At 47.1% G+C, this 142,714-nt stretch overlaps 1 protein-coding gene and 1 pseudogene across 2 annotated transcripts; one reads left to right on the top strand and one right to left on the bottom strand.

Annotated features, from left to right (window-relative positions):
- Nucleotides 1–13,019: 13,019 nt before the first annotated feature.
- LOC122908062 lies at nucleotides 13,020–13,119 on the bottom strand (annotated as a pseudogene).
- A 34,458-nt stretch (nucleotides 13,120–47,577) lies between these two features.
- TNRC6C (trinucleotide repeat containing adaptor 6C) lies at nucleotides 47,578–142,492 on the top strand. Of its 2 annotated transcripts, XM_044247339.1 has the most exons (22): nucleotides 47,578–47,601; nucleotides 48,394–48,415; nucleotides 68,970–69,296; nucleotides 88,022–90,625; nucleotides 102,902–103,117; nucleotides 104,887–105,053; nucleotides 108,363–108,443; nucleotides 109,755–109,812; nucleotides 116,702–116,844; nucleotides 118,350–118,523; nucleotides 119,824–119,970; nucleotides 121,746–121,865; nucleotides 124,754–124,837; nucleotides 125,051–125,279; nucleotides 129,235–129,402; nucleotides 130,535–130,726; nucleotides 131,196–131,339; nucleotides 134,139–134,255; nucleotides 136,009–136,203; nucleotides 136,981–137,051; nucleotides 137,628–137,767; nucleotides 141,743–142,492. In XM_044247339.1, the coding sequence occupies exons 4-22, from the start codon at nucleotides 88,240–88,242 to the stop codon at nucleotides 142,101–142,103; spliced, it is 5,193 nt and encodes a 1,730-aa protein (XP_044103274.1). In that variant the 5' UTR covers nucleotides 47,578–47,601; nucleotides 48,394–48,415; nucleotides 68,970–69,296; nucleotides 88,022–88,239; the 3' UTR covers nucleotides 142,104–142,492. The 2 variants fall into 2 exon arrangements, with proteins under 2 accessions (XP_044103274.1, XP_044103273.1); XM_044247338.1 differs by lacking the exons at nucleotides 47,578–47,601; nucleotides 48,394–48,415 and having other exon boundaries at nucleotides 118,374–118,523.
- The last annotated feature ends 222 nt before the right edge of the window (nucleotides 142,493–142,714 follow it).

Genomic DNA, 142,714 nt, shown 5'->3' with positions numbered 1-142,714 from the left:
TATGAGGGAAAGTGGGGTGCACTGTTTCATTGGACCTGCAGGGGTTAAAACAGAAGTAAGTAAGGGCGGGGGATATACTCTAAAATTACGGTATTTCTCACCACCACCACCTTTTTGTTAAACAGCTAGCTTTACTGAGATAAATTTGTGCTTCTCCAAATGCTGTCATCTGGCTCACTTCCAAAACCAAGCTGGGGAGGAGGAGGTCAGGACTGGAGTGGGGCAGCCTTTTTCCTCAGTGAAGAGAGCTTTCAGTTGGAAAGAAATGGAAGATAGAATTCCTACAGTACTGGCTGCAGACGGAGTGTCTGCATGACTGCCCCAACTCCAAATGAGGGCGAGAAGTGCCTGAGTATAAACTTACTCTTGCGCCACTCAAAGTGATGCTAATCTTAAATTTTAAAAAAAGCAGGGGGGGGGTACTAGTGAAATTAGTTTATTTATCCTTTATTTGAGTATATAGAATATCTTAGGCATCATATAACTTTTCTAACAACTTGACATTTTCAGGCTTAGGAGCCATTTTAAAGACTATGGGTCTTTTGGGCCTTCCCCAGTAAGAGTTAGACCCATGAGATTACATGCAAATGTCGTAGAAGACTCTTAACGCTCAGTCAGGGCTTAGTGTGCAAAGGTTGCTATCTGAGATTTTATAAGGAAGAAAATAGATTGTCTACTCTGAGGCTGTTTCCCATATCAGAACAACATATGAGATTGTTAAGATTTGGGGATGCATCAAACAGAGATTAGCTAGAGCCACTGAAGTCCTGGGGGCGCGGGTGGGGAAGCATGAGAAACAGGTGAGGAGGGACAGATTTATAGAAGGTCTTAGAACCAGGAGCCTTTAGCAGAGAGCACCTGGAAGGTCTAAGCAAGAGGGGAAGAGCCAGGCGGGGGGTGGGGTGTGTGTGTGCGTGCGTGTGTGTGCGTGTGTGTGTGTGTGTGTGTGTGTGTGTTTTGTTTTTGGTCTCTTTGACGTTGTTAATGGCTTCTTACTGGTGATTTTTGAGACAAACGGCTTTTTACTTTTCACACCCAGCTTTATTTTAGAGGGTCTTATGATGTTTTCGATGAGCTGTAAGGCAGTCTTTTGAAGGAGTATTAGTATTGCAGTCTTTTTGTATGATGAGTAGATTTTATTTGCTTAATTAAGACAGCATCTTAATTTTGCTTGGAGATGCCACCGATTTAAATAGGGAGAACAGAATATCAAATGAGAACTGGCTTTTTTTTTTTTTTTTTTTTCCAGGTAGATTTTTACAGATTTTCTTGCTTTAGGCCAGTTAATCACGAATATCTAAATTTTTACAAGTTAGCTTTTAAATAATTGTGCAGTCATGAGGAGAGCATTCTTTTTTTTTTTTTTAAAGATTTTATTTATTTATTTGACAGGCAGAGATCACAAGTAAACAGAGAGGCAGGCAGAGAGAGAGAGGAGGAAGCAGGCTCCCCGCTGAGCAGAGAGCCTGATGTGGGGCTCGATCCCAGAACCCTGGGATCATGACCTGAGCCGAAGGCAGAGGCTTTAACCCACTGAGCCACCCAGGCGCCCCATGAGGAGAGCATTCTTGACTTTGCCAAATAATCCAGTAAGCTTTCTTTAAAAATAGATTTTAACGCAGTAAAGATGTTCTCAATTACAAACATTCAGCTTGTATACAACTTTTCAAGAATATAATTACTTACAAATATAAAGATTACTTGTCAGAAATAGCTGTAATCTTGTGTAGAGATTGTATGCGTGATGTTGAAACCAAGCAATGTGTCATCCTTGCCCAGTGAACTTGTTTGAATAGCTTGCTTAAAATAATCCTGTAAGTTTCCTATTGTGTAGAGCGTGCGTTTGAACTGTAAGTTATTTAATGAAAAGTAAAATACGTATTCTTTAATTCTCCAACTGGGATGTGAGGAGGTTTTGTATATTAAAAACATGGTGAAAATTCATACCCTTTGTGCCATTTTTAGAGTTTTACTAAAAATGAATTCTTTTCTTGGCCACAGATGCTTTCAGAGAATGAAGAAGCTGTTGCAGGGCCGGAGAGCTGTTCGTTAGGAGCGCATTCTTCCCCCAGAGCCTCCCCCGTAGCCCTCCAGAGGCTGCAGAGCTGGGTGCGGAGCTAGACAATCTGGGCACCCAGCCATAAAACATCAGTGCTGAAGCACAGATAGTTGTTCGCACCCTCCTGAGCCCTCCTGGCTGCAACCACCGCAGAAAGAATGGCCTTGGGAAAGCAGTGTTCACTGCTGTCTTGAACTCTTAATATTCCATGTATCTCTTTGGTTTTGTTTTGTTTTGGGTTTTTTGTTTTGTTTTTGAAGATTTTATTTATTTGACAGGTCACGAGTAGGCAGAGAGGCAGGCAGAGAGAGAGAGGGAAGCAGGCTCCCCTCCTAGCAGAGAGCCTGATGCAGAGCTCGATCCCAGGACCCGGAGATCATGACCGGAGCTGAAGGCAGAGGCCCAACCCACTGGGCCACACAGGCACCCCGTCATGTGGCTCTTTGAGTTCGAGATATGCAGTGGGACTCTGGTTTTCTGAGATACAGTAATGAGTAATGACAGGCAAGAATACAGGTTCTAAGACACATCTCTTCCAGGTCAACGTATTTAAATATTTGCTCTAGGAAGTGGGAGTAGTGACTTCTGTTCTGTGGTCTCTCTTTCCTTCTTTGCCTGTTTGTCACAGCACTCCTCTCTCATTAGAGAGCGGCCTGCCTGGACAGCCGCGGGATCACTGGACCACTGGGTCACAGCACCCAGGGCCCAAACAGTCATCTGGAATCTGTCTTCCAGAGAGCCGGCAGGAGGGATTGGTCCATTTGTGGCTTGGTTCCCGCTTTACTTCCTCATCAAAAAATTCTTTGTGCAAAAGTATGAGAATGAAAGAGTGTGCAAATAGATCAGTTTGTCCTCATTATAAGGTGACAGCATTTTTTGTGACCAGCATCTGTTTGTATATAAATCCACAAGATCCCCCCATGATCCTCTAGAATGCAAACAACTGAACGGCTCTTTTTTCTTTTTCTTCTTTTTTTCCTCCAAAGACTATTTATTTATTTATTTATTTGACAGGCAGAGATCACAAGCAGGGGGAGAGGCAGTGGGGGGGGAGCAGACTCCCTGCTGAGCAGAGAGCCGGGTGTGGGGCTCAATCCCAGGACCCTGAGATCAGCCACCCAGGCGCCCCAGCTCTTTTCTTAATTTAAAGACCCTTTCTGTTTTCTTTCTTTGGAACATTTTAGAAATTAATACTGTATCGTGTCTTCATAATGCCCTTCCTGTGAATGCCCTTCCAGTACCACAGTATCAAGTCAAGTCATTCTCATCAGGGGACCACCCCTGTCTGTGGCTGAGTCCCATACTAAGGTGCAGACTGGGTAGAGCCAAGGTGGTTTAGGGGAAGAGTGCTTTGTCGGATTCATTTACGTGTGCGTCTAGCTCATTAAGACTAGCGTCTCTCACAGCTCAAATCAGCTGCTTGAGTTGAGCCTGGCAAGGGTATTGTTTACTTTTTATTCCCAAAGATAATTTCTTTTTAATTACTCTTTTAATAAGTGGGGGAAATCTAAGTTAAAGTAGCAACAGGGAATTGCAGTTAAGATCTGCAGTTGGGAACTGGCAGCGTTGGGACACTGTGCCACCTTTCCGTCCACGCGTGCGCGGCAGGGTGTTAACAGAGTTGTTCAGAAGTTACCAGGTGCGGCGCAGAGTTACTCCTTTGATTACATTCGGTTTTCTCGCACTGTATATCACGTGGGCAGTGCACAAGGGGAGGGGAAAGGCTGTAGGAAAGGAATTTAATCTTTGTTCTTCAGGAGGCTGATGGTTTAGAGAAGGGTTTTGGGCCGGGGGATGAGGTGGGGAGGAAGGTGGCTCTGTGGAAGGAAGGACATTTGAGTCTCTGGGACAGTTGGGAATTGGGGAGGGGGATATGGGGGCGCTGGTTGGAAAGCATGTTCTCGGGTCACCAGAGCTCCACTTAAAAATAATCTTCAAATAGGTACAGCTAATAATTGAGCACTTACTGTGTGATAGTGTACCGAGGACGTGAGTATTATCTTATTCCATCTTCATAGCACAACACACCTGAAAAATGCTTGCTTTTATTGTTCCCGATGTACAGACTGGGAAAGGGAGAGCAGAGGACAAAGTAATTTCTACTCGATCCTACAGCCGGTAGAAGGGAAAGCCGGAATTTAGACTCCGTGCACTTCAGAGCCCTCACTTGTGGATAAATAGCGTGGATTATTTGAATAGCTTTTTGATTAGTAATTAGTCTTTCTTCTGGTCTATATCCTACCAATCCATCTGCTAATATTAACCGAATGCTTTCTGGGCACTGTGTGAGTGTATCTAATCCATTCCTCGGCAGCAACCTGTGAGGTAGCTCCGTTACTATGTACATTCTCTAGAGGGGAGGCTAAGCCCCACGGAGGCTGAATAATTTACCCCAAATCAGAGACTTAATAATGCGTTTAGGTGCTGTGATGCCGACATCGGCATCTTGCACTGCCGTCCCCTTGCACTATCGTCCCCTTGCACTGCCTTCTGAACCCCAACTCTGGCGCGTCATTAATGCTCTGTGCCACCGAAACTTAATGCCTTCCTGTGTGGTGACCACAGTGAGGACCAACGGCTCGCTGCCCTCCTAGAGTTGTTTGACTAGTGAGAGAGGCAGACTCCAAACAAAAAAAAAAACAAAACAAAAACTGAAATAGCAATTAAATGTTGTGAAACTTCCTTAAGTTAACAAAAACGTATGGTATATAATTATATAGTCATATACGGTATCTGCCCTCTTGAAGACGCGTGTTAACATAATGGATGCTCCCAGAAGTCTAGCAGGAAAAAAATGTTTACCTTTATTAGCCCAATTTCCCCCCAATTTATGTGACTACCACACATTGTTTACACATTATACTGCCTTTTGATTCAGTGGAATCAACTTTGAGAATGCAGAAATTCTCAAATTTGAGTGCCTGATCATTCAGAAGAGGGAGAGGGAGGGCCCACGGGTTGCAGTGGTCAGGCAAGACTTCACTGGAAACAGGACCTGGAAAGTTGATAGAATGTGGCTGGATGGGGGAGCGTTTTGGAAAGTGGCTAAAAATAGCAGCTAGAACTCTTTTTTTTTTTTTTTTTTTTTTAAGTAGACACCACACCCAGCACGGAGGCCAATATGGGGCTTGAACTCAAACCCTGAAACCAAGACCTGAGCTAAAATCAAGAGTCAGACACGTAACGGACTGAACCACCCAGGCACCCTGGGACTCAGTATTTTTATCAAATAAGTGAACACTAGGTCTAGCTGTAAGTAGAAACTTGTGTTGGCCGTGAGGCTAAGGAGCTGTGTGGGTACAGCCTCCATTCTTTGGCTGCCAGTGGTTGTCGATGGGCATGACATGAACCAGGTGGCAGATTAGAAACCTCTTTTGAGCAGGTGGTTGAAGGGGAAATTGGAAGTGTGAAGACCATGGTTTTTGTAGTTGTCTCTGTAAGGTGATGCAGGCTTGGACAAGCTTAGTGGTAGAACCCAACTGGAAAGGTGTTAAAAAGAATCAGCGACAAAACGAAACAGAAGGACTGGTGGGGGCTGTTGGACGCAGTGAGTTCTAAAAGGTAAGACTCGCAGTGCTGGCCGCTCTTTCTGGAAGTTTTAGAGAGGCTTTAGGTAAATAAAAAACCTAATGTTGAAGTAGTTGGTAAAAATCTATGGAGTGCATCCTTTTAGAATGCTGACTGGGGAAAGATGATACATAAGATAGCAGTTGTAGGAGAGTTTGTTGTTTGAGTTCTGGGATAGAGATTTGACTCAGAGCGTAAATCCCAGTATGTAATGAGCCACGTAATAATAGGGTTCTGCTGTTAATTACGGTGAATACTCTCGACGAAATCAAATGTTCTTAGTACCATACCCATAAAAATATCTTAACTCAGACTTTATATAACAGTACTAGGTGTGTTGTAAACTATATGGATATGGGATATTGACAGAAAAGAGAGAAAACAAATCTTCAATATTTCTAGGACATGTAAGATCAGATTGTGGCATAACAGATTATAATATAACAGATAAGATTATAACATAAACAGCAGTGTTAGGCTGTGTTGAAGTTACTAGAGCTTTTTGTGTTTTTTAAATTTTTTTTATTTTTAAAGATTTTATTTATTTATTTGACAGAGATCACAAGTAGGCAGAGAGGCAGGCAGAGAGAGGAAGGGAATCAGGCTCCCTGCTGAGCAGAGAGCCCTATGCGGGGCTCGATCTCAGGACCCTGGAACCATGACCTGAGCCGAAGGCAGAGGCTTTAACCCACTGCACCACCCAGGCGCGCCGTTACTAGAACTTTTTAAAGGTTAGATAAATATAATAGCATCCTTAAACCTAAGTGATCGTAGATTCTTTTCTTTCTTTTTTTTAACAAAGAAAACAAAACCATAAGATGGACCTTTTGTTACTTTTATAGAGGGCGGTGGGGAAGTTTTTTGGGAGGCTGGCTTTAAAGCAGACAAGAATATTATCTACTTACTGTAGTCAAGTGATGAGTAAGAATCTTAGCCACAGTTGCACTTTTTTTTTTTTTTAAAGATTTTATTTATTTGACAGACAGATCACAAGTAGGCAGAGAGGCAGGCAGAGAGAGAAGAAGGGAAGCAGGCCCCCCGCTGAGCAGAGAGCCCGATGCGGGGCTTGATCCCAGGACCCCGAGATCATGACCTGAGCCGAAGGCAGAGGCTTAACCACTGAGCCACACAGGCGCCCCCACAGTTGCACTTTTGTATATATTACGGTTTTGTGTTTAATTGATGAGCATGAGTCATTCACCCTGTTCATTTTAGACTCAGAACTCCAGCAAAGCTCTTGACAGATACCTGTTTTGCAAAGAAACCTTCATTATCATCATCATCATCATCATCATCATCATTTCTCTCTTAGATTTTGAGTTACTTGGTAGCAGGGATAATAACATGTCCAAATCTTTTTTTTATCTACAGTATTTTATGGATATTAAGATCAACATTTTCAGTTTTGTTTTGAGTCATCTGTTTCTTCAGAGATGTAGTTTCCACAAATGAGAGTAGGGGGAGAGAAGAGGCTGAGAAATAAGTACTTTCCTTCTGTTTATAATCTTCTTGGGAATAGTGACCCACTGACCATGTTTTCAGCTGGTCAGCCCAGCATGTGGGGTGTGTCTGCAGGTGTGTGGCCATCTCCACAGTCCTCCACGGCGCCCTTGCTCCATGTTTTCTGGAGGCACCCAGAGCAGTGGGCTGTTGCCTCTCCCTAAGGCCCTTGGGGTCTGCCAGGAAGTGCCACCAACCAAATTATGAAGAAATAACGTGACGTTTCTTAGGACATTTAAATTTTGGTATGGAAAACAAATTACAAAATAATTCCTGATTTGCCTTTTACAGATCTGGTAAAGCTGGTATCTTCAGATACTAGCCCACTGGAAGAATGAATATTTTAACTAATGGAACCATTCTGGCCAACCCAGAATGTTTGGTTAGTATATATTAAACAAATCTTTTTATTTTCTATCAGGGGGACTCTAGAAATCAGATTTAAAAGACTGTTGTCAAAATTCTTTTTCTTGAAATCAGTTTGTGTTGATTCCTAATTACTTTGGCAAAATTATTAGATGTGGTTATTTACTTAGCTTAAATACTTGCCTATTTGTCTTTTTCCTTTTTTTTAAGATTTTATTTATTTATTTATTTGAAAGAGAGTGAGAGAGTGAGAATGATGGGGAGGCAGGAAGGAGAATCAGACTCCCCACTGAGCAGGGAGCCTGATGTGGGGCTGATCCCAGGACCCTGGGATCACGGTGTGAACAAAAGGCTGATGGCTTAATGACTAAGCTACCCAGGTGCCCCTCAAATAAATAAATAAAATCTTTTTAAAAAATGGGTTTTTCTCTTTAAGTTGTGATTTTCTAACTAAGTCTCAAATTAGTGGATATCAGTTTCAGGATTCAGCCTTTAAGATCATTCAGAAGTTTTGTTTTGTTTTGTTTTAAGATTTTATTTATTTATTTGACAGAGATCACGAGTAGGCAGAGAGGCAGGTGGGGGTGCGGGAAGCAGACTCCCCCTGAGCAGAGAGCCCAGTGCGGGGCTCGATCCCAGGGCTCTGGGATCATGACCTGAGCTGAAGGCAGAGGCTTTAACCCACCCGAGCCACCCAGGTGCCCTCAGAAGTTTTTCTTATCTTTTTATTTGTTTTTTTTCCCATAACCTTTCCCCCATTTTTTCATTTGCTTTTTTTTTTTTTTTCCATTTTATTTTACATTTTTTCTCCTGAAATTGCACTTCAGAAACGATAGTAAGGCGTGGTTTGGGGCAGTAGGATGAACAGTCTGCTTTCTTGCATTTCAGTGCACTGTTGTGTTGCTAAGCCTGTTTGCTCTGAAGATATAAATTCACGGCTGGAGGAAGGATTCTAAATTTCACAATAGCTATAGTTTTTTTTTAATACGTATAATTTCATTTTTTATGAATTTATTTATTTTATAGAAGGAGAGTGTGCACTTGCATGCACACAGGTTGGGGAGAGGCAGAGGGAGAGAACCTTCAAGCAGTCTCCCCACTGAGTGGGGAGCCCGACATGGGCCTCGATCCCATGACCATGAGATCTCAACCTGTGCCAAAAGCAAGAGTCAGACATTCAACTGACTGAGCCACCCAGGTGCCCAATAGCTACAGTTTTTTGAGTGCTTATCATGTGCCAAATATAGAAAGTGTAATATAATTTCATTTATTCTCATTAGTAGATAAGAAACCAAGGTATGAGAGAGGTTAGGTCTACCTGATTAACAGTGGCCATGCTCCTGACTGTTGCATTATGCCATTTCATTCAGACAGACAGAGTGATTTTCATTATTTTTAAAGATCTAAAAGTTCTTTGGGGCCCCAAATGTGAAGTGTGACATTCGACTTACTTTAATAAAACAATTTTATTAAGCATCACATAAATAACCTGTGTCTCTTGGGCTCATAGCCTCAAATAGTATCATTTTGGAGCTAAAAGCATATTAAGAGAAAACTAATGTTGATGTGTTTATAAGAATCATTTATATTTGAAAAACCTGATGGTGAATTTCTTTTCTCTCTAATTTCTAACTTTGGCATCTAGAATGCAGTGAGGCAAGGAGTGTGTATGTAAGACAAAGATCTCATGTTTTTTTTTGTTTGTTTGTTTTTGTTTTTTTTGCCACAGCAGCAGGTTTTTCTCGAAGCATTATTTGAAAATTAATGTTACTGGAAATTTTAAGCCTATTTAAAGGGATTCTAGTTTTGATCCAAATTATTCAAAGTGGGAAGACATTTCTGTAAAATTCTGTGTCACCTTGAAACTGGAATGCTTTAGTTAATGGGGTAAGCTGGAGGTAAGCTGCCTTTGATACAGAAGAGCCGCGTACAGATGGACGATAACTGTCTTTCTTCAGTCTAATTCACCCATTTCTTATTCAATCTCAAATCTCAGTTGGAAAGCAGTTTCCCTCACTTGACCCATTTTTCATCAGCATTTTATCTTTCTTCTGCTTCTTCAACAAAAAAAAGTTTAAAGGAATGGAGTGTAACCCTTGCAGACTTACCTGGTAAGAACAGGTAAAGATACTTGCTTTGGAATATGCATATTATCTTTTTGTTTTGTCATGTGGCTGTGTGGTTGGAGGGATAACAATTTTACTGATTTTTTTTTTTAAACTTCTGAATGGTTTACTTACCAGATAGTTGGAAAGGATTATTGGTTTGAGAAAAAGCCTTAAATCAATACAGCTTTATTGCATCTTTAAAACCTCACAGATAAGTCTGAAAAGTCATCTGGCATCTTGCTGTTTCTGTAGCTGGACAATTTAGGTCTTATTCATCAGCCTGCGGAACTGTCTTTTTCAGAAAAGTAGATAACATCCAAAATTTTTCTAATATCCTTTTTTTAAACTGTTGTGGCTTGCTGAATCAAAGCAGCAGAGTTTGATACAAGTTCAGTGTCATTTCCTTCAAGAATTATTTCATCTTTCGGGGCACCTGGCTGGCTCAGTTGGTTAAGTGTCCCAACTCTTGATTTCAGCTCAGATCATGATCTCAGGGTCATGGAGTCGAGCCCTGTGCCAGACTCTGTGCTCAGCGGGGGAGTCTGCTCGAGATTCTCCCTCTTCCTTTGTCCCTCCACACAATGCTCTCTCTCTCTAAAAATAAGCAAATAAATCTTAAAAAAAAATTAACTCATCTTTCTGGGATTGAGATACTGAACACACAACACTTTCTTGAACCCTACAGTTACATTTTTCACCCAAGAAATTTTGGATTTTGAGACGTCTGGGTGGCTCAGTTGGTTAAGCGACTGCCTTCGACAACTCAGGTCCCGAGTCTACATTGGTCCTCCTGTTGGGCGAGAAGCCTGCTTCTCCCTCTGCCTCTGCTTGCCACTCCCTGCTTGTGCTCTCTTTCTCTCTGACAAATAAATAAATAAAACTTAAAAAAAAAAAAGAAAGAAAAATTTTGGATTTCAAGAAGAGAACCATTCTCCTGAAGAACAATGTTGATGGGAAAGTGAGCGTACATGGACCTCATCTGGTAACAGCAACCCAGTCTCTAACACCTTGATCATGTTCTTTCCAGGACTACAGATAGTCGGGCAGTAGCCAGTTCTTTTCTGTTTCCTGCCATTGGTCCACTCGGAGTCTCTTCTTTCCGAGGAGACTGAGTTCTACATCCTTGGAATTGAAGTCCCTCCACAGGGTTCCTCTGGGGCCCTTCACTGTACCAGTGCACGTATCCCTCTAGAGTGATGTTGACATTTTCTGGGCTGTCAGTACTCTGATTGCTGAGAGTGGTCTTTGTTCTCACAGTAGATGTGGCAAAGAGCAACAGTTTTGCTTTTTTTGATTTCACAGTTTTTAGAAGAGATATATGTTAAATGACTGACATTGGTAGAAAGGCATATGGGTAGAAGAAAAAATAGGTGTGTAGGGGTAAGGATCTTGTTTTAGTAACATGGACAGTTTAAAATATTATCATTTTAGTAGACATATATATAGTAACCCTGATATTGATATATATGTGTTGTAAATTGTCTACTTATGTGGAGATCTGGTTTCTTAATGTCATTATCTTTACATCTCCACTAGTCACAGATATGACATGTTATCATGTGATAACATTCATTTCACATCCATGGCTTATAGAGTGCTTAAATTGGCTCTGTCCTTGCTAGATGAAATTAAAAATGCCCAACATACCTAACCTAACAAGAATCTCCTTCATGAGATTATCTCTGACTTCACTCGTGGAAACTTTTTCTCTTTATTGACATTCACACCTTTGGTAATTGAGTCCTTTGACTGTAAATACCACACAAGTGGGCCCCCTGGGTGGCTTAGTTGTTAAGGGTCTTCCCTCGGCTCAGGTCATAATGCCAGGGTCTTTGCATCCAGCCCGCATCAGGCTCCTCCCCCACTCCCTCTGCTTGTGTTCCCTCTCTCACTGTGTCTCTTGGTCAAATAGATAAATAAAATCTTTTTAAATATAACCATACAAGCCCTGAGATTTCTGAATTTTGCATCACCAGTATGGACTGCCCCCAGACTCAGTATTTTCATACCCAGTTGCCTTGCCACATCTCCATTTGTCGTGTGAGAATTACCACCTCGGATGTCTATGACTGAACTCCCGTTCTCAGCCCTACCTCCACTGCATGTGCACGCCTCCATGTCTCCAACAGCACTTTCTTCCTTTAGTTGCTCCAGTCAGAAAATTTGGAATCCCCCTGATTTGTCTCTATGTACACTTCATAAAAAATTAAATGAGATTTCTAAGTAATTGTGGGTCAGAGAAGGGATCACAAGAAAAGTCAGAACATATTTTGAACTGAATTAAAAATAGAAAACACAACACTCTAAAATTCCTCTGGTGCAGCCAAACTGTACTAAGAGGGAAATTTATAGCTTTAAAATGTCTATCTTAGAAAAGGAGAAGGATCTCAAATCAAAAATTAAGCTTTCACCATTTGAATCCACAGAGTGAAAAACAAACTAAAAAAAAAAAAAGGAAATAAAGATCAGAGTGGAAGTCAGTGGAGTAAAACCAGAAAAATAGTAGAGAAGATCAATAAAACCCAAAGCTTGTTAAGTGGAAAGATCAACAAAATTGACAAACCTGTGGCTAGACTGAGAAAAACAGAGAAGACAGCTTAGGTGAAATGACACAGTCCTAGAAATGGACAGAGTCCACCAAACTGATTTTAAAAGAATGAAAAATCTGAATGGGCATATAGTAAGTAAAGACGTTAGTAATTACAAATCGTAATTTTTTAAAATAAGCTCTACACCCAGCATGGGGCTGGAACTCATGATTCTGAAATCAAGAGTCACATGTTCCACCAGCTGAGCCAGCTAGGTGCCCTAGTAATTACAGTTCTTGCCACAAGGAAAAGCCCAGGTCATCCAGGTCATCTTGGCTTCATTGATAAATGCTGGCAGACGTCAAAACCTAATACCAAACCTTCACACACCTTTCCAGAAAAGAAAGAAGGAGGAAATGCCTTTTTTTTTTTTTTTTGAGGATTTTATTTATTTATTTGACAGAGAGAGAGAGACCACGAGAGAGGAAACACAAGCAGGGGAAGTGGGAGAGGGAGGAGCAGACTCCTAGACAAACAGGAAGCCCAGTGCAGGGTTTGATCCCAGGACGCTGGGATCATGCATGACCTGAGCCGGAGGCAGATGCTTAATGACTGAGCCACCTAGGCACCCTGAGGAAATGTTTTCTAACTGATTCTTTGAGGCCAGGATTGCCATTGGCCCCAAAGCCAAAGATACCACAAAAAATTAAAACCACAGCCAGACAGCCAGATCCTTTCTTGAGTCTAAGTGCAGAAATCTTCAGCCAAATATTAGAAAGCCAAGTCTGGCAACGTGTAGAAACGATTATGACCGGGGGCATCTGGGTGGCTCAGTCAGTTTTCCATCTGACTTTTTTTTTTTTCTTTTTTCTTTCTTTCTTTTTTTTTTTTTTAAATACGGAACACTTCACGAATTTGTCATCCTTGTGCAGGAACCGTGCTAATCTCTGTATCGTTCCAGTTTTAGTGTATGTGCTGCCAACACATACACTCCATCTGACTCTTGATCTCAGCCCAGGTCCTGATGTCGGGGTCATGAGTTCAAGCCCCACACTGGGCTTCATGCTGGCATTGAACCTACTTAAAAAAAAAAAAAAAAAAGATTATACTATAAAGCTAAAGCAGTTAGGACAGTTTGGTATTGGCACGTGGATAGACGTATTTGCAAATGGAACATAACCGAGTGTTCAGAAGTAAACCCTTACAGTGAGCGGATTTTCGACGCAGTGCAAGGCATTTCAGTGGGGGAGAAGGTAGTCTTTTCTTTAAGGTTTTAGAGTATCCCTGGACCCGGGCACCTGGGTGGCTCAGTGGGTTAAGCCATTGCCTTCAGCTCAGGTCATGATCCCAGGGTCCTGGGATCGAGTCCCGCATCAGGCTCTCTGCTCAACAGGGAGCCTGCTTCCTCCTCTCTCTCTCTGCCTGCCTCTCTGCCTACTTGTGATCTTTCTCTGTCAAATAAATAAATAAATTCTTAAAAAACAAACAAAAAAAACCAAAAAAACCCACTTTAAAAATAAATAAATAAATAAAGTATCCCTGGACCCAGTGTGGGGCCTGAACTCATCATCCTGAGACAAGAGTCATGTGCTCCACCACTTGAGCTGGCCGGCTGCTCTGAGACGCGCTTCTCCTGCGTGTCTGCACAGTACAGATAAACCATCCCTTCACACAAGAGCCTGACCATGAATGTATACTCCTAGGGCCAGTTAAGTGGAAACAGTCCAAGACCATCAACTGGTAAATGGATATTGGAAATGCGGATAAAGGTGTTTTGTTTGTTTGTTTGTTTGTTTGTTTTTTAAGATTTTATTTATTTGACGGAGAGAGAGATCACAAGTAGACAGAGTGGCAGACAGAGGAAGAGGGAGAAGCAGGCTCTCCACTGAGCAGGGAGCCGGAAAAGGGGCTCGATCCCAGGACTCTGGGATCATGACCTGAGCCAAAGGCAGAGGCTTAACCCACTGAGCCACCCAGGCGCCCCGAGAATGAGGTTCTGAGACGTGCTGTAGTGTGGATGGATCTCAGTAATATCATAGCAAGTGAAAATAGCCATTTTTCGTTTACTTGATATTTCCACAAAGGGCCAAACTACGGGGTCCAAAAGTATGTTAGTAGTTGTCCAGGGCTAAGGGCGAGAATGAGGAATGGCGTCAGTTTGGATCTTGGTGGGTCATAGAAACGCTCAAAACCCAGGTCATTGTTCTTAGAGCCATACACCACCGTAAAAGTACGGACTTCGTAGAGGAGAAAAAGCTGCCCTTTTTTCTGAAGGCACTCTTCAGACACTCTTGCATTTTTTATTAAAAATATGAGGATTGGTTCTTGTGGTTTTGTTTTCCTTAGTTTTTTTTTTTTTAAAGATTTTTATTTATTTATTTGATAGACAGAGAGAGATCACAAGTAGGCAGAGAGGCAGGCAGAGAGAGAGGGGGAAGCAGGCTCCCTGCTGAGCAGAGAGCCCGATGTGGGGCTCGATTTCAGGACCCTGAGATCATGATCTGAGCCGAAGGCAGAGGTCTAAACCACTGAGCCACCCAGGCGCCCCTGTTCTCCTTAGTTTTATTTGGGGTTTATATTACCATTGCTATTGAAGGTTCTCTATAGTCAAGGTGGTAATGGGTTAGCAACAACAATCTTACTAACCAGCATTATACTTTGTGTGCCTGCTGTGTTTTTAAGAATAAGTCTTAATTAATTTAAATTATTGAAAATTCACAGATCTTTAGCGTTTATAGAGGAGAAAACTGAGATCCAAAGAGGGGGTGGGACTTGCCTAAGATCAGACAGTCCTGGCCTCAAACTGGAGTCTTGGAGAAAACTAATTTTATGCCTTTTGGCATAGATAAAAGAGCAAAGGGAAAGATGATTATAAAACAGGTCAGTGAGCAAACATATTTTAAAAATTAATCTTGCCAGTAATAAAAGAAAAGCAAATTAAAGAAACCAGATTCAGGGGGGAACATATTAAGTTGGCAGTATTTAAATATAATACTAAGGAGAAAGAGAAAAGAAATCCTTCCATTAGTGCTGCTAGTATAGTAAGAAAATGGCTGTGAAAATGGTCATGTACTCAAAAGACTAAGTTACGTTGTTGCCCATGAATGTATCTGTTGAGATTCAGTTTTGAAGTACTTTGGTGGATGTGGGTGAGGAACAAAATGAGAAACTGTGTGACCACCAGAAAGGCAGTGGTGGAGGGAATGGGGATGCTTCCCTTGTAATTTTGCCTATAAAGAGGCTCCTGTGCGGTGAGAGCACAGCAGGGGGCGGGGCAGGTGGAAGCAGAAGCAGGTTCCCTGCTGAGCAAGGAGCCTGATGCAGGACTGGATTCCAGGACCCCAGGAACATGACCCCAGCCGAAGGCAGACACCTGTCCGAATGAGCTACCCAGGCATCCCAGCACTTTTTTTTTTCTTAAGGTTTTGCTTGTTTCAGAGAGAGAGAGAGAGAGAGCGAGCGTAAGTAGGCTGAGGGGCAGAGGGAGAAGTAGACTCTCTGCTCAGCTGGGAGTCTGACTCGGGTCTCCACCCCAGGACCTTGGGGAACCCAAGGCAGACCCCCAACCAACTGAGCCACCCAGGCACCCCTCACACAGCAGTTTAAAAAAATTTTTTTTGTCATCCCCCCCCCCTTTTTTTAAGATTTTATTTATTTGTTTGACAGAGAGATCACAAGTAGGCAGAGAGTCAGGCAGAGGGGGAGGAGGTAGCAGGCTCTCTGCTGAGCAACGAGCCCGATTCGGGGCTTGATCTCAGGACTCTGAGATCATGACCCAAGCCAAAGGCAGAGGCTTAACCCACTGAGCCTCCCAGGCGCTCCAATATTTTTCATTCTTATAGAAAGGTAATTATTTCCCAAGTATTATTTAGTCACATCTATCCTTTTGAGGGTAAAATCAATTTTTTTCTTTTCTTTTAAGGATTTTATTTATTTATCAGAGAGACAGCGAGAGAGGGAGCAAGAGCAGGGGGAGCAGGAGAGAGAGAAGCAGGCTTTCTGCTGGACAGAGGGTCCAATGTGGGGGTTGATCCCAGGACCCTGAGATCATGACCTGACCTGAAGGCAGATGCCCAATGACTGAGCCACCTGGGTAGAATCTTTTCTTTTGAAAATATGGAAAAGTGTTGTGGTTAAGACTTAATACACAAGTAAAGGTTTTTTTGTTTTTTGTTTTTGTTTTTGTTTTTTACAAGTAAAGTTTCAACACAGAAACGGGAGCGAGCATATGGTTGCCATCTTTTAGTCTGCCACATAAGACAAGCAAATAAAAAAACTACCACCACCCACTCTTATCATTATAAAAGACATCCCTGTGTGAAGAAGTACAGAAGACCCCATCTTAGAGGAGAGTCCTATAGCTTGAGTGAATATAACTTCATGAAAAGTTTACCTGACATCATTTCCTTTTTTTCTCATTCTGTGGAGTCATCTTGAGTGTGTGTGTGTGTGTGTGCATACACATGTGACAGGGGTATACATATATCAAAATTTACTGAATGGTGTGCTTTATTATTTATTTATTTTTAAAAGATTCCATTTATCTATTTGAGAGAAACACTGAGAGAGAGCATGAGAGGGGAGAAGGTCAGAGGGAGAAGCAGACTCCCTGTGGAGCTGGGAGCCCGATGCGGGACTCGGTCCCGGGACTCCGGGATCATGACCTGAGTCGAAGGTTGTAGCCCAACCACCCGAGCCACCCAGGTGCCCCTGCATGGTATACTTCAAAGGTTTGCGGTTTATTTTTCTCACTAACTGTTACCGAGCGTTTGGCACTGCTGTTTTAAGTGTGGTCTTGGGAATTGTCTAGCCAGTTCTGGGCTAGGTTTCTAGGAATGCCGCTTATAAGCTGGGTAACTTTGGGTTTATTTTTGAAATTTCTCTGAGCTTTGTTTTCTCACATGGAAGATGTGAATAATATGCCTACTATAGGGTTATATGATTAAATGAGATAGTGAGTAAATTTGACACCTCGTAGGTATACATGATCTTCTCTGTTCATTCACCTTGCAAAGTCTTTTACTTGCTGTCACACATTTGAACTGTCATTATCTGTTTGTGTGTGTGTTACCGTAATTGCAGAGGAGTGATTCAAGCGTAGAGAGTGGTGGTATTTTAATCCTACCGTAGACGTGATCATAGCAGTCACTTTGGTATGGTTTATAAGGTATGTGGGGTGGGGAGAATGTTTTACTCTGAAAACGCAGATGTGCTGGTTTATAAAATTACTGTGTGAGTAAAGACCTGGGACAGAGATAGAGTTTGAATTCTGTACACAAGGACAAATCCTTGTGATGATCATATTGTCAGTTTAATTTATTATATTTCACACAAAGAAGCCCCAGTCAGGGTTCCAGAAATGCTATAAATAGGTCTTCTGTGGCATTTAATTATCATAATGTGTAAAGCTTTAATCAGTGAGATCAGATACTTAAGAAAAATACAGTCACTTCATCACTTACATGTAAAGCTTAGTTTTCCTCTTCATGTTAAAGGTATGTTAAAGAGGAAAAAAATGGAATGTATAACACGTTGCTACTTGGCATACAGATTGTATGACTTGTAAGACAGATGGTTCTGGTTGGGATCCATCTCATGTGCTTAGACTTTCCAGTTTTTATATAATTATATATGTATACAAGTTTTCTTCTATTAGGGTATAAACTCCTTGAAGGCAAGATTCATGTTTGACTTTTTTCATCTTTTATAAAGCTTAGCTCATTGACCTTTTTTTTTTTTTTAAAGATTTTATTTATTTATTTGACAGACAGAGATCACAGGTAGGCAGAGAGGCAGGGGGAGAGAGAGGAGGAAGCAGGCTCCTGGCTGAGCAGAGAGCCCGATGCGGGGCTCGATCCCAGGACCCTGGGATCATGACCTGAGCTGAAGGCAGAGGCTTTAACCCACTGAGCCACCCATGTGCCCCTAGCTCATTGACTTTTATAGAGTATGCACTGAGTAAATATTGCTTGGTTGATTGAATAAGTCTTCATATGTGTTAGGTTACTGACTTCTGATGGTGTCAGGTCTCTCTCCAAAGTTTGATGAGATTCCTAATGATAAGGAAAGTAAAGTGAGCAATAAGATCTCCTTTTCAGTTTCACTGATATCTTTCCTGGGTCCATAATCTCCAGTAATTTTAAAGCTTTATGTAATGAAAAGCAACTCCATGACTCAAAATGGTAGATATTCGTGACCTGGCATGTAACAGAAAGACAACTTTTAGGTCAGAAAGAAATAGTAGTTATTGAGCCTTAGCTTAGTGGTAGCATTGGATGTTAACATTTTTTAAAAAGATTTTACTTATTTATTTGACAACAGGGGGAGAGAGAGAGCACGTGCACACAAGCAGGGGAGCAGCAGAGGGAGAGGCAGGCTCCCCGCTGAGGAGGCAGCCCGATGTGGGATGTGATCCTGGCACTCCAGAATCATGACCTGAGCCAAGGCAGTTGCTTAACAAATGAGCCACCCAGGCACGTGGTTCTTAACTTTTTAGATGGTCACAGATCCTTTGAGAATCCAGAAAACCTAAAACAAGAAAAATTTTAATAGTAAAAGAATTTATCTCCAAAAGTTTTTCCTTTTCAGATAATGTTAATAAAAATTAATTCTTTCAGGGGCACCTGGGTGGCTCAGGCTGTTAAGCCTCTGTCTTCTGCTCAGGTCATGATCTTGGGGTTCTGGGATCGAGCCCCGCATTGGGCTCTCTGCTCGGCAGGGAGCCTGCATCCCCCACCCCCTAACTTTTCTCTGCCTAATTGTGATCTCTCTGTTTCTCTCTCTATCAAATAAATAAGTAAAATCTTAAAAAATTAATTCTTTTGTATTTTAGTATTTACTATGAATTATCTAATAATTTTAAGAAGGGAAAAGCTATCCTCTTATGAAGCTAGCATAATTGTAATACTAAAAACATAGAAATGATAGCAACAAAGCTAACTCTAAATTTCCATCATGTAGGGCACCTGGGTGGCTCAGTTGGTTAAGCATCTGCCTTCTGCTTGGGTCATGATCCTGAGGTCCTGGGATCAGGCTCCATGTCGGGCTTCATGCTCAGCAGGGATCCTGCTTCTCCCTCTCCCTCTTCCGCTCTCCCTGCTTGTGCTCGGTCTCTGTCAAATAAATAAATAAATAAAATCTTAAAAAAAATTCTGTCACATAATTAAATCTTAAATCCTTTTCTTTTTTTAAAGTTTTTTGTTTTGTTTTGTTTTTTTATTTTTTATTTTTTTTTTAAGATTTTATTCATTTATTTGACAGAGAGAGATTACAAGTAGGTAGAGAGACAGGCAGAGAGAGGGAGGAGGAAGCAGGCTCCCTGCTGAGCAGAGAGCCCGATGCGGGACTCGATCCCAGGACCCTGAGATCATGACCTGAGCCGAAGGCAGCGGCTTAACCCACTGAGCCACCCAGGCGCCCTGGTTTTTTGTTTTTTTAAATTTGAGAGGGAGAAAGAGAGTGCATGTGTGTGAGTACACATGCTAGCAGGCAAGAGCAGGGGGAGGGGCGCAGAGAGGAGAGGAGCAGACTCCCTGCTGAGCATGAAGTCAGATTTCATGACCCACTGAGCTGAAGGCAGATGCTTAAGCATCTGAGCCACCCAGGTCCCCCTAAATCTGAGAATTTTAAATAATTTACCAGCAAGTATAATTTACCAGTATTAGTATTATTTCCTTAAAATCTCTTTCTAAAGAAATTTTGAGACAAATGGAGCAGCCTATTATATCAGCAGAGTGGTAAGACCGAGTAAGGGTTACCTTGGCAATGCAAGAACTCTTAAAATTCCTCTAGCAGTAGATCAAGTAAGACCAAGTAAGGGTTACCTTGGGGATGCGAGAAATCGAACATTCCACTGCATTGGTAGATCAATTATAAGATTATCCTAATTGCTACATAGAAAGTTACTGAGTAAAATGCAGTATCTTTTGAGACTTCTGCTTCCGGCTAAGGGAGACCAGTTGTGTCAGACGGTCACTGCTGCCAAGAACTAAAAACACTAGGTAGACCATAAAAAGCAACTCTTGAAGGCATTAGACGTTACCAGGGCACTGAGGACTTGGAGGGGCCAAGATCCGCCAAAGAAGGGCAGTCTAGGGCAGCAGGATAACTGTTTGGTGTCACATGTCTCCTCAGAGGCATTGGCCAGCTCAAAAGCTGTGACTGAAAAGCTGAACAGAAAACAGGTTGAAGGGCTTCTGGGTGGCTCAGTGGGTTAGGCCGCTGCCTTCGGCTCAGGTCATGATCTCAGGGTCCTGGGATCGAGGCCCGCATCGGGCTCTCTGCTCAGCAGGAAGCCTGCTTCCCTCTCTCTTTCTGCCTGCCTCTCCATCTACTTGTGATTTCTCTCTGTCAAATAAATAAATAAAATCTTTTTAAAAAAAAAAACACAGGTTGAAAATCTAGATGGAGTGTTCAGCGGACTTAGGAGGCTAGGAAGCATAAAAACTGGGTTCAGGAATGACAGAGGAGGGAAGTCCCTGGTGAACATCCCCAGCTTTTGGTTGGGACCCTCTCCCCAAAAAGTTTTACCCTGGGAGGAAGGATGAACCTAAAAATCCTGAAATCCAGCTCTCACAAAAACTAAAACTTAGTTTTTAATTGCCTGAAATAGATTAAAATGATTCCCCTCTACTTTTAATTGCCTATAAAAGCAAATGTAAGCCCTCTCTGAAGCAGGGTAACACTGTCCAGAACCTTAGGTTATTGCTACAGATTTTCAGTCAGTAAGTTTCCAGTCAAAAACCAGGCATATAAAAATTAAGGGGAAAGAAAGACAACAAGGACATCTACAAAAGATCCAGATTTTAGGGTTATCAGCCTTGGACTTTAAAATAACGTTGACCAATATTCTCAAAAAATTAAATGACAAAATAACAGAAGGGTTTCATAGCAGATTAATCACAGTTGAAAAGAGCATTAGTAAACTGGAAGACAGATCAGAAGAAAATATCCTTGCTGGAGCTCAGAGACAAAACGGCTGAAAAAAGAAATGAAAAAGAAAAATGCGTTACAGACCAATCGGACACAATTAAAAGTCTAAAAATACTTATAATTGGAGTGTCAGAAGGAGAGGACAAAGATTGGAGGTAATATTTAAAGAGGTAATGGCGGGCACCTGGGTGGCTCAGTGGGTTAAAGCCTCTGCCTTTGGCTCAGGTCATGATCTTAGGGTCCTGGGATCTAGTCCTGCATCAGGCCTTCTGCTTAGCAGAGAGCCTGCTCCGCCACCCTCTCTCTGCCTGCCTCTCTGCCTACTTGTCATCTCTATCAAATAAATAAATAAAATCTTAAAAAAAAAATAAAGGTAATGGCTGGGAATCTTCCAAAACTGATGAAAGCTGTCAAGCTACACATTTAAGAGTCACTGTGTACCCGGGCACCTGGGTGGCTCAGTGTGTTAAGCATCTGCCTTTGGCTCAGGTCACGATCTCAGGTCCACGGGGAGTCTGCTTCTCCCTCTGCCCCTCTACCTGCTTGTGCTCATGCTCTCTCTCTCTCTCAACTTAGTAAAATCTTTGGGATGCCTGGATGGCTCAGTCTGTTAAGCATCTTTCTTCAGCCCAGGTCATGATCCCAAGGTCCTGGGATCGAGTCCCCACGTCAGACTACTTGCTCATCAGAGAGCCTGCTTCTCCCCTCTGTCTGTCTGCCACTCCCCCTGCTTGTTCTCTCTCTCTCTCTGACAAATAAATAAATAAAATCTTTATTTTTTTAAAAAAAAAAAAAACTTTAAGAAAAAAAGAAGAATCACTGTGGACCTTAGCAGAATAAAGATAAAAATGATGCCTGGGTGACTCAGTCAGTTAAGCATTTGATTCTTGATTTCGACTCAGGTCATGATCTCAGGGTCATGGGACTGAACCCCACATTGGGTCTCTGCATTCAGTGTTGAGTCTGCTTGTCCCTCTCACTCTGCCCCTCCCCCAACTAACTAACTAACTCTCCCCCCACACACAAATAAATAAAATCTTAAAAACAAAACAAAACAGACAAACAGAAGAGGGAGAGAGAGAGGAAAGAAAAAAGGAAAGAAAATGGGAAAATTGCTAAACCCAAGGAAAGTCTTGAATTAACCAAAGGAAGAAGCAGACATTACCTTCAAAGGAGCAACTTGACTTTGCTGAGGAAATAGACATCTGAAGACAGTGGAACCAAATCTTCAAAGTGTTGTGAGAAAATAACTGCCAACCTAGAAATTTATATCTAGCAAAAATGAAGGTAGAATATAGACATTTTCAGACAGGCAGAAACTTGTGAGAATTCATCACCAACAGATTCACACTAAAGAAACTATAAAGAGAGTTCTCAAGGTAGTTGGAAAATTATCCCAGATGGAAGTATGGACATGCAGGAAAGAATGAAGAGCAGTGGAAAGAGAAAATGGTAATAAATCTGAAGTTATGTTAACTGTATAAAACAGTAAAAATAATAACTGACATTAGCACAAAAAGCAGGAAGAGGCTAATTATAGTTTAAATATCCTGAGGTCCTTGTAAATTTATATTAAGAAAAGATTAGTGAGGGGCAGCTGGGTGGCAGAGTTGATTAAGCATCTGATTTGTGGTTCTGGCTCCGGTCATGATCTCAGGGTCATGAGATCAAGCCCCACGTTGGGCTCTGTGCTCAGCACAGAGTCTGCTTGAGATTCTCTCTCCCGCTCTCCCTCCTGCTCATGCATGCTCTTTCCCTCTCTCAAATAAATAAATCTTAAAAAAAAAAAAAAAAAGAAAAAGAAAAAGACTAGTGAGTCCAGGATATAAGGATATAATGCCTAAGGCAGCCCTTCTCTACATGTTTAGTGAGAGAAATTTAGTAAGGAAAAATAAGTCAATCCATAAGGAAACTTGTATGCATATGATAACATAGCTTCACAGTGCAAAAAGCAAAAATCAGCAGAATCAAAAGGAGAAAAGATAAATTTGTTATTGCTATTTCTTCCATTTGACACAAATCAGGAAGAGTAGAATATTTGTTTAACATGGTATAAGTTCCCAGACCAACTTTCCATATCATACTTAATGGTAAAACTCTAAAAGCAGTCTCTCACTATTGTTGTACCTAATAACCCACTTTCAGAATTTCTGCTTTCCATCCTAGAAACCTGGAGCCTGCTGGGGTTTGGTGTTCTTATTTTCCAAGTGGGGAACGCTTCCGCCAGAGACTAGAGGGTGGATCCGTCGAATCGTGTATGAATCTGCCACCCACTAGGGACTCTGCCACTGAACGGGAGGACTCACTTTACTGCCTGGAGTGCTTGATCCTGATTACTAAGGGGTAGAAGGGGTCATGCTACACAGTGGGGGCAAGGAAGACTGTTAATTTGGGATTCTCTGGAGTGTCTCCTAGTAAGCATGCACTGTTTTAAGGAATAATGAAAAACTGCACCCCCAAAAGGCAGGTCTGATGAGTCAGATCCTTCAAGAATGAGGGTTACGGTTATCCTGTCATCTTGAGAACCCTGATGACCTGAGGTTCTGATTGAAGGCAAAGGAGATATGGGATGGGAAATGGAGAAAGAAATTTATGGATACCATCTATGCCCTCATGATTAGGTACAGAAATGAGAATTGTAGTGATTTAGCATAGTTTTTCTTTGTTATGTCTGTATGTTTAACTTTTATTTTTCTTCTTCCACTTTGTATAGAAATTGTTGTGAGTTAATTTGACAGTTTAGTCTTTAGAGAGAAGAATATTTAGTATAGCTATACAGAATCTAAGAATTAGGGGCACCTGGGTGGCTCAGTGGGTTAAGCCTCTGCCTTTGGCTCTCAGGTCATGATCTCAGGGTCCTGGGATCGAGCCCCAAATCGGGCTCTCTGCTCAGCAGGGAGCCTGCTTCCCCTTCTCCCTCTGCCTCCCTCTCTACCTACTTGTGATCTCTCTCTCTGTCAAATAAATAAATAGAATCTTTTAAAAAATACATTAAAAAAAAAAAAAAGAATTAGTTAATATAGGGTACCAGGATGGCTCAGTCAGTTAAGCTTCTGATTCTTGATCTCAGCTCTGGTCTTGATCTCAGAGTTGTGAGTTCAAGCCCTGCATGGACACTACTTTAAAAAAAAAAAAAAAAAAAAGTAGGGCTCCTGGGTGGCTCAGTTGGTTGGGCGACTGCCTTCAGCTCAGGTCATGATCCTGGAGTCCCCGGATCGAGTCCCACATGGGGCTCCCAGCTCCACGGGGAGTCTGCTTCTCCCTCTGACCTTCTCCTCGCTCGTGCTCTCTCTCACTGTCTCTCTCAAATAAATAAATAAAATATTTTTAAAAATTGTGATTAAATAGGTGGTGATGGCTCCAATGGCTGTTAGGACCGTGGCTCCTTATTTTGGGGCGAATGCGAGAGCATCGTCGTTTGTAAGAAGACAGCTGCGTGCTGTTCGGTGGAGACCGATTCTGTGGTGCTTTATACGTGAGCTGGAATGTGTGTGGAGGATAGAAAGACACACTGTGCCGGTTATTCATTTGCCCCTCATCTTGCGGTCTGTGTAAATCCAAATCCATCTTTGCCCGGCCGTGTGCTGGTGGAGCTGGCCACTTGGAAACCTTTCCATTTGGCGAGTTGGCTTCATGTTCGTCTTTGTCTGCAGAGGGCACTGGAGACGGAATGTGAGGAGGAGGAAGTGTGAGGAGGAAGAGACTCTGGTACAAAAGAGACGGGGAGTCCAGGTCGCTTGCTCGCTTGCTTTCTGCGGGGCGGTGCAGCAGTCCGCGGACTAGCATCTGGGCACGCTGGGCGTTCTTACCTCACTGGTGCTTACGGAGCAGTTTTGGTCGCCTCCTTTGGGAAGATTATCTGCCACTCAGCAGGCCACACTCTTTCTCATCCGTGTGGAGAGAGCGCCGCTTCTAAATTCTTAGCCCTTTATTCATACGCTCTCACACTGAGATAGTAGATTTCTGCATTTGTTTTTTCTGGATCCCAGAAAGACTTTTTTTTACCCTCTTAAAAGTTAGCCAACTTGTACTAGTTAAGAGATCTTTCCTTTGGGCCCACCCTGTCCACAGTACTGGTGTGGATCTGACTCCGCCGCCCCCGACTGCTCACACTCCCCAGCATTATTATCTAGTCTGACCGAACGTCGCCACCTAAGTTCCTGACGGCTAAATAAGACAGGCGTGTCCGTTTCCTATTGCTCCATAACAAATTACCGCAAGACTAGTGGCTTCAAAGAACCACCAGTGTTATGGTCTGTCGGCCAGAAGTTCTGGCATGGCATGGCCGGGGTCTCTACTCAGCGTCTCACAGGCTAAACTCAAGGTGTCAGCCAAGGCAAGTCCTCCTGTGGAGGCTCTGGGGAAGAAATACTGCTCCCGGGCCCATTCTCGTTGTGGCAGAATTCAGTCCCTTCTAGCTGTAGGACTGAGGTCCCTGCCTCCTTGCTGGCTGGCGGGGGGCTGGGTCTCCGCTCGCAGAGGCTGCTGTACTCCTTGCCATGTGCCCTGCACTTCAGCAACTGTGTGTTCAGCCCTTCTCTTACTCTGAACTTCTGACTTCCTCTGTCCCTGACCTCTAAGCCTAAAGGGCTCCTATGATTAGCTCAGGCTCACCTGGATGTTAAGGTCAACTGATTTGGGACTTTAATTCCGCCTGCAGACCCCCTTTACAGCAGTGCTTACATTCGTGCTTGATCGAGTTAACTGGGAGAATGTATATGTGCAGCAGGAGGCAAAATCTTAGCAGGGGTAGGTGGGACTTAGAATTCTGCCAAGCGCAATATGGAATAGAGATAAGAAATAAAAAGGTGAAAAGTTGGTTGTTTACAGATTGTATACCCAGGAAGACCAAAATGATCAGCCGAAAAGTTACTTGATGCAATAGACATAGACCGTAACCTGACTGAACACCTACGGCCAGTAGCCGCACAGGCTGGCCGTACAGAGCTTGAGCCTGTACGTCCTGTACAACAGTAAGCTATCATAAAACACCTAGAAGTGATCTTAACATATATAAGAAGAAAGTAATAATTTCACCGAAAGAGGAAAGATTTTTTCAAATAGGAAAATTAAATCCTACAGAGGTTTCAGATCAATTAATTTGTAGGTTTAAAACAATTTTTTTAAGATTTTATTTGTAAGTAGTCTCTACACCTAATGTGGGGCTCGGACTTAACAACCGTGAGATCAAGAGTCACACACTTCACCAGCTGAGTGAGCCACGCACCCGTAAAGAAATTCTAACTTTAAAAAATTGCATATTTTCCTTTTGGAACATGACAATGATTTTAAGTTTCATCTGGAAGGACGAAAGCATAGTTGACTAGTTTCTTTTAATATATATTTTTTAATTTTATTTATTTATTTGACAGAGAGAGATCACAAGTAGGCATAGGGGCAGGTGGGGGTCGGGTGGGGGAAACAGGCTCTCCACTGAGCAGAGAGCCCAATGTGGGGCTCAATCCCAGGACCCTGAGATCATGACCTGAGCCGAAGGCAGAGGCTGACACTGAGCCACCCAGGCGCCCCTCTTTTAATATTTTTTAAGTGATCTCTGCACCCAGTTTGGGGCTCAAACTCACAATCCAAATATCAAGAGGCACATGCTCCACTGACTAAGCCAGCCAGGTACCCTGAGTAATTTTTTTTTTTTTTTCTAGAAGAGTAATGAGGAGAAGGGGCACTTGGGTGGCTCAGTTGATTAGGCATCTGCCTTCAGCTTGGGTCATGATCCCGGAGTCCTAGGATTGAGCCCCGAGTCGGGCTGTCTGCTTGGCAGGGAGCCTGCTTCTCCCTCTCCTTCTACCTGCCACTATGCCTACTTGTGATCTCTTTCTCTTTTCTGTCCAAAAAAAGAGTAATGAGGGAAACTAGTAGTAGCATATAAGCAAAATTTTATGAAACTGGAATAACTAAAATAGTGTGGTCCTGGCAGAAACACCCAGTTATTAATGGAGCAAAATGGTCTTCAGGCCCACCTGTTATATGTGACTTTGATATATGAAGAGCCGTTACAAATGACTTGAGTAAGGAGGGGTCATTTAGTCCTAGGGCAGTAAATGATGCCCACGCATTCTGGTAGCTACTTGATTCAGAAAGAAAGCAAGGTAAATCCTAATGTCTACCATACACCTAAATATAATTTATTTTTTTCTACCTAAAGAAAAAAATTTTTTTTAAAGATTTTATTTATTTGACAGAGATCACAAGTAGGTAGAGAAGCAGGCAGAGAGAGAGAGAGAGAGAGGAGGAAGCAGGCTCCCTATCAAGCAGAGAGCTCGATGCGGGACTTGATCCCAGGACCCTGAGATCATGACCTGAGCCAGAGGCAGAGGCTTAACCCACTGAGCCACCCAGGCGCCCATCTACCTAAATAAATTAAATAAAGCATCATCTGTATTTAAAAAAAAAAAAACTGAGAAATCTAGAAAAGAAAATAGCAAATTTAGGGAATGTTTCTGGATTAAAAGTAAAATCTCATGACAGCTTTTTGTGGGATTTTATGGAAATTTGAAACTTCTGAATGTCAAAAATAATTAAAAGGCAAACAAAAAACTGGTAGAAATATTAGTAGCAACATGATAAATGGTTAATCACTTAGCATATAGAAACTCTTATAAATTGATAAGGAAAAAGCCTACTAAGAACTTGAAGAATATACCAGAAGATATAAACAGTCAATGCACAGAGCACCTAGGTGGCTCAGTTGGTTAAGCATCTGACTTTTTTTTTTTTAATAAATTTACTTCTTTTTTTTTAATTTTTTTTTTCAATTCTTTTTAATTTTATTTATTTGACAGACAGAGATCACAAGCTGGCAGAGAGAGCAGGCAAGGGTGCGGGGAGGGGGGAAGCAGGCTCCCTGCTGAGCAGAGAGCCCGATTCGGGGCTTGATCCCAGGACCCTGAGATCATGACCTGAGCCGAAGGCAGAGGCTTAACGCACTGAGCCACCCACGCATCCATTATTATTATTTCTTAAGGATTTTATTATTTGACAGGCAGCGAGAGAGGGAGTACAAGCAGGGGCAGAGGGAACGGGAGAAGCAGGCTTCCCGCTGAGCAGGGAGCCAGAGCCTGCGGGACTCAGTCTGAGGACCCTGGGATCATGACCTAAGCTGAAGGCAGATGCTTTACCACTGAGCCACCCAAGTGCCCCTAAGCATCTGACTTGATCTCCGCTCAGATCTTGATTCAGGGTCGTGAACCACCCAGATGGAGCTCCACTCTGGGTGTGGAGGCTACTTAATAAAACAACCCCCCCAAAAAAGTTAATTCACAGAAAATAAAGTTCAAGCAGATTAACAAATATAGGGGGAAATATTCAGTAATAAAATATAAATTAAGGCCAATGAGATACTTTTTCTGTTTGATTAGCAAAGATTAAAAATTATAATACTCTGTGTTTATGAGAATGTTTTGAAGGAAACACTCTTATAAGATCCAGCTAATAAAAGTGTACGTTATTGGGTGCTTGGGTGGCTCAGTGGGTAAAGCCACTGCCTTCGGCTCAGGTCATGATCTCAGGGTCCTGGGATCGAGTCCCGCATCGGGCTCTCTGCTCAGCAGGGAGCCTGCTTCCTCCTCTCTCTCTCTCTCTGCCTGCCTCTTTGCCTACTTGTGATCTCTCTCTGTCAAATAAATAAATAAAATCTTTAAAAAAAAAGTGTACGTTATTAAAATACTTTAGATAACAGTTTGCTTATAAGTACTGAAACTCTTAATTATACCCTTTTGTATTAGTGAGTCTGTTTCTGGAAATCTAAGACAATAATCACAAATAGAGAATAAACTAGAATAATCACAAATACTGAACAAACTACACAAAAGGGGATTCGTGATGAAAATAGTATAAAACGGGAACGCCTAAGAAAACAATAGGAGAATTGTTAAGAAAACTGTAGTCTGCCGACACAGTGAAGGTATTATGTTGTAATTAAAAATTAATAGTTGTGAAGTTTGTTTAGTGTGAGAATACCTTGTTAAAAATGAAAATAGCTGAATACAAAATTTTATATAAAGGATCATTTCAACCGTACCTTTCTTTTAAGTTTGGAAAATTCCCTAAAGTGAACTCAGGATCATGGACAGTGTAGATTAAGACAGTGGTCAGCTGTGTACCGGCACGACACTAATTAGCAGTGTTACCACCTGTGTCGTCCTCATCACGTCTTTGCAACATCCGAATTTCTTCTCTGCACTTGCCCGTCTGTGAATTTATTCTCACAGATTGCCCCTGAGTGTTAATGGTTCCTTGGTTAAAAACTCGCAGTTCCCTCCCTTTGCTTTTCTCTTGAACGTATTTATTTAGAGTCCAAAGGGTCATTATAATTAGCATCTTTTCCACTAATAGGTGCTACTCTACTGTCTGTATTCTTAGGCTGTAGAAACTTCTTCAGTAGGATATGAAACTCTGCAGTTGCTTTTCCAGTGTTGGGTGCCACCTGTTGGGAGCTGAATGTTTAAATCTATTTTGTGGTACATGTGCCCATAAATAAGTAACAGTTAATGGGGAAGATAACATTAATTTTCGGGGAAACATTTTATACTTTTACCTGAGAGACACAAGGTATATAGGTTTAAAATGTAAGAGCCACATTCTGGATCATCTTCATTTCAAGTTACTGTGTAACTTTTTCTACAGTTTTCTACAGTGTAAGCTCTGTGAAGGCAGGACACACAACGTTGGCTGGCACATAGTACACTCCCATTAGCAGATTCCGAATGAAAGAAACTGCCACGTGGTGGAACTGTCTCCAGCTGTAAAGTCTAAGTATAGAGACCTTCTTAGACTGTGTCATTTAGCACAGTGTATACTTTGTTGCCTTAAAGCAGTTGTTCTCAGCAGGGGTGGTACTAACCCTTTTGAGGGGCAGTTGGAAGTATGGAGATAATGTTAGGGCATCCCGTGATTGGGGTCAGCCACAGTGGTGTGTAGTGGGCGAGAGCCAGGGATGCTGGCTGTTCTGTAGTGCTTGGGCCAGTCCCACGCAGTGAAGACCGATGCTGCGTGCACCCTTCATGGCTTGCGTACCCGTTTGCATGTATGAGTAGATGAAAAACCAGCTTCTCTTAGTGCAGAACCTATTTTACAGGTATATATAGTTTTTTGTGCTGTTGTAATAATATGCATTGAATTTTCCAGGAAAGTAACTCCCATTTAAGTTGAGGAAAGACTACTATGTCTGGAATTTTCTCAGTAGTTACTCATCATTTTGGAAATCTCCTCACCGATGTTAGGGCTGCTCATGGTATTTGAGTCGCAATGCCGGTTTTATTTTCTTCCTGAGACTTAACACAAACCGAAATTACCTTGTTTATTTACTTGTGATTTTTATTTGTTTACCTGCTAAATTGTAAGCTCCCTAATAAATAGGGGTCTTACATATTTTGTTTTCTGGATATCCTTATACCTAAAACAGAGTGGCACACTGTGGCCAGTTATTAATTAGTAATTGATGCATACATAATGAACGGATGTTTGAATGACTGTCTCATCCATCTGAGCCTGACCTTTAAACGCTGGTTTGCCTTAAGCCTCTGTCGCAGGCCCTCTTTTCTATTTATTCTAACCCCTTCCCTATTGACCTCAGCCATGGGCATGGCTTTGATTTGTAACTCTACATTGACATCTCTCTAGATTTTTCTCCTGCTCAATCTTTCCTCTGAATCCAGAATTTACAAATCTAGCTGCCAGCTTCCTTCCCAATTTAATGCTCAAGCATCTCAAAGTCAACGTGCCCTTCTCCAGTTTTTATCTCGGTAAATGGCACCATCATCTACTTAGTCACACTAGTGGGAAACCTAAGGGTTGATCTTGATGCCTCCCTCTCCCTAATGCCCATTTGCACTTAATCACCAAGTCCTGTTCATTCTGTCTCCTGAATACTTTTCAGACCCTGCTTTCCATCCCATATCCTCTCTTGCTGCTCAGATCTGAGGTACCAGGTCTAAACTCTCTTAGATTGACAGCAGGAACCTACTTGTTGGTTTCCACATGTGTACTCTTCATCTTTTAAAATCCATTCTCCATAGTAGCCAGAGTTGTAGCTAGCCATTTCTTCATTGCTCTCGTACTTTAAGCCCATAATCGTCTTGCTGTTTCTCAACTATACCCTGTTCCTTCCCACTGCAGAGCTTCCTCCATGTTGTCTCCCTTGCCCCGGCTCCCTTATCCTTCAGAACTTAGCTCACTTCCATCCACTGCCATTGGATGGAAGCATGCTCTCCTGACTTGGCCGGGACACTCCCCCATCATGTGGTATCACAGCACCCTTTACTTAGCAAATTGTAATGAATGTGTTATAAGGTAGCTGTCTGTCTTTCCCATAGAATTGTGGTTTTTTTTATTTACTTCATGATCTATAGGTATGGCCTCAGTATATCTATTTATAGTCTCATCATAAAGAATGGCCTGATAGCAACTATAATAATTTGTCTTCTAAAATTTAATTGGTTTTTAGCCAGTAATTTTATAGGGTAGATCAGTTTGTTTTGTTTTTGTCAGGGGCATACAATATTTCATTTGTTCTAAGAAATATACTTTCCTCACTTTCAACACCTCTGGGTTGGCATGCATCTTACAGATAATGGCGTCTCATGGTGTAATTGGCATCATTTTTCTTAGTGGCGCATAAAATAATGGTGCTTCTTATATTTGAAGGCATCTTAGATTAGATAATATTTGGTATTTTGTAACAAATTCATTGTGGAAGATTTACTGAGAACCTTGTGATGTCCTGTCATTCCATAGAAGCATTGCTAAGATCTTTCTATAGCCATTGGCTGGTAACTAACAGGTCACATCTTGATCCTTTGAAGAAGTTTCTGCCTAAAGTCACTAAGGTCATATTCTGTATGAGTTGAATGTTGGGGGCTTGATTTATGTATCATTCGTTCAAGTAACACACAAGCTCAAATTTATGTATGTGTATGTGTACCTGTTTTGTTTTGGAAAAGTTTTTTATCTCCATGTGGAGGTGGGCAGGCCATCCATCCATTGTTCCAAAGGCTATGGATCATCCTCCTGGAATGTTTGCTCTCCTTCCTCCTTTTGGAAGAAGTTTTAGATGTGCACATAGAGACGTTTTCCCCAGCCTTCTTTGGATATAGATAAGGGCATATGAATAATTATTGTTCTGATTAATTGGATGTGAGCAGAAATGTGAACTTAGGTCACAAACCCAAAGGAATGGTTGCGCTCCAGTTCCTCTTTCCCTCGTCTAGTGAGTGAGAAGAACTTTGGGTCCCTAGATGATCTCATGCAACAGTGATGCCTGGCCAGCCTCTGGACTGGGGTTGGGGGGGGGTGTGTGTGGGAAAAACATCTTGAGGATATTGTATTTTGGGTCTTTTATAGTAGTTTTGCCTGTACTGTAAGTAATGAGCATCTGAGAGACTGGGTGGGCTTTTCTATTTTGAAGAAATGAGGTCAGCCTTATCATCAGTTTGTCTTAAGTCTGAAGCAGATGGCTCTCACTCTTGGGCCCCAGTAACAAATACGTGCTCTCTGGGAGTGCAGTGTGGTGTGATGGGTGCAGTGCATGCTTGAAATTCCATCAGACCTCTGCTTGGGTGACAGCTCTGTCGCTTACCGTCTGGGCCACTCACTGAGAGCCCCTGAGCTTTCGATTCTTCTCCGTTAAGATGCAGTGATAATCCATCTCAACAAGGTTTTGTTTTGTTTTGTTTTGTTTTAAAGTACGCTCTTTGCTTAACATGGGGCTTAAATTCATGACCCCAAGATCAAGAGTCTCATGCTCTACCAAGTCTCTTAAATCCATTTTCATCTAGGCACCCAGTTTCATTGAGGCACCCCTCAACAAGGTACTTTTGAGGAATGAATGAGATTGTCTATTCAAAAGCCCTAGTCCTAGCCCAGTATTTAGTAAATGACAGGTATTGTCATCATTAATTTTTCTAAAGACTAGAACCTCAAACTATTTGCTGCCCTAGTATTTTTTCAGATGGACTTGATATTTATGGAGGAGTGCCTGATTTTCTAGGTTATTTGTTTGGATTAAGCAAAACCATCAGAAACCTTCATATATTTGTACCGTGTTGCCTTGGTTCCCCAGAGAACTGCTGGGTTTTTGAGAGTTTTCCTGAGTTTTCCCATCATGCTTTTGGCTATGGGAGGTTGCAAGAGATGGTTTAATAAAAGCTGCCCAGTGCATGCTCCAGGGCATGAAAGAGGCTGTCTGCTGCTTGACTCTGTCACCTGTGTGAGGTAAACCCTGAAAACCTTATTTTTAGATCTGAGTGCTAGGGAAACTTTCTCATTCCTTATAGAACTGATGTATGTTCTCATGGTTAATGAGAAGCCATAGAGGACAGAGAGAGGAGTTGAATGATAAATAGTAACATAATTTGATAAATTGGTAATTGCTTTCACTATAGGGCAAATTGTAGGTTAGCTTTGAGTACTTACATTAAACCTTACTAGATGTGTTTCCATTAAAATCCTTTAAGGAGGCCAGTTCTAAGACCTTTTTTTTCTTTCTTTTTCTTTTTAAAGAAAGCCAGAATGTTTGCAACTAGCAATAAGGTGACTTTATGAGAATAATGGGAAACATTTGCTTTTCACAATTTTTTTTTAAGATTTTATTTATTTATTTATTTATTTAAAAAAATTTTTTTTTTAAGATTTTATTTATTTATTTGACAGACAGAGATCACAAGTAGGCAGAGAAGCAGGCAGATAGAGAGGAAGGGAAGCAGGCCCCCTGCTGAGCAGAGAGCCCGACGTGGGACTCGATCCCAGGACCCTGAGATCATGACCTGAGCCGAAGGCAGCGGCTTAACCCACTGAGCCACCCAGGCGCCCCAAGATTTTATTTATTTATTTGACAGAGATCACAAGTACCCAGCGAGGCAGGCAGAGAGAGAGGGGGAAGCAGGCTCCCCACTGAGCAGAGAGCCCGATGCTGGGCTCAATCCCAGGACCCTGGGATCATGACCTAATAAGCCAAAGGCAGAGTTTTAACCCACTGAGCCACCCAGGTGCCTGCTTTTCAGAATTTAAAAAAATTTTTTGAGTATTCTCTACATGCAGCATGTATGTACAACTCAAGACCACATGCTCTGCAGATTGAGCCTGCCAGTCATCTCGGAAACATTCGCTTTCAGAGATTGGTGTGTGAACATAATATTGGGTACACAGCTTCTACCAGATTCCAGACTTTCAGTATTAGAATTGTGGGTTTAAGGCAGTAATTCCAAAGCAGTGGTGTAAAGTGCAGGGGCAACAGTCTGTGACGGGTAAATACTTGTTAATGTGCATGGGACTGAGCAGGTCAGGGTCTCAGCCTGGCTCAGGAAGCAGTTCGCTGCTCTCTGTTTGCTGAATGGCTAAAGACTAAACTGAATATATATAAGAATGGTACAGCAAATTATAGAGCACTTCTTTTCTTAACCAGGTGCTTCCTCTAGCATCTGTCTGGACTTGGCATGTCTTTTTTTTTTTTTTTTCCAAAGATTTTATTTATTCATTTGACAGACAGAGATCACAAGTAGGCAGAGAGGCAGAGAGAGAGAGGAGGAAGCAGGCTCCCTGCTGAGCAGAGAGCCCGATGCGGGACTCGATCCCAGGATCCTGGGATCATGACCTGAGCCGAAGACAGAGGCTTTAACCCACTAAGCCACCCAGGTGCCCCTGGACTTGGCATGTGTTTAAAAGTAATACAGAAAATTAAAAATTTTTTTCTATAACTGGTATTTCTCAGATAGGTTTTCTTGCTCATCAAGTTTTTACATTTCACATTTTTAATGTGAAATATTAACAATCCTTTTAATACCTGTGGGGTTTCTTGCACAAATATAATTGGTCAATCATTTTTTTCTACCTTAACGTTTCATTATAGAAACTGTTGCGGCAGGCATTCGACTCCTTTATCAGCTTATGACTCCTGTGCAAAGCCCCGAAATCTTCCTTCCTACTGTCCTCACATACAAACCCTGAACTCCACAGACGTTCCCAGATCAGAGCTCTGGGTGGATGGTGGTATCATCTCTTTTTATATTTGACTTTCCCCTCGTGCAGATTGTCATGAAGCTATTTCTGCTCAGGGCCTGCGCACTTGCCTGCTCCTCCTGAATTAGAATCCAACTTTGAGCACAAGTTAGTTTAATGGCTCCCAAAACTGAATCTACAGTTAACAGTCTTTTTAGTTCACAGAATTGCAGAATTTCCTAATAGAAAGCTACCCTGGAGATCATGTGCAGCCCAGAGCTCTCATTGATAAGTGCCCCAGGCGCCAGCTTCTTGCTTTAGTGGCTGCCCTGCGCTCCTGTGGCTGGGACTTTGTCCTTTCCTTTTCATAATCATAAAGGAGAGCCTTTTCTAAATTTGTCCAGATGTACCACAAGTTTTAGAGCGTAGAAGTATAATGGAGTTTAAAAAAAAATACTGGGCAAGTCGTATTAGCCAAATTCAGGCATATAGAACCGCCCCCCCCCATCAGGTTTCATATTTGAGGTCTGTGTGTTATTAATTAAGTTTAACTTACAATTTTATGCTGCGATGTCATCTATTCGTCATTGAGATACATTTGGGAATTGTATTTACTTGTTGGTGTGACAGTATTTTTTTTTTTTAAAGATTATTTATTTATTTATTTGACAGAAATCACAAGCAGACGGAGAGGCAGGCAGAGAGAGAGAGAGAGGGAAGCAGGCCCCCTACCGAGCAGAGAGCCCGATGCGGGACTCGATCCCAGGACCCTGAGATCATGACCGGAGCCGAAGGCAGCGGCCTAACCCACTGAGCCACCCAGGCGCCCCTGTTGGTGTGACAGTATTAAAGTCTCCAGTTTATTGACCGAATTGAAATAGGCTCTAATTTAAGGATTCTTTCATCAGTCTGGAGAGAGAAACCGTACAGCAGTGTGAACAGGGACAGTAGTTTAACGTAAAGAATTGCTGGCTTAGTAAGGGTCGAAGGAGAAGGGACTGGCAAGCAGAAGTAAAGAACGCTTAAAGAATGTGGGACTAGGGGCACCTGGGTGGCTCAGTGGGTTAAGCCTCTGCCTTCAGCTTTTGTCATGATCCCAGGGTCCTGGGATCGAGCCCCACATCAGGCTCTTTGCTCCACAGGGGCCCTGCTTCCTCCTCTCTCTCTGCCTGCCTCTCTGCCTACTTGTGATCTCTGTCTGTCAAATAAATAAATAAACCTTTAAAAAAAAAAAAAAAGTGGGACTAACAGATAAAAGGAGGAGCCACTGTCCCCGGGGCTGAGATGGGACACTCTGTGAAAACCTCCAGGCTGAGGCCCACACCTCATTGAAGAGGGCACACCCATGGCTTGTGGGATGGTGGAGAACTCAGCCGGGGAGGGGGTTGACGGTGGAAGTGACTGGAACGCTGCTGGGGGGCTGAGGGCATTGCAAGGAGCCTGCTGGGAGAAAATACTCTTCTGCCGTATCTCTCCAGCGCCCTCTACTGAACAAGCTTAGCATAGTGCCAGCTGACGGAGGAAAAATGTTCAAAGATCCACATTGGTTTTCACAGTGGCCTAAAAGCTGAGTGTGGAGCTCCGAGGCAGTAAATCCGTAGCCAGCATAGTTTGCCACCTTCAGATTCCTTAGTAGTTGCAAGTAGACACTTGGGGGAAAGGATGCTTAGCACTGGTTATACAGTACATACTTTTAAATTTTTTAGCAAACAGTGAAATCCTGGTCGTTATTAATAACCGCTCTGTGGCTTACACACCAGCACACGGCAGCAAGACTGCTGTGTCTGAGAGACTGGTTGGAGATTTGCTCTATTATTTTAAGCATATTTAAAGTACACATATTCAAGTGTCATTATATAAATTGACTGTGGAAGTGGAGCAACATTAGAAATTATTGTCATTTTCAGTTTGAGGCTGCTTTAAACTCAGAAATGAAATAAAAATGTTTTTACAAAATGACATGACTCCCGTGTCTGTAATTGACAAGTTAATACAATAATACTAGAACAGTTTTTATAGTGGTTAAAATGTTTACTGAACCTGATTAGTTTTGAGACAAAGCATAATTAATTAAATAGTGCTGAATCCAGTCAGCACTTCCTCTTCCTGAATAAGCCTAAATTAAATAGATTATTGAGAAACCGTTTGTTAGTGTTCTTTGGTTACAAGCAACAAAAAGTGACTCTGTACAGTTTAAAGGGGGAGGAAAAGAGGGACTTCGGGGATGCTAGGAGGCAGCTGACGACCTTGAAGGCAACTGAAAAGCTAGGCTCCGCAGCCTGCGGAATATGGGTAGCCAGCATCAACGGACAGGCCTTGGAGGGAGCAGGCGGGGAGAGGCATCTGCTCCAGCTGTCTCCCATGCGGTTCGGGATTCGCATTCCGAGGAGTGTCTAGGAGGGCCAGGCAAGGGCAAGGCGCTGAGGTGCCAGGCTGCAGAAACAGCGTGTTTCTGGGCTCAAGGGACATAGGTCCCTGTCCCGCGGACTCCGTTCTCACTCTCTTTCTTAGCTTCTCTTCTATGGCGTTGGCTTCATTTTCAGGCCTGCCGCGGCTGCGGCGGCTGAGGTCCCTCCGGCAGCTTCCATTCCTCTGATGCAATTCTGTTCACCCCTGACCATTAGAGTCATCTCTGAATCTAGTGGATGGCCCAGGAATGCAGCACCCTTTGATGGAGTCACTGCCCCAAAGTCCGTGGAGTTCAAGTGAGGGAAATTGGGGTACAGTTACCAGTGGAGTGGAGGGAGCTGACAGGCAAAAACAGCAGATGGAGTAATCACCTTGATTATTCAGAGAAAAGCCAGCTCCCAGGAGAACATCATTTGTTCGGTGATGAAAAGCCAATGGAAGAAGATATGGAGAAGCTGAGCAGGGAACCCAGTGCGGGACGCGATCCTGGGACCCTGGGGTCATAACCTGAGCTGAAGACAGCCTCTTTGCTGACTGAGCCCCACAGATGCCCAAAGAGATACTATTTCGTAAGGAGTCTGGTCAGTCAGGCTGCCGTTGCTGCTCCTGAGGCACAGCGGGGTTTTGTTTGGGTTTGGTGGTGCAGACACCACAGTGACTCTCTAGAACTAAACCGTGGGGCTGAAGTCTGTATTCATTCTAAAATGAAAGTCATGTCGGAGTTCTTTAAAATACCTTTAGGCCAACTGATTTTTCCATGGTTCTCCTCCATCCTTCCAAAGTAAAGGTCCCTGTGGTCATCTGTTCCTAAGTTTCTTGGTTGTCTTCTCCGAATCTTCCCCCATGGTATACTGGTCCTGTGGGGAGTGAAGACCTTGATCTTTAGCCCTGTATCCCACCCCTCAAGTACCCCAACCCCATCCATTTAATCAGAGCAGGAATGGAGGGGGCGGGGACATGAGGGGGAGGATTCAGCATTCTCCAGAACCACCCCCCATGATCATTTATAAATCATTATTTTTTTTTTTACTTTTGATTTTGTCCTTTTAATTCACATTTTGAAAGTTTGCATACAGTACCGTTCACTCTGCCCTACAGCTGTGTGAGTTTCAGCGAACGCGTGCGGCGTGCTCGCCGTCTGCGTGCACGAGACCACCGTCGCGGTCGAGACTTTCGTCGCCCTCCAGAAACATTCCCTTGCTCTGCCCCTCCGTAGTCAGTATCTTACTCCAGGCCTGGCCCCAGGTGGTCATTGGGCTGTCTCCTGCCCTTGTGATTTTTCTTCCTCCGGAGCGCCCTGGAACCGGAGCCGTATGGCACACACATCCTTTCGGAGCCGGCTGCTTGGACTTGGCGGGTGCTGTCTGTGTCCGAGTGTGCTTTCCCTTGAGCTTATCCCAGTCAGCGTCCACAGAGCTTTTCCAGCCTGTGAACTTGTATGTACCGCCACGTTGGGGGAGCTTCCCGCCATCATTTCTCCACAATGTCTCTTTCTCTTCTGCTTCTGAAAGTCCTGTAACATGGATGTTGGACCTTTCGATATTATCCTTAGGGTCCATGAGGCTTTTCATTATTTTTCTTTTCAATCTTTTTTCCTCTCTGTTCTTCAGATTGGACCATTTCGGTCGCTCTGTTAAGTTGACAGACTCTGCCTCTGTCACGTCCGTTCTTCCGTGGCGCATCCAATGAAGTGCTTCATTCAGGTTTTTATTTGTCAGCTCTAAAATTTCCAGGTGGTTCTCTTTTTATAATTTCTATTTATCTGCTGTGAACTCCTAAATTGACATTTGTTTCAGGTGTATTTACCTTTATTGTCTCCTGGAGCAAAGTTGTAATAGCTGCTTTGAAGAGTCTTTGATAATTCCAGTACCTAGGTCATCTGAGAGGTAGCATCCTTATCTTTTGTCTTGGTAGCTAGTATGTTTTCCCGGTTCTTCGTATAAGGAGTAATTTTGGATTTTATTCTAGACAGTTGGAATGTGTTGTACAGATTCTGAGTCTGGTTAAACTCCTCTGGAGCCTGGTGATTTTTATTTCTCTTGTTTCTCAAAGCCTGTGCTCTGCTGTTCGGGGTCTGTCCCGGACGTGCCTGACTTGAATGAGGGTGAGTCCAGATATGGGAACATTTATACATAGCATTCAGAGGGCTGGGATGCCCCCCACACTGTCTAGCTCACAAGAGCTTCTTTTCCAAATCCCATGTTCAGGAAGATGGGGCCCTCACAGTTCAGGCTGTCTGTGCCACCAGTGCCGCAGCACAGCTCGGCGACTGCAAGAGAAAAGGGTATGAGACGCTCACCCCCATGCAGGTTACCTCCCCAAGTTTCGAGTCTGCTCCCTACTCTACCAGCTTTTGTTTGCTTTGCATTACTGTAGTTTGGTATTACGCTGTACTTGATCTAGTTTTTTGTTGTATTCAGTGGCTGACAGAGACTATCATGGTCTTCCTCTGTCTTGGTCAGCCCCAGAAGTCTTAAATTGCTACCTGCATTATTTTTGTACGCTGCATTACAGATTACCACAAGCTTAGTGGCTTAATGCAATATACATTCATTATTTCACAATTTCTGTAGGTCACGAAGCTGGGCATGGCTTAGCTGGGCCTGGTGCAGGCTGCGGTCCAGGCCGGGGCTGGGTCCGCACCGGGGGGGCTTGACCGGGGAAGGGCGGGCTTCCAAGCTCACTCAGGCTGTTGACAGAATTCATTTCCTTGCAGCGGTAGGATTCACGGCAGCTGTTTCTTCAAAGTCAGCACCCAAGAGGGAGACCAAAGTCAGTGTGCTGAGAAGATGGAGTCTCACGTAAGGTAGTCAGGGGAGCAGCGTTCCTTCACCTCCGCCATATTCTAATGGTGAGAAGCAAGTCGCAGGTCCGTCCCACACTCCCGGGAGGGCATTTTACAAAGCTGTGAACATCAGGAGACCTGCGAGTCTCTATCAACTATATTATCCTTTGATCCTCAAATAAAAACTCTTCCTGCTACCCTCTGTTCTTAGTCATCAGAGCCAGGGTTCTCTTTTCCACCCCCAGTCCCGGTGAAACACTGAATGACTTTGTGGTTCCTGTAGACAGTCTGTCCGGTACTCGGACCTATGGGTTCTTGACCTCCTATATGTTAGTGACCTTTACTTTAGAACTCTGTCCTGTGATTCTAAATCCCAAGCCTATGCTCTTCGCCACACACCTGTTTATTTCCGGAGTGTATCAAGTATTGAAGGTAACGCAAGTCTTACCTTCACTCTCCTATTGGACTCTCTGTCCCTTGAGGTCCAAGACTCTTTTTATGTCTCTGCTCTCTTGTAATGCCCGCAGGGCCTCCTGAGTACTTCCTGCACAGAGCAGGGATTCAAAGGCATGGTGAAAAATTAAGAAGTTTCTTAAGTTTTTCAGTGATAGCTGGACAGAGTACTACTTCCTTCTCCTTTTTAAATTTTGTCTGTTAACACTTTACCAGCCCTTCCTTAACATAAATACTGTCAGGAAATTCTAATCGAATTGGCCAGACTTTCTAAATCATGCACATAACACAGACACCGGTGGATTAGTGAGCATTTTGAATGACACGGTGTTGGAGTCTAACTGGGTTACCTTCCGAGTATAGGCTGTGGTTTGTCCTATGGCTGAAAACTAGATTAGGATGAAAACCAGTTACAGTTTCTGGTAACTAAACCTCCAGGGTAGAAACAGGCCCATCCTCTTTTAACGAATCCTGCTTTTTTGCAAAAAGGGAGTAATCAACAAACCAGACTGAAAATTTGGAAGATTTTCCACCCAGGATAGTTTTGTGTGGGGTAGCGGCATTCCCAGTCCACCTACACAGTTGTGTCTTCTGACTGACAGTGTGTGGTTTCCCCAGGAACCCTCTAGTGATTGACACGCATCGAGGCTTCAGGTATGGCGACTCCCCTACTTCCCAACTCGTCCCTCTCCTGGCTGCTTCCAGAATAAGAGTTGCTTCTTCCTCCACCTAGAATCTCCTAAGTCAGTGATGCCAAACTATTTGAGAACAAAAGAAACATTAAATTATTAAAACCCAGATTATTAAAAATATTTTCTTTCTGATAAAACTCAGTATAACGAGAACCCATTATAATGTAGGGGATTTATGTCCAGTCTGGCCCTTGTCCAATGTGGGGCCCGAAGTTGAGCCCCATATCAGATTTTCTCCTTCCCTGGTTTTCACCACTACCGAAACAGAAGCTACAACACCAGTCAAAGCGGTGTTCTTATCTTTAGCGGAAGCTCAACAGGAAAGCTTGAGTTATTTGTAGTGGTAATAAACCGGAGAGGAGGTGCGTGTGTGCGACGGAGGAGTGATGAATGGGGTAGGGTAACAGCCACACCACGGTATCTTCCGTAGCCGGGAGAAATAAGAGATGGGAGCCATCAGTTGGGGGCGGGCAGAGGAGAGAGTCCCACACATGAATTGAAGGAGAAAAGCAAGATGGAAAAAATTTGTTTAACACGATCCCACTTTTACAAAACAGACCAAGTAAAATGCTTTGTAAAAATGTATAGGTCTATATGTTTCCATACAGACCTGAGCACAAAGAAAGACCTGGAAAGGTTCTGAATGGGGTGGTTAACATGGGTTATCTGGAAGGGCCGGGCGGTGAGGGAGCAGGGGCTTTGCTGTAGGTGTGGAGAGAGGAAAAACCTGTGAGGGGACTCCAAGGAAATGAGAAACAAAAATGCAGAGTATGGGGCACCTGGGTGGCTCAGTGGGTTAAGCCGCTGCCTTCGGCTCAGGTCATGATCTCGGGGTCCTGGGATGGAGTCCCCGCATCGGGCTCTCTGCTCAGCAGGGAGCCTGCTTCCTCCTCTCTCTCTGCCTGTCTCTCTGCCTACTTGTGATCTCTGTCTGTCAAATAAATAAATGAAATCTTAAAAAAAAAAAAATGTAGTTTCAAGGGGGTGCCTGGATGGCTTGGTGGGTTAAGCCTCTGCCTTAGGCTCAGGTCATGATCTCAGGGTCCTGGGATTGAGTCCGGCATAAGGTTCTCTGCTCAGTAGGGAGCCTGCTTCCTCCTCTCTCTGCTTGCCTCTCTGCCTGCTTATGATCTTTCTGTCAAGTGAATAAATAAAATCTTCTAAAAAAACGTAGTTTTAAAAAGAAAATGTTTAAAAATAAAATTCCCCCAACCTGGCCCTCCCTTTTCTTTATTCTCTTTATTTTCTTTATTCTTCTTTATTCTCTTTATTCACTGTCAAGTGAATAAATAAAATCTTTTTTAAAAAATGTAGTTTTAAAAAGAAAAAGTTTAAAAATAAAATTCCCCCAACCTGGCCTTCCCTTTTCTTTATACTCCTTGTGAGTCTGCTTCATAGAGACTCCACGGAAAAAAAGTACCGACCAACCCCTCTACAGTTGGCCCTTGAACAACAGGCGTCTCAACTTTAGGGCCCCACTTACACATGGGCTCTTATCCATAAACACAAGACAGTACCATAAATAGATCTTTGTCTTCCTTATGATTTTCTTAACATTTTGTTTTCTCTAGCTTTCTTTACTACGGTAATACAGTATGTAATATATATAACATACAAACGTGTTGTCTCTTGATGTGATCAGTAAAGCAGACTGTTAATAGTCAGTTTGGGGGGCACCTGGGTTAGGGCCTCTGCTTTCGGCTCAGGTCATGATCCCAGGGTCCTGGGATCGAGCCCCACATCGGGCTCTCTGCTCAGCAGGGAGCCTGCTTCCTCCCTCTCTCTCTGCCTGCCTCTCTGCCTACCTTGATCTCTGTCTGTCAAATAAATAAATAAAATCTTTAAAAAAATAGTTTGGGGAGGGTTAAAAGTTGTACATAGATTTCTGACTGCTTGGGGAATCAGTATCCCTAACCTCCAGCATGTTCAAGTGTCAGCTGTTGGGTTGATACATATTAGTTTTTTTCCTCCTCCAATGGGTCAAGAAGCTTCCCAAATCTAAGTGGTGTGTGTGTGTGTGTGTGAGTGAGAGAGAGAGAGAGAGAGAGAGAGAGAGTAATCTCCATTTCTGGTGTGGGGCTCAAAGCCACCGCCCCAAGATCAAGAGTTGTATGCTCTTCCAGCTGAGCCAGCCAGGTGTCCCTCCATATCTGTTTCTAATCTTCTCACTGGCCCTGCAAGATAGAATCTTATTAAGTATTACTAGATCATTTCAGGGAATAAGGTGTCCCTTGGAAAGAAAGGATACTTTCTTTTTAAAGTAAAAATGCAATTCGTTGTGAATTTTTAAGAAATTATTAGTAAGAAATGGCAGAAACTGTACTGGAGGTAGAAGGAGTTATGTCAATTGGGGGAAAGTAGATAAAATTGTATTAAAGAGTATACATCGGAATTGTGCTTTGTCCTGTAAACATGAGCTCAGGCAGGCAAGGCTTAAGAGAGCTAAGGGCCATTTAGTCTTTTTATTTATGGCATTTTATTTTACTGTATAGTAAACTCTTGACTGTACTGCTGGGGGAGTAGCAGCTCTAATTGTCAGAGCAATAGAATTAAGTAGTCAGTTTTATTTCATCTTCAGTTGAATACCTTTTATTTATTTATTTGGGGGGGGCTAATTTTTTTTTCATTTTTTAAAAAATTTACATTCAATTAGCCAATGCATAGTACATCCTTCGTTAGTTTTTGCAGTTAGTTTTTGCAGCTTTTAAAGATGCACCTGTACTTTTCTGTTTTGTTAAGTTTACTCTCTGAGGATAATTTAAGGCTTTCATTGTGCCGTAGATTAAGAAAGTGTAAGAGTAGAGGAGGGCAGTCACGGCTTGGTTTCTATTAATGTGCTCTCTCCCAGGATGTGTGGCGGCAGCACCATCGTTTTAGCCCCGCATCAGGGACGCGGCCCGGCACCCACAGGCTCGCCTGTGCCTTCAGACCCTGTTTAAATGCAGATTTCCTGGTGTCCCTGTACTGTTGAACATGAGAATATTCCTGGAAAGTGTCATCTGAAATAACAAATGATCACCATTTTCCAAACTTGATAAACATACTGAGTGAACTTCTTTAAAAGCAGTGTTCTCAGCCTTGGCGAAACATCAGAGCCATCTAGAAGCTTTAAAAACTGCTGGCCTCTGCGTTCCACTCCCAGAGGTTGCACGGAATGGAGTGGCAGCCCTGGCTTCGGAAGGTTTTAAAACTTCGTGGGTATTTCTGATGAACAGCCAAGACTGAGAACCACTGTTTTAAAGGAGTAATATTCTCTAAGTAGCCCCCTCCCCCACACCATGTTGCTTTAAATTATGTTTATTATGGTAGTGTCTAAATATGTACAAACTGACAGCAGGTTGGAATTCCTTATATATGTAGTTGTTTGGTGTGTTTTTTTAAAGATTTTATTTATTTATTTGACAGAGATCACAAGCAGGCAGACAGAGAGGGGGACGCAGGCTCCCTGCTGAGCAGAGAGCCCACTCGGAGCTTGATCCCAGGACCCTGAGATCATGACCTGAGCCGAAGGCAGAGGCTTTAACCCACTGAGCCACCCAGGCGCCCCCTTATGTATATAGTTACATATAAAACCCATTAATGAATGAAAAAAACCTCAAAATCAGTAAATTCAAAACAACATTCATGTATATATGGATGCAATTTTCCTGAGGCTTTTGTGCATGCTTTTCTTTCTGTTTAGTCTGGTAAATTCTCTTTGCCACCTGGACCAGTCTGGGCCCACGCAGGAGAGAAAAGCACAAAGTAATGTAAATAGGGAAGGTTTCTTACAAAGAAGAGTTAAGCTGTGATAATAAAGTCACTGCAGAAACCGTATGGGACCTAGAGCTGAGGGAGAGTCCCCAAGGAAGGCTGGGGTTCAGACTCCTTGAAGAAGGGGGAGTTGCAGCCCACCAAGTGGCAGAGCAGCTCCGGGATTTGCCCAAGTTGGCGAGTCTGCAGTTGCCGGGCAGCGACAGAACTGGCTCCGGAAAGCCACAGCCATTAGCGGGTCTCAGGGCCGGCCGCACAGGCAGCGGGGGATTGGGGGGCAGCCTTCCTGGGGGCAAACTGCAGCTGCTGGCCACCCATGTGCTGAGCAGGTCGGAGTGTCATCAGCACAGCAGGAGACATGGAGCCCACCGGGTCCCAGATGGGAGGGCCCTGTCCTCAGCAGGACCACAGGAGATGAGTGTAGCGGCGGGGCCAGCAGCCCGAGGCCTGGGACACACAGTGTCTGTTGAAAGGGTCATGGGCAGATGGTTCTAGTCCGGGAGCCGCAAGGTTGCTGAAGGAACACCCTTTCTGGCCCGTGGCTGGGGTCATCACTGGTGTCCTCACAGCTACATGCTTAGTTGTGCTCCCTGGAAAGGAAGAGCTACTTAAAGGAACTGCCCGTTTACTGCAGAGCGCATGTTGAAGGTGGGATTTGGAGTTGCCCAACAGTAAATTGGTATCTGACCCGCCGCCCCGTGGCAGCCAAATGCTTTTGCAGTGTTTAAGGCCCCGCTTACAGGCTGCCTGACCCTTCCAAGTGGTGTTACCCTGTGCTGTGCTCCCATGTACCCTTCTAGTAGCTCACCATGCTGTGTAGGAATCTTTGTTTAAAAACTAATTGCTCCTGGGGTGCCTGAATGGGTCATTTGGTTAAGCGTCAGACTCTTGATCTCAGCCCAGGTCATGATCTCAGGGTCATGAGATCTAGCCCCACATTAGGCTACACCCTGAGTGTGAATTCTGCTTAAGATTCTCTCTTTCCCTCTCCCCCACCCCAAAGCTCTCTCTTTCTCTAAAAAAAAATAAACCAATAAAAGTAATTGCTCTTTGGGACACCTGGGTGGCTCAGTCCTTTAAGTGTCGCACTCTTGATCTCAGCTCCGTTCTTGATCTCAGGCAGGATTCGAGCCCTGTGTTGGACTCCACACTGGCCGTGGAGCCTACTTGAAGAAAAACTGCTCTTTCAAAAAATGCCATGTAGGAATCTTATTTAAAAAATAATTGCTTTCTCTTGGCAAGGATGCCCATTCCCACTGTTGGTGGGAATGCAAACTGGTGCATCCACTCTGGAAGACAGTGTGGGGGTTCCCCTAAAAGGAACTGCCGTCCAGCAATTGCACTACTAGGTAATGACTCAGATACCATTTTGCAGGGTTACATGAACCCTGATGTTCACAGCAGCATTATTAGCAGTAGCTGAACTATGGGAAGAGCCCAGATGCCCATCGATTGATGAGTGAATAAAGAAGTTGTGTTGTGCACGTGCACACACACACACACACACACACGAAACACACAATGGAATATTACCCATCAAAAAAGGATGAAATCTTGGCATTTGCAACGACGTGGATGGAGCTAGAGAGTATTATGCTGAGCGAAATAAGTCAGAGAAAGAAAAATCCCTTATGATTTCATTCATGTGGAATTTAAGAAACAGATGAACATGGGTGGTGAGGAAGAGAGACAAACCAAGAAACAGACTCTAGACTATAGAGAACAAACTGAGGGTTGCTTTAGGGGAGGTGGGCAGGGGCTGGGTGAAATGTGTGCTGGGGATCAAAAGAGGGCACTAGCGGTGATGAGCACCAGGTTTTGTATGTAAGTGCTGAACCACTAAATCCTACACCTAAAATTAATATTATACTGTTTGTTAACTACCTGGAATTTAGATTAAAACTTGGGGGAAAATCTAAAAAAAAAATTTGTTTTTTCAAGCAAATGTATAATTACAGTATGCTTGAGAATCACTTCCAAGGACTCTGATTTGGTTGGGCTAGGGTGGAACCCAGTAATCTGCATTTTTGATAGGTAGTCTGGAGGATGCTGAGGTTGTGGCTTCTGAGACAACAATGAGAGATGTGGGTCTGGGGCTGGACTGTAGGAACAGTGTCTTCCTCCGTTTTGTACCTTTATTGCCTGACCCGCTCCCGGCTAGAAGCATGGTGTTCGGCACGTGGGCGGAATGAATGACTCTGAAAGCTCTAACGCGGTCGGGGGCCCCTGAGAAGTGGGTGGCCCAGAGAGGGGCCTCATGTTTCCCACGCCTTCTCAGAATGCCTTTCCACCTTCTGTCTACGAAGCTCAGCCTGACCTAAAACTCCCTGCAGCTAATGTTTTGTCGTTGTTTGATCTAAAATGGACATTATACCACTGCCACCTTTCTTTGTTTCATAGGGAGAAAGAACAAGAAACACAAAAAGAGGAACGTTTGATGGAAGAAAAGAAAAAGAAAAAGCAGGAAGAAAAGAAAAAGAAGGAAGGTGCTCAGAAAAAGGTTTGGCTGGCATTCCTCCGTCACTGTCTGTGATCACTGTGTGTCTCATCCGCATTGTTACAGGCATTATGTTGGAGTTCCATTTTATGACCTCAGAAAATCAATATGTTAAATCTGTAATTAGCAAAAAACAGATGTACTAGTGAAATAAATACAGGGTGACAGCCACAGAATGTCTTTCTTAAGGAACCTAGAAATAGTAGAGCTGAGCTTTAAGGAGGTCCTTAGATGATTTTCATTGTTGGTGATAAAGAATGTTCATACTATTCCCCTTACTGTGAACTGTCCAGAACAGCCTTGTCTTGAGAAATGAAATGAAAAGGGTCATGTAACTGATTTTATTAGGAAAGCTAGAAATAATTTTTGCAGGTTTGGCAAATGTTCTCTTATAAATCCTATCAGTAAATATTAAAAATTAAAAGGCTTTCTGTAAATCTTATCATCTCATTTGAATCTTACTGCATTTACTATACCGAGTTAGGCTGTTTGTTGTTGGTCTTGCCTAGTTTAGATGTCCCTTTTAATTTAAACTGTACCTTTTGGACTCTGTTAAAATACAGAGTTCTGATGAGCTACCAGGTAGGGTTTTTTTTTTTTTTTTTGCCTTTAGGTCAGTATTTGCATGTAATAGTATGTAGACTATGTATTTTCCCAGTAATAAATTTTAATAAATTGGTTAAAAACTTGTTTTTAAAATTTCCAGTATTAAACTCTGCTTATAAAATTTCATAGATGTGCACATTCTACACATTATTATTCCTAAAGAGTTTCTGATTTTTTTTTTTTTTTCAGGCTGCTGATCAAAAAACCAAAGGTAAGTTGATTTTTTTGGGGGGTGGTGGTACATTTTATGGCAGCACCACACTCTTTATGATGAAGATGACTTTTAATTGATAGTTAAAAACAAAGAATCTAACTCTGGCTTTGAATCTTTTGAATCTTCTTTTTATCCCTGTGTATTTCTGCATTTATCACTGGTTTCACCTCCGTATTTCATTGGCATTTGTTCAATCTAAAATGCCTAAAGAATGCTGTGTTCGCTTTCTGAACAATGCTTTTTACTTTTCCTTTGGTTTGCATTTTCCACCAAACAAGGACGAAACTGATAAAGGTGATCCGATTTGAGTAAGAACAGCCCAAAGATACGTTATTTTTTTGAAACGTCCAATTACTCTTTGCCCGACTGTATAACAAGAAGAGGTATATATTCTTTCTGTATTCCTCTTTGCTAATTAATATGTAGAAGATTTCTTTTTTCTTTTCTTCTTATTTATTTGAAACTTTACTTGTTAGTGTCTTAGCGGGTATTGGAAACACGCGTAGTTCCCCCAGTAATGGAGGCGTCCCTGGGGTTTGCTGGAGAAGGGGCACGGCGGAGGCCGCACTGGAAGCCCCTTCACCCTGTGCTCGCCCTGGTCCCGGGCTGTGCAGTGAAAGAGGGGCGTGTGCGCACGAGCCGCTTCCGCCCGCTCGGTTGAATTTGGGGCCAGTTATTTCATTTGTCTGAGCCTCAAGGATCTCCTTGAAAGAAAGCTGGTGAGTGAGTGGCTCCCACCTCATAAAGCTCCTCTGAAGATTAAATGAGATCATGTGTGAAAAGGTCTCGGTGCCCAGCACGTAGTTGGCGCTCAGGAAGAGTGAGCTAGAACTAATGGTAAAGATTCTGTCGAACGCATGTACACAATTGTACGCGCAGGCAAGAGTGCTACAAAGACTTACCAGCTTGCTGTCTCAGGCGGTACCACTGTTATTGGTAGTAATTGGTAGTAATGGTGGTACCACTGTCATTAGTAGTGTACCACTACTGATACTCTACTTCTTTTTTTTTTTTTTTAATAAAGATTTTATTTATTTATTTGACAGAGAGAGATTACAAGTAGGCAGAGAGGCAGGCAGAGAGAGAGGAGGAAGCAGGCTCCCTGCTGAGCAGAGAGCCTGATGCGGGACTCGATCCCAGGACCCTGAGATCATGACCTTAGCTGAAGGCAGCGGCTTAACCCACTGAGCCACCCAGGCGCCCCCTGATACTCTACTTCTGTTTGGCATCTTAGAGTTTCCGAAGTGAAGTTATATACATGACTTCATTCAGACTTCATAACTAAGCAGGGCAGGTGGTAGGTGACTGTGGAGAAACTGAGGCTGACACGCGAGTTAAGGGGCTTGAGCCGGGCCTCTGACCTCCGTGCAGTGGGCCTCCGGGCACCGGCACCAGGGTCATGGTAAGATGGGATTTCGTGTAAAGTAAATATTATAACGCAGCCCAGTTCCCAGAAAAGAATTTGTCTCTCACTCTCAGAAGCAGTATGAGTGTATAGCACACTTTTCCAGACCTGGAGGGTTGTTGTACATAGTTGTTATTAGCAGGTATGATCCTGAGTAAGAAAGAATGGTTTCTTCCACTTGTCATTTAAAACTACAGGATTGTTCTGAGTCATTTCTTTTTTTTTTTTTTTTTCAAACATTCTGAGAAGTTTTTATAACCCGATTCAATACTAGCCGTATTCTGTTGTCATTTTCAATGTTTTCTCTTCATGGAGTAACAAATTGCTTATGCTCGTATAATGATCCTGCCACACTACGCAGAATTATTGTTTCATGTTAGAGTTCTGATGAGCATTTCCTTGCTTACTCCAAAGTCTGCCGGTGTTTCCTCTTCTCCTTTTATCGTCTCTAAATTACTGCTCCTTTGGGTCTAATTTGTCATCAACTGTACTAACTGTAACTAGCCTTAGTGCACATAATAATAATGATTATTAATGTGTCCTAAACAGAAAAAAAAAGCTTTTTAAATTATAAATAATCTAGCAGTGCTGCTTGGTAATTCATTAATGAATATTAGCAGTATCAAGGCTTAAATTTTTCTCAGATGCTCCATTATTACTCGTTCGAATCAAAATTAATTCCCTGCAGGGAGCTGGTTCTGAATTTCTGACCGGTGATGGGCATTGGACAGCACAGGCTGGGCCTGCTGCTCCCCCTCATTAACACTTCCCCATGCCCTGCCCTTCACAGAGCTGCACTGAGCAATTTGAAAGCCTTGTATGAGCCTTTCCATAAACAAAATAGTTTCTTATAATTTCTGCCAAACGTTGTCTTTGCTTTATCAGTGACTCAAGAAGGAGGTAGCTGAGCACAGTTACCTGTTATGCCTTTAGTGATATTCCAGATGCCCTCACAGTTGGGGGAAGGCAGTCAGACGTAATCTTACCTATATATTGAACTTCTGCTGTGGAGGACCGGGATCTGAGTGTCGGGCACTGTATAATGGGTTTTGCTTAGGTAATCAGTTATCTCTCTTTTGTTTTGGGTACTGCCCTTAATTTGGGCGCAGATAAGAGTAGCTTTATATGTGATGTGATGACTTTGTGAGCCTCAATTTGCCATATTGTGTTCTGGGTTTTTTATGGATTTGATTTTTTTCTAAGGATTAATTATAATACCCATAAGTGTGAAGTAATTTAATTCATTGGTTTTGGCCAGATTATCTAATGTTCATAAAATAGAAAGATAAGTTTTTATACAAAAAGCTCGAAGTTAATTATATCATGTATGAAAGCGAGTATCTTTATGACCCAACATATCTCGAACTCCATATGAGTAATGCTTTATGATTTTGAGTCATACACTTTTATAAATTTATACATTATGATTAGTCTCCTAATCTTGCTTGAAAGGCCTATAATTTAAGTTTTGCAGTTGGGTATTAACTTTGCCATGCATTCAATTTGTAATGCTAATTTTAAGAAAATCTTTCTGTGCTTTTGTTAATGTAAATCAGTTCTTTCAGGCCTTAGGTTGAGCGATAAAGGTTCTGGGGTCCTGGGGTCCGGGGATTGTTTGCTCTGCCCCGTGTTCCTATTAAGGCTCATTCTAAACATGGTTTTCTCAGTATGAATGAAGGTAAGCACTGAAGTTTAGAGGGTGCCTTCCTAGCTCCATACTCAGATCTCGATACGAACAAATACATACGAGCGAGAGCCCTCGTCTCCACACTTGGCCGGTCGGGCGGCGCTGCTGCGGAGTAGTCAGCTCTGTTTGCTCCACACCATACTCCGTGGTTAGGGCTGTAAGGCCTCACACCTGTGTTTTCCTGACACTGTGTCACAGAGTCAGCAGATTCCTTGAGTTTACGTGTATTCATATTCTCATCCACATAACCAAAACAAAGAGGATTTTGAGTGTATGAGTTACCCTTAGAAGCAGTAGCTAAAAGTCTCGTTAGTGTGCTTTGCACAGAATATATGAAATGTGGCATTTTGTTGGCCTGTCTGAAAAATTAATAAAATCATGAAGTTTGAAGGGTCCTTAGAGATTCTCCAGTTCCTTCACTGGTTTGGAAATAAGATTCAGAGAGGTTAAACAATTTGCACAGATTCTGACAGCTGTACTTCGTGGCAGAACGAGAACCCTCCTCCTCTTGCTGTCAGTTACAGCTTCGTCCTGCTGTCATATGAAGGAGACATCAGTATTGTTGATCCCTTATCACTACAGTCATTCATTTTAGGAAGTAACTTAGGATCTTTTCAAATAAGGCTGAAAGAAATTCCTAAGAGATTCGTTATGTGATGGATCTTTATGGGATATGGGATCTTAGAGGACTTTAAATATTAGATGGCTTTCTTTAGCCATGTTGTTCTGTGTTTAACGCAACTACTTAATTTTACTGTTAAACCCCTGACAGAAAGAAGATATAATACATGCATTAATATTTTTTCCATGGAACAAAAGAAAGTATATTAAGATGTGGTATTTTCCCCCTAACATATAGGCAGCTTATAAAGACAAAATTTGGGGGAAAAAAAACCAACAACTCAGCAGGTACATAGTTATAAATTCTTTATCGAATTTTAGAAGGAAGGAAGTATAAATCCACTGGGGCAGGGAGGCGGCTTGGTGCTCCTGCTACAAGCCCTTTAACAGCATCTTCTTGATGGCCCTTTGCTAAGTCTCAGATAAAGTGAAAGTCCACGTCTCTCTTTAGCTTAACTAAACTCTGATGTTAAATGTAGAAGCAGTCCCAAGTTTAGAGAAAGTTACAGCTCTGAAGGAAGCCGACAGTCTGCTCTCTGAGAAATCACTTAACAGGCTACTTTCTTTGCTTTGCCTTTTTTTTTTTTTTTAAGGTTTTATTTATTTATTTGACAGACAAAGATCACAAGTAGGCAGAGAGGCAGGCAGAGAGAGAGGGAGAGAAGCAGGCTCCCAGCTGAGCAGGGAGCCCGATGCGGGGCTCGATCCTAGGACCCTGGGATCATGACCTGAGCTGAAGGCAGAGGCTTTAACCCACTGAGCCACCCAGGTCCCTTTTGCTTTGCCTTTTAAACCGCTTTATTGAGTTAAACTGGCACGCGGTAAACGCCTGGAAGTCTCCCTGTGCCCCCACCAACCCAGCCCTCGGGCCCTCAGCTTCATCGGTCCGAAGACGAACACTCGCCGGCTCCCGCTCCCTGCGCGAGGTTTTCTTTTCTAGATTCCGGTTAGACCAGCGGAACCACGAGGGGCGTGCTCCGGGCTTCTCGCTCGGAGTGACGTGTGTCCGCAGCTCACTCCTCCTCACTGCCAAGCGGGGCTTCCGCTGCTTGGGCATCGCAGTCTGCCCTTTCACCTGACCCTGCACGTCGGAGTTGTTTCTAGTGTTTAGCTTTTGTGATAAAGCTTAAGTGAGCTCTGGGTTTCCGCGCTTTGCCTTCTCTGTGGGAGACGTGTGGGGGTGGAATGGCTGCATCCAAGGGTAGATGTTTGACCTTCAGGAAGCTGCAGAACATTTTCAAAGTGGTTCCCCAGTGCTACATCCTTACCAGTACTTGGAAAATCAGTCTTGATCCTTGTAGCCATTCTGATGGGTGTGTGGCCATCTCTCGCTGTGCTTTTGATTTGCATTTCTGTAATGTGATGGTGTGGAATGTTACTGGCGTGCTTTTCTGCTGTGTATCTTTGTCGAATATTCAAATATTTTGCTACTTTATAAAAAGTTGAGTTACTCGCTTGCTTATTCCAGATTGGTTTCTAATACACATTGACTCTAGGGTCAGGCAGAAAGATGCATCCCTGCCCGTAGCTTCCTTCGTATCCCATCAGTTCCCGTCCTCTCCGTGTGCGCAGCTGTTTGGAAGACGGTCCTTTCAGAAAATACGCACTTTTAGCGGCAATCACATTTTCTCTCACTTTCAACATACCTACTAAAGATTGCATTAATAAATGAGCTGTTAGGGGCACCTGGGTGGCTCAGTGGGTTAAAGCCTCTGCCTTCTGCTCGGGTCATGATCCCAGGGTTCTGGGATCGAGCCCCACATCGGGCTCTCTGCTCAGCAGGGAGTCTGCTTCTCCCTCTCTCTCTGTCTGTTGCTCTGCCTACTTGTGATCTCTGTCAAATAAATAAAATCTTAAAAAAAAAATAAATGAGCTGTTAGTCACATTTTGCTATCTAGAGTTGTCCGTTAGTTCATTAATTAAACAGTTAACAAATATTTATCAGAGATAAGTAAGTTCCCTGTTCTCAAAGAGATGCATTAGTAGGGAGGGTTGGTTATATAAGCAAATGAATGCACTAAAGTGTTCTGAGGGTTGTGATTTGTTTATCCCACATCTTCTCCCTGAAAAGATTTAACTACATTCACTTGGTCATGTTTCTGTCCACTGTTTATGTCCGTGTAAGAAAAAATGACCTGTTTTTAAAAATAAGTGAGAAAACTGGGGGAAAGGCAAAAAGTGCTTCAGAACGAAATGAATGCATGCTAGGGTTAGCCACGTCCCCAGTTGTCCCCAGGTTAGCCATGAAAATGAGACAAGGGGGAGTGCCTTATCCCAGCCGTTCTAACCCACCCATGAGGCCAGTAGAATGGAGCACTCCTGAACAGTCTGTGCTACCAAAGAAAGGGAGTTGAAGCTGGAGGTGTGGAGGGCGGGGAGACCAGCTCATCCAGTCCGTCTTAGGACTTTAGATTTGACCTTTCGGACCAGAGGAAGCCACGGGAGATTTTAAGTGAGAGAGTGACTTCATGAGATTATCATGAGATATATTTTAGGAAGATCATGGAACATGCCAGATTGAAGACGAGTCAGACAGTCGGGAGAGGGAACTGGATGCAGCCGGTGCAGTTAGACCGCTGCACACTTCACATTCTAGATGACAGCTCCGTGGTGAGGGCGGACAGGAAGGGTCGTGTGGTAGCCAGCAGAACTTGGAGACCGACCGGGTTACACATCTGATCCAGCAGATGCTTGCGGAACACCTGTTTGCCTGGCACTGGTCACTGTGGGGAGAAAAAGATTAAACAACAACAACAGTGGATGCACTCCGCACCCTCTTGCACACTCTTGCAGCTTCGAGTCTTACCGGGAATGGGCAGAAACCTCAATCAGGACAACGCGTGTGTCATCACTGGCTGGGATGGCCACTGTGCAGGACAAAGCACATGGTCTAATGACAGCATAGAACAAAAGACCTGGAACCAGGCTGCAGTGAGCAAAGGCATCCCCAGTGATGCTGAATCGCACGCGGTCTGACGGGTGGGGAGAAGGCACCTAGGCCAGGCAGAGTAGAGGACTCGCGGGCTTCCGCATTCAGAGGGGACAGCGTTCGCAAAGGCTGACTGGCCCAGGTGGCATTCTCCAGGAACTAAGCAAAAAAAAAAAAAAAAAAAGCTGGCATAGAAGGCGAGTTGTCGGCAAGGGGGAGAGTGGTGTCGGTGAGGCTAAGGTCGATGGGGACCCAGTGCGCACCGCGCATGTACAGTTGGAATATTCCTCTTTTTTTTTTCCCCTTTTTTGAAAGATTTTATTTATTTGACAGAGCAAGAGAGCACAAGCAGGGGAGCAGCGGAGGGAGAAGGAGAAGCAGATGCCCGCCGAGCAGGGAGCCCGACGTAGGGCTTGATCCCAGGATCCTGGGATCATGACCAAGCCGAAGGCAGATGCTTAACCATCTGAGCCATCCAGGCACGCCTGGAATATTCCTTTTAAAAATCAGATTGCAACATGGCTGATTTCCCTTCCCCTCCCCATCCCTCTCTGACTGAATGTTGGCATAGTCTGACTCAGGCTCCCTCTTGTGGCAGGCTCTAGGATCCCGCGCTTTGGAGGACAAACATCCCAGGATTATTGCTGGTCCACGATTTGTACATTTATTGAAGAAAACACACAGTCTTACCACACAGAGCAGTACGCATGCTCTGAGAGAACACATTTCAGATGTGATTCCACTTAAAACTTCTGTGTTTCATGAGATTTAGAATTTGCTGTGTTTCAAGAGCTTGTTCCATTACGGATGGTCGAGCGTGGAAAGAGACGAGGTCAGCCTGGAGGTGAGCAGGGTGAGAAGCTGTGCACTGGGGGTCTCTGTTCACCCTCCGTGTCTGTCCAGTGTGTTGCCTCATTCAGGGAGTATTTCTGGTTAACGTTCCTATGGAGAAGATGATAGAAAAGCCAATATGTAGCCGTGCTGGGTTTGTTACTTGCCTTTAACATACGCTGTTATCAGAAGTTTCTATTTTGATCTTCTGAATCTGCCAGCTCTTGCTTAAAAGAACTTAGAAATATTTGCCTGTGTGATAAATAGTACATTTTTTTAGAGTAGAAGAATCCAAAGACCAAAACAACATAATTTTCTAATAAAATGGTTCTTACAGTTAGTAATCATTATTAAAGTAAATTTATTTTAACATTCATATTATCCAGTCTGATGTACTAACAGTAGCACTTAATTTAATTTCATGCTTTTTAGAGAGGTAACTGTAGTACACTAGAATAGAAAGTATCTCTGAACAGCATTCTCTCATTAGCAACAGGCAGTAAGATGATGTAGTTAGCAGTTAATGAGTTTGTGCTCATTTTGAGTTGAGCTCTTGAAGTTGCCATGGTGACAGATCAGCCAGAAGCCATCAACAGAACACACAGAAGGCCACCGCTTGGTACCCCACCGGGAATGCCAGTAAGCACAGCAGATGGCCCCTCCTGCACATGGCTGTCTTCCCCTCGCCTCTTGTTGCTCTAAGGAGCTTCTTGCCGTAGCCTTGCCTGCTGTGTAGGTGGCAGAAGAGATTGTAATAATGAAAATCTTCTTGGAATCACAGATTATTTTAGCCCTGGAAAAAGTTCTCTTTTATATATGTTTAAGTAAATATAAATTTTAAATTTTAAGAAACTCTGAATCTTTGAGTATATATTCTGAAATAGCTAGGTTTAATGATTTTTCAGTATTTTTCTTATGTCATTGTGTGGTATCTATACAAAAGAGAAATTCTGTGTTTTATTATATAAAAACTTATCTGTCTTTGGGCTCATGAGGAAACTGTATTAAATTCTTACACTAATTGTAAGATGCATGCAAATTTCAGAAATAAGATTGTTAAAGTGTCCCTCTAGGCTGGCATTTATCTATAGTTACTTTCAAAATACACCTTTGCAGGCCTACAGTTGTCAGTGTGCTTTGGGCTTATTATGGTAGCCCAGGAGATGCTGATGGAGCGCATGTGTAAGGTAGTCCCATTACGGTAAATGTCATTACGAGGAGACTGTTGCTGAATATCTAGGTCATGACCACACACCGTGGTGTTGTCGAGGTGAGTGAAAGAGCTGAGTATACTACTTGCTAAAAAAGGATCTGTGCTCTTAATCAGAGTTCACGTGAAGTGTCTAGAAACCTCTCTAGTTTTTTTTAAAAAGGACAAGGAATTGAGTGCATATAAAACCATTGCGAGGCCGGGGGGGGGGCACACCCTAGGCTGGGCCTCTAGAAATGATTCCTCCCAGAGTCATCCCAAAGAGCTGCTCCCTGGGAAAGAATCAGGAGGCCTCACTGGCACTGTTGACTTCAAGGGCACAATGTCACCACTGCATCCCAGTGATCAGGAAGCTGCCATCAGCACTGTCCCTCACTGCCACTAAGACAGTGATTGGGAACTAGGAAGTACCCTGCACAGAAACGCCCACCATTTCCAGAACTGTGCTTACAGCCGGAGCCAGGTAGCAGAGAGCAGCCAGGTCACTGCCTGCTAGATCACACGGCTACGCGCGTCTGCTTGGGGTCTGCTCCACAACTGGGGCCCCCTTGCAGCTGGGAGCCAGACCCTGTTAATCATGCCCCTGGTGTGCATGTTGGGGAGTGGGGGGCAGGGAGAGACAACTCTGACTGCTGCTCTGGAACATTTTTAAAAACGATGGGATGGATGACTGCTCGTTGACTTTTATATATGGTGTTTGACACTTTCCAGATGGTGGGAATGTGAGACCCAAATTAAGTGGGGAGGTGGAGGGCCACACTAGAGATGTAATCCTCCAGTCCTGAGTACAGCTGTCAATATTTGGGCTAAGTTGCCACAGTCGCTTCTGGCAGCCTTTGCCGACCAGCTGCCCTTCTTCAATTAGGTCGCGAATTGCAGTTCATGTCACGTGACTTTGAGTTTTGTTCCTTAGTCTACAGTCCTTCCCATTGTTTCCCAGAGGGAAAGAGGAGTGAGGTGGATTATTAAGACTGGCCAGGACTATTGACCTAACTTCAGTCAGACTCCTAGACCATCTCCTAGGCTTGTCCCTGTACTTCTTGTAAGATCCGGTTTTAGCAAGAACCATGCTAAGTCAGTTTCACCAGACCCGCCCCCCTGCCCTTCCTGGTTTTCTGACCCAGTTCCGCATCCTCCATGGGCCCAGGTGATGCCTGACGCCCTGGCCTGCCTTCAGCCAGAATCCTGCTGGGTCAGTTTAGCCAGAAGCCGTCTCACCCTTGACGTTGCCTGGTAGTGGTTTTCTGCTTGCTGCTCCGCTCCTGTGCTCCCTGGTTTTAAATCCCCGCCTGTCCCTGCTAGACTCGGGAGTTGAGCCCAGTCTCTCTCCCCCGATGTAAGTCCCAGCACCTGGTCCCTATACCCATCAGCCCAGTGAGGGTCCCGGATGGAGCTGCCTCACCATCCTTAGCAAGTGTCTTTGCACGGTTTTTCTTTACCATAATAAAGACAGTGCACTTAGTATGTGCTAGACATTGTTCTGAACAGTTCTTTACGTATTGAACATTCTCTCCTCAAAGAACCTTCTCAGTAAGGTACCCTAACCCCCATTTTACCCCCCACTTACCCACATTTTACAGATGGCACAACTGAGTGACCGAGAGGTTAGAAACTTACCCAGCATCACCAGCCAGGAAGGGCCAGAGCTGAAATTTATTTATTTTTTTAAAAGATTTTATTTATTTATTTGACAGATCACAAGTAGGCAGAGAGGCAGGCAGAGAGAGAGAGAGGAGGAAGCAGGCCTCCTGCTGAGCAGAAAACCCGATGCAGGTCTCCATCCCAGGACCCTGGGATCATGACCTGAGCCGAAGGCAGAGGCTTTAACCCACTGAGCCACCCAGGCGCCCCCAGAGCTGAAATTTAAACCCCAAATCCGTACCCATCGCCACTGCACTGCATCTCTAGAGAGGCACATGGGAATGATAAGGCTCGCGTTGCTCCTGGGGAGACTCTTCAGAGCAGCATACAGTCAGGCAGAGGGAAAATGGGGCTTTGGTGGCATCGGTGAAATTCTTCTTCAGCTGGAGATTGGGTACATGAAGGTTTGTTGATTATTTGAACTTTATGCCTTTTCGTACATCTTAAATATTTCCAAATAATTTTTTTTTCAAGATTTTGTTTATTCAACAGAGAGCACACATGCACAAACGGGAGGAGTGCCAGGCAGAGGGGGAGGGAGGATCAGGGAGCCCGACGCAGGGCTGGATCCCAGAACCCCAGGATCATGACCTGAGCCAAAGGCAGACACTTAACCGACTGAGCCACCCAGGCGCCCTTCCAAATAAATTTTTTTTTTAAGATTTTTTATTTATTTATTTGACAGAGAGAGAGATCACAAGTAGGCAGAGAGGCAGGCAGAGTAAGAGGGAGAGAAGCAGGCTCCCAGCTGAGCAGAGAGCCCGATGCGGGGCTTGATCCCAGGACCCTGAGACCGTGACCTGAGTTGAAGGCAGAGGCTTAGCCCACTGAGCCACCCAGGGGCCCCCCAAATAAATTTTTAAAGGAAAGAATGTCTTGGTAGTATGGCTTGGGTAACAAGACGGAAATGTCTTGGTGCACTGGGCACCTGTGCTCCCTGCTCTGTTAAGTCCCTGCTGAGGAAGGGAAGGTGGACCCTGATGGGAACCTAACATCCCAAGGGTTGCCCCCTGGGGATTTGTGGAGTGGAGCAAGGAGGGGGGCTGGTGCTGTTGGCCGGGCTACAAGTGGTTTCCCTTACCTGTGAAGGTGACAAGGGATAAGCACACAGGACCCCTGTCTCTAGAGCTTGCACAGACAGGTTCTTGGTCAAGGTCACCTGCTTGTTGAGTTTAAATAGCAGTGAAAGAGTATGTCAACTCTCCATGAACTTGTAATCAGAGGAACCTTTCCTGGAGAACTCCCTGAAGCCGGAGGCTCCAGACTCCCCTATGTGCTGCAGCCGAGCAGGAACCCCCATGGGGGGCGGGGCTCTCCCAGCTATTGGCCACCCTTACAAAGCCTGTGCCTGCCTCTCCCGCCTGAGGCCCAGCCGCTCTCCCTTGATGCCCCAGGCTCCAGCCACAAACTACTGTTTCAGCCCCTCACCAGCACGAAAGCAGCTCCTCAGGTCAGTACCGTCCCCACAATGCGCCGGTTGGTGGGTGTGAGCTCACGGGCCCGTGCACCAACCCGAGCTTGGGTGTGCTTGCACACGCCCCTCACCGGGCTGGTGCTTCTCCAGCCCCGTTGTCGCTTCCTCACCGGAACTAGTTGCCTGTCATGCTTACCACGACAAGTAGTTGTTAGTTCTGAAATCATAATCTCTTACTGGATTATAAACTACAAGGACAGGGAACTGTATGTTTTCCACGGTGTATACCCGGTGTCTGGCACAAAATTGGCGTCCCTTAAATATGACCTGAATAAATATGGAGAGGGGACGTGAGGGTACAAACACACCGGGGAGGGGCCGGCATGTGAGGCAGAGAAAGCCAGCCCACGGGGGTTTGACCCCTGACTCACCGTGCCCTGCTTTCCCGGGCTCCCAGAGCATCTAACCGCTGCAGCTCGTGTCTCACTGTGCGGCCTGTTCTTTCCTTCTTGCCCTGCTGAGACGTGGGCTCCGAGGCGGGAGTCTGCCTTTTCTGTTGCCCCTGCCCGGAACAGCGGCTGGCTCTAGGAATGTCCATCCACGTCATACGTGGAGGGAGCTAGCTGGTACCAGGGTTTGTTTGTTTGTTTGTTTGTTTCTTTCTTTCTTTCTTCTTTAAGAATTTATTTATTTATGACAGAGACAGCGAGAGCGGGAACACAAGCACAGGGGAGCTGGAGAGGGAGAAGCAGGCTCCCTGCTGAGCAGGGAACCCAATGCGGGGCTCGATCCCAGGACCCTGAGATCATGACCTGAGCCAAAGGCAGAGGCTTAACCCACTGAGCCACCCAGGCGCCCCAGTAGTAGGAATTTAGAAGCTGTGTGGGCCCTGTTGTGACCAGGCCCTTTGAAAATTGTAACTGAAAGCAGAAAATCATTTTGAAGCAGCCTCGGTTTCTCAGAGGGTGGTTTCATATCTGCCTTTTCCCCAGCAGGTGTCCCTGTTATTTGAAAGGAGAGGGGAGCGTTTTCCTGGGGAGAGGAGAGGTCCAGGAGAGTGCCCCCACACGGAAGTTATTACGTAGCTGCTGTCTTCGTGTTCTCTAAGGCAGTGACTTGTTGATGGTCCCTAAATAAAATCAAGCTGAAATTCCCACAGCCTGGCTGAGTTCTGCTCTGTTAAAACAGTGATGTGTAGGATAGACTCGTCTGTGAGCCTCGGTTAAGTGAGGGATAGCTGATAGAAGAGCTGCGTCACGATGACTGGGATATCCCACTCTTTCTTTGGGTGGCGAGAGATCAAGAAGTTTGTGTCTGAAGAAAGTGGATGGCTGGTCAGAAACTGCCCATTTGGTTTATCTATATTATATGAGCAGATCAAATTTTGAGATACTGCACTTATCAGTGGAGATTATGTGAGTTAGCTGCTAGTTTTCAAAGATCTGAAGAACATGGTTGACCAGAGAAGCTTTATCGCTGCCTCATAAAAGAGGCCAGAGACACAGTTCGGTAGGGTCAGAATTCTTGGTTCCTTCCAGCTCATCACTCTGATGAGGCAGGCTGCTCTTCGCGTTCCTTCAGACTTTTTCTACAAAGGCCCAGACAGCACCTGTTTTAGACTTTGCTGGCCTTGTATGGTCTCTGTCATATATTCCTCATTGTTCTTTCCTGACCTTTCAGAAATGTGGGAAACCTTTAGTTCACCTGTTCTGACTCCTGCCCTACACAGCTCTCCCCCTTCAGAGGGGAGACTGGTTTGGGATTCTTTGACTCTTAAAATGAGGCTCTAAACGTGACCATGACCACACATCGTGTAGTGCAGATAACACTAGGAAAGTGGAATATTCCATATTCAGATTTCTTAGCTTTGGTGCTTTATGTCCAAAGCAGTTACCTGTTGATAACACTCCTTTATTGTACTTCTACAGAACAGTGACTGATAGCATTCCTTTACTATAGGAGACTTCTTCGTTTCTGGAGCACAAATTCTTTTGTCTCTAAATATTTTGAAGAAAAACAGCCCTGTGTTTGTCCTCCCTTCTTTTTGAAAAGATAACAGCGGTGTAGTGGCAGCGGGCTGGCTCTCGGAGACGAGGCTGCCGGTGTGTCTTGGTCAGCTCGCCTGGGCCCCCGGGTGTCTGTGCAGAGCAGGACGGCACAGGGTGATTTCCTTGCTGGTTGTTTCCATCAGGTTTTGAGTTCAGGCAGGTTTTCTGCATTTCCGTTCTTTGAGAAGGCTGGGTGACAGACGGAAGTACTTGACTCTGATGGTAGTTGGCCTGCCTCCAGTGTTAGTTACTACAAAAGAGGAGGGATTTTCATCGTAAGGGTAGGTAGAACTCTATAGCTTAGTAATAGTTCTCTTTACTTATTCTGTCCTCCCTGCTACTCCTTCTCCTCCTCTTCCTCCTTTTTTTTTTTTTCAGCTGCTGCTTTTGAATTTCGTAGTACAAGAACCAGTTGCGTTCATATTCTGGGCTTTTAAGAAGCAATGGCTAGGTCTTGAGGAAGACCTTTGCGCCAGATATGTTAAAATGTGTAATAAAGTGAAATGATGTCATGCTGATCACCTATTTTTATTTTTCAAGAAAAGATTCTATTTATTTAGAGAGAGTGTGAGCTGGGGGAGGGGCAGGGGAAAGAGAATCACAAGCAGACTCCACGCTGAGTGCAGAGACCAACTTGGGGTTCAGTCCCATGACCCCAAGATCATGACCCAAGCCAAAATAAGAGTCGGAACTTAGCTGACTGAGCCACCCTGGTGCCCCCATACTAATCACGTATTTTTTTATTTTTTTATTTTTTAAATCACTTTTAAATCATTTTTAATCACTTTTTAAATCATTTTTATTTTTTAAATAAATTCAGTGGTGGTATTTCCCAGACAGATGTACTTCTGCCTTGCTCTCAGTTCCATTTGCAAAGTTGTACTGGAAAGTTGCTATTGTGAAAGAGACAGCAAGTTTGCTTTAATTAATAGATTTGGAGGTGTGGTTTTTTTTTTTTTTTTAATCAAAGTATAATTAGCGTTCTGTTCATTTCAGGTGTGCAGTATCTGACTCAGCAGTTCCATAGCTTACTCAGTGCTCATCATGCCAAGTGTACTTGAATCCCTTTTACCTGTCTCGGCCGTCTCCCACCCCCACCCCTCCGGGAACCTCCAGTGTGTGTTCTGTATTTAAGAGTCTGGTTTTTTATTTATCTCTTTTTTATTTCTTTGCTCAATTATTTTGTTTCTTTTTTTTTTTTTTTTTAAGATTTTATTTATTTATTTGACAGACAGAGATCACAAGCAGGCAGAGAGGCAGGCAGAGAGAGAGGAGGAAGCAGGCTCCCCACCGAGCAGAGAGCCCGATGCGGGGCTCGATCCCACGACCCTGGGATCATGACCTGAGCCGAAGGCAGAGGCTTTAACCCACTGAGCCACCCAGGTGCCCCCCATTTATTTTGTTTCTTAAATTCCATATGAGAGTGAAATCATGTGGTGTTTTTTTTTTCTGACTCTTCCACTGGTGGGAGTGGTGCTTGGGGGCGGGTGTGCCACATCTTCTTTATCTGTTCATTTATCAGTGAACACTTGGGGTGCTTCCTTATCTCGGCTATTGTAAATAATGCTGCAGTAAACCTAAGGGTTCATATTATCTTTTCAAGGCAGTGCTTTCATTTTCTTTGGGTAAATCCCAAAGAAGTAATTCTAGTGGAATTACTAGATCATGTGGTCCTTCTATTTTTACTTTATTTATTTATTATTTTAGAGAGAGGGAGAAGGGGTGTGGAGAGAGAATCTTAAGCAGGCTCTGTGCCCAGTGCAGAATCCAACACGGCGCTCAATCTCACCACCCCGAGATCATGACCTAAAATCAGAGTCCAGCGCTGAACTAGCTGAACTACCCAAGTGCCCCTAGTTTTAATCTTTTTTAGGAATATCCATACTCTTCCACAGAGGCTGCACCAGTTTGCGTTCCCACCAACTTCATAGCCATTGTTTTTAGAGCAGTTTCTGGTTTATGGAAAGACTGAGCAGGAAGTATAGAGTTCCCACAGTGCTTCCTCTCCCTACCCCTAACGCATCCTCAGTTTCTCCTCTTACCAACTTTGGCCTTGGCGTGGGGCTTTTGTTGAATCAATGAACCACTATTGGTACATTATTATTAACCGAAGTCCACTGTTTACATGCGAGTTAACTTTGTGTTATACAGTTCTAAGGAGTTTGACAAATGCTGGTATCATATATCTGCAATTAAAGTATCATAGCGGTTTACTGCCCTGAACACCCCCTGTGCTCTGCCTCTGCCTCCCTTCCTCCCCACACCCTTGTCAGCTGCTGAGAGTTTTACTGTCTCCATAGTTCTGCCTTTTCCACAGTGTTCTGTAGTAGGAATCATAGACTATGAAGCCTTTTCATACTGGCTTCTTTGACTTAGCAGTATGCATGTGAGATTCCTTCATTTCTGGTTAGGTCTTGATAGCGCATTTCTTTTCAACATAATTCTCCATTGTATGGATGTACCAGTTCCTTTACCCATCACCTAGAGAAGGACATCTCGGTGGCTTCCCATTTTGGACAACTAGAAATAAAACTGCTCTAAACATGTCTGTGAAGGTTTGTGTGGATAGAAATCTTCAACTCATTGGGGTAAATACTTAGGAATTTCTGCTGTTTTAATTAGCTGTAGGCCAATGTCAGAAAAAAATATATACTTGAAAGCCTCTATGTTTAAAAATCAACCTGTAGGGGTGCCTGGGTGGCTCAGTGGGTTAAGCCTTTGCCTTTGGCTCGGGTCATGATCTCAGGGTCCTGGCATCGAGCCCCGCTTCAGGCTCCTAACTCAGCGGGGAGTCTGCTTCCTCCCATCTCTCTGACTGCCTCTCTGCCTACATGTGATCTATCTCTCTCTCTCTGTCAAATAAAATCTTTTTTTAAAAATTTTTTTAACTAAAAAAAAAATCAACCTCGGGTGCCTGGGTGGCTCAGTGGGTTAAGTCGCTGTCTTCGGCTCAGGTCATGATACCAGGGTCCTGGGATCGAGTCCCGCATCGGGCTCTCTGCTCAGCAGGGATCCTGCTTCCCTTTCTCTCTCTGCCTGCCTCTCTGTCTCCTTGTGATCTCTCTCTGTCAAATAAATAAATAAAATCTTTTTAAAAAAATCAACCTATAATAGGTTTTATAACTTTTTTTTTTTTTTAAAGGAAAGCTAGAACTGATGTTCATTTCCTGTGCCTTTGAGTTAAAGGTGAATAACCATCAAATCTAAGTAAATCATAAAAAATGTGCCACGTCTGTAGCCAGGCCAGGGAAACAGAACAGAGAGAGGCAGAACATGTAGGAGGCGCTCAGTGTGCTGGGAAGGGCCAGCCGTCACAGAGCTAAAACCACGTGCCACATCCTTTATTCTTCCCTTCGAAAATCCTAGGCATTCGGAGTTGGAAGGAACCTCCGGGAGTCAGTGGTCTCAGCCTTTCATTTCCCGATGAGGAGACCGAGCTGCAGGGAAACCTCTGGACTGGCACCGTGCATGTGATCAGTGGGCGCTAGCCTGGAATCCAGGCCCTCAGTTTTCCAGTCTAGTATTTTTTCTGCTTTTCCAGTTACTTTCTTTATATTTTGCTATTTCTGCATTTCACTTTAACTTCAGAATGTGTGTTTGAGAAAAAGTCAAGCCCTTGCACGTTTGTTGAGCGCTTACTGTGGGCCAGGCACTATGGTGACATCCACTGCGGCCTCACGGGGAGACGGCCGCCTAGAAAGCGGTGTGCAGTGCTGAGTGCCGGCGTGCGTACAGGGCGGTGGGAAGGTGGGGGAGCCGGCAGGGGGGACTGAGGGGAAGTGACATTTAATCTGATAATTTAAAGAATGGCTAGGAATCACCATGTTTTACTGAATCTGATATATTACCAATTATGCATCATTTCATGTACCACTTAGAACAAATACTGCCAGTTAACCTGATATATACGTCGTTAATTATAAGATATCTCGATTTCAGAAGTATTAACGTGTGCAGAGCTGTGTATGAGAATTGATGAGACATGGTAGTTGGATAGAAGAGGGGAGAACAGCGGTCCCTGAGGAGAGTGTGGGCATGGTGGAGTCAGCAGGTGAGTCTAGAAAAGGAGGGCTGGAGGAAGGCAAAGGGACGGTGAGGACGCCGTGAGAGGCAGTTACAGCAGGCCCTTTAAGAAGTTCGACAGGAGAAGAGGCAGCAAATCAGGAGGTAGCTGCAGGGGAATTCCTGGTCTCGGAGGGCAGTAGTTGTTGCTGTCTTTGAAGGAAATGGAGATTGTGCGTGTCTGAATCCTGACGAGGAGGGGCTTGCGGAGAGCGGCCACACAACCCCCCGGCAAGTTAGAAGTTGCAGATGTGCTTACATCTGCTCTCCACAGAAGCCCAAGTGGCTAGATTGTCTTGCATGCTTGTGTTTATAAAACAAAGAAATAATCGAAGCCTCACTCTCAAGCTTTGGGCCTTTGTTTCGGCTCTGGAGAGTGTCACGGGCTGAAGACCCAGGGCACGCACAGTCCCCGAGATGGAGTCCCCGGAGCACAGCACCTTGCTGTTTGCGTTTCCTCCCCGAAGCCCTTGATTGTGAGCTGTACCGTATTCATACACCAAGAGAAAACACTGCCAACCTACTGGCATGTCATCGACGGTAGGACACATCCTGATGTAAATGCGATTAACTTATGAGGAAATGGAAGTCTCAGAACTGGTAAAATACAGCATTCCCCACAGATCGGAGTTCACAAGCATGGTTCAGAGAACGGTTTGATGCTCATGTATTGGAGTGGCAGAAACTTGAAGGTTTTGCCTAATGGCTTTTATTCCTTCTGGAAAGTAAAGTTATAGTTCCTCTTCTGAGGAGGAGGAAATAAAGGCACTAGCGGCTCCAGAGTGAAAGTCTATGAGTGACTCGTTGACAGCGGTGGATCCCAGCAGGCCCAGGAAATGGTAGAATGGCCAGGAAGCACTGAGCGTGCCCTGGGTCAGGGACACAAACTCACAGTGACAGCAGACCACAAGTCTATGATCTGAGTCAGGGGTAGAGAGAGTACACAGTGGCTTTATCTAGGGTTAAGGGTTTGCCGGGCAGGGCGACAGAAGAACAGTGGGCTGAGGCCTTGCAGACGTCGTCTGTGAGATAGTACAGGGCCACAGGAGCATGGCAGAGCCCATGCTGGCGGACGAGAAACTCAGGCCATGTGAAACGGGTAATGTCAAGGCCAGCAGTAACATTTTGTGTTCCCCCAGGAGGGACTGGAAATACTTTTATAATGTTAGTTACACTTTTTTAAATAAAGATGTTACTTGTTTATTTGACTTATTTATTTATTTATTTGGCATTTATTTTATATTATTTATTTGACACAGATTTTATTTGTTTACTAATCACAAGCAGGCAGAGAGGCAGACAGAGAGAGAGGAGGAAGCAGGCTCCCTGCTGAGCAGAGAGCCTGACGTGGGGCTCTATCCCAGGACCCTGAGATCAGGAGCCGCTGAGCCACCCAGGCGCCCCACTGTTACTTAACACTTTTAACATAGATACACTCATTTAGTGTAAAGACATTTACAAATTAAGTAGAAAAAAACCTTTTTTTCCCCAAACAAGGCAGGGGCACTTGGGTGGCACAGTTGACCGAGCATTCAGCTCTTGATTTTGGCTCGGGTCGTGACCTCAGGGTTGTGAGATCAAGCCCCACATTGAGCTCCACACTCAGTGTGGAGTCTGTCTGAGATTCTCTCTCCCACCCCCCTGCCACCTCAAATAAATAAGTCATTCTTTGGGGGGCACCTGGGTGGTTCAATTGATTAAGCATCTGCCTTTGGCTCAGTCATGATCCTGGGGTCCTGGGACTGAGCCCTGCATCGGGCTCCCTGCTCCGCAGAGTCTGCTTCTTTCTCTCCCTCTGACAAACCCCCGCCACCCACTCATGTGCTGTCTCTCTCTCAAATAAATAAAATCCTTTAAAAAAAAAAAAAAAAGGTTGATGTAACGTCCTGGATGTTCATGTTTCAAATTCAAGATGAGAACGGCTTTTGAGGCTCAGATTCTTTGCATTTCATGTGTCTGGGCTCCCTTGTGAATGCAGGTCACTCGTCTTTGCATTTGGCTTATTGGTAGTAACGCAGCACTCTCAGGCCTGCCCCTCCGCTCTGCTGCGCCCTCTTGCTGCTGAATTACTGCGGGACTCTTGCTGATGCGACACTCAGATGGCAGTCCGGCTCTCTAGTTTGTGAGCATCATACGCAAGTTCGCCCGTCTGTATTTGCCAGCGAGCGTGTGAGGGCGTGGGCTGGTCCTGATGATCGCGGCAGCACCATGCTGTGCTGGGGGGGGGCGCGTGTGCGTGTCCGTGTATGTGTTGTCCTCAGAATTAAAACAGAACAAAATACACGTATAGATGGATGAGCCTCTAAGATCCTGTCATTTGAGAAAACACCGGCCAAGAGCAGTGGTTCTCAAAGTGTGCTTCAGGGACTGCCGGCATCAGATCCGGCACCTTGGGAACTTGTTGGGTCAAGTCTGATGCAAGCTGAAGCGTAAACCACTGCCAACTACTCTAGACTCGCCGAGTCCCCCATTCTACAGAGCAGGGGACTGCGGCCCAAAACCCGCAGCTCAGAATTGCACTCCGTTTCTAAGAAAACTGGGTCTCAAACCTGAACCTCTGGACTTGAGTCCGTTTCTGTTTTCGGAGCACTGTGTTATCATTTCTTTCTCGGTTTTTTGTTTTTGTTTCGTTTTCTTTGGTTGGGGTTGGGTTTTAAGGAGCGTTCCTAAAGTTTTGGGTCCTTGTTGTGTCATTCCGTACAGTGCCAGAACCTACTAAGGCCTGCTCAAGCCAGCCCCAGCCCGCCGGGACCAGCACCAGCCCTTGCACCAGCACTCTGTCCGGCAGCAGCAATGGCAAACGTGCGCCTGCCGGCAGCCAGCAGCCGGCCGCCTCCCGTTACCTGCCCCGCGAGGTGCCTCCCCGCTTCCGCCAGCAAGAACAGAAGCAGCTGTTAAAGAGAGGGCAGCCGCTGCCCACGGGGGCTCTGGCCGGTGTGAGCCCGACCCAGGGGGCTGGGCCCACAGGGGTAAGCCCTCCTCCCCTCCCCGGAGCCGGAGCACAGCAGCACCCCAGTAAGCTCCAGCCAGGTAAGAACACACAGATGAGGATGGTTCTTTTTATCTGACAGGTGGCGTGCTGTTGTCGACTTTGCTCTCCAGTGATACCGACAGACGTATTGTGGTCCATATTCATTATATGCATCTAATGGAGTGAACTAGCTAGCTAGATGGTGGATAGATTCAGTTCAGTTGATTTTTTTTAAGAGATTTTATTTATTTATTAGAGAGAGAGCATAAGCAGGGGGAGGGGCAGAGGGAGAGGGAAAAGTAGGCTCCCCACTGAGCAGGGAGCCCGATGTCGGGGACTCGATCCCAGGACTCCCAAGATCATGACCTGAGACAAAAGCAGATGCTTAACTGACTGAGCCACCCAGGTGCCCCCAGTTGAATTGTGAAGTTCAGTTCTGTTTCCTCCTCCTTGTGTATATTGTTTCTTATCTATTCTCCACTGGCATGAGCTCCTTCAGCGAAGTCTGGTTCTTACCCGAAACTAGAGGTCTGCACAAGAGCCCATGTGCGTCTGTCAGGGCAGTTGCTGTCGAGCCCTGCAGCGGGAACCCTTAACCTTCCTGTCCGTTTCCGAGGTCGGCCCGTGACTGGGCCTGCGCTCTCTCAGGGAGGTCACAGCGTTTGAGCGGGAGTGGGTGCTGGGTCACTGTGACTTGTTCAGACACGTGGAACCAAGCCTGCCGGATCTCCTGCTCAGCCCCTGCGTGGCTGGGCTTCCGATCTGCCTGCTTTTTGCTGGCCTCCTGGCCTGCAGTCGGACTCTGGCTTTCTCTTTCATTCCCGAGAGAAATGACCACTTCTACATTGACTTTGCAGCTCCTGGCCTGCTGGCAGCCGTCCTCTATCCCCTTTTCCCATCTGCTTGACCTTACTGATGGACTCATACTCTAAAGAATTTCTTTACCAAAGTGTGAGAGAAAGTTTTGATAGGGAGCAAAATACATGTATTCAACAGCTGTGTTTCTCTGTTCTTTTCTTAAATCGTTCCATTTTGAATGATTTTACGATCAGCATTGGTGACTAGCTTGGACACCGTATTTGCTGATGGCAGTGAGACTCAGGCCTGGAACTAGAGAAGCAAGGAGGCTTCTTACATGAGATTGGGATCTAAAAGAAACCTGCCAATATCAAGAAAATATTGATATTTTCTTTCATGTGCTGCTTTCTAACATGGAGAATAATGCCACATGGCTTCAGAGTATTAATAGCAAGCAGTATTTCTCAAAACTCTGACTTTGCTGTATATTTGAAACAAATATTTTTAGACACCTTGGCCATGTTTCTTCAAATAGTCTCGACTCTGATCTGCTAAATTCCTGGTACAGGGGTTGTAGGTCATTGGTTGTCAGCAAAAAGCAAGGAAGAGGGCTCCTGGGTGGCTCAGTGGGTTAAAGCCTCTGCCTTCAGCTCAGGTCATGATCCCGGGGTCCTGGGATCGAGCCCCTCATCGGGCTCTCTGCTCAGCGGGGAGCCTGCTTCCCTTCCTCTCTCTCTGCCTGCCTCTCTGCCTCCTTGTGATCTCTCTCTGTCAAATAAATAAATAAAATCTTAAAAAAAAAAGGAAGAAAAATAAATTATTGAATATAATCATTGACCAAGAATATGGTCTTGTCTGCTTCACCATATCAAACACAGTTACTTTCTACACTGAAACATGGTCCTCAGGAAAATCTTAACACAGACAACAGTATGCAGTCATCCCTAAATAGCTTGGTGTTTTAACTTCAGATGCTTATTTTGAAAAACTGGAAAAGAACTGTAACAACCCTGCTTTTTTCAGGCCTTATCCCATTGTTGATAAGTTGGCAGGACCACATCAGGGTTCCCATCAAATGCTGTTGGTGCAAGACATTATCAGGACATTCTTAGAGAAGTAGAAAATAAGGAATTGCTTCAAATTTGGGGATTGAAAATAATATTCTTTATTATAATATTTGCCTCTGTAAATATCCTCTGGAAAGCTATTTCTAGTTTGTCATAGTTTAAAATATATATATGGGGGGGGACTAAATCAGCATTTTCTATATAAACATCTCAGAAAATGGAATGAATCTGTATTATCTTAATAAAATAAATGATTGATTTTTGGCTCCCAAACAAAAGTCTTCATTTTATACCAGGTTCATCTCTTTCCCAGCAGTTGCTGGTATCATGGCCAGATGAGCCTTTCTAACTGATTCAGGTTCTCTTGAAACCTGTCCTGCCTCCCTGTTCCTGCTGCCAAAGTCTCATTTTCAGTGACTGACTCAGAAATTAAAGGGCAGAGATCTTAGCGGTTAGAGGTCCTGAGAGGTTCAGACCTCTGATTTTGGATGAGAGTGAAGTCCTAGCTGGGGGTTTGTCCGGTGCTGTAGCAGACAGGACTGCCCCGCCCCCCGCCCCCAGGGCAGAGCTCCTTCCAGCCCACTGGTCTGCTCGCACCCTAGGAAAGTGTGACACTTTCTTTATAGGGTACTTTCAACGTAATTAAGAGCTGAGACGCTTACAGTTGATCAGCAAACAACTTAGGCCGCACAGTGCGCACTGAAGGGGACGATGGGTCTGTAGCCCGAGCATCTTCCTGCAGGAGGAGCAGAGAGTGGAAGGGGCTTCGTGGGGTGGGGCCGGGTGACTGGGACAGAGTGGAAGGGGGAGCCCACGGGGGCGTGCATGTTCGGGGACAGATGACACTGAGCCTAGCCTATTTGTGACGTATTTGTGGCAAGGAAGCGGTGCTGGTAGAATGGAAAGTAGGCCAAGTGGAATAGAAGGGAAAATGTTGACTAGGCAAGGCTGTTCTGACGGCCAGGCAGAGAAAGCGAGACTTTGTGCCGCAGGAACTAGGAAGGCAAGACAGATTTCAAGAGAACCTGAACGTCCCCCACCAGCAGCATTTGATGGGAACCCTGATGTGGTCCTGCCAACTCATCATGTAGCAATGGGATGAGTCCTGAAAGAAGCAGGGTTGTTACAGCTCTTCCTGTTCAGTATGTGCACGCACACACACACACACACACACACACACACCCCGTAAAGGTTTAGTTTGATTGGCAAAGAGCAAAGAAGGTTAAACATGCCTGGAAGGAGTCAGTGGACTTTGAATCACCTTCGTCATAGCTTTGAGAAGTTGTGTAGTACAAACCTGCTGAAATTAAGGAGCATCCTGGTTCCCCCTCATCTGAGGGCTAGGCTGCCTTACTGTCTCCTTCCTCTGCAGGGGACTGTCACAGGGTTTGCGAGAGTAAGGGAAAGTAATCTTGTCCACCCCAGTATACGGAAAGCACTCACCAGGGAACAGTGGAGGTGTAGAAACAGGAATGTGTGGAAAAGAATTGAAAACTGAAGTCATACTCGTTTTAGCCCAGCGAGTGTAGATCCATTTTCTCTACTGTCACATAAGGTAGTGGTAGAGTACGGAGAGAGTCACTCCTGTATTCCTTCTTTCCTTTATGTCCCACATGCTTTGGAAAAGGGTGTTAAGTCAGTAGATCAGTCTGGCTCTTGTTAAATTTTGTTGTGATTCACCTTGTAATTTACAGTAATCTGTCAAACTTGTTCATATGGGAACATCACAGTGCCAGTTTTTGCCAGTTTTTGACAAGCTGATACACGAGCTTAATACTTTCGCACTGTCTTTGCTCTGGTGACTCCATCAGAATGCCTAGGCGGCAACCACACACCTCTGACGGAGGAGAGGCTAACCTGCCAGAACCGTGTTGTCTCTCTCTTTTTTTTTTTTTAAAGATATTTTTTTTTTTTTTAAGATTTTATTTATTTGACAGACAGAGATCACAAGTAGAGAGAGAGGAGGAAGCTGGCTCCCTGCTGAGCAGAGAGCTCGATGCCAGGATCCTGGAATCATGACCTGAGCCGAAGGCAGAGGCTTTAACCCACTGAGCCACCCAGGCGCCCCAAAGATCTTATTTATTTATTTGAGAGAGAGCACGAGAGTGGGGAGGGTCAGAGGGAGAAGCAGGGAGCCCGATGCAGGACTTGATCCCGGGCCTCCAGGATCATAACCTGAGCTGAAGGCAGTCACCCAGCCAGTTGAGGCACCCAGGCACCCCCATGTTGTCTCTTCAAGCATATCTGCATTAAGTCACTGGGCAAAATGTTTATTGAATGCCTACCAAGTATGGGGATAATAGGATAATAGTCATGCCGAAGTGGGCTGGGGGCCACTAAAAGATAACTGTGGGGGGCCACGTGCCCATTAACCCAGACCAAGGACAGGGGCTGCTCCCATGGAGGCGACCTGAGCTGAGTTTTGGGTTAGCTGGGAAAGGCAGGTGACGGAGGAGCCTGCGAGGGTGGTGAAGGTGGTTTGGTGTGACGGGGGCACAGGAGGAGGAGGGGGCTGGGAAGGGAGCTGTTTGTATTACTCAGTGAAGCAATAAAGTAGCACAAAAACTTACTGGCGTGAGAGTAAACCGATAAATTGATGAGATAGGATGCACTGGAGGGACCCGGGAACATGCGCGCACACACGCACATGCGCCCGCCCAGGCTTCGGTTAGCACGGCCCGGCCTCCCGAACTGCTGGGCACGCGGTGGCTTCTGTCAACACGGTGCTAGAAGACCGTACACGAGACAAACATGGGAACTGTCGGAGGTGACGCAGACCATCTCCAGATCCTAAAGCTACTAAACTGGTTGGGAGCTAGTATTATTTGTGACCAGGGAAAACTAAAATGAAAACGAGAGATGCACGGGTTTTCACTTACCAGACGGCCCTGCTTGACAGTCTTGAAATAGCAGCGGGACCTTGGACTGAGTGTTTTCCGTGTGCTGGGCCCAGGTGCTTCACAGCAAGACCCCAGAACGAACACTCTGCCAGACTGCTGAGGGCCTGGGAAGGGGCAGCTCTGATTTGTTGCAGGTGGGGAGGTAACCAGTCCGGCCGCTGGGGAGGGCAGTGGGTAGAATTTATAAAAAATTTTAGGTGGTCCTATCTCCTGGCCCAGCTATTCTTTTTGTTTATTTATTTTGAAGTAGGCTCCATACCTGGCATGGAGCCCCACGCAGGGCTTGAACTCACAACCCTAAGATCAAAACCTGAGCTGAGGTCAAGAGTCAGGGGGTTGACTGGCTGAGTCACCCCGGCGCCCCTCCTGACCCAGCTGTTCTAGCTGGGAGTACTTCCCTTTCCCCACCCACACCCTGTTGCTCTGCAGTATCGCTTGCTCTGTGGCATGAACTGGCGGTAGGTGCGTTGAGAATGTCCAGTGGCTGCTGTCGTCTCTCCAGAGCAGTTACAAACGGAGGAACGTTATTAACCTCGCGGTGACTGACATTGTGCTTTGCCATACGGAGCTGGAGCAGGATCTGTGGTCGGGAACTGGTGGAACTTGTGCTGGGTCTCAGGTCTTCCCTCACTGGCAGTGATGACGTTCGCACGAGTTGTCAGGGGTGGAGGGGGCTCCTGCAGAATGAGGCGGAGAGGACAGGGTTCCGCCCAGTCCCAGTCCAGGTTCCGTATTTATTTGTCCTGAAGTAAAACCCTGGCCTTCTAAAAAAAAAAAAATGCAGGGGAAAATGGATTTTTTAATTCATGTATGCATTTGGAAGGGAGCTCATTTAGCCGGCTGGCAGACACAGCTGGTAAGAGAAGTGGTGCTGTATCGATGCGGTGTCACACGGCTCCAGTTCCAGAAAAACGTCATTTTGTCATGTGGTTTTCTAGGCAGACTATGTTCTTGCAAGTCTGCTGCATAGCTCTAGCTCCAAACACTTGAGAGCTTTTATCTTCAAAAAAAAAAAAAAAAACAAAAAACAGACCAAACCTCTTTTTCATTGTGCTGAAGGCAGAACAATGTATTGTTTTGGTGGCGGCTTCGAACATTTATAAACAGAGGCTTTGCTTCACATGCAGTAGCTGGTGTTTGCTACTTAGATCTTTTTTAGATAGAGGCAGGAAAGTAATTAAGAAGTTGGACACTTGCCAGTTTACATATGGGGCTCGTTTAGAATATTATCGCCAGTGTTGGTGTGCCAAATGTTGCAGGGTTGTTGAGGAAAAGCAAGAAGGAAGGAGGAATGTGCAGCAAAGGCGGAGCGTGGAAGAGCGGCCGCGGCCGCTATCTGCATGCGGCCGGGCACTGCGTTCTTCTTCCGGCCGACTGTCAGGACAGCAGAAGAGGGGCCCTGGTGCTCCCTGTAGCTGGTCCTGAAGTGCAAACGTTGGTGACAGTCGAAAGAATTTAAAGAGGAAGAAGATCGGTTTAGTGTCAGCTGCAATTAGATAATCAGAGCTTCCAGATCCCCTCAGTGGACGCCTCCCCCTCGCTGAAGGGGATGAATCGGACACCTTCCCGAGCGGAAAGGGCACGGCTGGCCCCTGCCCCGCGGGCGCCCGCAGGTTGCCGGGGCCCCGGCCGGCGGGGGAGTCCGCTGGCGGCGCCCCAGCGGGAGGCTCCTGCGGCGCGCGGCCGACATGGTGGAGCTGCGCGTCCCGGCCGGCTCGCCAGGTAGCGTCTTCCCGGGCCTCGGGCGGCCCCTGCCCGCAGATACCCCACCCCCGGCGGCTAGAGCAGGAGAGGGAGCGCGGCGGCCGCGGCGGGGGCTGGGGCTGGGGCTGGGGCTCTGCGGCCCGGGGCCCCCGGCCGTGGCTCCGCCTGGATAAAATGGCGTCTTGGAAAGGAGCGGCCGGCCAGCGCGGGGCGGCCCCTCCGTCGCCGCTGCGGCGACCGTGGCCGCGACCGGGATGGTGACCGCCGCTCTCCCTCGCCTCGCGAGCTCCCGGCGCGCCCTCCCCAGGCGCCAAGCAGCGCCTTCTGCCCCTCGGTTCTGTGGCAGCGCCGCCGATAGGCTCTTAACCTGGAGGAAGCAAGCTCGTCCCCTGCTGCTCTGCAGAGAGCACAGGCCGCAATTCGGAGTCCGTGTACGCTCTCGGAGTATTGTTTCCAGCAAGCCTTGGCTCCCGCCCGTGTTTCATAATTCCTTGGGTTTGTGGAGGTTGACAGATGCAATGTCTAGAGTCTGTCCCGCCTTGCAGTTCGGAATTCAAAGCGCTTTCTCGCTTTCTCCGCGAGGTTCTCGCACGCGAGAAACGCAGTGGAAGGGGAGGCATCTTTGCTTCTCAGAAGCTGAAAACAGTTGTTAACATTTATCCTGCTTCTTGAAAGAAGTGGCAGGAAACTTGTGTTATTGGTTAGTGTTAGGAGACGCATCTCAACTAGGGCAAAGTATTTGGAACCACTTTGTATAATGTTTGCTTTGCTGTTTCGTCAGTTCAGTCCAGGGCTGGTGGGTGCAAAGAATGAGCTGTGCGCTCGGGTTGCTGTTGGTGCTAATTCAGCAGCCTGCGCAGTTCCGTGCAAGCCCTGTCCGCACGGCCCTGTCAGACGAATTTGATACCTCGTTAAAATTTTGCCTACTCCAGCTTCTGGAAGCTCTTTGTTAAATACTTTTCCTTGAAAATTTAATCTCTATATGGTAACATTTTGGAACTTGAAAAAAAAAGCTTTTCTCTTTAAATCATGCTATTGTGTAATCTTTTTAAATTAATCACTTAAGACGGTTATGTTACTTAGATTTTTTTAGAGATACCTGTTTTTAGAATGTGTAGACCATTTAAGTAGCAGAAGAAAAGAGAATTTAACATAATACACAAACCTCATTACTTTTTTCTTTTTAAGGCTTTCTTGGGGGGGGGATTATTTTGATAGTAGAATGGCAGAGCGGAAGGAGCACTAGACGCAGCTTTCAGTCCGGTCCTTACTGCTTATTAGTTAGTAACACCTTTTCTGAGTTTGACGTCTCTGAGCCTCTGTTTCCCCATCTGTAAAATGGACATAATTTTGTTAGAGTTCAGTTGATGCATTGTGGTGGAGATACTTCAGGATTTCAAAGTGTCGTGTCACGCCTGATAGATAGGACAGCCCCGTTTTGTAAACTCTCCCGGACTGGTTGCGTATCACCGGTATGGGTTTTAGCCTTTCAGAGCTCCTGGGTTGTGCAGGAGAATCTAGAGCAGTTGTATGGGAATTCAGTCTTGGTTTATTTCAGAGTTTTCATTCATTTCGGAGTGCTTGCTCCTGCAAATAAGTCATTTCACAAAAATTTTCCCCCATGGTTCTCTTTTAGACTAGGACTAAAACGGGGACTGGTGAGTTGATAACACAGTCAAGAGACTTTGGTTAATGCAAAGTGTGTTCTTCAAATAGTGTCAGAGTCATAATGTTCTCTTAGGAAGAGTGGTGTGCCTTAAACATAAAAACAATAATGATTTTGAAATTGTCATTTTTGGAATAAATTCTCCTATCAGAATATGTTGTGATGGTGGGAGGTGGCGGTGGTGACGGGTGTGGCAGTGGTGACGGTGATGAGGCTGGTGGTGACGGTGAGGAGGGGGAGGTGGGGTTCCCTGGAACAGAGCTGCTCAAACCGTGCCCCTCAGAGACCCACGGAAGACCTGAAAGGAGTCTGAGTGGGGAGGAGACAGCGGGGAGTGGATGCAGCCCTAATCTTCCACAGCGGCTCTGGGGTTAACACCTCTGTGTGCTGGCGGCATCGGCTCTGCTGTCCGGTTCCGTTGCGTGGGCGGTGTCTGCCACGGCGCTAAGACGCCTGTGCTGAGCGGCGCTTCCAAACCCACTTGAGCCCGTTTCTGAAAGCCATCGCCATTGCATTAAAATCACAACTTTCTGCTTTAGCTGTTGAGACCTTTCGAGGTTTCAAATACATTTTTATGTTCAAACTATTATTTTTTAAAGATTTTACTGATGTATTTATTTGAGAGAGAGAGAGAGCACACAAGCAGGGGCAGGCGGATAGAGAGGGAGAGGCAGGCTTCCTGCTGAGCAGGGGCCCCTGATCAGGACCTGAGCCAAAGGCAGACGCTTAACCAACTGAGGCCCCCAGGTGCCCCTCAAACGATTACATTTTTAAATACTAGAGTGATAGGACACGACTGTTTCTCATTGTTAAACTTCTTGAGCAGGAAAAACAAATGACAAAACAAGATACAAGTGAAAGAAGGGGACTAAGGAAAAACTGAGGCATGGAGCGGAGCCTGCTTGGGTCACGCCTGTCTTGACTGTGGCCTGGGGTTCTCTTTGCAAAGAGCGTTCCTGGGGCACTAAGAACTTACTGGTAGGGCCCAAAATCAGAAGTACAGCACCACGCGCTGAAGAAGTTTTACTGTTCATCTGTAGCTTTTTGGTTTCTCTGTATCTGAGCAGTGCCCACAGAAGTACTGAAAGTACTGGAGGTCTGAGAGTTTAATCCCGAGGAGAACCATCATAGTAACTGTCTCTCTCACTTTTTTCCTTACCCACTGTTTCGTTACAACTGAAAACATTTAAATAGAAACCTAGATTTAGTAGCTTACAGAGTAAGTAATAAACCATTGATAAAAGAGCAGCAAATTACCCAGTTAGCCTCATTTTCAGCCCTTCTGAAGAGTTCCATGTATAAGGATCGCCAGTCTTTGCGGTCTGGAGGACAGAAGCCCTTGTTTCAAAGTGGACACAGGCATTTCCGTGCAGCGGTGAGGACCAAGCTTCTTGGGACCCCCTGGTAGCAGTGTCACCTCCCCTTTGTCGCCGCCTTGCCAGAGCACAGGCGTTCAGCAGAACTCCTTTACTGAGACATTTCTTCATCTGCTTTCATCTCTCCCGTCCTTTTGCTCTTCTCCCCTAGTCTTGCTCCCTTTTGCCCCTCCCCACTGTTCATCGCAAGTTCTAGAGCCTTCACCTCACCTCTGAGTTCCGAGCACTTGTCTCCTGGCCCTCACCACTTGCAGACGTGTTCTTGATTTTGAGGAAAAGGTACTGCTCAGTAACAGTGTCCAGATTTCTCGGCGCCTGTTAGATACCGCTCCCACTTGACTGGGGTGTCGAGGAGGGTGACAGGCCTAGAGAGGAGACCGGAGTGGCAGTAAGGGCCTTTTAAGGATCTAGATAAAGCACCTGCAGTGCTGGGCTAGTCCACACACAGATCGGAGGGGACGGGCATACCCTGTGCTCAGGAGCTGAAACCCTCACATCTGAGCTTCTGGCTCATTCCTCCCAGGACCTTGGAGCAGATCTGCTTGGGTGTCATACAACCACCCAGACTCACATGGCCCTGTGTGCACCCATCACCTCCTCTCCCCAGCCCTCCCTTCCCAGAACTGTCACCCCAGTACTCCCGAGCTCAGTGGTTGGAGCGACCATCCACTCAGGGCCCAAACCCCAGATCTGGGCATCCCTCTTGAATCCTCCCCACCTGCTCCTCACATGTCCCATCTATCACCAGGTCCGGTGAATTCTGCCGCCTGAATGTCATGCCATCTCCCCATCTCCCACAGCAGGGCCTTCGGATTACATTATCATTGCCATCTTAGCCTCAACTACGGCCACCAAAGTGGGGACTAGAGAAAAATTAGCATTTATATTTATTTTTCAATATAAAAAGTAAGGAAGGAATTCTGACATTCTAATATTAATTCTACAGCTTGATGTGTGTATCTTCTGCTGGTCCCCCAGTTCTGGGTCCCAGGTGTCATACACAGGCATGCTGTGGTCTCCTGCGGGGGATGGGGGAGGCGGGGGGTGGTTTCATGGCAGGAAGGACTGTCTGAGGGCCGCGCTCATTCCTTCTTGCCCTGTGTGTTCTGTGCCAGAGACCGCTCGTGTGGGCTCAGTTGTGTTTTCAAAGGCCTAATGGCCTTAGCAGTGCTGGTGTCTGGGGAGGGGGGACTAAATGGGTTGTCTCCTGGCAAAGCAGTTGGCTTTCTGTCAGAGGTAACTCTGTTATCAGGACGCCTGGGCGGCTCCATCCGTGAAGCATCTGCCTTCTGCTCAGGTCATGATCACAGGGTGTGGGATTCAGTCCCACATCAGGCTCCCTGGGAGCCTGCTTCTCCCTCTGCCTCCCGCTTCTCCTGCTCTGCTCTGCTCTCCTTGAGCTCCTGCGCTTGCTCTGACAAACAAATAACTAAAATCTTTAAAAAGAAAAAAAAAAAAAGATAACTCCGGTATCTCTGACAGGGGCTGGGTGTTCCAAACTTGCTAATGTATAGGAAATGAGAACTTTTATTTTTAACAAAAAATACAGGAGGGATGCTTTACTAATCTTTGCTGTATGTGATCTGGGCTTCCTATTGGTCATCCTGCATGGGTCTCGTCCCACAAGTGTGCTCGTTTGTTTATTTTGTTGGGGGCAGCCTTTGAAAATAAATTGCAGATACCATAACTCTTAATATACACCTGTATACAAAGATGTACAGTTGTAGTATGGTTATATAAAAGACAAATTAGGAAATTTAACTTTGGTATAATCCTATTATCTAATATTAAATGTAATACATTTAAATTTGACCAGTTGACCCAAATAATGCTCTTGATAGCAGCTGAATTGTCTCTATATTTATTATTTTTTTTAAAGATTTTTTATTTACTTATTTGACAGGCAAAGATCACAAGTAGGCAGAGAGGCAGGCAGAGAGAGAGGAGGAAGCAGGCTCCCCGCTGAGCAGAGAGCCGGATGTGGGGCTCAATCCCAAGACCCTGAGACCATGACCTGAGCCAAAGGCAGAGGCTTAACCCACTGAGCCACCCAGGCACCCCTCTATATTTATTTTTAAGTTTTAGTTGTTTAGTAATCGCTGAGCCCAGCATGGGGCTCAAGGTCACACCCCCAAGATGAGGAGTCGCACGCTCTTCAAGCCAAGACAGCCAGGCGCCCCCGTCTGTGCTTGCTGACCCCACCTCCACACTCGGAAAGGAAAATGATAGGGTGCGCTACCTTGGAATTGTTTCTGACAGTGACCAGTAGCTCAGCGTGCTGTATAGTGCCTGGCTTTGTCTTTTTTTTTCATTCTTGATTTTCAGAGAAATAACTGAAACGTGCCCGGGGAAAGAGGGCTTTTAAATGGTAGAATAAACACAAGAATACCTTCTGTTTGCTTTTTTTTTACATTTTAAGCACTTCTTCTTTCTGCACACTGCCCCTGAATTAATATTTGGGGACCTACTTTATTTTGATGTTGAAGAACCACAGAAGTAAGAAACAGAACAACTGACATAGGGAAAGGAGGAGGAAGGGGTAGCGGTGCCCAGCGACGGCAGGACAGACGTTAAATGTCGGCCGCAGATGATACTGTCGTGTGGACAGGAGGTCGCCAGGAGCCCGCAGCTTCTCCAGGACCCCGGGAGAGAGCGCGCAGGTGGAGCAGGCGGGCACACGACTGACTGCGCAGCAGTTCACTCTAAGTAAAATGTCATTGCTCTGGATCGACCCCTCCGGTTCTAGAAGTTACCTTCGAAAGAAACTGTAGATTTGTAGTGTCATTTACCACTTCGACTGAATGTAGACTGTATCTAAACTTGATTTCACTGGCGATGGTGCATCAGCTGCTCCGCTAAAAACTGGAGGGGAAAAAACCGGCAGCCCTTACCGTGTCCGAGTTTACAGCCAAGAGGGAGAGGCAGGCCGTCACACGGATGGAGAGACACACCAAGATGTGTGCCCTGGGGGGAGAAGGAGCTTGTCTGTCCTGTTCGACACCGTGTCCCCAACATGGAGCCCGCAGGCGGGAGGCACCCTGTGATAGCTGCCGTCTAAACCCGGGCTTGGCAAGCCATGGCCCGCAAGCCGGATCCAGCCTGCTGCCTGCTTTTGTGAATAAAGTCGGGCTGGGACACAGCCATACTCCTTCATTTACAACGTATTCTCTGTGACGGCGCTTGCCCCACAGTGACGGGATTGACTAGTAGTTTCTGAGACCATCTGGCCCGCAGAGCCTAAAATATTTACTATCTGGCCCTTTACAGAAAGTGTCTGCCAACCCCTGCTCTAAATGAAGTAAAAGCAGAGGCAGACTGTTAGGATGACTGTGGCCGGGGTCCCCAGCACGGGGCGGCAGGTGGGGGAGCTGCTCAGATGAAGTGTCTGCCACGTTGCGACAACAGAGTAGCCGTCACGTCCAGGTCGGGGACGCCACTGCCGAGTCCTGTGGCCAGGGGAGCCCCGCGCAGACGGCACCTTGAGGAGCTGGCCTGAGCGCCGAGAGAGGGGAAGGACGATGGGAAGTGAGGTCCCCAGAGAGAATCAAGCCTAGGGGCTGCTTACAGGAGCGAAGAAACCCATGAGGTGTTCAGGCACCATGATGTGCCGCGTCCGGCTGTGCGCTCGGAAGGCGCACCTGTAGCGTGCCCTGGAGGGGAGCGGGGGTGGGGATGAGGACGCTGCTGAGAGCTGCTGTAACAGTCCGGTCAGGAGATGGGGGAGCTCCAGTGGGGGGTATCCACGGAGAGCTTTTGTTTCTCTCTCTCTCTCTTTAAGATTTATTCATTGCAGGTAATCTCTGCACCCACCATGGGGCTCAGACTCCCAACCCTGAGATCAAGAGTCACATACTCTTCCAACCGAGCCAGCCAGGTGCCCCTCTTTTCTCATTTTTAAATGGAAGATTCTGGAGCCATTCAGTATTAAACTCACAGGCATGACTTGATCCTGCCCTCGTGTTGTTTCAGATAGTGAGCACGTCTGTAGAAGTGACTGTCCTTCCTGCCCACACTGCTGCGTTGGGGCTAGTCCTGCCCCACCCTGGGAGGAGTGGGCGCCAGCGGGGGCCTTCTCACCGCGGCGATTGCTTCTTGAGAGGACAGACGTGTTTGTTAGAGACGGTCCGTGCCGCACTGGCCCCTCTCGTGCCCTAGCTACAGCTTGGCGTTGTTACTGGTTTTTATCCTAATGACTGGGTTTTTTGGGAAATTTGAGTTTTTTTAGTTTATGTAAATGAAAACATTATCTATCTCACATGATTATCTCCTTAATTCCAGTGTTAGCCTTTGGTCCTTGGCCCTTTGCTGCTCTTAGAAAGATCTCGAGGGAAAGAAGGGTCTGTGAAAGTACAGAATTCTGGTTTGATCGGCACTAGCTTCTTCCTGCCCTGTAGAGAAGTTCATAAATTGCTTTTTCTTACAGATTGTTACATAGTTCTGAATGTAAAGATCTAGAGTGATTTATTTTTCTCCTAAGGAGCAACATTGCCCTATAATTTATTGTCTCGCAGTGTCTAAAATTAAGTGTTTTGGGGGAGCATCTAAGTGGCTCGGTAAGTTAAGTGTCCAACTCTTGGTTTGGGCTCAGGTTATGATCTCAGGGTCCTGGGACCGAGCCCTGAGCATCAGGCTTTGTGCTCCATGGGGAATCTGCTTGAGATTTTCTTTCTCTCTATCTGCCCCTCCCTCCCAATAAATAAATAAATAAATCTTTTTAAAAAGGTTTTGGAAAAAATGTTTTGGCCATTTGTATTCCTATTTCTTATTTACAGTTTCAGACTTTGATTATAAATATTTATAGGAAAGTCCAAAACAAAATCATCTGAATAGCAGGATGGCATATGTTAGAAACGTTCTACAATATTTATTGAAAACTCACTGTGTTTTTTGGTTGTTTATTTCCACACAGTGTAGTTCTTTGTCTTTGACTCTGTTCATTTCAACAGAATAAATTAAACAGTTTGATTATTAAAGTATCTTTGCTTTACATGTGAAAAGAAGCTCAACATTACTAATTATTAAGCAGATGCAAATCCAAGTCTCAGCGCAATGCCGCTTCCCAGCCGTTCGGGTGGCTGCTGTTCCAACAGAAGGTAACAGGTCTGGTTGAGGGTGTGGAGCAACGGCAGCGGGGAGCCTGCTTCCCCCTCTCCCTCTGCCTGCTGCTCTGCCTACTTGTGATCTCTCACTCTCTGTCAAATAAATAAATAAAATCTTTAAAAAGAAAAAAAAGTGGGGTGTGGAGCAAATGGAGCCCTTGTGTCCTGCTGGTAGGAATCCTTACCGAGCCGCAGCTATGGTGGGAAACAGTATGGCAGTTGCCCAAAAGATCAAACCTACCGTTACCGTATGATCCGGCTGTGCCACTTCTGGGGATGCACCCAGAAGAACTGCAAGCAGAGACTGGCACGGATACTTGTATACGGCTGTTTATGGCAGCGCCATTCACAACCGCCGGAAGGTGGAAACAGCCCGCGGTGTCCGTGGAGGAGGGGCGGGTGAATGTTGCTCAGCCTGAAAAAGGAGGAAGGAGGTTCTGACACCTGCTGCAGTGTGGATGGACCTTGAGAACATGATGCTGAGAGAAGTAAGCCAGACGGAAAAGGACAAATAGTGGTCGTTTCTGTTTATAAGAAGTACGTGGAATAGGGTCACAGTGTCACCAGCGCCTGGGAGGGGGGCAAGAGACGAGAGGACATCTTGTGTGATAGGTTACGCCTTCAGGTTGGGCTGATGGATGTAGCACTGATGCTTGTACAGCGTGAATGTACTTAAACGCACTGAATTGTGTACTCACAAAGGGCTAAGATGGGAAATGTGTATTTTACCACAATAAAAAGAAATCTTTGCTCCGATACTGAGGTTGAGACTGAACATGCCAGCTTTGTGGCCCGGTACTTTCGTGTGTGAGTCTCCTGTCACCATGGAGGGTACGGCTGCTCCAGATAGCATCCGGTCTACAGCCGAAACCTTAGGGCTTATGTAGTCCGTCCCCGTCTCTGTGGAGCGGAGAAGGGACGAGGCCTTGTTGGGATAGCGAGCGCCTTTAGCTGGCGCTCAGCTTGGGTTCCATACGTGTACGTTCTTGGGTTGGTCCAGGAAGCCCATGCTGGCTGGCCGCCGTGCAGCAGACACGACGGCCGCGGAGCTGTGCTCCAGGGCTCGCGTCGGAGTCCCACTGCACCCGGCGGCCAGGCCGGGCTTTCATCCCGCCGCGTCCGTGAAGTTCGCACCCATTCCTGACCGTGCGGGTTTCACCGCTTCTCTCCCATACATCCCTGTGGCGAGGAGCACTGGTGCTTTGCTTGGGTCCCTTGTGGGATTCCATTTATGTCACTTTGATGCCACAATGAAGCATTTAACTTTTTTCAATTTTTTGATACATTTTTAAAATAGAAGAAACTATGCAAAAACGAGTGTAACTGAATCCAAGGTACACATGTAACAGTCTTTTGTCGAGTTTGCTTCAGATCTCTTAGAAATGATACAGATGTTCCTCAATCACATTTTCGTCTCCCCGAAAGGAATCCCAGGCCTCACGTTTCAGTGTGAGTGACATCTCGCCGTGTTCAAGTGCGTTTCCCAATTACTGATGAGATAGGTTATTATTCGTGTGTTAGCGGCCGTCAAGGGCCTCTTCTCTGGATTGCCTCTTTCTGTTGTTTTCCTGCCCTTGTTGGGTTTTAGTCTTGTTCTTATTGAATTGTAGGGATTTTTTTTTTTAAGATTTTATTTATTTATTTGACAGAGATCACAAGTAGGCAGAGAGGCAGGCAGGGAGAGAGAGGGGGAAGCAGGCTCTCCAAGGAGCAGAGAGCCTGATGTGGGGTTGATCCCAGGACCCTGGGATCATGACCTGAGCCAAAGGCAGAGGCTTTAACCCATTGAGCCACCCAGGCACCCCGAATTGTAGGGATTCTTCATTCTTTATTCTGTTCTCTCTTCTTCCTGTCTGTGGCTTGTTTTTGTTTTTTGTTTGTTTGTTTTTTTAAGCTTCCTTTATATGATATCTGCTGTCATACGGTTGTTTTTAGATGAACAGAGTCAAATTTATCAACTCCTTAGGAAGATAAGTGTCCCACGTCATAGAGATGGCCTCCTGTATTTCCTTATTGAGCTTAAGGAAGTCTTGCTATTGTAACTAGGTCTTTAATCCATCTAGAGCTGATTTTTCTTTATGATTGGAGGCAGGGATCTTATTTTTTCCATATGGCTAGCCACATGTCCCGATAACATTTATTAGCTGGCCCTTCCTTTCTCCACTGGCTTGTGATCCTGTCCTTCGTATCCAAGCACGCAAATATATATTTCAAACCTGACGCATAACTGAGTATGAGTCCAGCAGATTGGGGGCTGAGCAGCAGATGTAAGGCATTCCACACAAACCCTCTAGACCATTAAGAGAGAGCTGATTCCTTTGCATAGTGACCTATTATGGAATAGAAAAAATAATACATATTCGAAAGGTATACCAGGAATGCATTGGTAAGCCAGGTTAGCGACCTCCTGCTGTCTGGGTGTGGGCTGCAGTGAGTACTGTCCTAGGTGTGTCCTGTCCCTGAGGGAAGCAGGGCTGTTGGGAGAGTGGACTCTGGGAGGTTTGCTGGTAATATTCCATAGTCTCTGGTTTTTTAACTTGGTCTTATTTTCTGCCTTAAATGATGAGTGGCACATTGACCTCTTTTAATTTGTTATTACAGAAGCTAGTTTTAGTAGCACATGCAAAACTAGTGAAATCATGACCTGAGCTGAAAACAAGAGTTGATGCTTAATTGGCTGAGCCACCCAGGCACCCCTCCTCTGCACATTTTTAATCAGATTATTTGGGTTTCTTGGTGTTGAGTTGTACTGATTCTGCATATATTTTGAATATTAACCCCTTGTCAGCTATGTCATTCGCAAATACTTTCTCTCATTCGGTAGCTTGCCTTTTTGTCTTATTGGTGGTTTCCTTTGCTGCACACCTAGAGCAAAATTCTGAATTCATTACATCCCTTTTAGACTTTTTTTTTTTTTTTTTAAGATTGAAGTTGTCGCTAGGATGTTCTTTGTAGCAATAGTGATCATTCTTTACACACTTCCGCTGTTTCTCTTTTAACTCCAGTAAACTTTAAATGAGGTTTTCTGTTAGAAACCCAGTTTTACTTCCCAGGAGTAAAATTTTTCTTATTAAAAATGTAAGGAAAACATAATGAAGAAAAGGTTCTAAAAGAGAAGAAATATTTTATTGCAGTTATCTGTACATCGTACTATGCGAAGAAACCATCAAGGATTTCTAAGCTGTGTGAATTTGTTGTATGTGTAGGTTAAATCAATTTTTTAATGTTTTATTTAGTTTGGAGTGATCCATACTTCAGATAGAGTCTGCTGGAAACTCATTGGACTATAAGTTGGATTGCAGTGTTAGAAATAGTCAAATAACTAGAAATCCTAGGAAATAAAATACAGATGGCAAATCCTGGATTCTTTAAAAGGAGCCTAAGGGTGAAATCAAATGACTGCTAGAACGGAAGATAGCGCCTCACATCACTCTGGGGTCTCCAGTGCGAAGACTGTGGATGGAGGAGATGGAGAGCAAGGGGAGAAGGTCCTCAGAGAGTTCTTACTTGCGTTCAATAATGGCAAACTGTGATTGCTGGTGATGACAGAGAAGTAATAGAAATGTAATGAACTGTCTTAACCCTCCGTACTCCTGATAACGTAAGATAGCATTTTCTAATGCCTCTTCTCTCCATGTGGCCCTCATCCCCAAAATACTGCTTCTGTTACATGGTTCTGCACTGTGTTTACCGTTGTTTTCTACTAAGTGAGCCGTGTAGCCTCTGTACTGTGCCGTAGCTCCGGTTGGAGTTCTGGAAGAGAACTACGGACGGTATTTAAGAAAGCCCGTGCTCGTGGTGTCCCCGCAGCCCGGGTGTGTTCAGGTGCAGCTCAGCCACATCAGTGTCCTACCTGGGGCGGTCCTGCCACGCGGCTTTCTTTCCTGCAGATGGCTTTCAGGGACACTCACGTGCTCACATGCACCTGAGTCTCCTCAGGAGGGACAATGGTATGGGGTAGTGGTAAGGGTTAATACCGTTCTAGAAACACAAGCTCTTTTTTAAACGGGAACTTACTATGAAGGCACTGAACTTTTTTCCTAAGTCATTTTTTCACATTTGTCAGTCAGCGTTGAACCTGGAAATAAGGATCTTCCCCCAAAGACTAATTCACAGTGGATTCATTGACAAGTGGGAGAAAGATCTAATTTTGAATGTGTTTCGTGTTTTTCAGATCTCAGTCACAGCGGATTGGCAGATCACTATGAAAGTTCCCACTGGGGACAGCAGCCCACGTACAGAGGTGAAGCCAGCAGCAGCTGGGATAAAGTGATCATAGACAGGACTGACAAGGAGGCGTGGCCTTCCATCACAGGAGCAGAGACTGAATCTGCCTCAGAATGTACTACAGACACTGACTCTGCCTCCAACTGTGGCTCAGAGAACAGTAGCATGGCTACGGGGAGTGCCCAGGGCACCTTCACTGGACATACCAAGAAGACAAATGGCAATAATGGCACCAACGGTGCACTCGTCCAAAGCCCTTCTAATCAGAGTGCCCTTGGAGCAGGGGGCGCCAGCGGTAATGGAAATGGAGCCAGAGTGTGGGGCGTAGCCACAGGCTCCAGCTCCGGCCCGGCTCACTGCTCTCTCAGCGGTGGGGATGGAAAAATGGACAACATGATCGGAGATGGGAGAAGTCAGAATTGCTGGGGTGCTTCCAACTCCAACGCAGGCATTAATCTTAACCTTAACCCTAATGCCAACCCAGCCGCCTGGCCTGTACTTGGACATGAAGGAACTGTGGCGACAGGCAACCCTTCCAGTATTTGCAGTCCGGTCAGTGCCATAGGTCAAAATACGGGCAACCAGAACGGGAACCCAACAGGCACTTTAGGTGCTTGGGGAAACTTGCTGCCGCAAGAGAGCACAGAACCACAAACATCCACTTCTCAGAATGTGTCTTTCAGCGTACAACCTCAGAACCTTAACACTGATGGACCAAATAACACTAACCCCATGAACTCTTCACCAAACCCTGTCAATGCAATGCAGACCAACGGACTGCCAAACTGGGGCATGGCTGTGGGTGTGGGGGCCATCGTCCCGCCCCACCTGCACGGCCTTCCGGGTGCTAACGGACCATCCGTTTCTCAAGGCAGCGGGAGCGGTGGTGAAGGAATCAGCAGTTCGGTGTGGGGACTGTCCCCAGGTAACCCTGCCCCAGGAAGTGGCAATTCTGGGTTCGGTCAGGGGAATGGAGACACTGTGAACTCAGCATTGAGTGCTAAACAAAATGGATCCAGCAGTGCTGTGCAGAAGGAAGGAAACGGAGGAAGCGCCTGGGACTCCGGCCCTCCTGCCGGTCCTGGGCTCCTCGCCTGGGGACGGGGCAGTGGCAACAGCAGCGGCGTCAGTCATATCCATTCGGGAGCTTGGGGCCACCCCAGCCGGAGCACCTCTAACGGTGTGAATGGGGAATGGGGCAAGCCCCCAAACCAGCATTCCAACAGCGACGTCAATGGGAAAGGGTCAGCAGGGTGGGACAGTCCGAGTGGTAGCAGCCAGAATCCTGCCATGCAGCCCGGCAGTGAGCACATGAACTCTTGGGCCAAAGCGGCGACTTCTGGAACGACAGCCAGTGAAGGAAGTAGCGACGGCTCTGGCAGTCACAATGAAGGAAGCTCTGGGAGGGAAGGAGCAGAAGGCCGAAGGCGAGATAAAGGGATGATAGACCAAGGGCACATCCAATTGCCAAGGAACGATCTTGACCCAAGAGTTCTGTCTAATACTGGTTGGGGACAGACTCCAGTAAAGCAAAACACTGCCTGGGAATTTGAAGAGTCCCCTAGGTCTGAGAGAAAAAATGACAATGGGACAGAGGCCTGGGGCTGTGCCGCTACTCAGCCTTCAAACTCAGGGGGGAAGAGTGACGGGTCCATCGTGAACAGTACAAATACCTCTTCAGTGTCCGGGTGGGCCAGCGCGCCGCCGGCTGCTGGGCCAGCAAGCACAGGCTGGGGAGACGGCAGCAGCAAAGCGCCAAGTGGCCCAGGGGTTTGGGGGGACTCGATAAGCTCTACTGCTGTCAGTAATGCTGCTGCCGCCACCAAGGGTGGCCATGCTTGGAGTGGGACCGTAAATCAGGAGGACAAGTCGCCCACCTGGGGGGAGCCTCCGAAACCCAAATCTCAGAACTGGGGAGATGGACAAAAATCTAATCCGGCCTGGAGTGCAGGAGGGGGAGACTGGGCCGATTCGTCTTCTGTCCTCGGACACTTGGGGGATGGGAAGAAAAATGGCTCTGGCTGGGATGCTGACGGTAACCGGTCAGGCTCTGGCTGGAACGATGCTCCCAGGTCTGGGCCCAGTGGCTGGGGTAACGGCACAAACACAAAGGGGAACCCAGGGACAAACTGGGGAGAGTCTTTAAAACCTGGCCCCCAGCAGAACTGGGCAGGCAAACCCCAAGACAACAATGTGAGTAACTGGGGAGGAGCCGCTTCCGTGAAACAGACTGGAACCGGGTGGATCGGGGGGCCGGTCCCTGTCACACAGAAGGACGGCAGTGAGGCCACGGGCTGGGAGGAACCTTCTCCGCCATCCATTCGACGCAAAATGGAAATCGATGATGGTACCTCAGCTTGGGGTGACCCGAGCAACTACAACAACAAAACTGTAAACATGTGGGATAGAAACAACCCAGGCCTGCAGAGCAGTGCCACGGCCGCCGCCGCCGCAGCCACCGCCACCGCGAGCAGCAGCGCGGATGTGGCCGAGACGCCGCCGCCGCACCCGGCCGGCGCCCAGCTCAGTCGGTCGCCGCTGCTCGGCCCAGGTACGGGGACACTTGGGGAACTTTCGGGGTTAAAAAGATCGTTTGCTCTCATTACATTCATACGCACACTTCAATGGGGTTTTCATACAGCGAAAGACATTAATTTCCATGCCCTTCACCTTGTGGTGCTGTGTTCAAATGTTACCCCAAGAGAGTAAAGACAGGAGGATTCTCGGATAGCTTTCGACCCAGAAAGGAAGGATTTTCGGTACTTCCAGTGTTGAGGAGGGTAGAGAAGAGATGGATCCTCTTTAGGAAAGATTGGTGACCATTGTGTTAGCCGGTGTTTCCCTAACAAAAGTCTTCGTTTCCTTCTGGGCTGAGCCAGTGGTCCTCACGCCTGGCTCGGTGAGAAGTGCTAGGGAGCTTAGGGGCTGGGGAGCCGATCGCCAGGACTTCTGGTGTCACTGGCCTGCGGGGCGGCCCCTGTGCGGGTGGCTTCAGAGCTCCGTGGGCCTTCCTGATGTGTGGGTGGTGCTGACATGGAACCGTTCGTGTAGTGAGAGGGACATTACACAATATGAGTCGTGCCGGGAGTCCAGCTGGCAGATGAATCCTAAAATTAGACTAAAACTTGGGTCTTGAGTTCCCGCTTTGTGCAAGGCACTCTGCTGGATGCTGTAGCGGAAAAGAGTCTTCCCAGACCAGACCAGAATCTTCCCGCGGGGCTCATGAGTGGAGACAAAATACACGTGCAGCGCACCCCAGCTGGGCTGTGCCGCAGGAGCTGACAGCAGCCCCGCTTTCTGCCTGGGAATCGGCTCCTGACGTGGCGGTCTCGCTGTGCTCTGGGTGAGAAGTGGGCTCACCGAATCGCAGGGTGCTGGGTGCAGAAGAACCAGGAGAATCCAGTCCCAGGGAGGGCATCACACTCAGGCCTTCCTCCCCCATCTCCTTTTCCCCACACAGTTAGAGGCTGCTACGTCAAGGCCCATCCCAGTGCCAGGGAGGCCGCCTCCTGCCCAACGCCCTTCTTTCCCGGGCACTCCGGCTCTCGGTGCCTGATCATCAGCTTCCTTCCGGTGTCTGGAGTTGCTTGTGTAGTGTTGTCCTCTGGGACCCTATGAAGCAAGGCTAAGCTGCTTGTCCCATATTGCAGGATTTCGGACAGTGGCACGTAGTCATCCTGTCCCGCTCTCCAGAAAATACTCTGGGCTCCTCGCCACTGTTCCTCGTTGTCCCAGATTTAAGTCCTTCTTGTTGTCCTCTGGAAAAGCCGTGGCTTGTGAGGGTCTTTGTGCCCAGAACTGACGTCACTGGTTTACAAGTATGGTTTTAACAAGTACAGAAGTAGTCGAGGCTGTAAGTTCCTTCTCTCCTAAAACTCCTACTCCTAATTCTGAGTTTCCCTTAGCCCTTCTGAGCCACATCTCACTATTTGTCCTAAACTCAGTCTAGAATCTGAAGTTTTTCTTTCCGTTAAGACAACTATGAAGCCCTTCCTCGCTCAGGACTATTCATGTGCACTTGGTCACTTGGTGTCCCAAGTGTAGAACTTGGGCCCTGGCAAAGTTTTGCATTCCAGTCCCCCAGCCTGTCAAAATCTTTCTGTACCCTGATCTGTAATCACCATATAAGCTATTCCTTCAGTTTTCCTTCCATCCCTAAATTTTTTTTTTAAGGTTTTATTTATTTATTTGACAGAGATCACAAGTAGGCAGAGAGAGAGAGAGAAGAGAGAGAGGAGGAAGCAGGCTCCCGCTGAGCAGAGAGCCCGATGCGGGGCTCGATCCCAGAACCCTGGGATCATGACCCGAGCTGAAGGCAGAGGCTTTAATCCGCTGAGCCACCCAGGTGCCCCCCATCCCTAAATTTTTATAAACATGCCGTGAAGACAGGACTAAGGATAGAGTCCTTTCTGCAAGGTCACTCACTCAGCCACCTCATGTATGGAACTGAATTTGCATCCAAAATCCAACCTACAAGGGAGTCTGGCAAGCGACGTGTTTTAGCTGTGGGCCTCGGTAATACGGGAAGGCTCTTAGACGGCCATCGAACAGATGCTGAATGCTCGCTGCCTCTGTCACGGGCTGAGATGTGGGTGAAAATCCTTATTCTGACCATCGAACATCACTCGTACAGGTCTGAATAAAGAACAGTGGTGCGCCCCAGCGACAGAGCTCTGTCAGAAGCCCAGCTGAGGCTGGTCACCTCCATTCCCCTGGCTCCCACCTCCCAGCCACCTCAGTCCCGGGATTTCTGATCACCCAGCAGAGCCCCGTAGTCAGTAAGGGTTAGTAAGGAGCTCCAGGGCTCTTGTACTCATCTGTATTAACGCTTCTAGAACTGGTACCTTCATCCTTGTATTAGGCATACACTCACTTGAAATAAATCATTGAATGCTACTGTGTACCAGGAAGAGGACACAGAAGCTCAGGATAGAATAATGCGGAGGACAGGAGCTCTGCCCTCTTTAAACCTCCATGTGGACCGAAAGGCAAGTACCTGGACAAAAAGAAGTCCAGAGGGAAATCAGTGGTTGGGGTAAGTGTTAGGGTGACAGGAAGGCCTTACAGAGAGAAGCTGGAAATTGGGCAAAGCCTTTTAGGCCTTTGAAAGACCTGGATTGTATTCAGAGGAGAGAGGCCTGTGAGTTTTCATGATTTGGTTCACGAGATTTGTTTTTTAAGATTGATTTGTTTGAGAGAGAGAGAGCGTGCATGAGCCGTGGGGAGAGGGGCAGGAGGAGAGGGAAAGCCTGTCTAAGCAGACTGTGCATGGAGCCTGACATAAGCCTGACACACGACCTGAGCTGAAACCAAGAGTCGGACGCCTAACCGCCAGAGCCACCCAGGCGCCCCCAGGGAGGGGTTTTCAACAAATTGGTTGCTCAGACTGACTTGTAGAATCATTCCAACCATAAAATTAAGAATGGGTCAGTGGGAAGCAAAACCAGAGAGGCTTTGCTCAGCCATGCTCAGCCAGTGTCTTGATGGTGATGGTGGCCCTGGATTGGGACGGTGGCAGGCCCTGGAGACAGAGGTAGACAGACAGGGGAGACGGAGCTGCTACAGAGGGAGCAGAAAGGCTTGGAAAGGGTGTGGAAGCAAAGAAGGAGGGTGAGCAGAGAGGGTTCGGAGCTGGGGAGAGTGGGCCTTTGAGCAGGTCACTCGCTGACTCCTGCAAGAGCACAGCAGGGCCACCTGGCCCTTGGCGGTGAAACAGAGGTGGCGGTAGAGGCCAGCCCCAGCCAGAGCCTGGGCTGGAGGTGCAGCTGTGGGAGAGCAGTGGGGAGTAGAGGCAGGATCGATCGGGAGTAGAGACTTCATTTAAGACAGAGTTGGGAGCCTGTTTAAAGGCTGGAGGGGCACCTGCGGGGCTCAGTCAGTTGAGCATCGACACTTGGTTTCAGCTCAGACCATGATCTCAGGGTCACGAGATCAAGCCCCACATTGGGCTCCCTGCTCAGTGTGAGGTCTCCTTGGGATTCTTTCTGCCCTCCCCCCACTTCCATCCGTGGGTGCTGCTTCTCTCTCTCTCTCTTTCTCTCTCTCTCAAAATAAATAAAATCTGTTTTAAAAATGCTAGAAAGGAGCCAGTAGAGAGGGAGAATTATGCAGAGGGAGGGGATCCCTACTTCTAGCCGAGAGGAGTGCTTCCCCCAATCTGTACAGGAGGCCGGGGTGTCTGTGGCCAAAGGGTGACAGGGTGTCTGTAGCCCAGGGTGCTGGGCTTCTTGTTCTCTGAGCGTCAAGGATCCCAGTCTTGCATACAGAGGGGGTGGGCAGGAGCAGCGGTGCGAGCAAGAGGTGAAGTTTGCATTAGCCACCTACGAAATGGAGCAGGGGGCTTACAAGGGGCCCCCCGAAGGGCTACTGGAGACTGTCCAGGATCCAGACGTCCCAGTTGCCCAGGAGATGAACATTCATTTATGCAGCATGTGGTCAGTAGGACCCACTATATGCCAGGCAGCTCTCTGGTTTGGAGGACAGCAGGGAACAGAGGAGGCAGAACCCCTGTTCTGGTGGGGGTGCGATCCAGCAAGGGGGGCCCGGGCTTCATGGGTTACGAGGCACGTAGCGGTGTGGCGGTGCAGGTGCTGCAGGGAGGGGAGCCGGGCGGGGGCCTCCAGCACAGAGGTGCTCATGCTGTCCGGTCTTCCCTGCGCGCCCTGAGCAGCCAGAGCAAAAGGAGGGCCGTCCCCACTCCTGAGTTCGGTTCGAACAGCACTGCCCCCTGAGCCTCCCCTGGTCTGCCCGCTGGACGTGACCGCTCAGCCTCCTGAGATGCCCGCCATTGGTTCACTTTGACCTCTCCGAGCCACCATGTTGGGAATCCTTTATGGAGCGCAAGACTGTGGTAGCCTGTCCGTATGCTTCTCCGTCCCTAAACCAAAGGTCAGAAAACCTGGTGGTCCGTGGACTGCACCACATCCCACAAATGGGCCTTATTGGCCCATTTTATTCATGTGAATCAGCATTTTTAATGAAAATGTTTTCTAAAAATTCCAGATTCCTGGCTTCTTTTGGAAACCAGGATGGCCTGACTCATTGGATTCGGACGGCAGCGGTCAGCCGAGTGGCTGACTTTAAACGAGGCCTCTGCTTTCTAGTTTGCCACACTGCCCACCGCCTCCCGGGGCGGCCCACCCTGAGGCTTGAGCAGAGCCACGGGTCACTGGGCTTGGGTTCCTGTTCTTTTTGAGTGGGCCTGGATGCACTACGTGGCTGGCTCCCCAGGGACTGGAATTGGCGACTCCTGTTTTTCTTACTAAGACATGACTAACACTTCTAAGCACTTGAACGTTTTACAGCGTGCTTCAGGGAATGAGGGGAAGCGAGAAGGAAGAATGGTCATTCATGCCATAAATGAAGGGATACGGACACTGAGACGTGTCCGTAGAACTCAGTGGTTTGGTCAGCATTGCGGTAAAGGTACACACAGCACTGAGGAGGATCGATGGTTACCAGTAGCCTTCATGTCCCTCCTCCCCAAGACTGTCTTCCGGAAATCCCCGCGCCCAGGGCAGTTTGTCCCAGGTCACAGTTGGAGCCCGTCGTGCTGCGCACCGTCTTCTGGAAAAGTTCCAGCCAAAACGTGTCCTTGTGCACTGTGGTCCTGGTGACAAATGTGGCCTGACAGTGCTTGGTGACCACACGCCTGTATCTTCACACGTCCTCTTGTGTCACCCTTACGCCCCTCGGCCTCCGCGGACAGAGGTTGAGTGGCTCGCGGAGGGTGCGCACGTGGTGAGGTCCCGGACGTGTGACACACACCGCGCATCTGGTGAGGTCCCGGACGTGTGACACACACCGCGCATCTGGTGAGGTCCCGGACGTGTGACACACACCGCGCATCTGGTGAGGTCCCGGACGTGTGACACACACCGCGCACGTGGTGAGGTCCCGGACGTGTGACACACACCGCGCACGTGGTGAGGTCCCGGACGTGTGACACACACCGCGCATCTGGTGAGGTCCCGGACGTGTGACACACACCGCGCATCTGGTGAGGTCCCGGACGTGTGACACACACCGCGCATCTGGTGAGGTCCCGGACGTGTGACACACACCGCGCACGTGGTGAGGTCCCGGACGTGTGACACACACCGCGCATCTGGTGAGGTCCCGGACGTGTGACACACACCGCGCATCTGGTGAGGTCCCGGACGTGTGACACACACCGCGCATCTGGTGAGGTCCCGGACGTGTGACACACACCGCGCATCTGGTGAGGTCCCGGACGTGTGACACACACCGCGCATCTGGTGAGGTCCCGGACGTGTGACACACACCGCGCATCTGGTGAGGTCCCGGACGTGTGACACACACCGCGCATCTGGTGAGGTCCCGGACGTGTGACACACACCTTGCCTGCTACCATCCCACCATCGCCCCGCAGAGACGGGAGCCGTGTCGCCGTGGTGACTTTTCCCCTCTCTGATATGCTGCTCTTAGAATCCACTCTTCCTGGCTTTTAGTGGACAAAGAATGTGAGCTTTACCCTGGATAAAGGCATTCTTGTTCAGTTGGATGGGCCCAAGTCATTCCCTTTCATATGAAAACATTTACAGATGATATTTTTAACAAACTGCACATCTTATCACCGAGTGGGAAAGAAGGGAAACGTGGTCCAGCCAACCACGGTGTCTGTCTGTCTTCCTTGCTGCTGCTCCAGCCCTCGGGCCTTATGCATGCAGTAGTGTGTCAGCTGCTGGGACCTCGGTTTTACTGCCTAACAGAGACAGAAAGTGAGACAGAGGTTTTCCATGGAGCTGGCCTGCGTGCAGAGTCTGCTGAGCTGAGTGTATGGCGCCGTGATGGTGGGGTCGCCACCCCATGGCTCCACCGGGGCCCCAAGCAGCCATGCTGAAGTGTGCTTCCTGCCCCACATCACCTGCAGTGTTCACGTCCCAGGTCTGGAGCAGGCACTTGTGCAGTAAGAACAGAGCTCCTCGCCCTCGGGGGTCACGGGTGATAGAAGCCTGGCACTTCGCAGCCCGGCAGACCGAGCCGGTGAAAACGTCAGCTCCTGGTCCTCCTTGTGAGCGTGGGGACACTTGGGCAGCCGGGACCACTGATGGCAGCAGCAGTCACAGCACCCGGCAGGCTGTGGGCTAGCTCACTGTGCCTTGAAGACGTGCGCGGACTGGGTTCCATGAGTCTGCTGGTTTCTGCGCTCCCAGCAGAGCCACGCACCCGACTCACTGATGACGCTCCCGCTCCTCATGAAGTTGTTCCGTCCCAGGAATTCTGTGATTGTGCTGTTGGCCTGGCTGGCGTCACCAAATTTGCACCTTTGTCAGAGTTCAGGCGTTAAAGTTGTCGCTCATCACCGCTGGTCTGCGGGGCACCTGGGGGTCCAGCCGGCGAAGCGTCCGACTCTTGTTCGCAGCAAGGGTCTTGCTCTCAGGGTCGTGAGTTCAGGCCCCGCTCTGGGCTCCATGCTGGACGTGCAGCCTACTTCAAACAGACAAAAAACAGAACTCTCAGGATTGATCTCTGTCTTACAAAATATGTTTCCTCACTTAACATTTGCGTGTGTGTGTCTGGTTTTAGGGAAGTGAATGCGATAGGACATTTTGTCCCATTCTTGTTACACTGGTATCAGTTCATTTTCTGATAAGCCTGAGGAAAACTGGTAGTAATTTAGGAAATGCAGTGTAGTTTCATAAGCTGGAGTATTTGGATCTCCTTCAGACCAGGAGAAGCAGATGGAACGCAGTAATCTGGAGAAATGTTCCCGTGCCTGGCTTTTGGTCAGAGATGCTGAGCTGCCTGAGAGGGACTCGTGAGGCTGTTATTTTTTTTTTTTAAGATTTTATTTATTTATTCGATAGAGATCACAAGTAGGCAGAGAGGCAGAAAGAGAGAGGGGGGAAGCAGGCTCCCTGCTGAGCAGAGAGCCCAATGCAGGGCTCGATCGCAGGACCCTGAGATCATGACCCGAGCCAAAGGCAGAGGCTTAAACCCACTGAGCCACCCAGGCGCCCCTCGTGAGGCTGTTATTAACATGGAGTGTCGGGTTGGGTACGACGGGACCACACAGTACCTGCTCCTTGATGTTGCCCCGGGGACCGTGGGAATGTGGGCTGGACGTGCAGGACCCGCAGACTTATGTCCTGATGTGCAAGGAGCCAACAAGCCTTGGAGAACCAGTGTGTGACTGTCACGGGTACTGGGGATGTGGCATGAAGTGAGCGTCGCATTTACTTCTGTTTCTAAGGGGATGAAAGTGGATCCTAAAAATACTAAAAAGCCTGCTGAGCACACTTAGAAATAAATATCCTGACACTTAAAAATCAGTTTGCAGACACAGGAGAACACGAAACATGAAATAATACAACTTCTGATGAGAAACAGATCCTCCCTGTAGGCTCTGAACCTAACAGTGAGATTGAGAGAGAAGCGCACGGTGACCTCTGTCGGGCTCCGCTGGGACCGTGAGATGGATACTTGGAACGCAGCCGAGGGGTCAGAGAGTGCAGATCACTACCCGTACGGTTAGTTCGGAGTCCTGTAGGAGCCCAGTACAGAAGAGATCTGAGCTCGACCCGCAGCATAGTGCGGTTGTAAAAATAAAATCCTGCCTGGGGTCCTGTCTTCCAGCGATGAGCGGGAGGGAGAGCGTCGCTGCAGTAGGCCGGTCCAGAAGCTGGGACTGTGCCGCGGATGTTGACCTTCCTCCGGACTATCGTCTGACCCATTTCACTACATCTTCTTCGCGGCTTCTCAGGCAGGTCCCACCTCCACTGGGCATGGCAGCGGGGCCGAGCTGCTCACCGTGGTTGCCCCGTGCAGGTTAGCGGAGATGACAGCCGGAGGCAGACTCACTCTGCATTCGGGTACTGAGTCCACGGATGCTGTGTTTGCTTCACCACTTAGTTTTCTGGCACAGGTGTTACAACCAAAGGCAGAGATTGTGTGAGTTAATGACGGAAGAGGCGTATCACCCATCTGATAACTAAAAACTTGGAATAGGGTTTAGGAATCTTCTACATAGGGATAAAACACGTCTGTTGTTTCTCCAAGTCTCCTTAAGAGCAGATAGAGAACACCGTCCTTCCTGCAAGACGTGGTGTCCTGGCAGCCTCCTGCTCCCGCTTCATTCTTTGGTATAAAAACGATACAAGAAAATGGAGTCGCCTGCAGACAGTGAATCAGCAAGATGCTGCCAGGGGCCCAGCTGTTCTCACACCACGACTTCGGAAATAGATCTCCCGGGCCTCCCAGCCGGAGCAGCCCACGGCAGTGCCCGAGAGGGGTCCTCTGAGCAGCCTGCTCTTTGTGGATACGGGATTTGGGGCAGAAGGGGGGTGTTGGTTAGAGGGTTTTTACTTTCCTGTGTGTTGGGGGACTTGGTAGCTGGAGCAGGAGTGGAAAGAGAACCAGGGCGCCGTCCTGGTATATCACAACCAGGGTGTGTCCTGCTGGAGAGCTGGGAGGGGACAGTTGTCTGCGCATGTCCTGCGGATACACACAGAGGATTTTGCTGTAGGCAAAACCTTCAGTTAAAACTGAATAAATAAGACCATTAAAAATACAGTTTGGCTCCCCCATATATCAGTAAAAAAGAGTACATTTAAAATCTATATTAGTGCACTCAAATAAAAACGTTCTCTTTCTAATACGGACCCTCTGATGAGCCCGTAAGACAGGCAGAAGCACCTCTTCCGAGCAGTCGCCGTGTGGCTCGAGACCACAGGGTCCGCTTTTGAAAAAGGACCTTGTCTTTGACCCTCCTGTAGCATCCCCAGAATTTGGGAGAGAAGCTTCTAATCAGTGCTCATGAAATGAGGCATTCTGGGAAGTAGGATGCTTGACCATCTGAGAAGAAGGCCTCTGGAGGAAGCGTCACCAGATAAATGCCTCTCGGTTTCAAATATGAAAACGTAATTACTGCTGCAGCTCCGGTTCTGCTCCGCTCCTCTGGAAGCCGGTGCTCCTCTGAAATAGGTGCGCCTTGGGCGTAAAGGCCACTGTTGTGGGCAGAATCCCATCCCATTACTAGTTAAGTCCGTGTGTAAAGCGCCAGGCACACAGCAGGCATTCAGACCTCGTCAGTGCCGTGTCGGGCGTTTCTCTTCGCACACCCAGTTACGACTGGCCGCTGTCTGAGCACACCTTCCTTCCCAGCGAGGACTGCCTGTCACACTTCGGCTGACACACTGGCTGGATACGGTGCAGGTAGCGTCCGTGGGACAAACTAGAGCCGACTTCTTCACGAAAGAAGGAACTCCATCCGCGGACTTGGCCGTCTGGAGTTTCTAGGCTGGGGATCGTTGGTCAGGTGGAACCTCTTGCTGTCAGGGGTGTTTCCCGGCGCTAGGACTGCTTTGTGTCCGTTTTTGTGCTGGTCTCCGGGGTGCTTACCGCATAGGTACTTTGTGTTCTCCATTCTGATAGATAAAGTGTGTTTAAAATTGAACAAAAGGTACATATTCTAGTGACATTTCATTGTTACTGTTATTTTAGTCCTAACACTGTATTTATTCAGTTGGAGAAGGGAGGCAAGAATTCCTGGACCCCGGGCCACAGAAACGTGTTGTCAAAAGCAATAGCGTTTGAGGGGCCATTTAAAAAATGTTAACATTGCTGTTTTAAATGCAAGATAGAATTTTTTTCTGCCCTGTGAAGCCTATCTTCAAAAGAACCTCTTTGAAATTAACAAAACGCTTTCGAAAATTCATACCAGCAATAAACATTAAATGATGGTGATTATTTTGATCGTATGTACTTACAATTATTTTCTGTCTACTGGAAGTATTCGCTTTGAATCAAAGTTAGCTGTTATGCCTCAAGGTTATAGCATCTCTTCTAGGGCCTTTCGAGTATCCCGTGGTGCACGTGTTCTGATGTGTATGTATGTTTGGCTTTATCGGTAAATTATATTCTTGCCAGAGATCCACTTAAAATGGAAATGTTGTCGGGGAGATAGTCTTTGAGACACTAGTCCACTGTCTTCCTGGTGTTGGCATCACTGAAATTCCTTTATTGTTTCACCACTAAATAACGAAACAAACAACCAAGGAAATAATGTTCTCTTCATTTGGGGGTGAGTAGTTATTCTTCCGTCTGTAAAAGTTTGAAACATGCAGCGTGCGGGTCTTTTGCCTTGTGTATAGACATAGTCTATAGACATTTCCGTTGCTTTAACAGGAATGGAAAACCCTTATAAATGACATTTAGATGTTATATATAAATTAATAATTATATATAAATTACAAAAGTTGATTAAGTATAATTACCATGGTCTTAATATGTATTCTTAGTTTTGACTTACTTAAATCATTTGTCATATTGCCTTTCAGAAAGATGGAAAAATAAGGCTGACAAATTTTAAATGAGTGTGTTATTTAATTACCCACAATAAATCAGTATTTTTATAGCTGATTGATCTTTAGCAACACCTAAATTATTTTATCTTCCTAAAACATCCATAATTTTTGTCAGCTCTGTTAATTTTCTTGATTTAATTTTGTCCCTTAAATTTATAAAATGATTTTTTACCGATATACATTATTGTTTTCTGTGTCATTATAGGGAATATTATAGTAGGCAGTTGCTGACAATAATTGATTAGGGCCAACTTTCCTGTTATTGGCAATAATTTACATCATATGTTGCTCAGCATGGAGCTTGTAATTTAAAATGACTCGTAAATTGCATGGTTTTTTGCCATTAATCAATATTGCTGCATTTTGTTAGAATAAAGAACATCAGGGGAGTTGATTCCGTACTATTTTTAGTCAGAAAAGTAATAAATTTCATAATTGATGGTAATACACATATTACAACCAAATTATTTAAAATTTACGGTTAACTGTTTATATTGTATGCTCTCTATTCTTTAGTTAGTATTTAAAATGTTTGCATTTCCATCTTGGAGAAACTGTATCAGTATGAAAATTACAACTGATGGGAGCTGTCAATATAGTTAACAGTAGGTTCAAGCAAGCTTACAGGCAGAAGCAAAGTGAAGTATGGATTGATTTGGGAAAATGAAGCTTATGTATGTAATGTAAAATATTTCTCTTGCTAAAGCGTAAAGATACTGGCCAGATGCTTCTCATGGCCGGCCCCCTGACTTCCCCCATGCATGTCGAGAACAATGCCATGACCTTCCAGACTCCACTGCACACCCTCGTCAGGTGCCAGCCCTGGGGTCAGGATGCTCTGGCCACAGCACTGGGCAGATGAGGGAAGGAAGCGTTCCCAGGACCCTTGCAGTCCGCCTGCCCAATCCTCTAGGCTGTCCCCGTCCTTTAAGACAGATGCCTCCCTCTCTCCATCTCAGCTCACCAGGTGCTGCCTGAGAACCGTCTGGATTTCCTGTCACTGCTTTTCTGTACATGTTTCATCTGCTGTCTTCTCGTGTCTTTGCCCAGATGCGTGTCTTTGACGGTCTATCAAAGATAAGCTGGAATGATTTTCAGTATATATTTGCAACTGTTAGTTTTTCTTACAAGAGAATAATGTAACATAAAATTTCTTCTAGATTACATGTAATACTAGAAAGTGTAAAAGCTACTTCTTAAAATACGAGTTTTAAACTCTTCTTTTAAACTCTGTTACGTTGAGGATACTATGAATTCAGTTGTCTTCAATGTTTAAGGGGCTCTCGATTTTAAGTGGGTAGCGGTCAGAAGTGAAAACACTGGGAATTTATAAGCTAAACAAATCTAATCAGATATGATACTGCCTCCTTTCTACTTTCCCCCGAAGCCATCCTAAAGACAGATCATCTCAGAATTATCTTGAACTTGAAACGAACAACCATTTCCATTTCTCGTCTGTTTCACTCTTACTGTGTTCTCTCGGTCGGTGCCCATTTCAGTCTCAGCGGGCTGGGGAGAGATGCCTAACGTCCACTCAAAGGCCGAGAGCTCCTGGGGAGAGCCGTCCTCCCCGTCTGCCCTGGTTGACAACGGCACTGCAGCGTGGGGCAAGCCGCCCAGCAGCGGCAGTGGATGGGGGGACCCCCCTGCGGAGCCGCCAGTGACGTTCGGGAGAGCCAGCGCCCCCGCTGCCGCCCCAGCCCTGTGCAAACCAGGTAAGTCCGACTCGGGGCTTGACAAGTGGGTCAGGGTATTTTCTTGAGAGGTATACTTCCTGTCGCATTTTAAGAATTCAAAGTCTAGGACAATTTCCTCATTTTATTTGCACTTTAAGACTAACATACTTGCTATGTCGGGTATACGGACACAGAGGAGCTCCTAACAGAAGCCCATGCTCTCCTTTAAGAAAAAAAAAAAAACTGGTTACCAGAATCCAGACCACACCATGTGTGTGCCGGCTACCCAGAGTAGCAGGCACGCCGCAAAGGCATCCTCACGCCTGCCCCCCATTTGCTGCTTCCCTGAGCGGCAGGATGAAGAAGGCACGCCAGTGTCCCTTCCTGAGAGCTCCGGTCCTTCCCAGCGGTTGGCCCTTGCTGCCTCACTTGTGTCTCGTGAGCACAGCTCTGCTCTCGGTGCTCCAGGCTGACGAGTTTTCTCCTCTCGTCTCGCCTCTTCTCTCTCTTTCTCTCTCTCTCGAAGAAAAGGAAGCAGACAGGTTGCATTGTCCTCCCATTCTCTGGAAACGTAAGAAGTACACCTGCGAAACTTCCTTTCTCGCAGACGTCCGCATCGTGTTCACCGAGTAGAACCCTGTGACACGTGAATTTGACAGTGCGATGCGTAGGACATTAGTGTGAACCTACGATTGCAATTTAGTAAGATCGGTTGTTAACGTGGCTGTAAAAGCTTCATATTCTCTTTGGACAGCCTTAAATGTCTTAGATCTTAAAATGCAACTATTCGTTTCATATTTTTGCTGTTGCATTTTGCATTAGGTTTGTGTCTGTTACTTCGCTAACACTGGATTGTGTGTTCTGTATATCTACCATTCTGCTGGATGGTTTATTCCATTCATGCAAATCTAGATGATGAGGTACTTACCATTTGATGTTGCAAATCTCAAGGATAAGGAGCTGCTCAGGTTGACATGCCATCTGGAGGGGGAGTATATTTGTTTTTATAATTTGAACTTGGAGACTAGGCTTGTCTGCCTTGAAAAAGCATCATATCTTCATAGTCTTACAAAGTCCCGCTGACTGTATTATCACTTAATCTTGGCCTTCTTCACCTTCTCCCAGGAAATGAAAATCTGGGATAACTTTCGTACCCCAAATCACTTTGTATCTTCAAAAAGTAGAAAAAACAATATCCTGAAATCAAAACTCAGTAGTCAGGTTGTGGCTCCATCTGCCCGTGGCCTCAGCTGTCTCCATCCTACTGTTCTCAGAGTATCTCCTGGGGGCTTGACAGAAACAGACTGTCGGGCCCGACCGCAGATCTGTGCGTTGCTTGTGATCCGCAGGTCACTCGAGGCTGGTTGCGTCGGAGGAGCACGAGTCCGCATACTGCTGCAGGTGTGGACCAAGTGGTAATCAAAAACCACGTGGGGGACGGTGATATTTTTCAGGACTTGGCATTTTATTGGCCATTTCATACCATGCAGACATTGTAGCCTCCTCCTGTGGCCCCCAGGATTTATTGTTAAAAAGTCCATGCTTCCGAATCACCTCCAGCTGGTTGAGGGATATTGTAACGGCCCAGATGACAAATAGTTGGAGTTTGAAGAAAAAAAATATAAAGTGTTTGCATATCTACTCTACAAGTCGTTCGAGAAATTCAGGTCTTAGGTCCTGGGGAAACGAAGTAGTAAAAAGGTAGATTACATTACACCGCTTTTGTCCCACCTCCCTCTAAATGTTATCTTACAGCATTGACTTTAGGAAAGGTGAGTTTGGTGAGTTCATGTTTGCTCTCTTTCTAGCTTCAAAATCTATGCAAGAAGGCTGGGGCAGTGGTGGGGACGACATGAACCTTGGCGCCAGTCAGTGGGAAGACGAAGAAGGGGGCGTGTGGAATAATGCTGCTTCCCAAGAAAGCGCTGCCTCCTGCAGTTCCTGGGGGAGCGCCCCCAAAAAAGGACTCCCAAAGGTGTGTGCAACACTAAAGAAAAGAAACTCTAAAAATCAGTGGTGCTTAAAAACATGTTCGGGGTAGGAGTGCTATTCTAGTTAACGGCGACCGGTAGACCAGGAGTTCTCGAGGTGCTCTGGGTACTTCTGGAAGACCCTGAGATTTTGTCAGGGGTCTCGCCTGAGCGAAGGCTGGCATTTTCCAGAGACTACCTGGCATTGCCGTCGTAGCATACCAAAGGCAGGGACAGATGTGAGGATCCAGCTGCTTCTAAGAAGCCGGGCAGTAAAGAAATTTGCAAGCATGTACAACAGTGTCAGTCTTCTCACAGGAGGTTCTTCTTTTAGAAACATAGTTTTCCATTTAAAAAAGTATGTTACTGGTGTTAACATAGAATGGGTTTGTTATTATAATTTTTAAACAAATTAAGTATTTTTAAATTTCTCAGTTTTAATTTCTAATAACAGTAAATATCGACAAAAAACAACCCATAAAGCCAGAATTTCTTTAGAATCCTCAGATCTTTGAGAGAGGGTAATGGGAGTTGGTCCTCAGACCGTTAAGTCTGAAACTCCTGAGGCAGACCATTAAGTTAAGTTGTCTTGTAGCAAACGGGCGGCCGCCTGGAAAAAATTAAGTGAGATCCACAACTCACATATGCACCAAGATAAAATCCAAGTAGATCACAAATTTAAGTATGATAAATAAAAAATATAAAAATGGGGAAGGATTTTAAAGACAGTCTTGGGAGTGGGAATGACCTTTCTAGCTAGGACTAAAATCTAAAAGCCATCAAATGGAAGACTTACAAACTTCAGTAGATGATACATGAAAACTGTGCAAACTGTGCACGACAGAAAATATCAAGAAGTCAAAAGACAAATAACAGGCTGGAAAAAAATATTAGTATCCTAACATGGAGAGGGCTGATCTCCTGAATATATAAAGAAAGGTCCTAGAAACTGACTTTTTAAAAAATCAATTAGTAACCCGCTAGAGAAAGGTGCAGAGAATATAAACAGAGGCTCCCTGGAGAAGGAATGCAGCCAGCTCGTACACAGACGAAGGGTGTTCAGCCTGACTTCCGGGAAGAGAGTGCAGTTGAAACCACCAGTGCGAGGGGCGCCTGGGGGCTCAGTCGGCTCAGTGTCCGACTCTTGATTGCAGTTCGGGTCCCCATCCCAGGGTCATGGGATCCAGCCCCGTGTCAGGCTCTGCGCTCGGTGCGGAATCTGCTTGTCCCTCTCCCTCTGCTCTTCTCCCCTCCCCCCACACCGTCTCTCAAAGAAATAAATAAGATCTTTTTAAAAAATAAAGCAACACTGAAGATGCCAGCTTTCATCTCTCAGACCCGCGGAAATCCGCACGTCTCATCCACAGGCCGCGCTGACAAAGCTGTTAGAAAACCAGCACTGCTGTCCGCCGCCGGTCAGAATGTGAACCGGTGTAAGCCGCTGGGCCGGCAGCGCGGCGCCCTCTGTTTGCAGATCTGTCGGCGCCTGGGTGCGGTGCTTCCACTGGTCTCTGGTGCAGCAGGTGGCGTTGGTACACAACTCTGTTGCAGCGTGTTTGCAGTCAAATAAAATGATTTAAATGTGCATCAGTGGGGTGACTTGTTAGATGACAGCACGTCCATGCTGGGGAGAGCCAGAGTTTTGAACAGAAATTCTGTATATATTCTTACGGAAGGATCCCCAAAGTATATCGTTAAATGAAAAGACAAGGTCCAGAAAAATGTGTGCAGTACACACCTCCTTTGGTGGTAGGGGAGAGGAATGTGCGTGTGTGCATGTGTGCGAAGGGGGATTTCCTCTTGGGGGGAGCAGGAACTAAGTGGATGGAGGCGGGGGTAGGAAGAAGATGCTTTGGTGTGTGCCCTTTTTCTGCTTCCAGGTCTTGTGAAGGTATTGTCTGTTCAAAAATACTAATTTAACAAAGTGTTCAATTAGCAGTAAGCAGAACCCAGAAACTAAAATCAGAGCTCTATTCATTAGGAGTAGAAATGATTATAGACATCAAAAAGGAGTCTTTAACAATCGGACTGGCAAATAATCCAATTAATGATGGGACCAGAAATACCAAATTGGTAAATTAAAATATTGTGTAACCTTGGCGGCTCGGGCCCTGGCAGCGCAGCCGGGACTCCCATAGCCTCCGGGTAAGCGGCTCCTCCAGGAAAGTGTGCCCGCTCACTTCGTCACCCCGTACCCTCCCTCCTCTGGTTAGCGGCAGGCTCAGCTCTGTGAAGGATGGTTTTAGAGGAGGGTGTTTTTCCTACTATATTAACGCGTGGTTGGAATCTCTGTGGTTGTGAGACTGGGAGGGAAATTGCTGGAAAATGGTTCACATCCACACTCGGGCCTCCTGCGCTGCCCTGCTCCCCCCTCCTCTGCCCTGCGCTTGCTCTCTCCATTTCTCTCCATCTTGCCCCTCACCGATGTTTGCCCATTTACTTTCTTCCGTACCCTTCAGGCCGTAGGCAGTGAGAAGTCAGTAGAATTAACAGGCTTGTGCCTTTCATCTTGTTGCCTTTTCATTCTGTTGGAACAGATGCCCTGCATTTTGTCATCTCTCACAGTAAAGCTAATAGAAGGGCAGAAGACGTAAAATTTTTCATACACTTCACATAGTATTAGCATAGGGCTGTGTTCAGAGGAACCCTTACGATTATTTGATAATGAAAGTGGCACTTAATTGTGATAACCTAAATTCTCGGGGGAAAAAAAAAATTCTCTCTTTTTTTTTTTTTCCAAGATTATATTTCACAGAGAGAAAGCAAGAGAATATGCAGGCATGAGTAGGGGAGGGACAGAGGGAGAAGCAGACTCACCGAGCAGGGAGTCTGTGTGGGACTTGATCCCAGGACCCTGGGATCATAACCTGAGCTGAAGGCAGATGCTTAACCAACTGAGCCACCCAGGCTTGGTTTTTTAAGGTCTGTAAATGAGGGATGCCAGGTGGCTCAGTCCATTAGCGTCTGCCTTCGGCTCGGGTCATGATCTCAGGGTCCTGAGACCGAGTCCCACATCGGGCTCCCTGCTCAGTGGGAAGCCTCCTTCTCCTTCAGCCTTCTGGTCCCCCTGCTTATGTGTGCGCACATTCACTCTCTCACTTTCTCCGACGAATAAATAAGATCTTTAAAAAAAATAAAGTCCATAAATTACACACCTATGCCAGCTTGCAAATGCACCTGAAGCATCCCATAGTACTAGCCATGAGTCAGGGACTTTCTGGTACACAGCATGAGTCAACATGATTTTCTAACTTTTAAATCACTGGGAATTTCTAGAAGAAATGCATTAAAATGTGACCCGTGCTTCTTTCTAGGGCATGAAAACGTCTGGCAAGCAGGATGAGGCCTGGATCATGAGCCGGCTGATGAAACAACTCACAGACATGGGCTTCCCGGTGACTGGTGTCTTATTTTACCTCTCCCCTCCATGTGTGCTGCCACGCGTGGTCCTGATTGTGTCCCGCCCGCGTTTGTCGTGCGTAACAAGGAAGATTTTTGAGGGAGGAGAATGTTCATGCAACTTAACTCGTAAATTCCTCTTTCACACGAGCCCTTCTGGTTAGGGATCATTGCTTTCAGCCCCAGCAAGGGCCCACACCGTTTCTGCCAAGTAAGGTGTGAGAGCCTCTTCTGGAAGAAAACGTGCTGGGTCATGGCTCTGTTCATTGGCTTAGCCAGTGACATTCTTTCTTTTAATTTATAACTGAAAGTGAATTTTCATTAGTTCATGCAGCAGCTTGACAGATGACGAGAGAACACTTGGTATAAAGCTCTGTGTCCAGAAAAAGACTCCTCACCCAGCCTGTTGAGTTCCTGAGTCTCAGGGCCCAGGTTAGGAGAGTTCACGTCGCAGGATGGCGCTCTGAAAACGTGTCGTGATGTGTTCAGTTCTGAGATCAAATACCGGGGGTCAGATAGTGTGGATGTCACCTGCGTTTGTTATGTCTTGCCCTCAGAAGTCCTCTCTCCAGATCACTGCTCAAAGGAATATTTATCTTTTGATTACTGTGGATGTCCCTAGAGAAGGAGTCCAGAATGGCCCAGTCTAGAAACCATACATTTCATAGCAGGCCCAGGTCCTCTGACATGGGGCCGGGCACAGGCCCAGGAGTGACCCAGCCTCTTCCTATGTGAGACACTGGAGGCCTACCCAGGAGTCCCCATTTCCGCTGTGGTGCTTGCACACACTAAAACCCTCTTTGCCTGCACAGGCGTCTGTCCCATCATAGGGGGGTTTATCCAAATGAATCAACTCGTTTTGTTTTGATCTGTCTTTACATTTCTTGGTGAAGAGTAGTTGATGGCCAAGCCCAGAGTCCGTGAAGGAGAGAATGAAGCTCTGTGCTCTGGCTCCTACAGTAGTTTTTCTGAAACTGTCCTGGTGGAGATGTCACCTTTGCTGAATGGTTGCTGCTAACATAGAGTCGATGATAAGATTCCACGGGCACTGTATTTAAGGTGTTAAATACAAATCCTTTACAAGTCAGTTTGGTCCATAGTCATCTTCTAAGTGCCTTTTACTTCGAAGACCTCTGTCTCTAGCCTCTACAATAAGAGAAGTATTTCCAGTTCCAAAACCTAGTAAGATAGATTAATATTAGGTCAATAATAATCATTTCTCTAAGTTAGTAGGGATAGAACTCTTCGCTAGCTCTTTTGTTATCATAAAAGCATTGTCCTAACTAAAACCCTCTTTACCTGCACAGAGAGAGCCGGCTGAAGAGGCCTTGAAGAGCAACAACATGAATCTCGACCAGGCCATGAGTAAGTAGCGCGACACACGCTTAGAGCGCACTAGTTCTGAAAGGTTCCGCTGTGTGGAGCTTGGATTTCCAGAAGCATTTCATTGTAGTCTTGGGTTAACGGGGAAAACCCACACTGGGTAGACAAGACCAGGCTTCGGCAAAGGAGCAACCACGCGCCGTGCGCTGGCCGTGCGGCAGCCTCTGCAGACGGGCGGCCTCAGGACGGATGGCCGGACCCCACGTGGAGGCGTGTTTGCCGCTTTCACTTTTCTCTAGTACTTCAGCAAACAGAAGAGTTTTTTCCCTCCTGAGGGGAGGTCCTAGTGATGTTCTTAGAGAAAAGCTCTAGGACCACAGGCCAGACATCATCTGACAATGACTGAGCCCGTTCTTCACGCCCGGCCCCAGAACGGGCCTGCGCGGGGACCAGCGGAGAGACGCCCGCGCCTGCGGAGCGCAGCCTCTGCGCACGAGATGACACTGACCGCGACGACAAGCAGCCTCGTTCTGGAGCTGCTTTAATAGTAGTGATAACTGAAGGCGATAAAAGTCAGGATTGGAAAACTATCACTGTGTTTAAGAGCGGTATAATAAACTCTTAAATGCAGCATAAAGGTTACAGGAAAAGAGGATTAAACTTAACTGTGGCCTCTACAACTTGGGAATAAAATCTCAGCATAAAAAGAGATCATTTGTGACATCAAAAATGTAACGGGAAAAGCAAAACCAGGGAGGAGAAATTGCTGTCAACAGGAAAAAGACTGTTCTTTCTGTGAGCCGGTTACTGTAGACCTCGTGGTGACCACGAAGCAAACACCCAGGACAGACACACAAAACGGGGAGGCAGAGAGTGGAAAACCACCAGTACACAAAGGTGGACAGGAATGGAAGGAAAAACCGTGAAAAGACAGAATAATCGGAAGGCAAAGGATAGAAGGACAGCAGTAATTCCTCATATGTCTGTAATCTCTCTCTTAAGACTTAAGAGACTTAAGACTGAAATAATTCAGAGAGAGAACGAGCATGAGCGGGGGGCAGAGAGGGGTGGAGAGAGGGAATCTCAAGCAGACTGCACACTGAGCACGGAACCAGATGTGGGTCTCGGTCCCCGACCCTGAGACGACGACCTGAGCCAAAAGCAAAAAGTCGTCCGTGTCACTGGCCACACCACCCAGGCACGCTGGCGGTGATCTCTCTGAACGGCGGTGCGCTAACTCACCAGTCAGAAGGCACAGAGCGACGGGCATTGGGGTGGATTAAAGCCACAAGTCCTGACTCTGTGCTGCCTGTCAGGCTCCTACAGCTCTTGAGACACACACAGGCTCACGTGGAAAGGGAAATGATATTCCAGGCAAACAAACAAAAAGAAGGCAAGCACAGCTGGACTTGATACCAGACAAAATGAGTCAGAGTCAGAGAAGGTGATTATATGACAAAAGGGGTCAATACATCAAGACGATGTAATGGTTTGGTTGTAAAAATACATCCGTTCTCCGCAGCCGACCGCCGAAGTGCAGTGAGTAATGAAGAACCCACCTTAAGGAAGAAGTAGCCAGTACAGTATTGGAGGGATGTCAGCTGCTTGCTGTCAGCTGTCAACAGTCACAAGATCATCAGACTGAAAATCAACAAGGAAAAATTGAAATGAACCACGCTTTAAAGCAGATGTACTTAAAAGCCACACACAGATCATCCTATCCAACCCCAGCAGAACACACATTTTCCAAGCACACGTGGAGCTCTCTTCAGGATAGTAACCCCCCTCACTTCTTTTAAGGTTTTATTTTCAAGTAATCTCTGCACCAAAGGTGGGACTCGAACTCAGTGCCCTTCCAGGATAGATCCTAATGGGCCATAAAACTACCCTTAGTTTTGGGGGGCCTGAGTGGCTGTCAGGTTAGGCTGTGAGCCCAGGGTCCTGGGATTAAGCCCTGCGTTGGGCTCCCTGCTCAGCATGGAGTCTGCTTCTCCCTCTCCCTCTGCTGCCCCCCTGCTTGTACGCTGTCTCTCTTAAATAAGTAAATACAAAGTCTTTTAAAAAAGAGAGTGAGGGACGCCTGGGTGGCTCAGTTGGTTAAGCAGCTGCCTTCGGCTCAGGTCATGATCCCAGCGTCCTGGGATCGAGTCCCACATGGGGCTCCTTGCTCGGCAGGGAGCCTGCTTCTCCCTCTGCCTCTGCCTACCTCTCTGTCTGCCTGTGCTCACTCGCTCTCCCTCTCTCTCTGACAAATAAGTAAATAAAATCTTTAAAAAAAAAAAAAAAAGAGAGAGTGAGATTGAGTCAATAAATCAAAACACAGAGAACTCCAGGACCAGAAGACTCACTGGCAGAAATTCTACCAAATACTAAAGAAGAATTAACACTAGTCCTTCTCAGACTCTTCCAAAATACTAAGAAGGGGACAATTCTAGACTCATTCTACAAGGCCAGCATTCCTCTCATGCCAAAACCAGCTGAGGATACCACGGGAAAACTACTGACCTGATCAGTAGATGCGGAAACTCTCTGCAAAGTATTCGCAAACTGAATTCGACAACACGTGAGTAGGATTATATTCCATGACCAAGTGGGATTTGTCCCAGGGGTGCAAGGTGACTTCAACATACACAAATCAATTAAGTGTAACACATCTTGTCAATAGATGAAAGAAAAATACTGTGATCATCTCAATAGAGAAGAAATATTTGACAAAATACAGCATCCTTTCATGATTTAAAAAAACAAACAAACAAAACCCTTAGCAGACTGGGTATAGAAGGTATGTACCTCAACATAATAAAGGTCATACACAAGAAACCCACAGCTAACATTAGAGGAATTGAAAGCGTTTCCCCTAAGATCAGGAATAAGGCAAGGATGCCCATTCTTTCACTCGTATTCCTGGCTAGTACCAGAAGTCCTAGCCAGGGCAATCAGGCAGGACAAAGAAAAAGAAAAAAGGCATCCATGTTGGAAAGGAAAGTCAAGTTCTCATTGTCTGCTGATGATACGATCCTATATATAGAAAATTCCAAGAAATCAGTCAAAAAATGTAGAGTTAACAATTTCAGTAAACTGGCAGGATATAAAAATCAGCATCCAGAAATCAGTTGCATTCCTTTATGGTAATGATGAAGCATTAGAAAAGAAATAAAACCAATTCATAACAGCATTAAAAATAATAAAATACTTAGGAATAAATTTAACCAAGGAAGTAAGAGATCTGCACAGTGAAAACAGCAGGCCTTGCTGAAAGAAATTAAAGAAGACACAAGCAAATGGAAGGGCATCTCATGTTTGTGGATCAAAAAACTAATAGTGTAAAGACAGTTATGTTACCCAAGACCATCTGTAGGTTAATTGCAATCCCCATCAAAAAACCAAAGCAATTCACAGAAGTAGAAGAAACGATTCCTAAAATGTGTGTGGAACCACAAAATAGTCCTGAGAAAGAACAGAGTTGGTGGTGTCCCACTTCTGGATATCAGGCTGTACTACAGAGCCATAATAATCGAAACAGTGTGCTACTAGAACAAAAATAGACACATCTGGGCCCCCAGCTGACTCAGTCAGTTGAACATGTGACTTGATCTCAGGGTCATGAGTTCGAGGCCCATGTTAGGCCTAGAGCGTACTTAAAAAAAAAAAAGTTAGACTCATCAAACAGTGGATCAGAACAGAGCCCAGAATTGAACCCCAGCAGTTACAATCAACAGAACACTCGGCAAAGGAGCCAAGAATACTCAATGGGGAAACGATGGTGTATCTGACACGTGGTTCTGGGAACAATGGAGAAACGTGCAGAACAATGAAACTGGACCCCTGTTTCACAGCACAAAAATTAGCTCGTAATGGATCAGAGGTTTAAACAAAAGATCTGATACCATAAAACTCCTAGAAAAAGAACTTAAAGAAGAGGCCTGTCAGTATTGGTCTTAACAATGATTTGGGGAGGCGTGACATCTAAAGCACAAACAACAAAAGAAAAATCAACAAATGTGGCTACATCAGACTCAAAAGTTGCCACACAGCAAAAGAAACAAGCCTAAAGAATGGGAGAAAAAAATTTCAAGCCATATATTGGATAAGGGGTTAATATCCAAAATATATAAAGAACTCAGTCAACTGAAACCAAAAATGTATGGCTTTTAAAATAGGTAGAATAACTAATTTCTGCAAAGAGGAGATTGGATGGCCAACAGACAGAAAGGGTGTTAAGCATCCCTCAAATCAGGGAAATGCAGATCAGAACCACAGTAAGATCTCACCTCACCCCTGTCGGAATGGCTTTCATCAGGACGACAAGGACGGATGCTGGCGAGGATGTGGTAAAAGGGAACCCTGTATACTGTCAGGACTGTAGATTTGTCCGACTGGTATGGAAAACCATATGGAGGTTCCTCAAAAAATGAAAAGTAGACTCACTGTACAACCCAGCAATTCCAGTCCTGGGTATAGACACAGAGGGTGAAAACAGGATCTTTTTTTTTTTTTTTTTTAAGATTTTGTTTATTTATTTGACAGAGATCACAGGTAGGCAGAGAGAAGCAGGGAGCAGGCTCCCTGCTGAGCAGAGAGCCCGATGTGGGGCTCCATTACAGGACCCTGTGATCATGACCTGAGTCCAAGGCGGAGGCTTAACCCACTGAGCCACCCAGGTGCCCCAGGATCTTTTTTTTTAAGATTTTTTTTTTTTTTTTTTGACAGAGACTCAGAGGGAACACAGGCAGGAGTGGGCTGTGGGAGAGGAAGGAGCAGGCTTCCCACTAAGCAGTGAGCCCAGGGGCTCGACCCCAGGATGCTGGGATCATGACCCAAGCCAAAGGCAAGATGCTTAACGACTGAGCCACCCAGGCGTCCCTGAAAACAGGATCTGGACAGGATATCTGTACTTCCGTGTTCATTGCAGCATTACTCACAATAGCCAACGTGTGGAAGCAACCCAAATGCCCATCAGCAGATGAATGGGCGAAAAAGATACGGTTCATGGACATGGTGGAATATATTCAGCTGTGAAATCTTTCCTGCCATCTACACCAACATGGGCAGACCTTAAGCACTTGATGCTGAGTGAGCAAAGTCAAACAAAAATACTTCATGATCTCACTTAACACGTGGTGTCTCTCCATGTTCAACCTGTGGGGCACAGACCATGCATGGTGGTTACCGGGTAGTGGGGCTCACGGGGGGATGAGCCGTGTAACAAGCGGAGGTAGGCCACGGAGATCCCGTGCACAGCAGGCCGAATGTAGTTGTGTTGTAATGTAATTACATGACCTGCTAAATATGGCTCCACAGCTGTCAGATTAGGATATATCAATGTATCAAAGTTACATATATACCTGAAATTTACACAGTGGTGTGCATCAGATTTATTCAGTTAAAAGTAAATAAAATACTAATGATGTTAAATAGTCACATGTAAAATGTGGCTGGTTCCCTAGGAAATACAAGGTCGGGCTCCTGCAAGCCTCTGGCCACAGCATTTTTGTTGACTGATCAGTACATAACCTCGCTTTATGTGTGTTTCCATCTAAAGACACTTTACTTAATAATAAGTTTCTCACAGATGACAGTATGCCATATTTCTGTCTTTACAGTAAAACACTAGCTAGGAAAGATTTAGCATTTTCCTGACCCTGGATCACGTGACCGTGAATCTGTGGCCGTCTGCTCTCACACTAACGTGATCTGCCACACTTTCTTAAGAAATTACACTATCTCGGGGCACGTGGGTGGCTCAGTCTGTTAAGCATCTAATTCTTCATCTCAGCTCAGGTCTTGATCTCACAGTCATGAGTCAAGCCTGATGCAGGCCTCCACGCTGGGCGTGGAGCCAACATAAAGAATCAGCATCTTAACATCCAAAAAGCTAGGCACTCTTCCCGTCCTTTTCATAGCTTCGTTGCACACTTAGATATTACTGAGCACCCTCACGTACTGATTGGTGACTCTTCTCTTCCTTTAGGCAGAGGCACCATATCGTGGAACAATGCGTACCTAACCTGTGTTTTCTCCGTCAGGCACAACACTGCCTTCCTGCACTCAGGAACTCAAGAGAGCACATTAGCACTACACTTGGGGTCCATTTTAAACACGGAAGTCACCAACAAGAAGCACAGAAACGCACTGAATAGACCACAGAGGGCTGCTTGTCACTGCGGGAGGGCTCAGTAAGAAGCCAGCATCTCGTTTGGCCTGAGTTAAGAATGTGTGCATCGGGCAACCGGCATTTTTCACCTCCCTGCGCGTGTCCACAAAAGTACACGATTACTGTTTTGGGGGCTACAGATAAATTTAGCCAGCCTGTGCATTTACAAGCACAGAATCCATGAATGATGAGAACCAACTTTGTAATCAGCGTGCGGGCATGGAAATGTGTGCTGCAAGTTGCTAGGACAGAAATGACAATCCGTGTGAGCTGGAAGAAATTGTCGTAACTTGTTAGAAGTGTAAAATAGCACAAAGTCAAAGATAGCCAAACCAGTCACAGCCTGAGAGCCCCTGAGGACAGAAACCTTGCCTGTTCGCATGCTATCGTGTCCCCAGTATCTGGAAGAGCCCTTGCAGCCCATGGGGATGCAGGAAATGGAAACCATAGGCTGTGAGGGCAGCGACACCATTTTAAACAGGAAGATCAGAGCAGGAACACAACGGGGAAGGCTGTGTGAAGAAGGGGGTACATCCCTGTGGGGAGGGAGAGCAGGCCCCTGCGGGACAGAGTGGCAGGTGTGATTGGAGTGGGCGGGGCAGGAGCAGGGGCGAGAGCAGGGCCCGGTCATAGACCGTGGGGGTCACAGGAGCAAAAGCATGGCCTCCCTGTTTTCCATGGGTTGAGAGACTCAAACTGGTGCCCGTCTTGTGCTCGGCACTCCTGACTGACACTCCTGGGGCATTTAGGTGTAAGTGTTGCTTCTGTTTGCTCCAGGCGCCCTGCTGGAAAAGAAGGTGGACGTGGACAAGCGTGGACTGGGAGTGACCGACTACAATGGAGTGGTCACCAAAGCCCTTGGCTGCCGCCCACCAGTCTCCAAAGACTCTTCCGGGGACCGCCCCACCTTTCTCGACAAGGTATGGATTTAGGGGGTGTTTTGTTTGTTTGTTTTTAACGAGAGGTATTTTTCATTTTAACTGTGTCCTTAATGCAAGCTGGATTAAATATTTGCCTGACTATAATATTTAAGTGGCTACTCACTTTTTAAAAATATGTATGAATGTTGAGCTCAGAAGAAATAGTGTTGTACTTTTTACCCCTAGTCACACATATGTGACTAGGGGTAAAAAAATATAGAAACTGAAAACATTTTCATTTTAGTGGGTGAACTTGGCTAGGTTATCTGCTTCCATTTGTCCAATAACAAGGGTCATCAAATTTCTGTTTTAGTGTCTTATTTTACAAGATACTGGAAATAATGTGTGACATGTTTAACCTGAGGAAAAGAAACTGGAGGTGGTTGGGTGCAGGCATCTGTGTCTGGCCCGCCCAGCTCGGCGGGTGCGGAGCGCGTGCAGATGTCTGTTAGAAGCCCCGGGGCGGGGGGGGGGGCTCACGTGTCCGGACAACAGTTTGGTCCTTTCAGGATTGTCATGTAGCGATGCCCCTGCTCCCGATGGGTGTGTCTTCAAAAGGAAGGGGAGAATAGGATCCTGTGAAATTCAGTCAAAATGTTGAACCTTGAAAATAAAACTGAAGCAAGAAACGGCAGGTTTAGAAACAAAGCTGGAAGAAAGGCTCACAACAAAACAGAAAGGCTCCCAGGAGAGAGCTCTAGCCCTTCGTCTCTGCTCACAGAGAAACAGGGTCCCTTGCTACACTTGGCAGCAGAAAGCTGTGGCTGGGGAAGGCCTGGAGGGAAGGTCAGGTCATACCCTGCCCTCCTGCTGTGGGTCCATTCATGTCCAAGATTCTTAGTGAAATTCCAATTTAATTTGGTATCTTGTCTTTTTGCTTGGGAAGTGCAGGACCCTGACTTACTTCCTTATCTTTAAAATGTAGAATAATACCAAAAAGAAAAAGAAGAAAAATATAGAGTACTACACACTGGTTGTGAAGTCAGAGGAGATAAATTTGCAAAGGGCCTGACATATAATGTGACCTTAATAATGTACAAGAGAGTTAGTAAGATCTGTCTGCTCTATGACTTACCCCATTACTGGATTAAACCATGTGAAATTGCTGTTGGTAAGTCAAAAACAGCTGAATGTAACCCAGCACACCCCTAGAGCATTGGTACTGAAAGAAAGGAGCCTGTTTATTTGAAAATGCTTGTGAAGTGTTGCCCAAATAAGAGTTTTGCTAATGTTTCCGGGCTTCTCCTGAGCCCTGTCCCTGGGCGGGCTCGGTGGGGTTGGCCACGTTGTAAGCTAATGTATGTGTTTATGAAGTGATTGTTAGAATGAGAGCAACATCTTAATCCTGTTTCTCTTTTTCTTTTCCCCTCTTCCTTTGGCCCATGTTCTCCATTCTCTTGTTATCCACTCTTTTTTGATCTTTTAATTCTTCTTCCATCCATACCCCTTTATATGTTCTTGGGAAACTGCTTTGTGCTTTGTCTGCGGATGGACGCCGCACACAGCTGACCCTTTCTTTCTCCAATCAGGACGGCGGCCTAGTGGAAGAGCCCACGACTTCACCGTTTTTGCCTTCACCAAGCCTGAAGCTCCCCCTTTCAAACAGTGCACTCCCTAATCAGGCCCTGGGTGGGATTGCCTCAGGGCTGGGCATGCAAAACTTGAATTCTTCTAGACAGGTAAGGCTTGGGCAGAGAGCCGGCGTGATCTCCGTTTCCCCTGCCTCTAACAGATGTGTTTGGGACATGCACTTTGATTTTTAACTAATGCCCGTACTTTAACATACAGTCGAATATGTCAAGGTCGCTGAGATACTAGAAGTGTGCTGTCCAGGTACTGAGAGTTGAATCCGGTTCTTGAAACTGAACCGTGCTAGAGGAAGTGGGTCCGGGTGATGCCATCCTTCTCCTGGCCGTCCAAAGCTTGCGTACACTAGTCTTAGAGAAAACAGCGCATGCTCGCCCTGCTCCCTGAAATAAAGGTGACATCTCAGTTGCTTCCAGAGAGCCACGCTGACATTTTCCCTTCCCTGACACTCAGGGGGTTGAGAGTCCCCGTCAGGCATCACAGAAGGGAGGACTGTAAGTGTGTATTGGCCGCTGCTCCGTGGCCCTTGTGTCTCCCATTCCCCCAGAGGGCGGGACCTGCCGGCCGATGGTGCCTTTCCTGTCTGGGGACGTCCTTTCCGTGGATTTCCTTGCACATGAGGCTGACACGCACCCATCTCTGAAACACCCCTCCAAGGCGCCACTGTGATAATCGGGTTGGCCCGACAGTACGCGTGTGCGCCTGTCGTCCCGGGGTAGCAGCGGCACGCCAGCCAGCGGCCCCCCGGTGCTAGCGCCGTGGTAGTTCAGTGCCGCGCCTGCATATCGGGGCTCCTGCCATCGGACGGCAAACAGGCCAGTGGAGTGCGGGGAGCGAGCCCACCTGGCGGCTTTTCTACTCAGTGTCCCGTAGGGCTCTTACGGCCGCAGAGCACAACGGGCCCCGAAAACACATTGGTTACATTTAACATGAAGGTAGCAACCTGGATTTACCTACTTGTTCAGCTTCTGCCTCGGTGGAAGTTGTATTGCTCTTTCCAGTTGGAATGTTGCCGTCTCCAGGTTAGTAGTCCCCACCCCTTACCACTCGGCACCCCACCACGGTGTCCTGCGGGAAGAGCTGTGAAGCCAGTAGCAATGCGCTGCTCTTGTTTGGCGCGCCCTGGGGTGATGCTTTCTTCAGATGTGACGGCCTTGTCCGGGGCCCCCTTGGACTGACGCCGTCGCGTGGCTTCTGTGATTTACACGCGCAGTCTGCCTTCGTGCGCAGCCGCTCTGCATGGCAGCGGGCACCGTGAGTGCGCTTCGGTGGGAGTCGACAATGGAAGGAAGTAGGGAGGGTCTTGCTGTCCCGTGCAGGCCAGCAAAGCCCCCTGCGGAGCTCCCGTCACACCTGCTCCCGACTGACCCGGCCCCTCCCGTGTCCCCGCAGATCCCGAGTGGCAATCTGGGCATGTTCGGCAGTAGCGGAGCAGCACAAGCCAGGACCATGCAACAGCCGCCGCAGCCCCCCGTGCAGCCTCTGAGCTCCTCCCAGCCCAGCCTCCGTGCTCAAGTGCCTCCGTTTCTATCCCCTCAGGTGGGCCCCATAGCCGCGCGTGCTGACGCAGGTGCCCCGATGGCCGGTGGCATCGGTGCCATGGGGACATCGCTCGTAATGAGGGCGAGTTCACCACCCCTAGCACGGTCATCTCAGCCCGTCCGCAGGGGGCATCTGCAGGACGGCCCTTGGAGCGGCTCAGTGTCCGCTGCCCATAGGGAGCAGGTCCCTGGGGGAAAGGCTATGCCTCCCACGCTGCAGTGGTGCGGTTTCTGCCCAGGTCTTAGAATTATTCAGGTGAACCCGATGACTTGTCCTAGCTGGGAGAGGAACGTGACACGCCGAAATATTGCTTAGCCCAGAAGGGAGCGGGTAGGAGCACGTAGGAGCTCTCGGGGCCTCAAGAATGCTTCAGGGGCTGCCTGCATGTGATTATAGGTCATATTATAAATTAATACAACTTATTATATTAATTTGGCTGCTTAGTTAAGTTCATTACTTAGTATTAAACTATTTTTGCCCATAGAGGTTCTTTTTAAAAAAAAAAAAAAAAAAAGGTGTCAAACAGAAAAGGAGAAGGATATCTTGTTTGGCATAGCTCTTAAAGCATACGGATTTTTTTCATGTTAATATTGTTTACTTTTAGAACATTCCCTAATTTTACACTTTGGACTGAGTTTTTCCTTATAGTGTTTCAGTCCTCATCCCTTATAAAAATTCAGTAATAGAGACTAATGATACGTTATAGAATTAGCTGGAAGTAGTTAACGCTCCACAACTGGTTGACCCCAGATTTGTGCGCTGAGCTGAGGCAGCTGGGATGTAGGTGAAGTAATTGTCCAGTTCATTCGTCAGGATGCAGGGTGAGCTGCCGTGCCACAGGCCCCAGAGTACAGAGGCTTCCACAAGACCGGGTTTGCTTCCCTGGGTGGCTGTGCAGGGGGCAGCCGCTCAGGCCTGTGGGGCACCCCTCCCGCAGCCCTTCCCGATCGCTGGGCTCTGCACAGAACACTTCCCCTTGCGTCCCAGCCCAAGCCTGGGGACCCAGCCAGCCCAGTCCGAGGGGCAGAAGGAGAGCTAGGTCTGGGTGATGGGCAGCGGGCTTCCCACACTCACAGAGCGCGTGTCACCCTCGTGCCCCCCACGTTACCTGTGCTTTCTTTAAATGACTTGCCTGCTTAAGTAAATCTAGTCTTCAAACTTTACATATCTCTCAGAAGTAGAAAAATCACATTTTTCTGGTAACACATTAGACAACCATTAAAGTAAAAGATGCCCATCCACGTTCTACGCAAAATCATCTTGCATCCGGTGGTGATAAACATACGTGGCATGTGGTGGAAAGCACTGGAATCTCAAACCGTTCCTGGGCTGTTCCAGCGCAGTGAATGCCAGTTGAAGGGGCCCCCCTGAATGCGCATGCAGCTTGATGGGCCAGGGCAGGGCTGGCAGAGGGGCCTAGACCCCTTCCCCGAGGCCCCACATTCACTCTTTCCTTGGAATTAGGCCAGTTATTTCACGGTGACAGAATGTGAGCTCAAGTTTTCTATAGGAGTCACCCAGAGCCCTTATATCTTACGTCATGACCAAAATACTTGGAGTGGGGGAGGCTTTTTCTCTCCGTCCTTATTTTCCACAGAAGCACGTTAACTACTAGTGGTAAAAAGCCTGTGAGTATTTTAATGGGTTTTGAAGTTCATTCTGAAGACAAGCTTAACTGTTGGTAATTCATCAGTTCCACATCTTGAAAACTGCCTGGACGGGTGGCCGTTTCGACAGGGACGCGGTGCCTGACGCTTTGTGTTGTCCGACAGGTTCAAGCACAGCTTTTGCAGTTTGCAGCAAAAAACATTGGTCTCAACCCTGCACTATTGACCTCGCCAATCAATCCTCAGCATATGACGATGTTGAACCAGCTCTATCAGCTGCAGCTGGTAAGCGGACGCTTCAGCTTCTAGAACCGTGGAGGAGCGCGCGCTGCCGTTCACGTGGCTGGCAGCGGCCTAGCCGCCGACTGACAAAAGTATTTCACGCCTTGCGCTCTTCCTGGCGGGCAGTGTCACTGAGACTTTCATAAATTTTTTTAGACTTTTAAAAAAATGAGGCAGTTTTGTACTCAAGGGTGTTTTCCCTCAGCTTTGTGAATTCTCTGGCCCCTTCACAGAGTGTCCCAGACCTCACCGGGAGGCGTGTCCTTCGTTCAGGGTCTCGGCTAGCCTTTCCGATCCACAGCTTCCCACCAGGACCCCAGAACACAGAAACTCATTTGAGGGACAGTTTTCTATATTCTTCAAGGGGGGGACATACAGAGACTGTTCTAGAAGCATGAAAGAGAAATTACTTCATTACACACAGTAGATGCCTTAGAGGTTACGGCTTTCACAGTCCCTGTGGGGAAGGCTGATGTAGCCTAATAGTTCTTGAAGTTTTACAGTTTAACTTACCTTAAATTTTTAATTTTCAAGAATCTTACTGCCTTTTTTTTAAGATTTTATTTATTTGACAGAGAGAGATCACAAGTAGGCAGAGAGGCAGGCAGAGAGAAGGGGAAGCAGGCTCCCCACTGAGCAGAAAGCCGGATGTGGGGCTCGATCCCAGGACCCTGGGACCATGACCCGAGCCGAAGGCAGAGGCTTAACCCACTGAGCCACCCAGGCGCCCCAAGAATCTTACTGCTCTTAACATAAAATGCCATGTCACCGTACCATCTCTAGGTGCGTCCTGGGTTCATATACACGGAAGGACCTTTCTGTCATATGCTGACACCTGCTTTCTTTCGAAGTCTCGTTCATCAACTTCATCTCTTTGAAAAGGACCAGGAATTGGGGTGCCTGGGATCGAGTCCCGCATCGGGCTCCCAGCTCCACGGGGAGTCTGCTTCTCCCTCTGACCTTCTCCCCTCTCATGCTCTCGCTCGCTCGCTCTCTCTCAAATAAATAAATAAAAATTTTTAATAAATACGGAAGAAAAAGAAAAAAGAAAAGGACCAGGAATCATTAGGGAAGGAAAAAAGGCCTCTGATAGACTGAAACGTTGATGCCAAAGCTTTCCTTACCAGAGAGCCCCGGGCCCTGTCAGTCCCGTAACCCGCACTGGCTGCTAGGCTCTGTCTAACCAGTCCGAAGGGCCGGTTTTCCAGTAAGTAGAGCCCCAAGCCCTGCTCACTACTAGAAACCTGACAGTGACATTGGAGCCTGGCCTGTGCCTCTCGCTTCGGCCTTGTTGGTGCTCTTGAGAGCAGCCGCCGGGACATTCATGTGCGCCACGATGGCGGCGTGGAAAGACGGCAGAAAAGGCAAGAAAATCTTGAATTATGTTAAATATGTTCTGTTTTACAAACAGGGCTTACTGTTTTTAATTTTTATTTTCAAAATAATTGGTAAAATGAAATTTTGGTGCATCCTGAGGTTGAGTTTTAGACCTTTAAGGATTCACTTAAGTAGAGTATTTTATTTCTCTATAACTTAGAGATTAACAAGGTAGTTCTAATAGTACAGTCTCTACCTTTATGTGGATCCTGTTTTAATAAATCCGCTTGCTAAACATGTCCTAAAAAATCCATATTATGGGGCACCTGGGTGGCTCAGTGGTTTAAGCTGCCTTCAGCTCAGGTCATGGTCTCAGGGTCCTGGGATTGAGCCCCACATCAGGTTCTCTGCTCGTGGGGAGCCTGCTCTGCCTGCCTTTCTGCCTGCTTGTGATCTCTGTCTGTCAAATAAATAAATCTTTTAAAAACAAAACAAAAAACATGTCCTAAGGAAACAGGGTATGATAGGCAGCCAGCATTTCGAAGCGATGGGATGATGGAACTTCTGCATGGCTGTGTGGGAAGGGCTCACGCCCCCTTGAGCCTGCTTGGCGGGGCCAGGGCCTGTGAGGGGGGTGCGCAGGCCAGGTTTCAGGCCGCCTGTGGGGGAGCATCACGTGGCCCCCAGCACTCGAGCCTTGAGCGTGTTGTTCTGATGGTCTGGGGTGGCGAGTCACTGCTCTTCTATTCTACCAGCCTCCGGGCCATCTGGACAACTTTCATCCAGGTCACTGTGAGAATCAATAGTTTTTCATTGTCCCATCACTTCTTTTTACTTTTAGCTTAGAAGATTTGAGCAGAAGAATTTTGATCTCTTCATTAACTGAAAAATACTTGTTGGGGCCCCTGGGTGGCTCAGTCATTAAGTGCCTGCCTTCAGCTTACGTCATCATCCCAGGGTCCTGGGATCAAGCCGCACATCGGGCTCCCTGCTTGGCGGGAAGCCTGCTTCTCCCTCTGCCACTTCCCCTGCTTGTGCTCCCTCTCTTGCTGTGTCTCTCAAAAGAAATAAAATCATTTTTTAAAAGAAAGAAAAATATTTGCTAAGAAATCCCATTACCTACACTAAGCAGGGGTACTGACTGAGCTACTTTTGAAAATCTGTGTGCTGGAAGGGTTTGGGAAAGACATTTCTCCTTTTAAAAAGGCTTCTCCCTCGTGGAATACTTTTTTTTTTTTTTTAAAGATTTATTTATCAGAGAGAAAGGGAGAGAGAGCAAGCACAGGCAGACAGAGTGGCAGGCAGAGGCAGAGGGAGAGGCAGGCTCCCTGCTGAGCAAGGAGCCCGATGTGGGCCTCGATCCCAGGACGCTGGGATCATGACCTGAGCTGAAGGCAGCTGCTTAACCAACTGAGCCACCCAGGCGTCCCTACTCTCATGGAATACTTAAACCACAGTATAGTAAGGGGGCCAAGAATCTTGGCTGTTTTCTCTCTTCCTCTCTTTTTAATATACAAAAGTTGAACCATCTGTTGATGACCTCCTACAGTATTTGAACTGTTTTCTGTCAACAGGCGTACCAACGTTTACAAATCCAGCAGCAGATGCTACAGGCTCAGCGTAATGTTTCCGGACCCATGAGACAACAGGAGCAGCAAGTAGGTATCTTGGGGCGTGTGGCTGCCCTCGCCAGCGCCCCCCGTCCCTGAGCTCGTGATGCTAGGTGGCAAACTGTCCCGTCGTTGACTTTCCTCTCGCTGAGCCTCCCTTTTAGCCATCTCGGGGGCATCTTAGCTTGGGAACAGGCGGGTCCAGCCAGCAGAGACCGGGGCCTCTTGCGCACCTTTTCTGACTCGCGTGTCCGCCGCCAGGTCGCGCGCACAATCACGAACCTGCAGCAGCAGATCCAGCAGCACCAGCGCCAGCTGGCCCAGGCCCTGCTCGTGAAGCCGCCGCCGCCGCCGCACCTGCCTCTGCACCCCTCTGCAGGCAAATCGGCCATGGACAGCTTCCCCCCGCACTCCCAGGCCCCCGGCCTGCCTGACCTGCAGACCAAAGAGCCGCAGGCTTCACCCAGCACCTTCGCTCCTTACCCTCTCGGTGAGTCCCCACGGGGAGGGCCGGCGCGCTGTCCCAGGCTTCCTGCTGAGGGAGCCGCACCGGCCGTCTTCTGCAGAGCGAAGCCCTGCTTCGGCCGTACATAGCTCTGGCCTAAAGTCTTTTAAAGTAGCACCAGCGAAAGCGCTGGAATTCCCTCAGTTTGCACTGTTCCCACTTTCCTCCTCTTCAGCGGCCACCGTCCCCCAACCTAACTGCAGGGACGAGCTTGTGATGGTTTTACTGGTAAAGGTGTTTAGATTTTTACGAATCAGGTACTTCTTGGAAACCAATGGTGGCCCATCCAGGTTCTGCAGTGTAGAAGACGGTTTGTGTAATCCACCAAGTCAGCGCGTACGCGTTGACCCCTGACCTGTAGGACACATGCTCAGCACATGAAACCCACAGGTCTGCAGAAAGCACAGGGCTTCCCTCCAGGTCCTGCAAGCCAGCCAGGAGGGGCATAGGTTCCATAACCACAGGCAGGATCAAAGAAACGTCCCAGGGAGGGACATGCCAATAAACGGATTATAAACAGTTTGACGAAGGGGTCCAGAACCTGGCGGCAGCCCTCAGTCTTGTTTGCCAGCTGACCGTTAGTGTGAAGCTACAGGACAAAGGGAGTAAGTAACCCAGGAAGGACATAGCCAGAGGAACAGAGGTCAGATGCATGACAGTGAGTGTGCTACTGGCTGATGGGGTCTCTCTCCTTGATGCTGCCCTGAAAAGAGCCATAAATCCTAATTGTACGAGCATGTTCTCCTTGACATGCGGTCACTGTGGTATGTCCTTAATAGGAACCTGGTGGGTGCTAACTGTGGTCATCCCTCCCCTTCTCGTGGCCCCATGCTCCCAGCCCTTACGTGCACATGGGAGGACAGTCTGGTGGCCGAGGCCGGCTGGGGAGGTGGCCTGCCACGCCGAGTCCCAGCTCTACCAGGGCCGGCTCAGCACTTGCGTGACTTGCCCAACTGACTGTCTCAATTCCCCATTTAAACTGGGGATAGTGGGCGCCTGGGTGGCTCAGTGGGTTAAGCCGCTGCCTTCGGCTCAGGTCATGATCTCAGGGTCCTGGGATCGAGTCCCGCATCGGGCTCTCTGCTCTGCAGGGAGCCTGCTTCCTCCTCTCTCTCTCTCTGCCTGCCTCTCTGCCTACTTGTAATCTCTCTCTGTCAAATAAATAAATAAAATCTTTAAATAAAAAAAATAAATAAATAAACTGGGGATAGTTACCTCCTGGGGTCCTTTAAAGATTAAGTAAGATGACACAAGAAGTTCGCAGGACAGTGCCACGTGCCGCCAGCCCTTTGTGAGACACCACCCAGACTGAAGCACGTCTTGTTTCAGGCCCTTTCAGAGACAGGTTCCGTTGTCTGGCGCACTCAGTGCTTCCGCTGCAGCTTCCTGGAGGCATTTGGCCTCTCAACCGGTTTTTGGAGAGCAGACTACAATAGTCTGTATTCTCAGAGGTTTTTCCCTAGCACAAATGAAAGAACTAGTACAGTGGCTCTTCAAAATTAGACGAAAAATAATTTTGATACTATTTTATGATACTCACATTAAACTTACAAACTTACTGGAAATACATAGTAGGACGCCTGGCTGGCTCAGTTGGTAGAGCATATGACTGACTCTTGGTCTCGGGGTTGTGAGTTTAAGCACCACGCTGACTGTAGAGATTACTAAAAATAAAATATTAGAGAAAAAAAAAGAAAGAAAATAAAAGAAATAGCTAATCAGGCACACCTGGTGGCTCAGCCCTTTAAGTGTCTGCCTTCAGCTCTGGTCCTGATCCCAGCATCCTAGGATCAAGCCTCACGTCCGGCTCCCTGCTCAGCGGGGGTCCGCTTCTCCCTCTGCCTCTGCTGTGCCCCCTGCTTGTGTGCTCTCTCTCTCTCTCTAACAAACAAATAAAAATTGTAGGAAAAAAAGAAGTAGCTAATCCAGTATAAGAAACGTAGCCTGTAAGATGGCCTCTCTGCTTGGTTCTTGGCATTTTTTGTCAGTGGCTGTAGCCCCGCCCACCTTCCTTCCCATGCACCTTCCTTCTCCTCGCTTTGCTGTCTCTTGACTGCTGGAACTTGTCATCCACATGGGAAGACCAGGGGTAGAATCATGAAAAACAGCCTTCGTAGGCAGTGCTACAGGGAGGGGAGAGCTCGTGCTCCCCTGAGTGGCAAAGCAAAGACCCACAGTAGGGGCTGAACTCGGATCTCAGATGAGCAGGGCCTCGGTGACCAGAGCCTGGCCGGACAGGGCGTGCCCCAGGTGGTCGTGCCGACTCGTGGTGGGGATCCACAGGTGAGCGGGCATGCTGCGGAGATGGGTACAGGCCCAAAACTTTGAAGCCCAGGCTGGAACCTGGCCTCGCGGTCCCCTCACCCGACTAGATCAGTGCAAAATAGAAGCGAAGATTGCTGTCCGTGCCAACCTCACACAGGCAGCCACTGGCCGCCTCACCTGCACAGGTGTTGTGTTTCGTCTGCAAAGTGTGTGTGTGTGTGTATGTATTAGTTGCCAACATTTAAAAATCTTCAAATGACAGTAACTTCTGGCTTCTTTTAAAATGACTCCATGGGGCGCCTGGGTGGCTCAGTGGGTTAAGCCTCTGCCTTCAGCTCGGGTGGTGATCTCGGGGTCCTGGGATCGAGCCCCGGGTTGGGCTCCCTGCTCAGCGGAGGGTCTGCTTTCCCCTCTCTCTCTGCCTGCCTCTCTGTCTGCTTGTGATCTCTGTCAAGTAAATAAATAAAATCTTAAAAAAATATATTTAAATAAATAAATAAAATAAAACGGCTCCGTGGGGTTTGCCTTCCACGTGGCTGTCACATGCTGACACCAACCACTGGCACTCTAGGTGGGACAAGCAACGTCCCCACCGGACCCACTTCTCAGCCACTTGGCCCATGTAGGCATTGGAGTTTGCAGACACAGATTTTTTTTTTTTTTTAAGATTTTGTTTATTTATTTGACAGATCACAAGTAGGCAGAGAGGCAGGCTGAGAGAGGAGGAAGCAGGCTCCCTGCAGAGCAGAGAGCCTGATTCGGGGCTCGATCCCAGGACCCTGGGATCATGACCTGAGCCGAAGGCAGGGGCTTAACCCACTGAGCCACCCAGGCGCCCCTTGCAGACACAGATTTAAAGTCAAGAACAAACCTGTTCAGTACCTTGCTTAGTAGAGATACACTTTGACCAACGTACCAAGATGATGGTCTGTGAATCCTGGGGTGCACACCTGCCCATTACTCTCCGCCAGCCGAGCATTCCGTCCCGCTCGTAACTGGTGTCCCCACCGGGCAGTCTTTCTTGTTGTCCTCGCCCTTCAGTAACCTGGCACAGTGTGGCCAGATGCAGCAGCATGTGGTTTTAGCTGTAAGAAGGAAAGGCCGGGATTGGCTGCCATTCCAGCGAGGGGCAGACGGCAGCCCTGCCGCGCCCTCCAATAGGTCATGTCCTTAAAAGGAGTTTGATATTTGATTTATAAACTCCCGAAGACTTTTGTAAAGTAAGATCACTAAAGGTGGAATTGATGATCCCCACCAGCCTGTACTGGTACCTCAGAACACGTCCAGAGCTCCGAAGGAGTTGTGTTCATCTGCCGAGTTTCCCTAAGGTATCCTAAGATCAGAAAAGATTTGCCTAATTGTCTGGGCTTGCCCTGTCTTCCTGTGCGTGCTGAGGAGCAGCAGGACCGTGTTTTGCTCTGAGACAACTGAAATGAAGAGCATCATTGGTCTTAACCAGAGAATATTCGTTGCCATTTCACCTTAATTCGGGAATAATCCCCTGGAAATAGGTGTCGTTAAAAAGACAAAAAGCTTTTCTTTTTATGAGCATTAAAAGTTAGAGTTCAGTATGTGGCCATGACTTAAGACTTGGATTGTTTCTCCAGGAGAGCTTTGGACTGTAATAAAACTTTGAGGAAGAGCAGGCGTGTCCTAATAGCATTTTTATCTTTAGCTGGACTGACCCCAAACATGAATGTCAACAGCATGGACATGACTGGTGGTTTGTCGGTAAAGGACCCGTCTCAGTCCCAGTCACGCCTCCCTCAGTGGACACACCCCAACCCGATGGACAACTTACCCGGTGCTGCTTCTCCCCTCGATCAGAACCCCAGCAAGCATGGTATGTCCGAGCCAGGGTGCATGGGGTCCGCTCGCTCGTGCCGTGCGGGCCGACGTCCGCTTGTAGACTGCTCGTGTTGCTCCACGCACTGCAGCTCTTGCCCAAGAATTCCGGTAGAACGGACCCTTCCATTCCACCCCAGAGTGTGTGAGATGCCAGCTAGTGCACGGTCAAAGCCCCCGAAACCGCAGCCTCCGGATCTTTGCTACAAACCAGGAAGGAGTTGAACGTGCCCCAGAGCAGCAAAGAATGTCAGTTGCGGCCTGCAGACGTTTTAGTTTATGTGTGTGCTCTTCCACAAAAAACCGGTCTACTGAGAAGAAATTTTTCTCAATAAAATGGTAAAACACAATAGAAAAGCAAATGCGTAGAAAAAAGGAAGGAGCAGAAGTGCCGGTACCTGAAGGCAGCAACCCCACTAGTAAGCTTGACTTGAGCTCCCTGTTTCCTGACAGCACAAATAGCAGAGGAAATATCATAGCTTTCTGATTCTCTCTCTTGATTCTAAAAGGAAAAATAAAATTTTTCCTGTTCATTCTACAAGAGAATCATCACGGGCTACCTGGGCGCTTTCCATGGCAGGAGAGCGTGGTCGCCCATGGTGGGCCGGTCCACTCCAGAAGAAGATAAGGGCCCCACGGTCACATGCCCAGTTTGTCCTTCCAGAGGGAGGGAGAGCAGGACGCACACAACCACAGAGTCCGTCGCTAAGCACAGAGACTCAGAAGCTGGGCCCCAGAAAGGCACAGGCCCGCTTTCACTTGTACGGGTTTGTGTTTTGCCACGATTTCTCACTTGGCAAACTAAAATGATTCTGAAGGAGTTTTGCTCTTGGGGCGCCTGGCTGGCTCAGTCGGTGGGGCGTGTGACTCGGGGTCTCACAGTTGTGAGTTTGAGCTGCACATTGGGGTAGGTAGCAGTTAAAAATAAAATCTTTAAAGAATAAAAAGAATTTCAGTCTTTACAGACGAAGTTGGGGCTCACCAAAGTTGTCACTTATTCTTAGCGAGCGCAGGACAAACTAAGTGTGATAGTTTGTGTACGTCTGGAAGGGGCAGGGCCTGGTGCTTAGAAGGGAGGGCGCAGGGGCTCCCCTGTTCACTCCGCGCTTTGTCTCCCGCTGTCCCCTCAGGTGCTATCCCTGGAGGTCTAAGCATCGGGCCTCCAGCGAAGTCCTCCATTGATGACTCCTATGGCCGGTACGACTTAATCCCGAACAGTGAGTCACCAGCCAGCCCTCCTGTAGCTGTCCCCCATAGCTGGTCGCGTGCCAAATCTGACAGTGACAAAATCTCCAACGGCTCCAGCATCAACTGGCCCCCAGGTGAGAGCGTGCGACATGTCTGCCCAGCCGCAGGTCAGAACTGCCCCAAGCCTGAGGAGAGCGCTTCTGCTTGGGAGATGCCGGGACCTGAGCTAGGAGTCCTGGAAACAGGAACCCCACAGCTATGGCTTTTCCACTGGAAATCCTTTTGTCATGCAGATTTGGGAAGTGGTTAGCTCCTGGCACCTTCCTGTAGTCCCTTGGTTCAGTGAGGGGAGTGGAAGGAGAATGGAGGCTATGTTGCATCTGGCCAGACTGTTCTAGACTCCACACTGTCTGAACATGGTCGATGTGGCAGCTGTGATCCCTGCTTCCGCTTGTGCCAGAGGATCGATGGTTTCCTGACAGTCTAGGTTGGGCCTCCTATTGTAACTAGCGGATCATAAGAATTTTCATAAATTACCATGAAGGAATGTGAAGATATTATAGTACTCCTGTTTTGATTTCTATTTTGTTTGGCATTTTCTAGAATTCCATCCTGGAGTTCCATGGAAAGGACTTCAGAATATAGACCCCGAGAACGACCCCGATGTCACTCCTGGAAGTGTCCCCACCGGGCCCACTATCAATACCACCATCCAGGACGTCAACCGCTACCTCCTCAAGAGTGCGGGTGAGGACAGCGGCCGCCGGCAGCCCGGCACGGAGGGCCTCCCGTGCACATCCAGGGGCACCGGGGTGGCGTGCGGGCTGTGGGGCAGGGACGCTGTGACACACACCTATAGGCACTTCTCACCATCTGGAGGTAGTGCTGATGGTGAAATGGAGATTGATTTCCTGGCCTAGGACCACCTCGTTTCTGACCGCGGTGCTGTAAGATCCCGATACTACCCATGCAGCTGCTCAGAAAAAGCTCCCACCTGAAATCTGTTTAAACTACAGGCGAATTGACCCCTTCCTATGGTGGCAGCGCTGATGTCCGGAGAGTGGGAGGCAATAGCAGGGCGGCCGTGGACGCTCGTCCCCAGTAAGGCCACTCGGGGAGTCAGACTGGCACCATCCAGAAGTCCAACTCGGCCCTCAGTGCTTGTCGCCCTGAGTGTGGCAGGAGGGTTGTGTCCTGGGACGACTGTCCGTCGCTGGATTTTGAGGATTGTGGGCAGGTGTGAAGGGGCAGCCCTGACCCGGGTACTGAGAGACCTCGGAAAGTGGCAAGGTTGCTTGGCGTCGCACAGAGCTTCGTGCCAGTGCCCCGTGGGTCCTCCAGTGGTCCCATGGCCCCGAGTGGCCTCTGGAGCATTGTGGTGACCTCCACGTTTGCACAAGTGTGCTGTGCCGGAACGAAGGTGACATGGAGAAGGAGGTGAATTCTGCAGGCAGGACCTAACGGCGTCCTCCCATCCAGAGTGGCTGAGGCAGAACAGGCAGAAGGGCATCTAGAAGTGACAGAGGTCCTGGCGTCGGGATCAGATGAGAAAGTGGGGTCTCCGGCTCCCGGGTAGAGAGGCAGGCAGCCGTCCAACCTGGGCACCTCGAAGCTTCATGTGATGTCATGTGACTGCGGGGGCTGTCAGGGGCGGGTCTTGGACAGCTCCTGCCAGGCCCCTCCTGCAAGCCCTGGGGAGCCCTTGCTCCTCTGCTCCTGTGCCCTCGTGGTTTGTGTTTGGGAGAAGGAGAACATACAGAACTTCTCTTTATGTAGCCCTGGGCACGTGATCATGCCACTGCCCCAGCGCAGCACAGCCAAGCTGCAGAGGCCGGACCTCGCCCCCACCTCTCTCCAGAGCGCGATGTGCTGCTCCCCACACACCGTCAGCTTCCAGGCAGCCCCTTTGACTGACCTTGCTCAGAGACCGAGCCACAAATGCCATCATACTTCTTTATAGTTTGTTTTTGGTTGTTTTTTGTTTTTGTTTTTGTTTTTTGAAGTGGGCCCCACACCCAACATGGGGCTTGAACTCATGACCCAGAAATCAAGAGTCACTTGCTCCCCAGACGGCGCCAGCCAAGCGCCCCAGGTTTTTTGTTGGTTTGTTTGTTTGTTTAATTTTTAAGTCCTCTCTGCAGCCAGCATGGGGCTTGAACCCACAACCCCAAGATCAAGAGTCACATGTTTCACCGACTGAACCCACTGGGCACCTCCCCCCGCCCCCCGGCTATTGTAGTTTTGACTAAACAGCTTGACCTAAAGTCCAGAGAGAATGAAAATAAAAAAAAACATGCTCTAGACAGAAAACAGGGAGAATAGCTATTAACCTCTTGATACTGACTTATTTTACATGTTTTCATATGTAATTCTCTATTTTCTTCTGTTGAGTATCAACTATACTGGGTGTTGCTTTCTTATTTGCATTTTTGTTTTTCATTTACTGCCATTGACATTAAGTTCTGATTTGATACTAACCTGCAGATTACAAGTCAGTTTTAATGTTCGTGAGTTTTCGCCCTCATTCTAAAGAGGTTGATCACAGTAGGGCAGCTGTGGACAGCTCTGCAGGTTGCACACTGCACAAGTCTGGTGCCCCATGCCTGGTCATCTCTGTGAAGCGTATACCTCTGTGGTTGGTCAGCGCACCAGCCCACGTGGGCACCTGCATCTGGCTTCCATGTCTTGTGAGATTCTATTTGTGGAAGTAAATGTGACAAGCAGACTGTCACATGCTCATGTCCCCACCCCACCAGCTTCCACACACTGGTGGAATAACTTTCTGAATCAGAGGAGCTCAGATTCTGTTCTGCTCTAATCAGGACTGTCAGCACTGCTTCACCCTTCTTGTTCCCCACCTTCCTGCTCTCAGAGAATCCTGGGGGAGGGTGACATGGAGCCGCTGGACAGCAGGGAACTGCACATGGGCGGCCACCCCCCCCCACAACAGCCTCCCTCCCGGGGCACTAGCAAGTGTTTTCACAGGAGGGGACTGTGGTTGGGGGAACAGTCCTCCAGTGCCCCACACGAGGCTCTGCCTCATGCCTGTGTCACCAGGGAGAGGCTCAGACAGGCCCTAGTGGACACCTGAGACATTCTGAGTCAGAATGAAGTGCTGGTCTTTCTACGGTAAAATATATAGCAAAAAGCTTAGAGTTTCTTGGTTTTTGATTTGATGGATATTGTTTGAGGTGGGAAAAGATGGGGAGTGCCCTGTACTGTGAGTCTTAGCCTACGTGGGAGGGAGTCAGCGCGGTCAGTTCACGTTCTGGGCGACGTTCTTGGCATTCTGCCACCAACCCTCTTCTCCCGTGCCTGGAGACCCTGCCCCCAAGAGGCTGCCACTGCCTCCTGGGCCCTGGGATCCAAGGGTCTGTCCGCCCTGGCCGTGGCCCTGACCGTGTCACACCTATATGGTCAACTCCCTGGCCACAGCCAGCCCCTTTGCAGAGCCTCCCTCTCGGTGGGTGGCACGGTCACACCGCCGGGCTCAGGGCTGCCCCAGCGCCCGCCACCCGCCTCTCAGCGCTGTGTGTGCTTCCGCAGGGTCCTCCCCACCGTCATCTCAGAGTGCCGCGCTGCCTTCCTCGAGTGCCTGGCCGCTCAGTGCCTCCGGCTACGGTCGCTCTTTCAGCAGCATGGCGCCCGCGCCCAGCATTGCAGGTACGCACTGGCTTCTCCTGGTGTCTGCCCGCTCGCCCCGGAGCTGGGGGGCCATGCGATGTGATGGGGAGGGGGCCTGGGCACCCCTGCCCCCTGCCGTATGCAGCAGGAACGGGGACATCGCCTCTGCGGGGTGGTCGTGCCGGGCACGTGGCTGTAGGCCGGGACACATCTGCTTCCACGGACCTGCTCCCTCACGTCCCCTCCCCCGTGGCCCCCGCTGGGACGTCGATGAGGGAGATGAGTAGGTCCCAGAAAGTGTGGCCGCTTCCCGCCTGTCACCTTCTCTGTTACCCTAGGCTTTTAGAAGTTTTTGAACTAAGACATTTTGTTTAGGCTTAGAGGAGAACTGAGAAGTGTTTGTCATAAAAACTTCAGGGGAATCTGAACCAAAAAATTTTAAGACAAGGATATACAGAGATGCAGGCCCAGACGCTAACGAGATGTGTGTCAGGTTTGTAAGTAGACAGACGTCTTACAGACGGAATGTTGTTTACAGACTTCTCCAGTGTCCTTCTGTATTCCTTCAAATCTTGTCATGCAGACCTTTTAGAATCAGTGTGAGGATGCTGTCGGAATCCCTCTAACACCAGTCCCTAGGGAAGAAAGCCGTTGTGATACGCTGTAGCACCCTTTTCCTTCCCCTCTCTGTAGTCCCTTTATTATTTTATTTTGACCCCAGTGTGTTAACACACGGTCTCAGGTACAAATGTAGTGATTCAACATGTAGTTTAGCATCTTACTGAAAACAAAGAGTTTCTGGATTATGTCATTCCTTCTGTTTATTCTTCCTGATGTTTATGTAGGAGACGTATGTAGACCTTTAATACTTCTGTGATCATATAGCTGAAGAGAAGGGGCAGAGTCTAATTATTTCCCTGTACCTCCAGCCGTTTTTATAGCATTTTTGCTTTTCCGACCAATGACACCTTTGCTAAGATTAATGTTTGTTTGTTTGCTTGAAGTCCTAGTGGCTAGGGGTGGAGGGGAGCTCCACCAGGGTCTGGTGGCCTGGTCGCTGCCGTGCTATGCTAGGACCACCGTGACACAGCGACCACTCTCGCCAGCACTTCCCGTTCGGTCATGCTGGGCAGGTGAGGCGGGCCTGGCAGACGTCCAGCTGTGCGCACCTCCCAGCTGAGGCCTGCGTGCAAGAGAAGCTGGTGTTCAGAGTCGTTACCAGTTGGGTTTTTTCCTCCCAAAGAGCCTTCAGACACTCTGCGCCCCGTGGAGGTACTAAGATGCCAAACACTCAGCCCCCAGCTGCTGGGCCGCACGCGTCCGTTTCCACCGTATGGCCCGGCAGGCTCCTCTCAAAGCTGTGGGGTGTTTCAGGGGGCATTGCCTTGAAAAGGGACTGGTCGCTAAAGGAATGGTGTAAAGGATCTACACATTAGGCTTTTGTCCTCAATTAACGTGCTCCATTATAAGCTTATCCCAATAGAAGATGTCAGTGGTTCATTTTAGCCTCGAACTGCAAAAATGCTGTTTCCTCAGTGGCAAACTTGGTTCTGGCACGGTCAGCGAATTCAGCATCAGCCTCCTGGCAAGCCCTCCCCAGGGCACTGGGCACAGACCGGTGGTCTGTCTTTAGGCAGGAATTCAAAAGCGCACATACCCCCGTGTTCTCGGCGTTTCCTGTCCATCCCCATGGTCTGCTGGTGCCGGAGAGTGCCTTGCACACGTCTCCACACACTGCGGTGACTTCTTCCGATCTCCAGAACCCCTGTGCTCTGTCTCCCTGCCTTTCTAGGTAAACTGTCAGACATCAAATCGACGTGGTCCTCCGGCCCTGCCTCCCACACACAAGCCTCTCTGTCTCACGAGCTGTGGAAGGTGCCCAGAAGCACTGCTGCCCCCACAAGGCCACCTCCAGGGTTAGCCAATCCCAAGCCTTCCTCCACCTGGGGAGCCAGTCCCCTCGGCTGGACCAGCTCTTACTCCTCGGGTACGAGTCCGGGTGCTTGGTGTGCGGGCGGGCCAGGGCGGGGTGCGCGGGGCCTCCAGGCCTGCTCTGCCGGCCCTTCAGGGTGTGAGTGTGCCCATCATCTTGTCCTCTGGCTCCTTGGGAAGGACTGCTCCCCGACCCCTAGAACCTGGAGAGCCTAGGAGCCAGATTCTCGGGGCAGCGTGTGGGCCGAGCACCTCAGCCGCTGTGGTTTCCAGCCTCCGCCCGGGGCCCCAGGGTCTGGCGGGTCTGCCAGAGGCAGGCGGGCCCGGCCGCCACAGCATCCTTCCAGGGGCCATGCTGGGCCCTTAGAGAAGGTGCTTCAGCCTTTGATACGTGCTTCTCCACAACATTTTTGTGGAGCAAAGGGCTTTTCAGGCCAGAACCCAAACCAAGCCCCTCGTCCGAATCAGGCCCGTATCCTGGTGCCGCAGTTCTGCCAGGCGCCGCCGGGGCCTCTGCCAAGCTGCGGCCGTGGGGCCAAAAAAGCTGAGATGGAACCAGCTGCACGTCGCTTGAAATCCGCTTGGCGGCCCTGGGGGTCTGCCGTGTTAGCCGGAGCGTCTTAGACTATTGATTCTGCCATCCTCCGTCCGTCATCCGGCCCCCAGGGCGCCTGCAGGAGTTGTGGGGCTGGGTTCATCAAACCAAAAAGAGAATGTGGGTTTTCAAAGGTTGAGAAAGGCTTAGAGCGTGCAGTGGTGGCATGTACCGCCACACGTGGGGGCAGGAAGCCTCTGGAGGCCGTGCTGACGGGGCTGTCCCTGGCTCGTGCAGGTTCTGCCTGGAGCACCGACACCTCAGGACGGACAAGCAGCTGGCTCGTTCTCCGCAACCTCACGCCCCAGGTACAGCTACAGGTCACCGAGCAGCCGGGCACGGTCCCCAGAGTGTTCCCACCACCCCCAATGCATACCGACCTCTGTGCTGGGGACCCTCACTCGGGCCCAGAGACAGCAGGGGCAGTGTAGGCAGACAGCCTCCATGGTCCGGGGGAACTGTTTGCTTTTTACTCTTTTGGGGCTTTTAAACAGAGACGCTTGCCTTTAATTCTACCCACCGAGGAGTCATTTGTCCTATGCTCCCCTTTCCTGGGATCAGGGGCCACAGGGCTGCCACGAACTGTGGGCTCTGTGTGAGGGGCCCCGGCTGGGTGGGTGGGAGGCCGCAACCAAAATGGGGTCTTGTCTTCCTCCTGATTGACGGAATTCACGGGATATAACTGAAACACCCAGGATTTAAAAGTTCATGGTAAATGACAAGGTGTAAAAGGTTAAAATCATGAAGTCATATATGCTGAGCCCTTTTAGAGACAGATCTTTGCCCAGGGGTGAGTACTCCCGAGCCATACACATTTTCTTTGAAGAAGGTTGTGGAAGAAGTCGCGGGAAGCTCGTTACCGCCCCCTTTGCTTCCTCAATCAGATCGACGGCTCCACCCTGCGGACGCTGTGTCTGCAGCACGGGCCTCTCGTCACCTTCCACCTGAACCTGACTCAAGGCAACGCCGTGGTCCGCTACAGCTCCAAGGAGGAAGCCGCCAAGGCCCAGAAGTCCCTGCACATGTACGTGTCCTGGCCGCTGCCGGCTCTCCCCGTGGTGGCGCTGGGTCCGGGCTCCCTGGGAGCGTCCTGGGGCTGCCGTGAGGAAGCGCCACAGGCACAGACGCTCATCACCTCTCAGTTCCGGAGGCACCGAAGCGTCGGCGGGGTCGGTTCCCTCTAGGGCTCCTGTCCTTGGCCTGCAGGAGGCTGCTCTCTCCCTGAGGATGCGTGTGTCCCAACTTCCCTTCCCAGAAGGCCACAGGTCATCATGGATTAGTGTTCGTTGATGGTTTCATTTTACTTCCACGACCTCTTTGAAGACCCGTCTCCAAGTACAGGCACAGCCGAGGTGCCGGGGGCTAGAGCTTCCGTGTGGGTAATCGGAGGGCCAGGATTCAAGGCGTAGCGGGCATCTCGTGAAACGTGTTTCTTCTGCTGCGGAGTTGCCGTGGCCCTGCGCCCCGGTAGGGACGGGCATCCTAAGAGTGTGCACATGAAGTACAGTGCCCCAAGGGAGCCGCTGTCTCCACCAGGCATGTGACCCACCTTCCAGCACCCCCCGGCCCCCGCTGCTGCTCACGGGACGCCCTTGCTAAGCTGCGTCGGGGGTGGACTCCGTGACAGCCTTGGAGCCGCGGCATAGCTGGGTCCCACGGTGGTTCTGTTTTAATTTTCTGGGGAACCTCCAGGGTGCCTGAACTACTTTCCATTCCCCTCCGCAGTGAGCAAGGGTTCTCTTCTCCACATCCTCCTCAACACTTGTTATGTTTTGTCTTCGGGAGTCAAGCCGTTCTAACGAGGGTGGCGAGGTCTCATTGGGTTTCGATTTGCATTTCCCTGACGCCCAGTGACCCCCAGTGACGCCCAGTGACGCCCAGTGACGCCGAGCGTCTTTTCATACACCTCTCGACAATCTGTATGTCTTCTTCGGAAAAATTCTGTTTAGTTCCTCTGCTCATCTTTTAGTCGGATTTTGGGGCTTTTGTTGTTGTCGTCACTGAGTTACATGACTGTCTATATATTTTGAAAATTAACCCCTTATCAAGTAAACACTTCGTGAATATTTTTCTCCATTCCATAGGTTGTCTTTTCATTATATGGACAGTTTCCTTTACTGTGCAGATTTCTAATTTGATGTAGACCTACTTATTTTTTTCTTTTATTGCTTGTGCTTTTTTTTTTTTTTTTAAGTTTTATTTACTTAAGTAATCTCTGTGCACAACGCAGGATTCCTACTTACAACCCCGAGACCGAGAGTCACATGCTCTTCCAACTGAGCCACACAGGCGGCCATGTGCTTTCAGTGTCATATCAAAAAACCATTGCCAAGACCAGTGTCAAGGAGCTTTTTCCCTGTTTTCTTCCAGGAGTTTTCTGGTTCCAGATGTTATGTTTACATCTTTAATCCATTTCTCATTAACTTCTGTGGGTGATGGGAGACGTCCACCGGTCACTACTCCCCACGTGCTTCTCCAGCTTTTCCAGCAAATTTGTTGGAGAGACTGTCCTTTCCCCATTGAGTGCTCTGGTGCCCTTTCAAGTACAAATCAGTTGTCTCCATGGGGCTCTGTTTCTGGGCCCTCTGTTCTGTTCCACTGGTCTGTGCACCTGGGGTTTCTTGCCAGAACCGTACTGTTTGGACTCCTAAGGCTTTGGAGTATAGTTTGAAATGAACGAGTGTGATAGCTTCAGCTTTGTTCTTTCTCAGAATCGCTGGGGCTGTTTAGAGTCTTTTGTGGCTCCATATGAATGTCGTGAAGAATGCCGCTGGGATTTTTTTTTTTTTAAGATTTTATTTATTTATTTGACAGAGATCACAAGTAGGCAGAGAGGCAGGAAGAGAGAGAGGGGGAAGCAGGCTCCCTGCTGAGCAGAGAGCCCGATGTGGGGCTCCATCCCAGGATGCTGGGATCATGACCTGAGCCGAAGGCAGAGCCTTAACCCACTGAGCCACCCAGGCGCCCCACCGCTGGGATTTTTATACACGTTACATGGAACCCAGAGATGGCTTTGAGTTGCCTGGATGGCCTCGCATTTTATCTTCTTCAGTCTCTTTCACTTAGGTCTTTTAGTTTCTGTTTGTTTGTTTTTTAAGATTTTATTTATTTATTTGACAGAGAGAGGGATCACAAGTAGGCAGAGAGGCAGGCCGAGGGAGAGAGAGGGAAACAGGCTCCCTGCTGAGCAGAGAGCCCGAGGCGGGACTCGATCCCAGGACCCTGAGATCATGACCTGAGACGAAGGCAGAAGCTCAACCCGCTGAGCCACCCAGGCACCCCTAGTCTTTTAGTTTTCATTGTATAAAGTTTTCACTTCCCTGGTCAAATTTATCCCTAAGGGGGGTTTTGTTGTTGTTGTTGTTGTTGTTTTAAAGATTTTATTTATTTATTTGACAGATCAGAAGTAGACAGAGAGGCAGACAGAAAGAGAGAGTGAGGGAAACAGGCTCCCTGCTGAGCAGAGAGCCCAATGCGGGGCTTGATCCCAGGACCCTGAGATCATGACCTGAGCCGAAGGCAGAGGCTTTAACCCACTGAGCCACCCAGGCGCCCCGTTTTTTTGTTGTTTTTAATGCTGTCATGAATGAGATTTTTTTTTCTTCAGATATTTCATTGTTAGTACGTAGAAATGCAGCTGTTCTTCATATGTCTGTTGCATATCCTGCAAACTTTACGGAACTCACTGATCACATCCAGTAGTGTTTTTGGTTAGGTCTTTAGGGTTTTCTCATATAAGATCACATCCTCTGCAAATAGTGACCGTTTCACTTCTTCCTTTCCGATTTGGATGCCTTTTATTTCTTTGTCTTGCCTGATCGCTGTGGCTTAGGACTTCTTGTGGGGTGTGGAGTAGAGATGGCAAGGGCAGGCGCGCTTGCCTTGTTCCTGACCTTAGAGAAAACGCTTCCAACCTCTCACCATCGAGTATGATGTTAGCTGTGTGCGTGTCACGCACGGATGGCCTTTCAGACCCAGAGCCACGTTCGTTCTGTCCCCTGTTTGTGGAGGCTCTTTAGCATGAAAAGTCGAGTGTCTTGTCAAACGCTGTCACGGCATCTACTGAGACAGGAGGACTTGGATCTTTCCTCCATCCGTGTGATGTGTCACACTTTGTGATTTGGGCGTGTTGAACCATCCTTGCATCTTAGGAATAAATCCCACTTAACTGTGGATGTATAGTCATTTTTATGTGCTGTTGAATTCGGTGTGCTTAATATTTTGTTGAGAATGTTTACACTGTGTTCATCAGGGATTTCGGGCTGTAGTTGTCTTGTGTCCTGATCTAGCTTTGGTAGCAGCATATCATGGGCCTCATAAAAGAGTTCAGGAGTGTTTCTTCCTCTCCCGTGTTTTTTTTTGTTTTTTTTTAAAGATTTTTTTATTTATTTATTTGACAGACAGAGATCACAAGTAGGCAGAGAGGCAGGCAGAGAGAGAGAGGAGGAAGCAGTCTCCCTGCTGAGCAGAGAGCCCGATGCGGGACTCGATCCCAGGACCCTGAGATCATGACCTGAGCCGAAGGCTGCTGCGGCTTAACCCACTGAGCCACCCAGGCGCCCCCTCTCCTGTGTTTGGAAGAGTTTGAGAAGAATTGGTGTTCATTCTCATGTAAATGTTTGGTAGAATTCACCAGTGAGATCACGTGGTCATGGGCTTTTCCTTGCTGGGAGGTTTGTGGTCACCAATGCAGTCTTCTTGTTACTGGTCTGTTTAGATTTTCTGTGTCTCCATGATTCAGTCTTGGTAGGTCATGGTCATCTGTTTCTAGGGATTTGTCCATTTCCTCTAGGTTGTCCAGTGTGTTGGTGCAGAACCCTTCCTAGAGTTCTCAGGACGCTCTGCACTTCCGTGGTGTCAGGCAGTCCTGTCTCCTCCTCCAGTTGTGATGGTATTTATTTGAGTCTTCTGTTTTTTTCTTAGTCTAGCTGAAGCGATGTCCATTTTTTTATCTCCCAAAAAACCAGCTTTTAATTTTGTTGCCGTCCTGCTCTTTTAGGTGTGTTCTGGGAAACACTACCATCTTGGCCGAGTTTGCCGGCGAAGAAGAGGTGAACCGTTTCTTAGCCCAAGGCCAAGCGCTGCCACCCACCTCCAGCTGGCAGTCCAGCACGGGGACCGGCCAGACGCGGCTGGGCGCCTCGGGCAGCTCCCACGGCCTGGTGCGCAGTGACGCTGGCCACTGGAGTGCCCCGTGTCTGGCCGGCAAAGGAAGCAGTGACCTGCTGTGGGGCGGGGTCCCCCAGTACTCCAGCAGCCTGTGGGGCCCACCCAGCAGTGACGACGGCCGGGTCATCGGAAGCCCCACCCCGCTGAACACTCTGCTTCCCGGCGACCTTCTCAGTGGGGAATCCATCTAGGACCGAGAGGACCCCATGGGCACCACAATCATCAGCACTAGGAAGAAAAAGCTGACCCTTTCCAGTCCGGGCGGCGCTGAGGACCCGCGTGACCTGAGCAGCCCGGCAGCCCTTTGAGTACCTCTGTCCAGTACTGAAGACCAGCCCTGGCCGCAGTCCTTGCGAACTGTTCACGAGACAGTGCGGGCTGCGCTCGGTCAGTGTCCCATGCTGACGACAGGATGTTCCTCATAGCTTTTTATTTTGTGTTGTCTTACGTTTGTATGGTGTGTTGTCGTTTTGATTTTTTAAGTATAAAAGCTGCTTAGAATAGTTCTATCATGAAGGGCACTTTTCAGATTGTGGGCTGGAAAGGGTTATTTTATCAAGGGGGGCGGGAGGGAGGGAGACGAGAAAGCCTATTTAAAACGAGCCTGTGACGATTATGCACATTACCAGAGGCGGACCCCGTAATCAGGGGGAGCTGGTGTCCATCACTGGGCGCAGAGCACGGGCTCCACGCGGCGGGCCTGGTGGCCCAGACCGGCGAGCTGCGCGGAGGCGGCGGCCTGCAGCCTGCTCTCTGCTCCCACGGGTCCGCCTATGCACATTACCCTTGTTTCATTACTTTT

The sequence above is a fragment of the Neovison vison genome, chromosome 5, assembly GCF_020171115.1.
Source record: "Neovison vison isolate M4711 chromosome 5, ASM_NN_V1, whole genome shotgun sequence".
Classification (NCBI taxonomy): Eukaryota; Metazoa; Chordata; class Mammalia; order Carnivora; family Mustelidae; genus Neogale; species Neogale vison.
The sequence above is the reverse complement of the archived record's forward strand: the minus strand, read 5'-3'. Positions and strand labels throughout refer to the sequence as shown.

What these genes read in the sequence shown, in the direction of transcription:
- TNRC6C (XM_044247339.1), top strand. Translation starts at nt 88,240, where the DNA reads ATGGCTACGGGGAGTGCCCAGGGCACCTTCACTGGACATACCAAGAAG. An exon ending in CCCAGCCCTGTGCAAACCAG is followed by an intron (nt 103,118 to 104,886) that starts GTAAGTCCGACT and finishes CTCTCTTTCTAG; the next exon opens with CTTCAAAATCTATGCAAGAA. An exon ending in CCAAAAAAGGACTCCCAAAG is followed by an intron (nt 105,054 to 108,362) that starts GTGTGTGCAACA and finishes GCTTCTTTCTAG; the next exon opens with GGCATGAAAACGTCTGGCAA.